This window comes from Adiantum capillus-veneris, chromosome 1 (assembly GCF_014529385.1).
Source record: "Adiantum capillus-veneris isolate H3 chromosome 1, ASM1452938v2, whole genome shotgun sequence".
In the NCBI taxonomy this organism is placed as follows: Eukaryota; Viridiplantae; Streptophyta; class Polypodiopsida; order Polypodiales; family Pteridaceae; genus Adiantum; species Adiantum capillus-veneris.
Genome location: NC_140931.1, coordinates 112,223,102 through 112,367,280, shown reverse-complemented (window position 1 = coordinate 112,367,280; position 144,179 = coordinate 112,223,102). Strand labels below are relative to the sequence as shown.

Below are 144,179 nucleotides of genomic sequence, written 5' to 3'. Positions count from 1 at the left end.
TCCTCTCTTCAAAAGTGCATTGATTGCGTGATATGCCCAAGAAGGACAAGGTCAAGAAGCCCTGGCTGGCTGTTTCCAACATGCGACGCGAGGACATTTGTCTTTATCTAATCACCTCTGATTGCATCTTGAAGGCAGGCGGCACTACGTAGGAGCAACATGCAAAGCGAGGACATTTGTCCTGATGTAGTCACCTATGCTTGCATCTTGAAGGCATGTGGCACTATGTAGGAGAAGTAATCACATATGAGACATGTGGGGCTCTTGAGAAAGCACCAAAAAGTGCTTGAGGAGCTTTCTCTCCAGAATTTTGTCTCTTTGAACACACTCATTGAAGGATATGCTCAATACAAAAGCTTTGGGCTGTTTTCAGGAAATGCAAAGAACCTTGGGCAAAAGAACTTACAATGTGATATTTTTACTCAACGGATGTCAAAAAAAATGTTATGATTGCATTGACTTGGTCGACATGTATGCCAAATGTGGCACGGCCATGAATCCATGGGCTGTTTTCAGCCAATCCAAAGCAAGGACATTGCTCCTGATGCAATCACCTGTGCTTTTGGCTTAAAGTTAGGCTACACTATGCAAGATGCTGGTATGGGCAACAAAATTCACTCTTCCTATCCCCAACTTCAATCTTAGCCTTCCTTTTAGGATATATCAGAGCCCAATCCTTACTTGCTATGGCTGGATATTGGAATCTCGTCTCTTTAAGTGCATTGGTTGTGAGATATACCCGATAAGGATAGGGCGAAGGGGATCTGGTAGGAACCTCTGTCTATATGAAACAAGCACATATTACTACATGTAATCACCTATGCTTTCATCATGAAGGCATGTGGCAATTTGGAAGATGCTCTGTTTGTAATGTTGCCTCTTGGAATGCACTAATTATGGAATGTGCGCATCAAGAGCAGGGCCAAAAAGATATATGTTGCTTCTAGCTGATGCGAAGCAAGTGTATCTCTCCACATTCAATGAGCTATACTTTGAAGGCTATGCTCACATCTCAAAGGCATGTGGCTCTACGCCAATGCTTAAGGAGATTCCTATCTGAAATGTGGACTCTTGGAATGATATCATTAGCTAGGGGGCGAGGGCTGTTGAAAAAAAGAGTTATGATTGGCATTGCCTTGGTCAACATGTACAAAAAATGTGGTAGGACCAAGAAGCCTTCAACGGATGTGAAACAACGACATCTCTCGAGATGCAATCTTTGTCTTGGATGATATTATTAGTCAAGGGCTACTTAAAAAAGAGTTGTGCTTGGCATTGCTTGGAGTGCATTGACTGCGGAATATGCCCAGTAGGGAGAGGGCCAGAAAGCTCTAGGCTGCTTATAGCAGATACAAAGATATGGCATCTTCCTAAATGCAATCACAATGATATTTTTGGTTAAGGGATGTTGAAAAAATAGTCATGCTTATGCTTGAAATATATGCCAAATTTAGTTTACTTCAAAAAGCTACTTGACGATTTTCCTATCCAGAATGTTGCCTTTTGTAATGCCAATTGATTGTGCAAGGCAAGCAGCTCTGGGTTGTTTTCAGCAGATGCAAGGCGAGGATGTTTCTCTAGATGTGATCACCTATGCTTGCACCTTGAAGGCATGTGTCATTCTGTAGGACTCCAATTTGGGCGACAATGATATTGTTAGACACGGGCTGTTGAAACAGAACATCTTGCTTGTATGCCAAGACAGATCATTGGATGGTTTTTTCAACTCATCCTGTGGTGAGCAGGTTGTTTGTAGAATTGAAAACGATAAACCTCATGCATCCCAAATGGCCACTCAGTATTCCACAGCTTCTCCATGGCCGCTGCAAAGAGTATTTGGACTCAAAGCGAGACAACAAGAATTCACAATAATATTGCTAATCGTGTATGTTGATTCCATAATATATCCAACTCCATTATTGCAATCAAGGTTTGATACAGAGTCACAATTCTATCATTGACATCGTCATGAAAGCCAATGAAGCCTTGTTGTCAAATAGTATTGTACTTGTATCGATGAAAATATTCACGAATTTTAAATGTAAAACATTTCAAGTGATAAAAATGTTTCATGCATCCTACTTCAATTTCAGACCTTCCTGATGTTATTATGTTTCGTTGTAGTCAACATATAAAGAAGTATGCACACAAGTCTATATATATAGATTTACAGACACAAGATATTTGATTGTGCGGTGAGTAAGAACTACCACATTTTATTCTTGATCGCTAATTAAGAACATAGTGAAATGAATGCACTGAAAATTGTACGCTGCTGTGGGTATGACATGTTCCCTCGTATTATGAAAATTGGGGAGGACTGTGCAAACTCCCTCATGCAAGGAGACTTGCATGTTTTATTTTCTTTTTTTTTCAAACATACAAAAAGAACAACATCTAAAAGTGAACATATTTCAAATGATCCATATCATCACTTTATATAAATTCTAACTCTTCTTATGACTCTTTTGCGAAGTACACAGCTCAATATTGGGACATCACAATGGTAACATATTAGAGACGATACCAATTAAGAAACAACGGAACTTGCTTTGGTGAAAGGTATCAATCTCTCTCTCTCTCTCTCCCCATTTTCTTCTCTAAGGATATATACTCTTGTTGAATCTTCAAATGACACAACCATACTTAGACAAATGGCATGAATGCACAAAATAGAGAGTGATTGAATCAAATAAATAATACAATCTAAAATCTAGGGACATGATCAAACATATCAAAATCGGACATAAATATTATGGCATTGCCATGTCAACTTAAAACACCATATTAGTAAGTCTATGACCTTAAAAAACAATTTGACATTTTTCCATATAGCCAAATCTTTAAGACATTGGTAATTCCCAAATTGGCTCTAAAGTCTTAAACTCTCTAATATGGTTAACAAGATTTGCGGAAAACAAAGCACAATCAATCTCTTTCTCTCTCTCTCTCTTCTTCTTCTTCTTATCTCTCTCTCTCTCTCTCTCTCTCTCTCTCTCTCTCTCTCTCTCTCCCCCCCCCCCCCCCCCTTCTCCCCCTCCTCCCCATACTAAGTAACACGGGGTCTTAAATGACCCCTAGCTATCATGCCAAGGGCAAAGCCCAGTGGTCAAGGACCACCGGGCAAGGCCGCTTAACAGACAAAGAGGAGGTCGAAGGTCAAGGACCGCGTGCAAGGCCGCTTGCGGCGAGGGGGGAAAGAATTCTTAACTGCACCAATTTCCGCGAAGGCGGGCTTGAATGGTGCGCGCTGCCATGCGAGATGATTCGCGACCATGGGCCGTAGCCCGCCGACGAGCTTCACCTGCGTGCAAGGCCGCTTGCGGCGAGGGGGGAAAGAATTCTGACCTGCATCAATTTCCGTGAGGGCGGGCTTGAATAGTGCGCGCCGCCATGCGAGATGATTCGCGACCATGGGCCGTAGCCCACCGACGAGCATCACAATACATTCTGCAATCTCTTCGTAGCTCCTCAGTGGTCGCCATTGCTGCTTAAGTTTTTATTTTCTAGTTTTGTTTTCCATTTGGGGGCCACCCACAGTCAAAGGTTGGCCACCCTTTGAAAGGTATTAAGGGGCTTACACACCCCCCATTCAACGAGCGTCGTTGCCACCGCCACGGGCGCCATGCGTTGCAGATTTTTTCTCAACTTTCTGCAAACAGTTTCTTTCTGTTCTTAACTCTTTTTCCCGTTCTCATGCACGAGCGTATAGTCGAGGATAGTCGGCATCGATACGACCACCACGGACAGAGACTACTGACAAGAAGTCGATTCCCGACCATGGAAACTCAAACCCACACCTCATGCAAGGCATGCAAGTGGGGTGTGAAAAAATGCCAAGGAAGCCATGAGCCTCGATATGAATTACGCTTGGCCAAGGTAAGGCCAAACTCAACCAAGAAACTGAGAATCGAGGGAAGTCAAGGAGAAGTGCATTGACCGAGACTATGAAGGGCACGGCATTTTTGACAATGGTGCAACATGCCAAGCATGTGGAAAATTAAAATAACACGTTTGCAATTGCAGAACTTTCATGCATATGATGCATGCCGTGGTCACCACTTCGACAAACTGATTCTTATCTGATGGCGATGCCAATATAGACGTTTTCAATGGCCGGTAAGTACAATAAATTTGAAATTGATGTTTCTCATTCATTTCAATTTTGTTGAATTTTTGCATTAGTCAGAACAAGCTTCGCAACCATTGTTTATGGTGGAAGGGGAGCTTGTTCCAAGGGATGTTTGTCAAGCACAAATGTCTGCAAGGTGTAAGAATGACCGACACTAAGTGCAAACAGAGTGGTTTAGCAGTACATGCATGTACAAGCAAGGCCTGTGGCTTGAACGATAAATCTATGACTGTATGGTCAACGTACTCGGCAAGGACGATCATTAACTTCAGTATTATGAAGCTGTAAAACAAGTTGCTTGAAATTGATTTCTTGGCCAATTATCGATTATTAAAACAATCATACGACAACAAGATCTACCCATCGTCGGCAAAAGTGACCCAACGAGTTTTTCAAGACATCAATGGAGCAAGGCTCCATCTACAAATTAAGTCAAGCAGGTCGACTTTCTCTTGTTCTGCCATTGTCAATTGGCAGGAATGTGTGTTAGCTATAACCATCATAGCAATGCATGCGTACTTATGTGGATCACGGCTTTTCTTTTGACATTTAGCCTTGCGGCTTTTAGCGTTTGGAATATGCTACTACCATACACGCTAGGGGACACTTGCCATGATGTCTGCAAGGTTTTACAATCACACGTAGGCATGTATATGATACATACGCTACCTCAAGGGGTACATATGGCTATGAGACGGATTCGATCGAATTATCAAAAACCTGGCCACAAGTGGACGACAAGTTTAGTCAATTTAAGTTATGTTTGTTTTTGTCTATGTCTTACTTTCCTTTTTGGGAAAGGATATATCTGCTGTGCAAAGCAAAGTGCTTGGGCAGACTCCATAAGAAGCCATTGTATAATGTGCTTTGCCTGTCTTCATGTGAAGTCTGAATTCTCTTATGTACCAAGGTATTATTCATTGATTCTAGATCAATGATAATAGCACACATCTTTGGCACTATGTGGATATAAGCTCATAGTACGCAATGGTGCACTGTGATGTATCCATGCTAGTGTAATTGTGCAAAGCATGTATCCCAAGGGATCATATGGTTGAGACTTTCATTGACGCAAAGGGCTTATCATTCTATTTTTTGATATGTATGCATGGCATACTATTCTGATGGATGTACAACACCCATCATTGCATACGCTTCCGCTATAGCACTAGCTACTCTGTCAAGAATGAGCTCGGTTGTGTTATTTTCCAACATTTTATTTGTATGTTTATTCACAGGCAACATGCAATACATCTGCACCCTGATACACTCACGATCACTTACAAGGTAACGGCGTCAAGATGTGACTTCTAGTACATCTCTCTCTACGAGGGCATGGTACAATTACACTGATGTACGCTTATAGGATAAGTTATAACACAGACATGGTCTGTATTGGAGCATTTGAAAAGGGCATACAACACATTCAAATAAGGGGATTTCCTCAGCCCTGCATTTTCTCTCTCTCTCTCTCTCTCTCTCTCTCTCTCTCTCTCTCTCTCTTTCCAACTTCTATCCGGGACAGGAAAAATGAGGCATGATTTTCTTTCTAGGGCAATAGGTAATAGGAAGGGCTAAGAGCCATCTATTGCAACCTATTTTGGAAAGGCTAAGAGCCATCTGTTAGTAATCCATTAGTGATTCCTTTCAAGATCGAACAATTCTATTCAGTTAAGTACCCATCAATTATGATGGACAAACAAGAGTCTTGCCATTAGTGATTTTTTAGACATTATTTTAGCACTCCACACTTTAAGTGTGAAAGTCAAGTTGAGTTTTTGAACATGTTAAACTCATAAGGTCTTATCTCTACCACGGTGTATGGATAAAGCCAGCATTTTCAATGGCACGGTTGTTCACACAAACCCCAGATTATGGATTTTTGGGTGTGAAAAAGATCTAGTTGTAAATACGACTCCAACTTTAGTGGAGCTCCTCTTAGCGCCAAGAGTGCCTATATGAGTACAGTTTTGGGGTAAGACCCGGCTTGTGATTACTAAATCACTTAGTAAGAGTGGATGGTCCATTCTTGGAACCTTCACACGACGTTTTCAAGGAAAGAATTCCACCGACTCCTTGGGCAAACCTACAGGGTGTTATGGAATTGATATGTTATTATTTATTGCAACTGACAGGTGGAAAAGACTAAACCGAGCTAGGCCTATGTGAATGGAAATATATATATATTGTACATTTTATTATTCAAGTGCTCTTTATGAGCTTCGGCCATTTATGACCGGCTGGCCAATTTGTACTCATTTTTGGGCATTCAAGAAATCTATAAATAAATACGTGCAAGAGGAAAATGATCACTCTTGCCCGGGGGGAGATTTCACCCAGCGCCTATGTCTATTCTTCTATGCAGCTACTCATGTGAGCTAAGGTCTCTGGATAGTGACCAACAATTTGTAAGTACCTTGCTATACTCCAAAATGGTGTCACACACATAGTAAATACTTTTTCCATTTATGTCTTGTCTAGTCCATTGGTCACAGATACACAAATTCGCTAATTTAGGTAGTGTGTAGATACTCATCTTGGTGCAGATCGGTTGATCTAGGCAACACATTAATAAATTGTAGATTCGTGATTTTTAAACTTATACCAAATTCAAATTCGCCTATTTAGGTAGCATTAGTGCAGATTCTCCGATTTAGGCAGCACGTCTTATTGGTGTAGATTCGCCGATTTAGGCAACACCAATCACGAAATCATGCTGCAGTGGCTGGCCACCACTGCAACTGGTATGATTTTGTTACCCATGTCAGGACAAGGGTCCTGCACCCTAAGAACTAGGATGGTCATGGACTACGGCCAAGGGTCGGGCTAGACAATGTGGACATGGGATCTGTCTAGGGCAAGGGGCTAGGAGCCCGCCTTTATAAAGGGAGGTTGGGAGGAGGATCTCAGGTCTAGTTTCTTACACTGGTATCAGAGCTTAGGAGTCTCTCTTCCTCTCTCTCTCTCTAGGCGTGGTCACTTTTAGCTCCTAAAAATAGGGTCTTTAGGTAAGAACCATGGCTTTAGTGGGGTTTTTTCCATTTTTAGCAAGGCACTGCCTAAATCGGGCAGTCTTGCCCATTTTGGAAACCACTGTGTGGTGCACGGAATCGTGAGGGCTTGGGCTTGAAGGAAGCGCCCTGGGGAGGTAGGAGCTTTACCAACATCTCGCTGCCGCCACAGGCCTGAGCAAGCCGCACCAAGTTCTTTCTCTCTCCTCGCGTTGTCGACTGCTGCCTATGTATTTTTTTTCGTCAAAAAATCCACCAAGTTCATATTGCAAGGCCTTTTGGCCATTGGCTTTGAGCCTTGGCCATTCTAGGTGGCCCTTCCCACAGGCAAGGCAACACAAGGACGAGCCTTCGTGTGCCGGCAAGCCTCCCCTCAGTTCTCATGATCCGGTGGAAGGCAAACAACCACAAATTTTTGTTGAGCAGGAATTACTCAGTATTATGAACCGGCTGCAAACTAGATTTTTCCGTTTCGCACACCACAAATTCCAACCGATTTGCCGCTTGCATAAGATGCAAATCTAGTTATCGGCGGCCACTACGAATTGATCGGTGTTTTCAAGTGCATCCTCAGCTACAAGTCAATTGCTGATTTCGTGGTTGCTTGGGATTTAAAATACGACTTCGAATTCAACGTTCGGTGCATCAAGTCTACATTAAATGACTTGCAACTTGTTGGACTGCACATGATGCGAACAAGTTTATTGGGAAGCTCGACTTTCTCAATACCCTCAATGTCATCAGCAATTTGAAGTTCCTCGGTGATTTCACCTCTTCGCCAATTCTATCGTGGCTCGAAATTCACCTTCTTTACGACCGCCGACAAAGTTAGCACGACTCACTACCGGCCTCTGTGTTCGATAGCGCTACGAGATTTTTTACACTCCAAGGTACTGTTTTCTCTTTTGTTCGCACAACACAGATTCGCCATGAGTGCGGAAATTGATGATCAACACATGTTTGTGTTTGAATACCTGGAATTGGCTCCACCCGTGGATGTCATGGGGCCGGATACTCTCACAGAGGGTACCATCGTGGCACCAAGGATGGATGGTGCAAACCCAGGTGATCTATCTGTGTCTCCTCATTTATCAACCCCTCCTCCTCATAGCGTGTTGGATATTCTAGAGGATGACAGTCAATTGCCGGATGCCAGGGAGTTTTTCGCTCGACAGGACTGGCAAACTTTTGATGCCCGATTTCAAAAGCTAGCTGTAAGGGTCCAAATATTGGTGACACAAGTAGAAAATCTCACACAACTAATTTACAGAATGCTACCAGAATCAGCTCCCCACATGCCAGCAACCCAAGGGGTTGTCAATCTACCAGTTATGACCAAAGAGGTCCAACATGTACAAAATAATTCAGTTGTCGGAACAAATCGGGGCATGACCAACGTGGTCAGGAAGCGACTATCACCATCTGACTTTCAACGTGAAAAAAGTCAAAAATTATGCTTTATTTGCTTAGGAACGCATCAAAAAAAGCAGTGTCCACATGTACGACAAACGTAAACATGATGCATTAGTTAGTGATTCGACATAAACTCCAGTTTTGGTGCAAGGCATAGTAGTTATATGTCCTTATACGTGCATGTGACCTTTTCAGAGTATTGCCCATTTTTTTTCCAATTGGGTAGGATTATGCCCTAATTTCTTTTCTGAAATAATCATCCTTTTTGGTACAACCAATTTCACTTGCAACACGGTTTCTAAATTGTGTTACCATTAACTTGGGGCCAAGAGCAGTGGCAACCAAGTTTAGGCCATCTACATTAATCAAGACCACATTTCACCGACTCACATTATGCAAAATTTGGACTCACAAAGGGGCCCTTTAAGGAGTTTGACTTTACCTCTCTCTACCAAAACGGGTGCATGGATAAATTTTTGCAAACAAACTCCAAAGTTGGCAGAGGTTTGACAGTTAGAATGTCCTCTTCAAGCTCTATCTATTGATATATAGCACACCATGAGATTCCTTATATTTTAGAAGATTCTTTTTTTGATTCACTTAGATTCCGACAGAGTTGTCACATCATAGGTGAATCAAAAAAAGAATCTTGTAAAATATGAGGAATCTCATGGTGTGCTATATATCAGTAGATAGAGCTTGAAGAGGACATTCTAGCTGTCAAACCTCCGCCAACTTTGGAGTTTGTTTGCAAAAATTTATCCATGCGCCCGTTTTGGTAAATAGCGGTAAAGTCAAACTCCTTAAAGGGCCCCTTTGTGAGTCCAAATTTTGCCTAATGCTACCAGTCCCGTAGGTACAAGAAAATGATTTTCATCGATCACTACCACTCCCATCGATGCAAGGAATTTTTGGTAGTAACTTTTAATGTAGCCACGAGCTTTCACTTTTATATGAAAGGCATGCTAGAAAGGAGGAATGACCTCCACCACTTCTTGGATTATGCTACCACACTCGCAAATTTGTAAAGGATAGAATCAGTGACGCACTGTTTAAAATGATTGTCGGTTGTTATTAACACACAACCACACTAAAAGGAAACCTAAATCTAGGACTTATTTCAGGGGCAACCTGCCAAATCTAAGTCGTCCTCATACAATCACGACCCCTGCAATCTAGGTGGATTGGAATAAGTTTTCTGTTATCTCTTTCATCGAGAGAGTCATACCGGAAACCTGAGGAATGCTTATACGATAAGCTACAAGTCAGGCATACGATGCGTAAGAGCACATAGCTTAGACACACACTCTACAATCTTAAGGAATGTTCCTCAGTCCAGCATGCTCTTCTTTTCGTTCTTCATCTCTTTCTCTAAGGAACAACATGAAAATTTTCTACGAAGTTTTGTTACATGTTTCACTAGTGAGTTCGCCTGAGCCAAGATGCTCTAAAAACTCTTTGCTAGAAATTGAGCAAGGTGCCATCCACATTAGTCTTCATCGGTTCGACGATTGAACACTAATTTCCATGATGGCTATGAAACACGTGCGCTGGCTAAGAGCCATTGCTAAAACTAGGATAAGATCCACTTGTTGGTATTCAATGGACGATTGTTCTCAAGATCAAATAGCTCTACCCACTGGAATACACATTGACGTTAATTGACAAGCAAGCGTCTTGCCATTACGGATGTTTTGCACTACATGTTTTTAGCGCAACGCTCAAGTGAGTTTTTGATAATCTTAAACTCACACCGGCTAATCTCTACCACGGAGTATAGACGCAGCAATCATTTGTGATAGCATGGTTGTAAGAGATCGGTAGTTCGCTTGTGTGGGTCTCCTGCTCTATAGCACTACGGAGTGTCTATGGACATACTGTTTTGGGGTAAGACCCGACGGGTGATTGCTACATCACCCCATAGGCATTAAGGATCACATTTTGATCTCCATTGAGGATCATAGTTGATCTCTCTCAGTTCTACTTTCAAGAAAAGAATTCCGCAATCTACCACATGGTATCAGATGAACACACTTTTCAAGTTGCTTCCACTCAATCTGTACACAGTTAACTATGTTGGTTACCGTTATCACTTAGTTGAGCAGTTTCTACAAAGAAGTCTTATCAAGGGGTTTGACTACATAGATTCTAATCCAAGGGCTTGGGTTGCAAAGGCAACATCCAGGGTCCTAGTGCAATGCTGTTTGTTTTTCAGGTAGGGGACGTGCTCCTCTCCATTTGCATATAGGTGACGGGAGCAAAGCGAACCCCGAACCCCCGACGGCCTCTAAAACACCGGGGAACGAATGGCGCGCCTCGAGCCTGTCATGGTAAAGCAAACAGGGGGCACCACCTAGCTTCAGCGGCTAGGACGCAAACAACACACCACCATAACAAAGTTTTCATCCAAGAGAGATGGATGCTTGGGAGTAATGATGAAGAGGAAAGGGAATGAGATTAGTGAGAGAGAGTGAGAGAGAGAGAGAGTGAGGGAGGGGGTATAGCGGCTTAGTACTTAGGCACCACAAAAGGATGGCGAATCCGCACACCCTTCACACATACACAAGCTCACTCCAAACACAAGACTAGGTGGCGATTCCGCACACCTCACATGGGCAAAACATTGCAAGAAAACATACTCACAAAACCTCAAGCTTTATTTAGAGAATAAGGCGATGAAATGGGGAGCATAGGGTAGGGGAATGAGAAGGGAGAGAGTGGTAGAGCACATGGTGGATAGGTGGGAGTTGATGGCGAAGACTCGCACGAGGATTATGGCCATCATCCTTCATTTAGTTGCCCTTCATCTTCCATAGCCAAGGGTGTAGAGGTCATGCTCAAGACAAGCATGGTGATTGCGGTGATGGTGATGGTGTGGGTGTGTGTGTGATGGTGACCCCTCTTTATATAGGGGAGGAGGGGGGAGAAATTCTAGAATTTAGAAATGAAGAAATCATTATCTACATAGGCCATGTGACTGTGGGCCCCACTTGTCTGGCTGTGTGTATATGTGCCAGAACAGCAGTCTCATGAGAGAGAGACTAAGAGAGAGAGATGGGTTGATTAAAAAAAAAAAGAGAGGTGACATGGAGTAATTACAAGAGGGGAGAGAGGGGAGTGTGTTCAGAGGTGAATCTGTGTGCAGATGTGTGTGAACACAAGAAAAATCAGGTAACCACCGGGTGGGGATGGGTCTGTGTTCACCTTTTTCAGTGAAACTGAGTGTGTGTGAGTGTGGGGGAGGTTATTTAGCTACAAGACAAGAGACATGGTGCCCTTTAGAGAGAGAGGGGGGTATTTGGGTCATGGGATATGATAGGAGAGAGAAAGAGGGGGTGGGGTATACTATTTTGGAAGATAGGGTAAGTTGCATGTGAGTTAGGGTGCATTATTGGTGAGAGGTGGGGTAGCTTGAGGGGAGAGAGAAAGGAGAAAGGACGAGGGGAAGAGAGAGGGGGTTGACCTTTTGAGTGGAGGAGAGGAAAAGGGACACACAGCGGGGCAACAGTGAAGAAAAAGGAGGCAAGGTGGGGATGGGCTACCCCGCAGGCATGAGGTGGCCTATTTTACCTTTCTTATATATTTACATAATCATACTTTATTTTTTTCTTACTTTTTCCAATGCTTTTTATCACTCCCTCCCTAAGAGGAGGTTTTCATGGGGTGGGGACGAGAGAAGAGGGGTATGGGAGCTTGGCTTGTGAAAAGCCCCCATCACAGGTAAGTGTACATTATGTTATTCCATTTGCATATAGATAAGTGTACTGAATTGGTGTCATTCCATGTTTAGTATGCTTTGCTTGGTTTTTCAAGACGTCTAAGTACCCTTGAATGTTACAGAGCCATGCCAAGGGCATGTCGGCACAAGTATGTTGGGCCAAGAGTCCAATCTATCTTTCTGTCCTATGCTGTTACGAACCTAATTTTAGGGTTCAATTTGGTACATGTTGTCACATGGGATACAACATGGTCTACGAACTCAAGAAGTTCGGTTTAGCCAGTGTGGAGCAAGATAATGAGGGTCCCTCTCACTATTGTCGTGGAGTGTTTGCAGTTTCTCCACACACAAGTAACATCTTGTACTTGATGGATGTCTCTTTTTCGGCCATCCTTATTTGAGACATATTCCACATGTGGTGAATATGAGTCTCTGGGACTGACACTGGTGCCTAATTCTTAATAATGTGTCGTGATGAAGTCCCTACGTGTTGGTCGCATCCGTTTATTAGACCATTTGGAGCACACCGTATCATGAACAATTTCAGTGGCCAGAAATTGTCGGGTACTCAGTACAGATTTGTTGCGATGACAAGTGCTGTAAAACCACCTTAACGGAGGGTCGTTTCTACATATAACCAAGTATGCTAAGTTACTGAGAATGTCTCAGGGGTGGTACCTAGGTGTGACTGATCTTTGACATTCTGTTATGGTCCAACTCTTGTTGAAAGGCTTTCACTTACATACTGTGGAAAGTCTCGTCATGGAATTGCGGTTTGGAAAAATTTGTGTTAAATGCATTCACACTAGGTGTTATGGGCCCTAGTGTTTAACACTGATTTATTTGAAGCGGCATGCCAATTCATGGACTTTATTCTCTCTGCACCTTCTTGCACTGCCTGTGCAATCTCTCCTACAGATTTATTAGGAGTTTACACCCTGCCATACAAGGCACTGGCTCAGGATGGGTGTCTATGGTTGGATGGTCTAAAATCTGGGAGCTTACTCCAGTACACCCGCTTTAAACCTAGTTGGTTTTCTTCACTCCATATAACATATATGACTGGTTACTCAATGATTGAGTCCTAGTTTACCGACAGTCAGGGACGACTGTCTGTAAAGGTTGGGGAACATTACTGCTACTATTCATCTCGTGTTGGATGGGCAACTTACAAATATTTCTTTTGCTAAAGGATCTGCTAAGAGCATAAGTTAGCACAACGCATTTCTGAATAGATGATTTTCTCCCTATTCTAGAATTTGCGTAAGTACGGTTTTCAACTTTGAACACCTGTTGTGGTGGGGTTGGAGATTTTTTTTCAATAGTTTCATCCTTCAAGGACTTACCAGGTGTGCTGACAAAGTATGTTGGCAAGTAACCTTCATTAGGGATGAACATGTAGTTCTATGTGTTCCAATATATTCAAAAGTCTGGCATAAGGACACACCCTACTCTACTTCTTCGTATCTATGAAGCTTTTTAAGATACTCACACGAGTTGGAAATATGGCTCTCAACTTCATGGATAGTTGCACCAATGTTTTCTTGCATTATTCCAGTACCTTCAGAATATCTGAACACTGGTTATGCCTTTGGACAACTCTTAGTTATGGTTCCTCCTTTACAGTACTCAAGTGAGTTATAAATGGAGTTACCATTTAGACCCAAGTGCTTGCAAACAGACAAAAATTTTGAAAATCAAGATGTTTGCTCTTGGTTTCATTGAACCTCCTCACTGCATCACATTTGGGATACCAACACAGAAAACATCAGTCTTCTTACACTGGTATGAAGATATCACCACTTTTGTTTTCGAGGACGAAAACTCTTCTTTAAGGGAGAAGTAATGTCAGGACAAGGGTCCAGTACCCTAAGAACTAGGATGGTCATGGACTACAGCCAAGGGTCGGGCTAGACAATGTGGATAGGGGATCCGTCTAGGGCAAGGGGCTAGGAGCTCGCCTATATAAAGGGAGGTTGGAAGGAGGATCTCAGGTCTAGTTTCCCTAGTTCTTACAACCCGGGTTTACAAAATGAAGGATTTTGGATTTGGATATTTGGATTTTGGATTTGAAACGGATATATGCTGGTAGATATTTGGACTTGAATTTTTGTGGGTTGTTGCGACAGTATTTATGGAATTGGATTTGAGATTGATGAGAATTGATTATGATGATGAGTGTGACCAATGATATCTTGATTCATCATGGTATGACATATACCGCTTATTCTAGTGGTATGGGACACTAGAATAGGTAGTATGTGGATGAAGGCAGTCATAAGCTAATGTTCTTTAGTTTCATAAATTTTTCTTTTATCATGCGATGTTTTTGAAACAGCATACTAATCACTGTTTTTGACAAGGATTGTTTGTAGATTTTTATATTTGCAACTAAGGACAGTTGCTTTCCAATGGAGAGGTATGTTATGGAATTGATATGTTATTATTTATTGCAGCTGACAGATGGAAAAGACTAAACCGAGCTAGGCCTATGTGAATGGAAATGTATATATATATATTTATATTATACAATTTATTATTCAAGTGCTCTTTATGAGCTTTGGCCATTTATGATTGGCCGGCCAGTTTGTACTCATTTTTGGGCATTCAAGAAATCTATAAATAAATACGTGCAAGAGGAAAATGCTCACTCTTGCACGGGGGGAGATTGCACCCAGTGGCTGTGTCTATTCTTCTCCCTCTCCTCTCTCTCTCTCTCTCTCTCTCTCTCTCTCTCTCTCTCTTGCCATTCCGGTGTGGCACTCCGCTCTAGGAGGCGCATCTGCAGGTGCTCTTCCTCTCTCTCTCTCTCTCTCTCACTCTATGTCTCTCTCTGTTCTCATACGTAATTGATTATGTGCATGTGCGATCGGGTATACCGATTTATCATTTTTATGGTATGTATTGTGTTATTATGAGTATTTTGCAGGGCCATCGCGCATCCGTTTGTAGCATAGGAGGTCACAGACATAGGCCAAGGGCCAACTGCTAATTGAGCAGTTTCTTTGCAACATGTAACCAAGGGGTTTGACAATGTTGATTTTCACCAAGGGGTCTGGATCGCAAAGGCAACACCCAAGGTTACATGCTACTTGCATTTCACTAATTTTCAATTAGTGTTCCTAGGCCTTTGCAAGCGCGAAAATTGGGTAGGTACCTTTTCATTACGGATTAGTGAACACTATGTTCAACATTCAGGTACGCATCTGATTTGGTTTTGTTTCTTTTTGTTTGCTTTTTTCAGGTAGGATGCACATATTATATTATCATCCATTTTTGCTCTTAAGAGACCTGACAAGGTCATGTACGAGCCAAGAAATTTGGGATGTAGTGTCCAACATAATTTTCTGCATTCTGCAGTTATAGACCCACTTGTAGGGTTTATTTGGCACATGTTGTCACTTGGGATGCAATATGGTCTAGGAACTCACGGAGTTCGGTTTATCCAGTGTGGAGCACAGCAAATGAGGGCCCCTCTTACTCCAATTGTAGAGTGTTTGCAGTTACCTCCACATACTAGTACATTTTGTACTTGAAGGATGTTTTTTTTAAAGACATTCTTACATGAGACATATTCCACATGTGGAGAATATGAGTCTCTAGGACTGGCAGTGCCCTTATTTCAAGTATGTGTCACGACAAAGTTCCTAGGTGCTGGTCAAATCTGTTTTCTAGACCATTTTCAGCACGACGTATCAGGAGCAATTTCGGTGGCAAAAAATTGTCGGATACTTAGAATGACTTGTTAAGGTACAAGTGCAGCTAAACAACATTACAGATGGTTGTTTATGCATATTGCAAGTCTATGAGTGTTAATGAAAAGGTTTCATTGTTTGTACCTAGAAGTGATTAATGTTTCACCTTCTATTATGGTTCAAACGTTTCAACACATCTTGTAAATATTTGCAATAGCAAGTATTTAGTTTCTTTCTATAACTATTTCAATTCCTCTTCAATGTGTGCTAAAAGCATCACATTCGCCATAACTATTGGCGAGGATGATCATAAATATAGAGGTTCAAATCTGCTTTTTGCTAAATGCATGCACACTAGGTGTTATGGGCCCTAGTGTTTAGCAAAGACTGATTTGGAGGGGCATGCATATTCATCACATTAGTGCTATGAAGCATTTTTTCAATCTATGTGCAGTATCTCTATGAGATTACTCTTGGGTCTACCAATCACCAATAGTGGTCATGGCTCGGTTTGGGTGCATGTGGATCTTTCAAGTTAACCTAGATGGTTATTCAGGACATTGTTGTTTTCTCATCAATGTTGTATGATCTTGTGATCCCCGTTTACCAGTCATCTAGGACGACTGTTTGTAAACCGTGGGGCACTCTTGTCTCCTCTATTTTGGGTTTTGGTGGTTCTATTTTGACGGAGAACGGCAAAATGTCTTGATCATAAGGCTGAAATTGCTATATTGAGGTGCTTTTGGCGAGTGAGCTCATTAAATTTGCGTCCCAAAGTAATGACGTCTCATCTTTTATTCTATTTTATATTTCACAAAAGTGTTGACAAAACATACAAAATCTATGTCATAAGGCTCTCAAAACAAGGCCATTAATGACAAATCACGTACTTTTTTCAAACGTATACCTTTTTCACTCTCTCTCTATTTTGTGAGAGGCATAAGTCTTTCCATCTCTATATTTTCTTTCTTCTTCTCTAATCTCTGAGTTTCCATGGCGTCTTTTTCACGTCGCCCTTCACATAACATACCTTCTTGTGACTTTCATAACGTTAGAGAGGATGGTCTTTGGAAGCCCATATCTTTTCGTGTGAATGACTGGGTAACAATGCTTCCTTCATGCAAAGGTGTACACAGAGAGAAGAGAACTAAACGTGATAAAGTAAAAAACCATTGGAAAGGCCATGTTCTTGCTTTCAAAGTGATCGGCAATGGCTGGCTAGCAAAGGTTCAATATGTGTACATGGCCAAGGATATGGTGCTAGACTGGGAAGAACATCGCACACTCCATTCTTACTGTAAGTAAAAAAAAAAACTTATATTTGATACAATGAATGTTTTATTCTCCCATTGTTTTTCTCATTTTTTGATTCCATGCCAGATATTCCTTCAACAACTGTGGAATGGCAGCCTGTGGAGAGTCTACGTGGGACGTTCAAAGCAATGCATAAAGGGATTACAGATGTTATGTATGCTGACAAGCCACCTTCCTTTTACAAAACAATGGATTTGTTTGTCTATTTTACAGAATACAAGGTTCCTTCACGAGAAGCTGCATATGGAGAACTACATCAGTTACCCGTTCCCACCATAAGTTCACTTGATTGGGAAGTTTCTGATGCATGTAGTATATCAAGCTTCAAATCCAAGATCAAAGAAGACCTCTTTAAAGCTATGTCTCCGAACAGGATATCAAGAAGGATTAAAGTTCAATGGTTCTTGCCTATACATGTCTTTGTGTCATGGTTCAAAACAATGGACTTGCAGAGGACAAAGACGATGTGGCTTAATAGAATACTTTCTATGACTGAACTGGATAATGTAGTTGGAGACGGATGGAGTACCAAAGAAACTTTCCATATTGGCAAAAATATTAGTTGTAGAGTAAGCCCAAATTCTATGTCTATCTCATATCAACTATGTCGTCAATCATTAGTTCTGGGCTACAACTATAGGAGATGGAGAAGAAAATTAGATAGCTGGGTTCCTCTTGACTCTGAGGAAAATTGTCAAGAGTTTGAACTAAGGTCACAATCCATCCACACACCGAGTATAGAAGCCTTATAGTAACTACAAATTGGAGACTACATGATGTTAGAGAATCTCTTAAGTTTCTTGATGAAACATCTCTTGAGTATAGATTCAAAGTGGATGGAATTGTGGTGAGCACAAGGATGGAGAATTCAACCTTTTGCATCACATGCCTTCCCCCAAAAAGAGTTGTATTTGAGCCACTTGCAAGGACTTGAAAAAACAAGTTCAATATTTTAATCATTATATTTTGCAAAGATATTTATCTTTTCTCTATTTTATTGTGATCATTATTTCTGTTGTTTTAAACTTATGTGACACCATGATACACATTTAAGAATCGATAGTTGGTATTAAGTATTTGAAGTACAAAATTATGAATCACCAAAGGGTATATGTTCATATGGACAAAATGAACAAAAGTGTACATAACTTTTGTGGAGTGATCAATCATGAAACTCCACTTTTCTTTTTGCCTCAGAGGATTTTGCATCCTCAGAGACCCTTTTTCTTTTGTGTTCAGGAGGGGGCGAAAGTTCAGGAGTGGGTGGTGGTGACTTGGGCTCCTCAGCGCTTGGCACGGGGGACTTGGCAAGGGTTGGTGCTTTGGGCTCCTAAGGAGTGGTTGGCTTGGGTGATTTGGAAACCTTCTTAGGCAGCTTGAAAGGTGATCTAGGTGCCTCCCCCTTACTGTTCTTAGCTGTACAACGCTTTTGAACCTTGAATTTCAATGGTGAGTGGAATGGATGGCCCTTTGTATCTGCTCTTCTTTTTGCAAGGCTCTTCTTCTTGGTGGGACTCTTCCCCTTGGCAGGACTCTTCTTGGCTTGGCTCTTCTTTGTAGGACTCTTCTTCTTGTGATCCCTTTTCTCTGTATGGATCTTCTTTGCAGGACTCTTCTTCTTGTGATCCATTTTTTTTGCATCCAAACCCTTGGTGGCTCTACCTTTCTTTGGTGGCAAATGCGATTCTGGATCATTTGGATTTATTGATCTTTCCAAAATCATAGAAACATCCTTCTCTCTCACCCACGTGACCCAAGACTCTGGATAGTCATGCAACTGAAACAAATAGAAAAAGAAATTAAAGGACATGAGTACATGCATACATAGTTAAGAAATCAAAATAAATCAATGGCACATGAGATACACACTTACGGTGAGTGTAGTCATCCTTCACCTTGACTCAAGATATCTCCATGCATTGGCAAGCACCCTCCATACACAAGATGTTGAGTCTGTTTGTAAAGGCACTTTTTGATTGTAGTACTTGAAACCTTCTATATTGTAATCCTTATTTGTGGTACTCAGGTGACCAACAATAAGTTTCGCAGCACTGCAAGAAGACATCAATCAAAAAGATATTAATAGAAAACAATGGGCCATCAAGCATAGATCATACTTAATACTTACAATTTACTTCTCCCATGGATACTTGACAATGAATTCATAAATATAATATCTTTCTCCAAAAGGTTGAAAATAACAATTAGCTAGGAATACCACAAAAAGTTATAAATAACACGTTAGGAGTTAAGAGTTACCCTTCAACATAGGGGTATATTATGTAATTGCAGGTCAGCATGTTAAAATCATAAAAAAAAACTTGAAAGGCTTCCTTGCTTGTTAAAAAGGCACTGTGTCACTAGAGGATCAAGTATGGAAATTTGCATAGCTATAGCCTCTAGAAGATCCCTTATAAGACACCTGAAAAAGAAAACACATCCCCTAGTGAGGCCCTTGTGCCTGCACATGCACTAATAATTAGCAAAGGGGCAACACATACCTAAGACAGATAAAGAGCACATTATCACCAAGCTCAATGCTAGGGTTTACAAGCATACTTGTGTCTTGAGGGAATATGTCACAGTACACCTCATCATCCCCACATAAGGAGGCATTCACCGCCATTTGGCCTGTAAATTTTTTATAAAGGAGCGAGTTGGATGCTCTTAAAATTTTTTCTTGCTTTGTAAGGATAGAATTCTCTGGCATCATGTCTTGCTCCCTCTCAACCTCCTTGCTTACTTTGATATTCTAGGCCTTTCTTGTCTCATACTGATGTGTAACATCTTCAATGACAACCCCTAAATTTTTTTGTTGGAAGGGGGGATATTTAAAATTTGAAAGACTTTAAGATCCTCACTAGGAATAAGCTCAAGAGCCTTATCAAACTTGTACATCAGCCTTGACACAAGCACAAAATCTTTGCTCATAAGTGTGACCCTGTGAACAAATGTAGCTATCATTCATAAAGTCTATAAGAAAATCCTCAGCAGCCTTCTGAAGGAACATCAAGGCTTGAGATTTCCACCTTATTGAAACAAAGGTTTTGATATTCATCATGCTCACAAGTCTATCTGATATCTCTTTGACAACTCTCATGAAAGGTAGCTTTCGAATGAGAAGACAAGTAGACTTTTGTGCTTTCCTTATCTCTCTTAGAGATTTGACTTGATAATTCAATCTTTTTCTGGCAGTAGGCCTCTGACGAGGTTGTGTAGGTGGTTTCTCAGAATCATCATCTTTCTTTGGATCTTTTGGGGCTTGGTAAACTTTTGTTGCAGTGTTTTTTTTCCTCGCCATTTGATAGTCGAAAACTTCTGTCTTTTGTCACAAAATACTTCAAAACAAGACCCGCAGAGAGGTCCAAGCGCTTGGTATCGCGTGGCTCGGGGATAAGAAAAGATACCGTGGGACGCGATAATCTGCAAGAGCTCGCTATCGCATCGTACGGGAAGATGATGAACTCGATATCGCGTGGCCCGGAAACATGAAAAGACATCGCACAACGTGATAGGGGGACACCCACAGTCTAGAACAGCTCACTATCGGGTTGTAAGTGAAGATGATGAGCTCGGTAGTGCTTGGTCCGGAGACATGAAAGGATACCGCAGGACGCAATAGGAGGGACACCGAAGGACGCAATAGGAGGAACACCCACAGTCTAGAAGACCTCACTATCGTGTCGTATGGGAAAATGATAGGACGTGGTAAGATGCACTCCGGAAGTGTGGAAGTAATTGCTATCACATCTTGCGGTAAATGTGGCAGAAAGAGGGTGTGCGGGTGGATGAAATAACGCGAAAGAGGGTGTGCGGGTCGATGAAAGAAGAGATGCCGGAGGATGATTGAGGTACAAAACGACACGAACGTGTTTTTTGGGGGAAGGTGAAAAATGAGCACGTGACTTGAGCTTTTTATACAACCGACTGTCCGTACAATGACCGTTGGAAGCATGCCACATGGCATGTGTGCATGGATGACACATGTCCACAACGGTCATTTTTGACCTCCTTATATAAAGCTTGATCTCGTCTTTTTGTGGTGTTGTATTTTGTTTGGTTCCGCACGATGTGAGAATCTTGCAGTTTTAACATCAAGCTCTGTTTCACTTCTCTCTCAACTCTATCACGGCTTCTCTCTCAACTCCATCACTTTGGTCTCGCGCGACGCGAGGGTAAGCCTTTGCAAACTCTGGAACGTGTCTCTATGTCTTCGTTTGGGCTTCTTTTGGTGCGTTCTTATCGCGACAAGCACGACGCGATAGATGAAGGCCGCAGATTGTGCCTTGGGCTTCTATCGCGCCTTTTGGTTTCTTTGGCTTTACCCTCTCTGTTTTGGTCTAGCTTCTTCGATTTGAAATTTTTTTCAACCAAACCATGAATGAAGGTCATGAAGAGATTTTAGAGGAGAGTCCGGCAAGTGAGAAGCTCTTGGTTGCTGTCATGGATGGTGGTGACATGGAAGTGTACACCAAGGCATATGAAATATTCAACCCTTTGTTTGATCTTGCAATTATGGTAGACTATTTGAAGGACTTTTTGTAAGAAGAATTCAAAGAGTTTGAAGAGGTAGTTGAAGGCAAGTGTTTTGGTTTAGATGGTAAGACTTATTGCCATCTAACTGAATTTACTACCAACTCTATTGAGAAAGGCAAAGTAACAAGGAGGTTTGGAAGATTTTCTAAGAAGACTTCATTTATTTTTCCACCTACCATTTCTTGTCAATTACATTCAAAGCCTTTCAACCTTGTTCCAAAAGAAGTTGCCTTTCTTTTCTTTTTGTTTCTTAAAGTTGATATGCAAGGCAAAGGCGATGAAGTGAAATATACGGACGAAGAGGGAACAAATACAAATGTTTCCACATTTTTGCAGCTTGAGAAAAGTGAAATTCTAGAAGAGGAGGAAATTGATGTTGCAGCTGAGGAGCAGGAGAGTGCAAATTTTGATGTGGCTCAACTTAGAGCTAGTACTGTCATTGATAAGCCAACAGAGGAGGTAGAGGTGTCTGAGGCTTCCCTTACTGTTCCAAACCTTCCCTACTTCTATATCAATGGAAAAGAGTATATCCATCTCCATCATATCCAATGTCTGCTTAATATGAGGGAGGACTACTGTATTGCAACCATTTTTGAATCTTCTGCGGTGGCCAAAGATTTTATTGACACAGAAGAAGAGTCAAAAGTGCAGTTTATGGCATTTGATCTTCAGACATCCAATAAAGATTTTCTTCCTGCTCCTGATGCACTTGCTCTATGCATGAAAAGAGTGGAAGAGGAGAAACCTTTCCTCAAAGATGAGGATTTTAAGAAGAGACTTGTTGAGCTTGGCATCCAATCTTTTGGCAGAGACTTTAAATTGAAAAAAATGGAAAGGACGTTGACATAAGAGAGATGACTGGATCATGCAATCTCCTTCAAGAAAAAGTCATACCGAGGATGAGTTGCAAAAGGTAGATTTAGTTTTTCCTTGATCTCCCTTCTGAAATCTTCCTTTTTTTTTCAAGTTTGTTTTAACTACTCATTATGTATTGTTTTGCAGATTGGACTCCTTGACAAAGACAATTTTCTTGGGAGAGCTAAAGGCTCCAGAGAGAAAGCAATAGAGGGAACTTCAAGAAGGGATGCCTCCTCTCTCATGCACTACATGCCTACATTGGATAGTGCCACCTTCTGTGCTTTTCACATGCAGTATTCTGAAGATCCTGAGTTGCGAATATTTTCCCTAAAGATATTGTCACGGTTTTTGGGGTACACTTACCTTCAAATCAATGCAAACAAGATCATGCTACTTGAGAGAGCTGCAACACTTAGAAATTTGGGTATGCTACATGATTCAATGCCTCAAGAGCAGGATACCTTCTGTGCTACTTTAGCTATGTAGCAGAAGCTGAGGAGACCTTCTTGGGGGCTATAAAAGAAGAGAGCTTTTAAGATATAGAGGTGACATGTCTAGAGATATCAAAAAAATCAAAAACTGATGTAAATTTAACAATTTTTGCACCAAAATATCTTTTTTCAATTTGGATCTCTTTAGAAAGATTTGGTACAAAGCTTCAAAGTGAAGCATTCATCTCCATCTGTGGTTGAGCAGCATGGTTGTTTGATCTCATCTGTTGTAGTATCCTCCTATAGAACCAATTGAATAATTCCTTTAGTGCATTGCTCCTTCTTTGTCCCCCTCCCTTTCTTGTACATTTGAAAAAAGAAGTCCTTGCTTGATAGTGAGATTTTTCCATTCCCTGAGTATTCCATATATGTTGCAAGGGGTCCTTGTTTTGCAAAATATGTTCCATGCAGGTACAGAATATGCTATAAAAAAAAGGTTAGTTGATCTCATAGGATGCAATGTAAAATACTATCCAGACTTTAAAAAGTAATTGAATACTCACCAAGTAATATGTAATGTCACTACAAGACATGCTTAATAGTCGCGACACTCGTAGTGCGACGCTCAAATATGAAAAAGCACGGCGTCGCTATATACGTCGCTATGTTTAAAGTAACATAGCGACGCATATAACGACGCCGCCAAGGCTAAAAAAATAACCGAGAGCGTTCGAAAACTCAAATCTCAGATCTGAGTTTTTGACGCGTGCTCAAGCAAGCAAGGTAACGCTCTCCCTCTCTCTCTCTCTCTCTCTCTTTCTTCTCCACACACACACACATGAGGAGAGGAAGCAGAGCTAGGTATGCTCCTTCCCTCTTCTCACTCTCATGTTCCCTTTCCCTCTTTCTCTCTCCCTCTCACACACACACACACACACAAGGAGAGGAGGAGAGCTAGATATGCTCCTTCCCTCTCCTCACTCTCATGGTCCCTTCCCCTCTTTCTCTCTCCCTCTCTCTCTCTCTCTCTCTCTCTCTCTCACACACACACACACACACACACACACACACACATTGCGTTTTTGAGAGAGAGAGAGAGATAGAATGAGAGAGAGAGCACAAGCGTAAACAAAAAATGCACACACATGTGCATAAACAAAGAAAGCACACACACATTGAGAGAGGAAAAGAGAGAGAGCATGCATAAACCAAAAACGTACACACACATGCATAAACAAAGAATGCACACACACATTGAGAGAGAGAGAGAGAGAGAGAGAGAGAGAGAGAGAAGAAGAAGAAGAAGAAGAGAGTCTTAACATCGTAGGAAACTATCCCAAGAGACCTTAAAGATCTAGTCGACAGGAGTTGAACTCAAGACATGTTATTCATAAGGGAAATGACATAACCAATCTATCACACTTCGGTGATAGAAAAGTTATACCATTTTCCTCCTTTTTTTATTGGCATGCACACACACCCACATACACACACCCGAGAAGAAGAGAGTTTAATTTAACATCGTAGGAAACTAATTAAAGAGACCTAAAAATCTAGCCGACGAGGAGTTGAACTCAAGACCTGTTATTCAAGAGGAAAATGGCATAACCAATCTACCACACTTGGGTGATAGAAAGGTTATACCATTTTTCTCTTTTTATTGTCACACACACACACACACAAGAAGAAGAGAGTTTTAACGTCGTAGGAAACTATCTCAAAAGACATTAAAGATTAGGTTAGATGTAAACTTACGTTAAATTAGATTTAGGTTTATTTAAATTAAATTAGATTAGATTCAGGTTTATTTTTAGTTAGATTTATGTTTGATTAAATTTAGGTTTATTTACGTTAGATTTAGATTTACGTTATATTAGATTAGATTTAGGTTTATTTATGTTATATTAGATTAGATTTAGGTTATTTACGTGTCAAATCTAGATTAAGAATTAAGTGCCTTGAGCAGACATCAGCTACATTGCAAGAATGGCGAACGTGCATGCTACAAACAAAGATCTATTGTGAAAAGATGTTAAGATGTTGTGAAATGCTACAGCTAGAGAAGAGGCAAAGGGGTTTTGTCCACTACATGCAGTATCATGTAGACGTGGGTGTGTAGATTTCTTGTACCCACAAATATAGGCATTGACCAATAAAGATGAGATTATAACCCGGTGGTTCTGATCTCCGTGGACCTTTAGACTGAGGTGTGTGGGGTTTGGACATGACTAGAGAATGTGAGGTAGTTTACAGTGTGAACAAAGATATATATATATATATATATATATATATAAAAGATGAAGAATGTCAATAGAAGATTAATTTTTTTGTCCAGGTTATAAGATTTTTACCCTCATTATGAGTAGTGACGAGGATGTGGGGCCGTCCAACCGAAACACCTATCTCTCAACGAGGATCTTATGTCCTTGTAACCATTGTAAGCATGCTGTGCGACGGACAAGACGCGTTTCATTGTAGCACCTTCGTGAATTTGGCGAGTTCGATCCATCTATTATAGATCGAGTTGTTTCCAATTATAACTCGTCGGAATCTGACGCTGGCCAACATGCAGCAATCTTGCAACCCAATAGACGTGTTCGCAGGCGCTTTGGTCAAGCAGCATATGTGAGGCCACAAGATGTAGCATCTGACAGCTCTGGGGATGATCATGCAGACCACATTCCCAACGAGGCAATGTTTGAGCCCGAGATTGATGAAATGATCGAGACGATCATGGATTCAGAAAGGTTGTCTATGATGATATGAAAAGTGAAGCCGATACGCCATTGTATAATGGAGCACGTGTGTCTAGATTGAAATCGCTCTTGGTTCTTCTCAACATGCAGACAAAGTTTGGATGGAGTGACACTAGCATCACAACGCTTTTCAGGTGATCTATTACAATTAGTTTACTTTAATAAAACTCTAAATGTATAATGATCTGATAGATTTTTACACAATTGTACCGTATTTTTATGTTGTGTAGATTGCTCAAAGAGCACATACTACCAGCTAATAATGTGATGCCAGATTCCTGAGAGGAAGCAAGAAAGATTTTGCGAAACTTGGGGATGGATTACAATTCGATCCATGCTTGTCCTAATGGCTGCATTCTTTTCAGAGGGGAATACATAGACATGGAGAAGTGTCCGAAATGTGATTCCGAAAGATATCGAGTAGATCTCCACGGAACAAAAATTCTGCAAAAGGTTTTGCGACATTTTCCTTTGCTTCCTCGCATCAAGCATTTCTTCGAATGTAAGTCTATGACCGCCCTAGCATCATGGCATGAGGAGAATAAATCTTCGGATGGTGTGCTACGGATTCCTGCAGATTGTGCAGCCTGGAAACATATAGATGGAACATGGTCGGATTTTGCCAGGGAAGCTCGAAATTTGCGCTTAGGCCTGGCTATGGATGGCGTAAATCCATTTGGTCAAAGATCAACATCTTATAGTGTATGGCCCGTTGTCATCGTCAACTACAACATTCCCCCGTGGTTGACTACGAAGAAGGGGCACCTATGGCTAAGCTTGATTGTGTCGGGGCGATATAAAGTGAAGAATATGGATGTTCCACTATTGGAAGAGCTACAACAATTGTGGATTGGCATAGAGGTGGTGGATATGAGCCGACACACAGGTCGACGGAATGCTTTGATCAGAGGCATTCTAATGTGGACCATGCATGACTATCCCGGACTAACAGAATGCTCAGGTGATCTATTTACACTCCTCACTCAGACACTGTAAATCTTGGTTTTTCTCAAGCTGATCTATTTTCATGTGTATACATGCAGGGCTTCAAACAAGCGGATACAAAGCATGTATCACATGCGGACCTAGACTGAATGCATGTAGGGTGCCCTCATTGAAGAAGTAAATCTACGAAGGTCATCAAGCGTATCTTCCAGAGAATCATGTGTTACGCGACGGCTTTTTGGGAAGAGAGTCACCGAGGATGTCTGCACAAGCATGGCTAGAGCAGAAGGAGATGTGTGATGACGGATTGCCCCCAGGGATGAAGAGACTATCTTTATGGTACGAGTTACCATACTGGCCCCACTCATGATCAATCACTTGCTCAATCCAATGCACATATTCAAGAATGTGGGTAATCTACTATGCGACCATCTGACCGGCAAGAAAGATACTTTGGGAGCCAGAGTTGACCTTAGGAATGTGGATCGTATGGAGAAATATTGGCCGCAAACAGCGTCCGATGGATCGATAAAACTCCCTAAAACACCATGGATTTTCACAAGAGCCCAAGAATGCAAAGTAAAAGAGACCATTTGATCTTTGCGGACCCCCACTGGCGTAATGCACTCGCTCCGAACGTGTTTTACTAAAGAAGAAAAGCTTACCGGTTTGAAGTCACACGACTGGCATGTGTCAGGTATGTTCATAGTGGAGTATATCATAGTGGGAATTGTGTAACAAATTCTTGTGTGGACTTTAATATCAATGCTGCACGTGTTTTACAGTTTATTTTACCGGTTTCCATTGAGGGATGTTTGTCTCTTGACGTACGTAACACAATCTACAAACTTGCAAAGTTGGTGCAATGGATCTCACAAAAGGAGATCAACGTAGACTCCATACCATTCGCCAAACTAAACGCTGCGGAGGTTGTGTGCATGTTTGAGAAATATTTTCCTACTACCATGCTAACCATTCAGGTGCATCTTCTTGTTTACATAGTTGATGAGGTGGAAATAGCTGGCACAGTACATTCCAGATGGATGTTCTTTTTAGAACGTTTCATGAAAACGCTCAAGGGATATGTGCGTCAGAAGGCACGTCCGGAGGGTAGCATGGCAGAAGGTTGGCTGGTATCAGAGTCCCTAGTGTACATTGGAGAGTGGCTAGACGGATTTGATAAAGCCCGGGACACGCTATGGCGAACCATAGATGATGAGCGTATATCTGGAATTGTCATGTGAAATCTCGGTGTTGAGAAGAAGATGACGGAAGATCTAGAGGTTAAAATCAACCGATTTTTCATGCTTCACAATCAAGTCATGAAGAAGTGGATTTCACAATATGAGGATGCAAATCAAGAGCGACAAAGGGCAAGGATCGAGTGGAGACGGGGGAGAGGACCACCGATGCACTATCCGACGGGTCTAGAGAGCCTACCAACATTCATGAGCTTAAGATGGTTTCACAACCAATTGAAAAGCGCACAAGAGTGCGATGAAGAAGTGACTGAGAAAGAGTGAGAGTACTCTAGGGGTTGCGCGACCAAGGTAAGTTTGCAATGTAGGACTAGCTAGTAACTTTTTAAATGTTTGAACGGCCACTCATAATCTTTGTTGGTTGTAGTATAAGTCATACACAGTAGCATGGTATAAAGGTCAACATTTTAGGGTGGAACGGATCGACAAAAAACGTTTTACTCAAGATTGTGGAATCATGGCAAAATTTGAACAGTCTAGTCGACGACGGTCCTCTAATGCAGATCCTGTGGTGGCGGAACTCACTTACTTCGGCACGCTACAAGAGATTTTGAGGATCGATTATAGAGGATTTTTTGTCGACTTGTTTGACGTGCAATAATTCAAGATAATCATGGAGCGTCGCAACGCTACTATGCGTAGAGGAGAGTCTGGTTTTCTTGAGGTGGATTCAACTAAGAAATGGACTGACCTAAGAGATACTTTCGTACTACCCAAGCATTGTGAACAAGTAAGTATGTAAATAGTTAACATCCCATTTTAGAATTTCTGCGCTTGGAAGCTCTCATGTAAGTTATCACCTGCTCTGGCAGGTGATATTTCATCCTACAAAGTCTGGATCAAACTGGTGGTATGTCATAGAGGTAGCCCCTTGTAGTGCACGAACGTATGAAGGCTACCATGTGCCAATCACAGCGGCATCAATGGAGGAGATCGGAGAAGATGCTCAGTCAGAAGCTATGGAGGTGGTGCCAGACGAACATCAAGTTGCTACTCTATATGGGGTGCATGCAAAGAATCTACAAAATGAACAGAGGACATCTGTTTAAACAGAGAGCTCTATATAGATATACGAAGTTATGCTGAGCTATGCGAGGATGAGAGAGAGATCTCTTAAAGCCATAAATATTGCATTTGAACAATTTTGCTCCGTTTTGTAAATTCAGAGTTATGCACTTGCCTCTTCCATCACCACTCAAGTTGAATAGAAGAAGAACGCTTTCTATTGCTGCTCTCCTTTGAACATTCCAAAGCTACAAGCACATTCAAGTTCTTGTACGATTCTCCGGCTCTTTAAGTATTTGCGTCATTGCCTCATTGTATTTATATGCGTCATTGTGTCATTGTATTTAATGGTCTTTGCGTCCACTCCAGGTACGTATGCTCTAGGTATGTTCTCATAAGCAGAGATGATGAGCACCTCCTTCTCCTCCTCTCTCTCTCTCTCTCTTTATCTATCTATCTACTTGTCCATGTTTTCTACTCCATTCATTCAATATTAAGTTTAAATATTCGTGTGTTTAATGCAGGTATGGATGATGAGGAGTTTCTTTCTTCTTTGTCACCCCAGCAGAGACTGTGGTATGTGGAGCGTCATCGCTCTGGCGCACCATCGCGCGTTCCTACTCCATCTGCATCTCCCTCTATTTTGAAGTCCTTAGCGCGCTTTGAAGCTTCGGTGTCGACGAGACGATCTTCACACTCGTCTAAGCACCGACGCTCTAGTGGTGGCGGTGGCGATTGTTGTGGGGGTGGCGCCATCGATGCTTTGACACCGCCTCGTGTTCGACGAGGCTCTTTCCCCTGCCCTTCTTTGCCCGTCCCGACACCGGCCACGGCATCGCCATCGACACCAGGTTTTGCGCGGCTAACTGCCGTTCACCGCAGCTACACACCACTAGCTACTTCTCCAGGAGTCACTCCAGTGGACACTCCTCGCTTAGGGGCTCAGACTCCAGTGGAGACACCTGGCATCCGTACCCCCGTTGACACGCCGCTAGAGACCCTTGCCGAGACACCCAGGTTCACGCGTCAGCGGCGAGAGGGCTTGCCTTACTCCGTTGAATTCATCAGCGGCATCATCTTGGATGATGAAGGCAAGAAGGTGATTGCGCGCATGCGCGGTCTTTGCTCTTAGGTGTTTAGACACTACATACTAAACACCTAGAGTGAAGTACTGAATGAATTGAAAGATAGAGTCATCAGCATGCTTCATGACGAGTTTCCCGTTTCAACACGGGATGACCGCTTCAATGAAGATGTGATGAAGGTTTGAATGCGCGAATACTGCAAGCATAAGCGCTCCGAAGTGCAAAAAGCAATCAAGCATGGGTGGAGCAGACCAGATTGGCTGGCCAAAGAAGATTGGAATCATGTGAAGAAAGAAGCGCGCGAGAATCCCAACAAGTGGAAGAAACAAAAGGAGGCAGCCAGAGCGCGAGTAGAGACAGGGAGCGCACACCACTTGGGGAGCGGCGGGTGGACATCATTTGAGGCCGATTTTGTAAGTATTTTCGCATCTATGTTTGATAGTTTAGGGTTTATGGGATTTGAAATTATAACATAATGGATTCTTTGTATGTTTTGACAGTGGTTGTTTACAGGACGTTATCCCACACCGTACGAGCGTGAGTACGCAGGCAGGAAGGGCTTAAACGCCCTTATAGACATCCCGACTTCTCGCGACGGCATGGTTAGTATTAGGGTTTATTCTTTTCTATTTAGTGTATTGTTTTATAAACGTCGCTATATGTTTATACTTACAAAAAGCTATCTTATTGTTTTTTTTGCAGAATCAGACAGATATGCCGCTTCGACGCGATGAGACGTCTGATTAGACGACGTCAGTTTAGCCATAGCTAGATAGCATTAGTTTCTTTTTGACATAGATTATGTATCATGAGACGACTTTTGTACGTCTTTTTGAAAACCATGTATATTTTTTAAATAATGACAATGGTTTGTAACTATTACAATTGCAATGATTAACAATCAAGTGATTTTGCTGCTGTGTACAATTGTCATTGATTTACTTTTATCAATTCACGCTTGTCATTTTTGTATCTTTATTTTGCAAACAATATGTACTATGGATGATGGAGTTAATGAATATTGTCTTGTGGGTGACTATTTTGGGTCTATATTTACCTTTGCACTTTTTTTTCAAAAGTAAATAGACAAATGAAACATTCAATATGGTTGATGGGTGGTAGGGCATTCAATGCCCTGCCACTAAAAGATTTTCATCTCGGGCATCGCTATGAGCGTCGCTATATTAGGCTCTGTAGCATCGCTATAAGCGTCGCTATTGATGGCCATGCAACGTCGCTATAGCCGTCGCTATATAGCGATGACTATAGCGATGGCTATAGCGACACTTATAGCGACGTCCCCGTAACGACGCGGATAGCGACGCTCTTAGCGACGTCGGGGTTATAAAAACCTAGTGTATTTCCGTCGCTAAAAGCGTCACAAGTGCACACAACCTCTTGTAGTGTGTCTTTTGCTCCCCAAGCATCTGTAATAGCAGTTATTAAAATCTTTATTGTCTTTTTAAAGTCATCTGCATAAGTAGCAGAGCTAACTTGTTGTCTCAAAACTTTCAAAAAATTATCGAGCTTCTTCCACACTTCCATGTATTTGTTGGCTACATGTGGTCTACTTTTGACATTGGTTGTTATTACACAAAGATCCTTCCAGCAGTTTCACATAGCATCAACTTGTTTGTTGTCATGGTTACTCAAAATCCTTCTGGCTTTTACTCCACCTATTGAAACATCTTGCAAAACATCACCCGTTCCTTTTGAAAGAGTAGGATCTTTTTTTAGATGCACTTGACCACCATGAAAACCCATTTGAGAGGGCAAAGCCTCGCATTTTTTGATGCACTCATCTGCAAGTTTACTTGGCTTAATAGAATATGCATAATCAAGATGGAGTCGAAGCAATTTGTCCAAGATTCTAATCTCTGTATGCATTGTACATATATGCACATTTTTAAATCTATTGTTAGAATTGGATCCCAAATCATAGAAGACGATGGATAGTCGATGACGTTCACAGTATTTCTCGATGGTGGTTTTCCAACCTCGTGTTCTGCAAGCCATCCTTTTGTTCCAGTGCTTGCCATGCAATATAGACATGGATACTTAGTATTGACACCTCCACATACACCAAACATGCACTTCAATGCTTTTAGGTCAGTACTCAAGTGCCATTCTACAATAAAGTCACCTATGCCATCTACACAAAGTTTTTCACCTGCATTTTGGTCCTGTATAACAGAAGGAATATCGATCTGCAAAAAGAGCAATTTCAATGTATCATGATTTTATACTGGTATTTGAGCTGCTCCGATCCACCAAAGCTCCATTTTTGATTGAGTTTTGTGGTATGGGGAATCAAGCTTACCCTGGCTATAGTCCAATGCTCTATTCATTAGGGATATGGATACTCTTTCCACTTTTTGACATTTTTGAATTTGAGCTTCATCCAATTTCGTAACAAATATAAGTTTTCCTTCACAATCTACTTCTTGCATGTTATAGTATCTCACCATAGCAGATTGAACTTTTTTTATACTCATCCAAATTTTATTAAAAACATTATACTCAAAAGAAGATTTGTTTTTCTATTTTTCATATGGCATCGTTCCTTCTATATGATAGTACTCTCCAAAATGTTCGGGTATTTTTTCGTTTAACAGAGTCCTAACTTTTCCAACATTGTTAGGCGTAAGAAACCCAAAAGCTTTAATCTTGTAATACTTTAAAACCTGAAGCCAAGTTTTAGACATGGCCCTGTAACCCCTTCTACTCACCCCCACTGTGTCACAAACTTCTTGCATTTGAGAACTAAACCCATATCTTTCAGTAAATTTTGAAATACCAATTTCTTCTGAGTTTGATTTTTAGAAAGTTTCAAAATATCACTTTTGTTCATTACCTCATTCAAAAATCTCACCCTTTCTTGAACATTGGACATATCAAATCCTAAAAGACTAGTCACACGTTCTCTACTAATCTTTAATCTTTTTTTTTCTTTGTCCAGAACCTTATGTTAAGTTTACTACATCTCTCTTTCGTTTTACTCGTGCTCTTAATCCTATTTGAGTTTCTTTTAAAGTCTGAAGTTGATGAGTTTCTTATTTTTAGAGGTGCTATTTGATTTTCAAGTTCTAAAATTCTTGTTGCATTTGAAGACAAAGAAATTTTGAGATTTTGAATGTAATGTGTATGATCAATGTGTAAATGAGATAGCTTAGAACTATATCCTAGTAAGCCATCAACCCCATCACCAACAAATCTCATCAAATCATGAGGTGTGTGAAAAGATGGATACCTTCCAGTGCTAGGATCCAGTGGATATAAGCTCCCATCTGTCCATAAATCAATGTGTTTCTTTCCCTCGTTGCGAAGTTGTTGTGCTTCATTTACAGTTGTAACTGGTGTTTGATGAACACTCCGCATAGTAGCATATTCTTCGCTTAGCTTAATGTTCAAGTGAAACTTGCGGTTGTCACTAATGGAAGATATATTACTCATTGTAAGTAATAAACACACAGAAAGTATAATGGAAATAACGTAGTATAGCAGAACAAGGTGCATCAAAGAAGAAGAGATAAATCTCATGAAAGGTGAGAGAAAAAAGAGAGATTGAGTGATTCAAAAGTGGAAACAACTATTTGCCGCCAAGTGAAGTAAATGAGAACAAATTTCAAGGTGGGTTGCAAAGGAATGTGAAGAAAACGATATCTTTTTGAATATTTAGAGATACCTAGATACGCTTTAGAGTGCCTAGATATGCTTTAAATGACCAAAACAGATAAATTTGGAGCCTTTTTGACCATAAACGGTTCTGCTAATTAGTAAGTTAACCAATTCCTTACACAACCCTTTTGGAGTCGTTTTTACCCCTAATGTACTGAACCGTGTTCCGGTCAAGCAAATAGTTGGATTCATGTAGGATGCTCCTGTGAAAAACTTTAGTGTATCATCGTTTTCGAGGATGAAAACACTTCTCCAAGGGGGGAGTAATGTCATGCCAAGGACAAAGCCCGGTGGTCAAGGACCAGGCACAAGGGGCTGGCTGCAAGTGTGGATAGGGAATGAGGCCCAAGGGGCTATTTAAAGGGAGGTTGAGAGGATCATTCGGAGGCAGTCTCACCCCGGACTTCACACGAGCGGTGGGATCGACGGATGGGGTTGAGTCTGACGGCTGCGGGGAGAGGCACGTGCTCTATCCACATACACGCAAGCGTTTGGTTATCCAAGATGGGAAAACATAAATATATAAATTAAATAAAAATGATAAAAGTAAATTATGACGTAAAAAATAAGCTCGGACACATCGAACGCCTGAACGCCTTTTTGATATTCGTGTCTCACTTCTCGCCCTCGATCCCATGACTCCCACATCATTCAATACCCTGTGTTACTTAGGCTGGGTTCAGACTGAACCGACGGAAGAAAAAAATCTTCACAAATCTGCCGCCACTTAGTGTAAACAGTGAAAAAGCGAAGGGGACTGAGAGAGGCCATCAACTCTTCCGAGGGGGGAAGGAGAGGACGGAAGAAAAATGAAGGGCCCGACAGAAGAGTGCCTCAACTTCAACCAATCAACTTTTGCCGTGGAACATTGATGTCCCTTTGCAGTTTTCTTCTGCCGTCTAGTCTGAACCCACCCTTAATCCTGAGAGCACCCCCCCACTCCCCCCAAAAAAAAGCAAAAAGCTTTTCTCTTTTAGGTTCTTGTTTTCTGTAACCCTTGGAATCACTTCAATTCAATACAAATGCCACTAACGAAGCATTCTAATTTTTCTATTATTTTTTTTGAAAGCATGGTTGAAGAACGACGTGAGAAGAGACACCCTCTCAGTCGCAGCTTAAGTAAGCGAGCGACTGGACTACACGTTGATTCAGCTGTCAAGTTTAAACCGTATTGACCGAATATGTATTTGTCCAAATGTTGTGCAAAGCCCTCTTGTTTTCACGAGTATATTCTTAAGATTCTCGAACAAGCTGTCCGCACTTGACCAGTCAAAGGGAAGGTCGCCCCCTCCCTGCCAATTAAGGCTCATCGAGGTCAACTGGTGAGCCATTGAGATTAATAAGCCTTAAGCTCTCATTCTCTAAATTCTGCTGACAGCTTCTTGTATCATACACTGGCCAGCTTACGATGCCGCCTGCTTGGCATCTTGCTACAAGCTAAGTATCATTTTAATAGTTTATAAGCTTACCGGTGAAGTTAATTCATAGTTAGGACACTAATCATATATAGCCAGATTAGTGTCCTAATTATGTGCGTTGGTGATGGCTATATGATTATGCATGTATAGATTACTTTGGCCTCGAGCAGCAATCTTGTAACAGTTAATCAGATGATTAGTGAGGACAAACCATAGTTATGACAAGGCAGTCACATTTGATTAGTCAGATCGTGCTTACCGCAATCACCACTGCATGCTAGCTGGTGTAAGAATTCTTTCAATATGCGCAGCTCGTTCCGGAAAATTCTGTCCCTGGCCGGGAAAGGCAAGAAGAAGAAAGAAACTAGGGAGGATAATTTCAGCCAGGGAACCAGCGGCAGTAATGGCTCCTCTTTGGATCCCAAACAGCAACTTGCTGAAGCTTATGCTAAGATCTTGAAGAACGAAGGGGTTGATGAGGTATGGCGAAAAGAGTTCTTTCAACAGGTCCGCATATTGGTGATTGGAAGGTCTGGTGCAGGTGAGCGTTCGCTTCAGCTTTGTGCTCTCTCTCTCTCTCTCTCTCTCTCTCTCTCTCTCTCTCTAGTCATCTCCCCCCACCCCCCCAACACACACACACACACAAAAAAAAAACAAAAAAGCCGCAGAAAAACGTGAAAGATCAGTGCAGGTAGGAGATTCCCTGTAGAGAATGGTGAGCGACCACAATGGTGCCGAAATTGATTTCAGGATTACCAAATTTGCAGTAGCTGATTGGTACTTTCTTTGTGGAGAATGAGGCAATTAGTATTCATCTTGGCATAATCGTGACAAATTTGGAAGCTCTGGAAATAGGGCATCTTGGCTTCGGGTCAACTCTGTTTTGGTTGAGTTTTGAGAGGATGGACCATTTTATAGGCATTTTGGGGAAGAAGGCCAAATGAAGCATTTCCAATTACTGAAAGTATCTATTTTTTGTGCAGTCATTCATCGTTGAGGTACCATGGCCAAAGTACTATCGCAAGAAGATTAATAAATTTTCTCATGTAGGAAAACGGAGTCTTTTTCAGTGTTTTTCATACAATGCATAACATCATGAGCTTCTGCTCGGGAGGCACGGCCGCATACCTAGCTAGGTAGGATTGGGGGCAGGGGACCCTCGGCCACCCCACCGGGCAGGCAGTCCCCTGCTCCCAATCGTACCTAGCTAGGTATGTAGTGCCTCCCTCACAGAAGCTCATGATGTTGAGGTAAGTCACAATGTGTCCAAAACTTCTTGTGTATTTAGCCGAAGCTCAAGTGTCATAATGTAATGACGGTCCATTGGAGCTTTGAATGGTTTTTTATGAGCCAGGTTCCCTAGTTCTGTAATTCTGACCTTAATGAACACGAGTGAGCACAATTAAAATCCAAGTTTGTAGAGAGCGGGTGACTACGGCCAGCGTTTCAGCGTTTCCTGCTCCTGAAGGCGTTTCTTGTGCCCAGCTCGAAACGTCGTGAGGAGCCTTTAGTTGCCAAGTCCAATTGCCACGTCATTTATGAAAAAAACTAATGGTACCTTATTAATAGCTTGGGAAATACAAATCAGAAATTAGTGAGAGGGGCAAATTATTGACAAAGAGCGCTGAGAGTCTCTGTGCAAGTTTTGAGAGGTAAAATCTTTATGCAACAAGAGGAGGCATCACTAAAGCGGGATTGTTCGTGGCCTTGCCATGCAACAAACATGTTTGTTGCCAAGCTATGCCCAAGGCCAAGCTATGCGCAACCAATGTTCAGGAACTCCAAACACTATGCCTGCCACATCACCTTATTGGCACTTGTGTGCATGTCAGCTCTTATAACACTAAGCCAGGCAAGGAGGATTGGGGTTTGAACGATAATTTACATTGTGTTTCTTATCTATCTTGTTGTCTGCATTGCATGATCAATATTGTGGCAGTTCTTTTATCATGCTTGGTGGGAATTCCACACCCTATTTTTATTCCATCTATCTAGTGCTTTTGTTGGAACTTCGTTTTGAGAGTAAGGTAGTGACTACGGGCGCATCCGCATGTGGGGGGTGCTACCCCGTTGCTGCCCAACCCTCCTCCTAACTCTGCCAAGGTGAGGGAGTGCGTTTAGTCCACGTGGCAACATTAGCAACCGCCTACTGCCCTCTACTCGTGGAAGAGCCATACAAGAGAAACCAGAGGCCATGGGCTCGGCGGTGCTATTTGTGGCACAGCGATTGTACACGAACCTGATCGACTTCAATGCAAAGGTGGCCTGCATGTGCTGCCAGTTAACAAGGAAGCTCAAGAGCAACTCTCTCATTTTTGGCAGAGTTGATTTAATATTGGGAAGGCTTTGTTAAACTTTTCCATGCTACTGCTATGCATGCGAATCCTACTCATACACCGCTAGTTGGGGTCAGCCTCCATTTGTGCGGATCCGCTCTATGTAGAGGCTTTAATTATGAGCCTGTGTACAATGGACTTGAGAAGAATCCTGACACAAACCCAGTGTGCATACTTTTCCTAGGTTCATCTACCTATATATTTCATATTTATGTTTTTGGTAATTTCTATGTATGCAGCTCAACTCCTTGTCAAAGACTATCTTTGATGTGTTTTCCAACTCTATTGCTGATTCAATCAGTCATCGATGAGGAAGGAGTCTTTGATTTGCCTGTTTTTTTAGTATTCAACTTGTCTTAGGTTTGTCTTGGTCTCTTTTGCATTTATGTCATTTGAGTTCCTTTAATTTGTTACCATTTACATTGTTTCTTGAGGTTTGGTATGCATCCTCAACCTCTTGCTGCTATAGCAAGTATTTTGAAGACATGCTAGCAAGGGTATCCCCAAAAGAAGCTTTACCTTTTTTGGTTTTTCAATGGAAAAGGTCTTAACTGTTTGGTTTGTCTTTTTAGGTTTGAAGATAAGAGAATTATGGTTGTAAGTGGATACCTTCTTTTTTTTTCTCTTTTGTAGAACTCATAATAGTGAGTATAATATATTAAGATAGCCAAAAAATTACAATGCCAAGCCAAGCTCGGACCGAGCCATGGCATATCATAGAGATCTCAAGGAAACATTGACACATTGGCTACCTTGAGAAACATCCACTCGACCATGCCCATGTATAGACGTCCATCTTGCAATCTCAAATATTTATAGATGTCCTTCTATCTATGCAATGTAGCTTGCATGTGAACGAACATGAATTTACCATTATGGCTGAAAGACCGACGTGAGAATCCTCTTCTCTACCTCCCTTTATATAAGTACTAGAATTCCTAGTCCTAATCTATTCTTAGGTTTCCTGGCTGCACCATTCTGTTAGGCCCTTGACCTAGGTTCGTGAACCTCTAAGTTGCCCTTGGCCTTACATTACTCCCGTCTTGGAGAAGTGTTTTCGTCCTCGAATACAAAAGTGGAAAATTCTTCTCAAGAACACTAATGTTTTCCATAGTGGTAGTCTTCGCAAATCCAATTGTCCATTTTTTAGAAGCCTGATTCAGTAGGAGGTTCAATGACATCAAGAATGACATCTTGGTTTCCCACATTGTTGTTCCTTAGGAGCCGTTTCGTGCTTGGGGGGTGCACTAAGTAATCATGTTAATGTATAACGTGAGTTCGAAAGGAGGGGTCTTAAAATTTAAAAACTTTAAGCAATTTAACAAAGATACATTAAATTAAGGGGTTTTTATATTCAATTTTGGAAAAATTTTCTTAAATAAAAGGTCATTTTATTCATTTAAACATGTTAAAAGAGGGATTTTTTTAATACCCCACGAACGTACGTTATATAGGGGAGTACTGAATAGTGAACCCCTCGAGGTTTCGTGCAGTAACCGGCCTAAATCCAATATAATATGTAAACTCTATTTATCACTCACTATAGTATGCTAAATGAGTTACCATAATCAAAAGGTGTCTAAAAGAGTACCTCTTATCACTTTCCAAGAAAGTAACATGCTGACATAACTCATCAGCAAAAATGAAGTCCTTCACTTGTTATCAATCTTCATGAGTAAACAACCCCACCATAACATGTGATCAAAGTTGAGAATCTGATTTAAATAGAAGGAACTAAACTTAGTCGCAACATGCTTGTAAATTATGGTAAGCAAACTCCCACTACATAGACAACCTTCCCAATTGGATTGTTTGGTGCTAACGTACACACTTAGCATATCATTTAGCATAATATTAGCACTTGTAATCTACCCATACTCTCTGAATGACTGGTAGTACTGATATGTCCAATGTTTACAGATAATCCTCCAAAATGACTAGTAAACATGGATCACAATATTTGATGCAACATTCGGATTAATTCACAATGTTAGGAACAACCATCTTAGTTAACTTTAGTGAGCTGATCTACAAGCACCTAAATTGAGCCATGACCTCTATTGGTGATTGGTAGATCTTTCATTAATCTTATAAAGATATTGCACATATAGTCTGAAATACTTTAAAAGCTACTAATGGCATGAACCTAGTGTGCATGCATTTTTAAAAAACAAATCCAAACCTTCATATCCATAACCATACTTGCCAATGCTTATGGCCAATGTTATACTCAGGGATCATGGGGAAAGAACTAAATACTTTCCACGTGATAACCATGCTAACATATTTGGACTATAATAGAATGTGAAAATCCATCACATCTAGGTACAAAATGAACTAGTTCATTAATACCATGCTATATATGTAAACAACCATCCGTCAATGCTGTTTATAGTACTTGTAACCTCAACAAGTCTGTACTTAGTACCCGACAGTTTTTGGCCACTCAAATTGCTCCTGATACTATGTGTTCAAAATGGTCTAATAAATGGAAACAGGGGCGAGTGTCAGTCCCATAGACTCACGCACATTCTCCACATGCGGAATATGTCTCAAAAAATGATGCAAAAAAAAAAAATCCAGCAAGTACAAAACGTACTTGTTTGTGGAGATAACTGCAAACACTCAACGAGATGAGTGAGAGGAACCCTTGTAAACCTTTCTCCACACTTGGATAAACTGAACTAGATGAAAGCATTCAATCTTATCACATCCTACTTAGAAAAATCAATCACATAATATTAAAAAATAAAATAATACCAAATCATATGAGTACCTAGAAGTAATTCTCCTACCTAAAAAGTCTTAGTAAGACTAAGTGAAAGATTAGTGAAAATCAAGTAGTATTGTGTAGTTAACCCTGGGTGTTGCCCATGCAATCTAAACCCCTTGGTTATAATCTGTAATGTCAAACCCCTTGGGTAAAATCTCTATAAAAGATGACCAAACTAGAGGCCAACAGTGATCACATAGTCTACCGTGTCCAATAGTGATTGGAGTTGAAGTTGAAATTTTTCACTATCTCTTGGAAGATTGCAAACCACTTTCTTTGAAGGTACAACTGTGATGAGATGAAATTGTGACCCTCAACACCTATGGAGTGATTATATATTATCTAGGTCATACCCCTAAAATTACCACTCCTGGAGGCACAATCAGTGCTGCAACTAAGCATAGATCGTCTCAAAGGTGGAATCTTATTCATAATTTAATCTTGAAGGAATCATATCTCTCCATGATCATAACAGAAAAATGGTCAACACTCCAAGAAAGGTAGGTTTATTGGGCATATGCCATACCATGAATTATTTTCTTAATAGTGAGGCCATGCCTACTTGCTATCCACAGAAAGCATCATCGGTACTATCAGCACCTTGTGCGGAAAAAATGACCACCGTTGTAGTCATATACAACGGTCACAAGCAAATAGAACAGCATCAACTCTTTCTGAACAGTCATACTTAAGTTTATTGGGCATATGCCGTCCCATGAATTATCTTCTTGATAGCGAGGCCATGCCTACTTGCTATCCACAGAAAGCATCATGGGTATTGTCAGCACCTTGTGTGGAAAAATTGACCACCGTTGTAGTCATATACAACAGTCATAAGCAAATAGAAGAGCCTCAACTCTTTTTGAATAAAGTAGCTGGTGTTATAGCAGAAGCATAAACCATGCTGTAGTGGAATGAGTCCACAATACTGGAATGACATGCATATCAGAAAAATAGTGTGATAAGTCCTTGGCTTCAATGACTGTCTCCACAATGTGAGCAGATGCGCGCCATACATGCCTTGCATGATGTGTATTGGCATAGATACATCACAGTTGGTCATTACAAACCATGATTGTGAGCTACTATCATCTTATTTTTAAACCTCTATGCCATTATCCTTGGTCCTAAGTCAATGGATAATATTGTGGCATGGAATAGAAGCCTTGCTTTGCACAATAGAGAAACATTATTCAAATGAAAATTGAAAGACAAAAATACAAGTAGAACTTGAAATTGCCTAACCTTGTCCCCTCTTTGAGGACAGATGCCTACGCTTGAATGTGGCTGGTAGCCATGTATGCTGAGAAATTTAGAGTTGTCCAATGTGCCTTGTATGCCCTTGGGGCTTAGTTCATATCAACCTCCAATAAAAAACAGGTAGATATGTTGCCAAGTTTCCCAAAGTCCATATATTACTAGCATATTCCAAACTTGGGAAGCTTCTAGGCAATATGCCCTAAGGTGAAGCCTTGCTTCGCATAAGTTCATCTAGAAGATAAGATAGAACAGAGCCTGAGTGCTCTAGCTATCAGTCAGGTGAGCGCTTGATTGCCATAAAAATGTCAAAGCAAAACAAAATCGACATTATCGCTCTTTCATAGAGGAAAATTTCTTTGGAATGATTATGCATCCAATGCATATAGATAGATATGGAGTTGTTCTCCTGGAAGCCTTGCTTTGCCCCTTCACTTGATAGCACAAAGAGGACATATCAAAGAGATAGCCACCAACGAAGTCTATGGGCAACCAACTAGCCAACGTCATGCGGTTTGGCTACAAAGTCAGGCCTTATTTTGCCCTTTGTTTGAGGAAAGAACAAGCAAGGCCTATATGGTTGGGTCAAGAGTTTGAATTTGTTGGGGCATGGATCCCGAAGCATTGAGCAAGCTTACTGCAATTGAGGTAGTAAAAAATGGTCATGATTAACCCATTGATGGCAAGCGTGCTACAATGGCTTTTCAAGAGTAATTGGTAATACGTGCATGCAATTAGTATTGGGCAACTCAAGTATGTTTTTTTTTGTGCAATTACTATATTTTTTTTCTTTTGCTTCCAATTTGATAATCTCCTCGACAAGGTCAAAAATCAATGATACATCATGGTACATGTTCGACCTAAGGAGCATGGCTTTTGTATGAGAGCCCAAAAAATAAACACTTATTTTTTATACTTGTTGTCATGGCCTTAGGGCCAGTGCTTTACGTTGAGCCATCACTGGTTTGCCCTTTGGTGCACTTTCCTTCATTTCCCTGCTCTTCGGCAGCTTCATTCTTATTTGTGATGCCCATTTTGATCGTTGGCAGACATCCCTACCCTTAGCATGGCTTACTTTTTTCTTGGTTGTATCAAGTCAAAACCGGCTAGAAACGATGTTGATGCCAAAAAACAAGCCCGCAGCCTTCCTAAAATCACTTTGATACTTTTCTGATTTTCTTTGCAAACAAGTCAACTTCGCTTTGCGCACTTGCCAAAAATTGGCGTCGAAAAACCATGCTTCAACAAGCCTTGAAGTAGTTTCTAGAAGTTCAATGGCAAGTTTGAAAAACTATGAAATTGAGCAAGCTCTTGCAAAAGTTTCTACTATCCAAAATGTCAAACTAAGCTAAATTCTGCAGCTTCTGATGCTATAGCTTGCTTTGTACTATTTGGAAAATTAGCATCCTCGGCTTGTGGAGCTTGGGTAGTGGGCTTTGAAGGGTGTGTGCCCAAGGTGGGAATGCACACTTTGTTTAATTTAGGGTGGCATTGCGTGGCCTTGGGCACCCTTGTGTTTGAAAACACTTCTGCAAGGCAAAGCGATGGCGGCAAGTCACCAAGAAAAAATGAGAGAGAGAGAGAGAGAGAGAGAGAGAGAGAGAGAGAGAGAGAGAGAGAGAGAGAGAAAGAGATCTATTGCAAATCTGGCCTCGATCCTGTGTCAAAAAACCCTCAGCAGGTCCCTACAAACCCAACGAGCTCACCCATGCAAACTTTTATGCTGGTCAACTCTCAACCCTTCCCCGCTGCAAGGGCGCCTGCACTTGTGATGCTCTTCCACCCCCGACCTCTTCTAATTAGCCGCCTTTCCCATTGCTCTTGTTCCACTTGGCCTCCACTGTTTGCATGGGCATGAAAATCATGCAGTATTAGAGCCTGACCACACTCCTTTTTCCCAAAAAAGATTGAAGCTCTTATACCACTGAAATACACAGGGGAATTGCCTTGAGATACTTCTCCTCACCGCCCTTTATATAAGTAATAGAACTCCTAGCTCTAGTCTACTCTTACGATTCCCTGTCCACACTATGTGGTCAGGCCCTCCGCCTAGGTTCGTGACCCCCCCCCCCCCCCCCCCCGGGTTTCCCTTGGCCTTACAAGGACTTTCTCACGACAAGACCAGACATAAGTGTCAAAGTAGAGTTTAAAATTTTTTCATTTCATCAAATTTTACAGTTTGCATGAGCATGGATGTTTGCCAATGGTGGTAGCACAGATAGTTTAGATCATAAGGTCAGAACTTATTTTTGAGCTGTGCCATGCAAAGATGCTCAACATGAAAGTATAGGCAAGGCGTGTGGTTGATGAGGCACATATGTTCAGCATGGTCGACTAGTTGTTTTTCTTTTACAAAAATGGCAGGAATCTTTTGCTTTGGTTCAGAATTTTGAATTTGCATTTTGAGTAGGGCATGTCTCTTAGCCATGTTTTTATGACAAGCTTACAAGGGTAGTTGGGCAACTCAAGTATGCTTTGTTTGTGCAATTAATATATATATTTTCATGTTTCAAGTATTGAATTTTGCTCGACAAGGTCGACAATTAGCGGGGTAAATTTTCTATATGACACCGCCATAAGTTGCACCATGCATACATTAGTTATGTTTTAACAAATGAGTAAGACTCCAACAAGGATAATGCATACAAGGATTTCTACCTAAAACAAGGCAAAGTTGTCTAGCAATAAAGGTAAGTCAAACACGGTCTGTGACTTGTAAGGCAAATTTATTCGGCAAGGCTGATTGACATCTTTCTTTCTCGTTTGGAGTTTTAAATTTGCTTGAGAATGGCTCCTTGGAAACTTTTCTAACCTTAATGCAATCAAAAACCATTCTGGTCATTAGGTATCCTATTTCATTTCTCACAATTTCTTATTCTTATATGAATTTCATTTACAGGATTCTATAGATGGCTTTTAGCAAGTTACATTTTTGATGCAACTGCAGGCCCTATTCTAGTTTTGGTCATGCAACAAAGAGAAGCAAGGATCCATAGAATTACTTGGCTATAGATTTCTTTGATCAATATCTCTTTGATATGTCCTCATCAAGAGGAGGGGAAAAGCAAGGCTTCCATGAGCACAGCTACATATCTATGTATATGCACTCAATGTATAACCAGTCGAAAGTAGTTACAGCTTGCTAGAGTGCATGTACATGATGCACATTGAAAGCACAATCATGCCACACAATGCTCCGACTTATGATAATAGGGGTGGTGGTTACAAAAAAAAAATGGTAAGCATCTTAAATTCAACTTTTGATTTTGAACTTATTCCATTTTGCAGGATTTTCTACAATGCCAACTTGATAAGAAAATGTTTCCTTGTCAAGCAGAGCTTGGCAGTTTGATGACATTTGATAGCTAAGCTTCACAAGCTATGCAATCTCATGATTCTCAATAAGATGCATGATTTGGCAAGGATGTTCCTCTAGGAAAGATTGATACTGTCGATTCTCTTTTTCTTTGACATTTTTGTGTCAACCCAAGCACGTGTTAGCTAAGAGAAACCACACTCAAATCTGGCTCATCTCCTCAATGAACTTATGTGAAGCAAGGCTTCACTTTGGGGCATTTTTCCTAGCTGCTTCAAAGTTTGGAATATGCTAGTAGCATACGAACTTGAAAGAAGTTGGCAATAGATCTATCTGTTGTTTATTGGAGGTCAGTATATACCAAGCCACGAGGGCATACAAGGTACGTCCTAGCTCTAAATTTCTCAACATACATGGCTACGAGCGACATTCAAGTGAAGGAAACTGCTCTTAGAGGGACGACAAGGTTAGAAAATTTCAAGTTCTACTTGTATTTCTGTCTTTAACATTTCTTTTGGAAAAATATTTCTATGTTGTGCAAAGCAAAGTGCTTGGACATATTTATTGTGAAGCAATGATCCTAATTCGTGCCACAATACTATCCATTGACTTAGGATCAAGGATACTAGCACACACGTTTAGCAATAAGAGGATATAAGCTCACGATTATGGCTTGCAATGACCAACTACGATGTATGCATGCCAATACACATCGTAAAGGCATGTATGGCATTTTCTCACATTCTGGAGACCGTCATTGAAGCCAAGGACTTGTCACACTCTTTTTCTTATTTGCATGTATGACATACTAGTATTGTGGATTCATTCTACTAAATCATGGTTTATTCTTTTGCTATAATATCAACTAATCTATTCAAAAAGAGTTGAGGATGGTATATTTACATGTGATAGTTGTATCTGGCTACAACCGTGAGCAATTTTTGTGCACAAGGTGTTGGCAATACAGATGATGCTTTTTGTGGATAGCAAGTAGGCATGGCCTTGCTATCAAGCAAATAACCAATGGGACGGCATGAATAGACTACAAGAGCCTCAAAGTAGGTGATCTCATGTTTGAACACCCAAGAAAATTTAGCATGACTACCTTGTTTTGGGTGTTGACAATATTAGTATTAGACATGGTAGACTATGTTGGTCACCGTTGGCTACTAGTTTGAACAGTTTCTATATGGAGTCTAACCAAAATGTTTGACATTATAGATTTTAACCAATGGATTTGGATTGCAAGGGTAACACCCAGGGTTATCAGTGCACTACTACTTGATTTTAACTAATCTTTCAATTAGTGTTACTAGGACTTTTTAGGTAGCAGAGTTGGTCATGTGCACGTGACTACGGGTAAGTGAACGCTATGTTCAATCTTCAAGTATGCATGTGATTTGGTTTTTTTTTTTAAATATATTTTGCTTGGATTTTCTAAGTAGGATGTGTGAACTTGAGTGCTTCAATCCATTTTTCTCTTCAAAAACATGACAAGGTCATGTGAGAGAAAATTATTTTGGGCCGTATAAGTATCCGAAATACATTTTTGTATTTTGCAATTATGGAACTACATGTATGGTTTTGTTTGACACATGTTGTCACATGGGATACAACATGGACTAGGAACTCATGGAGCTCGATTTAGCTAGTGCGGAGCAAGCTTTATAAGGGTCCCTCTCACTCATGTCAGTGAGTGGTTACAATTACCTCCACGGACAAGTACATCTTCTACTTGAAGGATGCCATTTTTTTGGACATCCTTATATGAGACATATTCCACATGTGGAGAATATGAGCTTTGGGATTGACATTGACGCCCGTTATTTCAAGTACATCTTGTACTTTAAGGATGTCATTTTTTGGGACATCCTTATATGAGACATATTCCACATGTGGAGAATATGAGTCTCTAGCACTGACACTGATGCCCGTTATTTCAAGTACATCTTGTACTTGAAGGATGTCATTGCTTTGGACATCTTTATATAAGACATATTCCACATGTGGAGAATATGAGTCTCTGGGACTAACACTGACACTGAGCCTGTTATTTCAATTATGTGTCGTAATAGAGTCCCTAGATGTTCTAGTCGCATCCGTTTGCTGGACTATTTTGAGCACATTGTATCAGGAATGATTTCAGTGGTTAGGAATTGTGAGATACCTCGTAAAACTTGGTAAATTCACAACATTTAAACAACTGTAACATAGGGTTGTTTACAGGTACATCAAAGTTATGTTCTCTTAATGAACTCGTTCATTTGGTAGCTAGATGTGATAGATTTTCACATTCTATTGTGGTCCAAATATGTTAGCACGATTTTCACATGGAAAGTATTTAGTTCTTTTCCCGTAAGACTTGAGCATAACATTAACCATAAGCATTGGCAAGTACGATTATGGACATGCACGTTCAGATTTGTGTTTGTTGAATACAAGGGCACATTGGGTGTTATGAGTCCTAGTGTTTAGCAAAGGCTAATTTGGAGCAGCATACACAATCATGACATTAGTAGCTTCTAAATAATTTCACACTCTATGTGCAATATCTTTGTGAGCTTAATTGTAGATCTATCACTTTCCAATAGAGGTTATGGCTCGGTTTGGGTACTTGTAGATTATCTCACTACAATTAACCAAGATGGTTGTTCCTAAAATCATTGATTAACCAACAGTAATTCAGGAAATTGTGACCTCTGTTTACCAGTCATCTTGGAGGACTATCTATAAACAGTGGAAAAACACATCTCACACTATCAGTTACCCAGAGAGGATAGGCAATTTACGAGTATTGATCTTGTACTAAAGGATATACCGAGTGCGTACGTTTGCAAAAAACAATCCAATTAGAAAGATTCTCTCTACTTGGAGTTTGCTTACCATGAGACAAAGTAGATTGCGACTAAGTTTAGCCTCTTTCTATTTAAATAAGGTTGTCAACCTTGAACACTGGTTAAAGTGGGGTTGTTTTTACTAATGAAGAATGATATTAGGTCAAGGACTTATACTTTGCTGATGAATTAAGTCAGCCAGTTACTTTCATGGAAAGTGAAAAGAGGTACTCTTTTAGAAACATCTTACTTGTACTAATTAATTGTAAATGGAGTCTATAGGCTATGTTGGCGGATATGAGCCGCTTACACAAGACGGTTGCAAAGGGACAACAATGTGAAAAATCAAGATGCTCTTCTTGATTTCATTGATTGAAAATGGACAGTTGGATCCATGAAGGATGTCACTGCAGAAAATGTTAGTGTTCTTATAAAGATATCACCACTTTTGTTTTTGAGAACGAAAACACTTCTCCAAGGGGGAATAACGTCATTCTTAGGGTAAGACTACGCAGGCCACGGGCCAAGACAACATGCGGTCAAGGGGTGCAATATTTTAGCAAGCTATGATTCTATATATAGTGAGGTTGGGTGAAGAGTTGCATGGTCTAGTCCCCGCTGGTCTTAGACGGGACCCATAGTCCCATTATTTGCAAGGAACTTTTGCGAGATGCCACCATAGAGCCACTGTTGCCATCAACAACAACTGCCATGTCTTACGAGAACCAGGAGCAAAAAAGCAAGGAAGCAACCATTGACGTATTGAACCACCGAACCATCATGGAGCAACCATCGAAGCTTGCAACCATCGTCCAGGCTATTAGGGGTGAGCCAAGCATCCTCAACCAATAGAACAAGGCATCTTTGACAGCCATAAGGAGAAAAAGACTCTACCACCATCACCCCTCCCCTTCAAGGATACCACAGTTTCAAAGGTAACCAACAAGAGACAACACACTTGACTGCCGTTGCAACCCACAGGGGCCTTTTGAGAGGTGGCTTGACCTCCACCAGGGTCAAAAATTGGGCGGGAGGGGGGGTTTGTAAGTGGATCTTCTAATATTTGTTTGTTCATTAATGTCAAATCTTGATCAGATTTTAAAAACCAAGACAATGCTCTTCACTTTTGCACTCATTTCTTTGCCCCCCTCCCCCCCCCCCCCCCCCCCCCCCCCCCAAAAAAAACCCCCAAAAACTCTCTCTCTCTCTCTCTACACATGGATCCTTAACAATGCTATTTTTAAGTATTTGTGATCATTTCCATAGAAAGGGCTTGAAAGAGTTGTAACTTAAGAAGCTTGGTTCTAGCGCCATCTGACACACAAATTATGGTTGTAATTTGAAGTCCTTTACTTATAGTGTACTGTGTTCACCTAATATTTAGCTCTCTTAATGGCTTCGAAAGAAATAATTCACTACCTATCTGGTGCAAGGAAACTCTAAGGAGAAGAAAATGCTAAGGAGAAGAAAATAAGCAAAAGAAAAACACACGTGTATCAATGTGCACTGAACATCTCTTTATATGGACGCACACAGACTTTTGACTTTCTCTTTCAATCTTTCAAGGGTCTTTTCATTTCCTATACTCACCTTCATTTTATGCAATTAAGATGTTTGAAAAAGCAATTTATTTCTGGATTGAAAAGACGCGCTGTGTTTATAGTATAATCTACTGATTTGAAGTGCACCAATTGACTACAATTATTAAGTATTTTCAGGAAAGACAACTCTTATCCGCCTCATGGTCGGCAAGGAAGGTCCACAGGGCGTCTCAGAGGGTGTTGCTGGGGTGCAGGACATAAATAAGGAGTTTCTTTACTCCTCTGAGAAGGAGGGTGTTCCTCTTCTGATCCATGACAGTAATGGCATGGATGTGAGAGGCAAGGAGCGCGTGGACGAGATCAAGGATTTTCTGGAGAAACACCAGAAAACGGATGATTTTACGAAGCATATCCACATGATTTGGTATGTCGTAAGTGCCATTGATCCCAGATGTGTAGAAGATGGTGATGTAATGAAGATGATAGGAGAATTCAAGATTCCCTTATTTCTCATTATGACACATAATGACTACGAAAAAGTAAAGGTGACAGAGGCAAGTCTGAACAAGCTTCTGGAAGGGTATGGGAATTCGGAAGAGAGAGAAGCTGTAAAGAAGTTGATGGTGAAAGTGGGCAACGATGGTGTGAGCACCGGAGAGAACAATGAGCTAATAATCGACGAGACAAAGAGAGATACAGAGGGACTCAAAATGGTGGCAAAGAGAACCCAGATGCTGATGGATAAGAGACTGAGGTACACATGGGTAGCTGCCCAAGCCGTCGACATAGATGGGAAACTCGATGAGTCCGCAGGCCTGATAGCAGGCTATGCAAGGAAGGCACTACTAACCTCATTACCGCGATCAATTCCTTTTGCAGACCCATTGAAGTTGAGTATTATCTTTTTCAGAGTGATTGTAGTTTTGTGCCAGATATGGGTAGTCCCACAGCCGCTGAGAGAGGCATTGAAGGAGACACTGCTCATGAATGAGGCAGGATGTCACGTTTTGCAGAGAGTAGGCGAGGATATGGTTTATGTGGCGGGATTGGCCATAGCGATAGGCGCGACGGTTGCCACAGGAGGGATTGCATTGCCATCGGTGATAGCAGTATTGGCAGCATCAGGGGTACTGCATATAGGGAAAGCAATACCCATTTTGGTGAAGACGTTTTCGTTGCAAGTGTTGGGCACTATATTGTATGCGAAATCGACGCAAGTGGCAAGCAGTAAGCACAGGTGGAATCCGGCAGTGAGCAAAGAAGAGTATGTTAAGCTGTGTGAGGAATTTGCCCACAATGCGGTGTATCAGAAGATGCTGCAGAAATTTGCAAGGGAGGATCACTCCACATTGGATATAGCCGTGCGCAAGAAAAAGGTGAAGGGTATGATCAAGAGCAAGATTCTGGAAACTTATCGCCGTCTGCTGCGTGACCGACCCAACAGCCTCTTCTCCCTTTTCCAGCGCAGCGACTCTGACTTGGACTCTTCGTCAGAGTTACTCTCAGACATAGTAAGCTCTCTCTCTCTCCCCCCATCTCTATAAAAAAAAACACGCACTATCGCGCGCGCACACACACATACACACGCAGTGTAGATGCCACTGCTGCCATTGATATACCGTCGATATGGAAGTATGCTATAAGGCTAGAACACGTTTCAAAATTGGAAATGTCGACCTGCATATTAGAAAATGAAAGGGCAATCACATGGAAACTCAATTGAGACCACCCAACCCTCGGGACTATCTAAAGTAATCTCGAGTACCAGAGAGTACCCGAGATTACTTCGTGGGGCTGACCCTCAAACCCCTTGACCTCACCTTTGCGACTCCCATGTCTTATCCACGAGCACTTACGTGTTTATTGTGATGGTATGGTCCCGAGATTATTCTTATACCAAATGTGACCAAAAGTAATTTCGGGTATCCGAGATTACTTTTTATACCCGAGATTATTTTTTCGATGCCGACAAGATCTACGGTGCTCCATGCTCTCACCATAGATCCCATGCCCCCATGCCCATGTCATATAGTCCGGAGGCCAGCTAACCACATGAAAGCTTCCATCGCTTGCGATCGTACCCAGGGTAGAGAATTCTGTAAAGTTCTGAAAGTTCTGGGGTTTTCACTGTTGTGCAAAGAAACCCTTCTTCTCTCTCTCTCTTAGCCTGCGCACCTTTGGGTCGCATCCTCCGACCCAAAAGTGCACGAAGCCCGCCAGAGGCCCACCAAAACCCCACAACACCCCTGTACTTATCTATCTAGGTTCTCACAGGCACCACAGAGATGTCAGTAGAAAAGCCTTAACGGTCACCTTCGTCGAAGAGCCGTTTCCTTGGAGCAAAGCCCTGGTACTAGTTGTGGCACAAGACAGCTCAGTAAATGGCGTTGTCCTGAGTCATGACGATGACTGGAGTTGTAGCATGTGCACAGGCTTCCGGTAGATGGCTCTCATTCACCCTCAATCGGTTAGCCATCGGACCCGCTGCATGTGCGCAACCTATCTTTCTCTTTGGTTCTCAGTGTTCAATTTTGGATGAGAGGACCTATTAGGCTATGGTCATGCCAGCCTTAGTTGTCAGTTATTTGAACAAATAACTAAGCCTCATTCTTGGTCACATGCAAAGAGCATCAATATTAAATGAATAACTATGCCCACCCTTTGTAACTATGGCAATGCTGGCATAGTTGTGAAGGTGTAAGGAATGGTCCCTAAGTGACCATTCCCTGTAATAGTGCGACCGCATAGCGATTGATGGAGGTTGGGAGCCATTGGCGGGAGCATTATTGCAGGGAATGGTCACTCGGTTACGTTTCCAACCTTCACACTCAGGGGGAGTGGGGCCAATTGAATCCAGCGATTGCACTTAGTGCTGACAATGCGCTCAACAGAATAGATTTTTCACGTTGAGTTGGCAGCGATTCTTGGTGTTGACTTGGTGCACTCTGCTTGGCGTTCATTGAATTTCCTTCCCACTATTGGCATGGTTGGATTATGTAGAAGAAAATTGAGCAGATAAACGGCCCTGATCAGGTACCCTGCAAACCTCGATTATGAAGTTGATGGCTTATTTGGGAGGATGAATGGCTAACTAAGGCTCGTGTGACAATGCAAGAGGCTTAGTTATTCATTTAATGCTCTGTCTGGGTATATCTGGCTTAGTTTTCTATAAATGATAAATAAGCCTCGTGCTACAATAGCCTTACATGGTTCAAACACCGCTTAAACAAGCAAAGCTTAACGTGGAAGAAAGGGACATCCGTTTTGGCGCGTTTTCGAACCGTTGAAAATTGGCACCCTCGCCAGAAACATAGAAACTCATTTCTAGCAACTACAGCACACAAGTAAGGCCCATATCACACACATCCTCCCAGATGTGTGTATAAATGAGTTGGTAAAAGAAAATTGGCGATGTCGTGCCGTGGTACGTTCATGATCTGAAACTAAAATATCTAACTCACTCTCAATGCTTTTGTAATGTGGGACCGAATGCTATAATGTACATAGTGTGATATATGCGAAACTAAATGCCACAGTTGTAGTCGTGTACATACCTTGCCGAGCGGGAGAGGCCCTAGACGTGGCACTATGGCATGCTTTTCACATAAATATATGCCTAATTTTCTTTAGGAATGTACAAATGTCAATTGTTTTGAAGTGGCACGCTCATTTTGCACAGAAAGTTCAATGCGGACGATGTTGGCAAAAAATAGCAGGTTTCATGTGCGGACGTAAGACGTGTCCAAAGTGCTTACCAAGTGATAAAATGAGGTTCAACATGAAATTTGAGCCCAATGGGATTTTTCCACAAATTTAGGAATTTTTTCAGCTCGTTTGGGTTTTTTTAACGAACAAAAAGGGGTATTTTTGGGCTAAAAATGCCCACAAAATGGTCAAAAATAGCCTAAAAATAGCTCAAAATGCCACATCAATGAGCCAAAACTGAGCTCATTTGGGCATATGAGCAAGGACATACAACCGTTCCTTTACAGGGTGCTAGTGCAGTCCCGTGCTACTTCCATTACATGGTTGAGGCTGTGAAGCCTCCCCGAGGCCTCCAATTAGGGTTTCCCCTCCTCAAATAACTACTTGGGCTTCTCCAATGAAGTACTGAAGCTTCCATGAAACCGTCATAATGAAGAATCGAAGCATAAATTTAGGGTTTTTAACAGGTCGAATGAGCACTGTATCTGTGCAATTGGGAGCGAGCCTACACCTGATCTTTACACACAGAAGAGTTTTGAATTAATCTTGGTTCCTTTTCAAAGTGGAGCTTTCATGGATGGAGTTTGGTTCTTCTTTAGTATGTATTTAGCTTCAAATTATCTACACCTTGCTTGATTTTGCTTCGAATCCTCACAGTCAAAGGCCCAGCACTTTTCTAGTCGCACTGCACACTTCTGGACACATTTTTGGTGAACCCGATGCAAAGTAGGCTAGGGTGAGGGTCCAAAATCTTCATTGAAGGTTTCAAATTAAATCTTTAAATCTATGGAGCAACAAGAGCAACAGGGTGTTCGGTTTGATCCAATCACAATGTAAATGTTTTAAGCTTTTGCAGTGTTTATGCAGCAGCAGCAAGCTGCGGAAAGGAGGGAGCTTTCCTTAACCAAAGCGCTTCAATATGTGGTGAAGAAAATGGTTCAATTTAAAGATAAAGATGTAACAAAGTACTTTTGTGGGTATGTAAGGAGATGGAGCTATATCGACTGCCCAAAGCAGAGATGGTACAAAGTTTTAAACTAGTTGTTATTCCCGAGATTAGAGAGCATGTACAGGGAATTAGAAATGAGCATTGGGCAACTTGGGAAGCATGAAAATTAGCCTTGAAGGATGAGTATTTCATGGAGGACCCCGAAAGGGTAACGAGAGGACTTTTTTTTAGAGTGGGTAGTTTGTCCAAAAGAGGGACTTTCGCCTACCGAACTGCTAAGGGAATTTGAACGCCGCTATGATCAATTTTCAAGGACTGAGAAGGCTACCCTAAACTTGGAGAAGACAGAGATCTTTTTGCAGGCCGCAGTTAAAGAGATTCAAGAAAAGTTAGAGCTACTACTTGAGGATAAGGATGCGGAACAAGGCTTAAATACTAATTGGAATGAAGTTGAAGACCCCATTTCACTGCTTACTAAGAGACAACGACAAAGAGACAAGATGATAGTCAACACTACTCAAGTCCCAAGTGTTCCCAAGAGTCCTATAAAGCCTGTGATTGTGGTTCCAAAGAGTGACAAGTCCATTCTAGATGATATTGTCAAGGGAATGCAAGAGCTCAAGCTAAAGCTTACAAGGCTAGAAGAAAAGGGACAACCATTAGGTCAATCTACAGGGCAACGACCTCAAACTAGAGAAGGCTTTGTCAATAGATGCATATAGTGTAATAGGACTGACCATGCAAGGAGGGATTGTGAAATTTTTAAAGACGCTTTGAAAAAGGAGCTTGTTTTCTTAAAAAATGAAAAAATCCACTCAAGTGAAATAGGTAATCTCTTGGGGACAAACTTTGGCAAAGGCGAGATGAAGAAACTAGTCGAGGACATGGCTACTAGCCATGCCATCTCAATGGTTGAGACAGTCGCCTATGGGTTGAAGGTGGATCCTATTAAGAAAAAAGGATCAATCAAGGTTGGGAAAGAGGAATCTAATGGTATTGGAGAATTATGGCCATGTGCGATAGATTCCGCTATGAAGGGTAAGATGACTAAAGAGGTTGGAATGACCCCGTGGACTCTTTGTCAGTGCATGCATACATTGCCAAATGTCAAGCCAATGAGGCCATTGTCGAAGAGCAACGCAGGTGTGAGAATGGGGATGAAGGGCCTTCAAAACGGGCGACGAGGAGTGGAGGCATAAATGACACAGGGCCTCCTAGATCACATTTTTTGGAACAAATGCCTGTCCCCAAAGTGGATATGCAAGAACCCTCTAAAGAAAAGAAGAAGGAAGCAACAAAATCCAAAGCAAAGGGTCCCGCCTACAAACTCCAATCTGATATAGAGGCGGCAACCGATCTCAAAAAGGTTTTGGAAGAGAGGATTTTAAATAGTAAGGTGGAATTTAGTTTGGGTGAGGTCCTTGGAATAGCAAAGAGGGAGTTTCATGAAGAAATAATTGATATCATAAAGAGGAAGCGGCAGTCTCTTACTGAATCTATCCATGTACAAGGTGAAGAAGAGACTTTAAATGCATAGGGTATACAGGTCTATGGCGAGCAAGGTGAAGAAACTATTGTTGGGTGCTACAAGTCTAGGGGAGGAGTAAAACACGTTCGTTTCTTGGATGATGTAGATGAAGTTGAGACCACTCACAAGAGTTACTACTTGAAGAGTCACTTGGAAAGAGAAACTACTGAGACCTTGGTAAAAGTAGGAGACTTGGAAGAGCCATACATTGCGTTTATAGATCATGGGTCATAAATTAACGTCATGTCAAAGAGTTTTTATCAAAAAGAAAAATGGCCAAATGATATAAGTCATGGCTGGATGATTCGTGCAATAAACAACTCATCAAGGGAGCTGTATGGAGCTTGTCCAAATGTAAAGGTGACTATAGAAGATGTGAAAGATGACCAAAATTTCTTTATACAGGAGATGTCTACATACCCTCTTATCCTTGGGCAGCCATACATCACTGCTACTCTCATGGAAACAAGGGTGATGGACGATGGGTCAGCTTATGCTAGGAGAAGGAATAGGGATGGAAAGCGTGGAGTACACTTCCTTACTGTTTGTGTGGATCATGAAGGAAATCGTGAAAGTCTTATAGAGCAACCTTTGCCAAAGGAAAAAATAGACTTCAAGGACCACATGGATATAAGCGTTTTTGGCCATGTACCATTGTAGAGCGGGATGGCAGTGGTACAATAAGAGAAAAGTTCTCGCATCATGTACATGCAAAGGAATCATTTTCTACAGATTTTGTAGGATTAACAGACTATGGATCTATTGCTTTTACAAAGTGTGAGGACTTAAAGCGAGGTAAATGACAACAAGTAAATAGTATACAAAGAGATTTGAAGATGAATGGTTTGCTAGAAGATGATGAATGCATTGCATGTGTGTTTGATGAGTGTTCGTTTTTGGATACTATGCAAGACTTGGAGTCTTTAGTGGATTGCAATTTGCGTATGGAAAGTGAGGTCGTGAAAGTATGCTCAATAGAAATGTACAAAGTCGTTGGGGATTTTAAAAATGTTCATGGTGTTGATGTAAAAGTGGAGACCAAGTACAAGTCTGTGGCAAAGAAAGTGAAACCAGTAGCATTACCTCTACCAAAAGACTGTACGGATAAGATTGATCAAGCTGCTTTGCAACCTAGTCTTCGTGAGCCAAACAAGATTGGATGTTGAGCCAGCAGAGGATCACACCCGCATTTTTGCTCACGCCCATCATTTTGTAACCATTGATTGTAATAAATGTCTTTCCGACATTAATTTTGATTTGAGCCATTCATTAAGTAACGGGACTCAATTGAGTTTCCAGCTTGTAATCCCGACGTAATTTCACCTGCTTATGTAAATAATTAGAGATGTTCTCACCTCCAAGGCTGAGGTATATAAGCCAAAGTTTTGTAACCTAAAGAGAGATTCAATAATTAATCAAGGTGAGTTTTGAGCGCTGTGACTGTGTCTGAGAGAGAGAGAGAGAGAGAGAGTCTTATCTCCTTGCTACGCGAGCTACGGAGCCGCCATTGGAGAAGCGACACCGCCATTGTGTTAGCAACGGCGAGAGCTACGCACAGATACCAAGAGTGCGCGCTATCGGCTTCTATGTGTGGTAAGTTCCTACGAGCTTCGGTGTGAGTTTTCTTCCAACTCGTGTGTCGGAATAGAGCGTGCAGCATATCTATAGAACCACAACGAGTAGAGCTACACATTCGTACCATCGGGGTCAAGTTTCGGTCACCTGTAATTTTCGGCCTGTCTTCATACGCGTTTACCGCACGGAGTGGTTATAGGTTGATTTTGCAGTTCAAGTCTTTAGGGTGTTGTTCTTACCTAGTGTATAGACTTCCCCTTGAGTTTGAGATCGATTCGATGATTCTAGATCCTGTTTCGTATAGCATTCGTTCGTAGTACGGATTTCAGTCACTTGCGTATTTTAGAACTTAGATTTGATTTCCTTGGTAGTGATTGTCATTAGAAGGTCGAGTAGGTGATTTGACACCCACCTAGTTGTTTCCATGCGCCTGCGGGTCAAGCTTCGTCCTCGTCTGACAAATTCTGTTGTTGGTTGAGTTCTCGCTATTTAGCTTCCGCTAGCGGCGTAACCGCCTTAACATTTGGCGCCGCTGCCGGGGACGAGAGCCCTAAGTAGGTGACCTTAGACTAATCCTACGAGGTGAGTCGTATAAACTACTTTGTATACTTTAGTTAGAAAAGATCTAGGAGTGGTGGACTCCGAAGATCTCGAGAGATACTAGGAAGTGGGGTATTCCTGGGTCTTCCGCGTTGACAGTATTTTTAGTCTAGCTTAGATTAGATTGTTTTTTGATGGTGTTTAAGTGGTTGTTGACATAAAAAGCATTTGCTACTCCTTGTGTGGTAGTAAATCTCTTTATATTTTCAATTGCAAAAATTCCATTTTATGATTAGAAGTAGCTTAGGTAGGGCCTGATTTGATCCTGATCTAGAGCTATCGATTGGTGTTCTATTTGCTTGATGTGTTTGATTGCATGTTAGATCACTGAAAAAGTCTCTTTGGTAGTGAAATATGCAATAAACAAAGTTCAGAAAAATTTTCTGTGTAACTGATTGTTGCTGAGCACTTAAAAGAGCTATTGGAAGAGTTCTGTGCTGAAAAACTGAAAATCTGCAACTTTAGACATCATACGCGTATGATGTCTTAGGACCTAAACAGAGACTAAAATTGAAAATTTGACATTGCCAGAGTGTTTAGAAGGGGGGTTTTACCCTAAGGTCAACTTAAAACAAGAGCATTAACACTCAAAGAAACCCGAAAAGACAAGTCGGAGTCCAAGAAACGCAAAGAATAGGAAATTTTGGATTCAGATCTTGTTTTTACATTCAAACCTGACAAAAACACCTGAAACTCAATTATAAACATTGGAGAAGGCTTAAAACCAAAAATAGTCAAAATCTGGGAAAAAAGACATCATACGCGTATAATGTCTTTTTGCACTTCCATTGCTTATTTTTGAAATCTGACCTGACAAGATTGTTACAAACACTGTAGAAAGCATAAATATCAAGTTTGGACCCAAATTGATGAAAAAGACATCATACGCGTATGATGTCTTTGACCTAATTTTGGACATATTTTGATACTTTGCCAACACAGATCCATTGTAATAGCTGTCTAGAGGTTATATTTCAAGTTTCATCCCATTTGGATCACAATTGACCCAGAAAACAAGTCAAAAGCGGAAAATTGCCAAGAAAAGCCTGAACTAGCCATAACTTGCTCAAACAGAGTTCAAACTAAATTTTGTGAGTGAACAGAGCATAAAGGGGCCATTGAGAGTGAGCATAACCAAAATAGTCAAAATCTGTGACAAAAGACATCATACGCGTATAATGTCTTTTTCAGCATAACTGCAACAAAATTCTCACTTGATGAAACAGAAGTTGTCCAACTGACAAAATTAAACAGTTGACCAAGTATCAGTCAATTTGGATCAATTCTGACCACAAAAACTTGGGGAAAACAAATTGCCGAGACGGAAAAGCTACAGTCCTTTAGGGGAATTGATGAATTTGAGATCGGGCAGGAATCTACGGAATAATCAACCAAAACAAGGGGAACCAGCAAGTGTCATATCAACCGAGGGAAGCGTAAACCAAAGTTGGGTGCAACCATTAGAGCCTATCTTGAAGGAAGTGTTTCTGATACTTCTTCGGAGAGGTCTTACGAGATTTTCACCGAACACTCGAACAGGAACAACAGAGAAAATATGGCAGCAGGATCATCAAACCCTTCCGCCACCATGAAGCTATTGTTCATAAAATACCAGTACGACAATGAGCAAGGTGCCAAGATCTACAAAGATGGAATGGACCGCTATTGTGTAAAGATAGAAGATAGACCTAGTGAGTTCAAGGACTTAGTGCCTGTGAGCTATAGCGGAGATAGATATCTAGATGACGAGGGTACCATGTACTTGGTAGTCCTAAATCCTAACATTGTGGACAAGTGGGGATTGATGGGCACCAAAGCCAAAATAGATGAAGAACTCGAGGAGAAAGCACCAATAATGAACTTCCCTAATGAGAGGTTAAGAAGAGAGAATGAAACTACAAGGATCAATACTGATAACATCTATGTGGGGCTGTACAAATATAATAATGGGGAGCAAGATCTCTATTATAGATGTGAAGAACCCTACACCGGAGAGTTGACAGACAAAAAAAGACTCTATGTCTTTACCTACACAGAGGGATCGGAAGTGAAAATTGCCGCTTACGATAAGTATGGCAGGCAATACTCAACAATGGGCAAGAAAGAATTAGAAGGATATACATACTTTGGGGGACCTCTACATCAGTATTATGTTACTTCTAGCTCACATAGACCAGCACCAACAACTGGAGTGCAAAACTCAATGACAACAGGAGGACAAAGAACTCAGGTCGCTGACTCTTTCAGTCAACCTTGGGACTCGAAGCTCGGACCAATGGGATCATTACATTCCAGAGAGTCAATGGAGACGAATCGAGGTAGTGCAGTTCCAATCCCCACCTATACCACTCCAGGTCCAAGGTTTGAAGCGGAACCATCACATTTACCTCCCAGTAGTAGATTCAGGGCAGAGGAACCGACAAGGGTAACCCATGAAGTCCATGATGCTAGAGAAAGCTTTAGCCGAGACACAGGAGCAATGAGATTGGTAGCAGATCATAGACGTATGAGACCATCTCAAGTAGCCAAGTGTGTGCAAAAGAAGTATGGTGGTTCAGGAGATCCGTATGCACATGTGTCACTCTTTAAGCAAGTCTTAAGAGCTGAGCAGATAACCGATTTCCATACACAATACGAGGGATTTGGTCTTACTCTAGAAGGTACTGCATTGACATGGTTTCAACCAATGAACATTGGGGGATTCCATGACATTGACCATTTGCTAAGAGAGTTTGCTGAGGAATTCTCAAAACGAGGGATTAAGCACAATACGGTCTCACAAATATATGCTTTTAAACAGAGAGAACACGAAAAAGTGAAGGAAGCTTCACTTCGCTTCAAACAATACATTGAGAGATGTCCAGTACGTGAACGACCACAAGATGACAGACTATCTGTTCTCTTTATTGAGGGACTGAGGAACGACACTCTCAAGAAAGACTTGCACTTGAAAGCTTGTACAAGTTTCGAGCAAGTAACAAGAGAGGCATTGTACTTAGTGGATAACTGTACGGTTTATGGAGAGGTGTCAGCGGATACAGATTTTGCATCCAGTAGCTCCTCCTCCGTAGCGAGCGAGACTACCACTAAAAAGAATGTTCAAACAACAACCATGCCAAATGTAGAGCAAATGATAGAAGATGCTCTAAAAAGGATGGCACCATACCAAAAACCATTGCCAAAAACACTGAAATGGTGTGCTATTGAACAAAAATGGACAAATCATCCAACAGAGGAGTGCTATTACAACAAAGGGTATGTAAGGGAGCGCCAGTATGCACCTCCTGCTCAATTAGCACCACCTCAGATACATCCAGTACCTCGATACCCAACGGGAAATGTACCAGGACCTATGGGGATAGAAAGACCGCAACCGGTATTGGGACAACAACCACCTTTACCAGGAGCAAGACCAGTGGGCATTAGATATGCACCAACTTTAGAGAATCAGGAAGAACAAGCCTTAGTGCCTGTTCAAGCCTATTACGAAGAATCGGGTGCACACATGTCTCCGACAGTGTATTACCCACCAGAAGAACCAAAACAACCAGAACCATGGGGCATGATGGGGAATGTTGGAACACCAACAGTTACAAGTGCTTCTGATGAAGAGAGATACAATTTGGACGCAAGAACCTTGATGTTCATAGCTCATGGAGGGTTAACAGGACAAAGACCATCATATCCACAAAGGACGAATCAAGGGGGACCAAGACCAGCACTAGGACCCTGTTACAAGTGTGGAGGTGACCATCTGATGAATGTTTGCCCACATACGGAAATCATTAGAATTAACGCTTATTGCACTGAGTGTGGGGTTACTCACTTCATTGAGGATTGTTCAAAGAATCCAAACAAAGTGCAAAAGACGACATTGAATATGTTAGAAACTATTCCTACCAGCAGTGGGTCTGAAAATGAAACTCTGATACCAACGCAAGTTGTTACTAGAGCTCAAGCTAAGAAAACCACTAGAGAACCTGAGAATGGAAAGTTAGCGACTGAAGTGGTTAGTCAAGGACCGCGGAGTCAGAAAAACACATGGAAAGCTAGGAAAGCACGCATGAAGTTGAGAAAAGAACGTGAAGACGCTATTCTAGCTGAGGAACTAAAGCAAACTAAAGCTAGATTAGAAAAACTTGAGAGTCAAAACGGGAAACGAGAGATGAGCCCGGAAAGGACGAAACAAAAGAGTATCAAAGAAACAACGAGCTTAAGCTCCGGGGGATCAGTGCTAGTCGACAAAGTACACGAACCATTGGACGCACTGATGAGAGCTTACGAAGCTAGGTTAAAGAACAACCAAACACAAGAACAGAGGTGGATGACATACCCAAACGCGGAATTGGAAAAGCAGAGACTTGAAATGTGCCAGAGAATGATCGAGACTGCACAAGCTTTATTAGAACCACCAAAAGAAACAATGAATTGTGGGAAGGAAAACCCAATTCAGCAAGAGACTATTGTTTCACGGGTAGCTGAAAAGACTCCCAGTGCACAAAAGCCTGAAGATACACAAAGGATGACCGCATAGTGTTGAACACAACCGATCAGGAGGTAGAGAGTTTTCATCCAGTCATACAGAGGTCTTACGGACAAGATGAGGATTACAATGAATTTTGGAAACAAGTGAGAGAGGCAAACTTTGCAAACGAGCTAAGTTGCCAAGCTAATCAGACAAATTGGGAAAAGGACATCAGGAATCCTCCCATAGTGGAATTTGAGGCAGGATCTCAAGTGGACTTGGATCTGCAATCTTACTGGGGAGATGGGGGCTCTGTTAGAACAATGGAGAGCAAACCTCATTCACTGAAAACCTTACCTTCATACTTAGGAGAGTATGAAGCAAAATCCGAGATTAGAGCACTTCCCTCACGAAAATCTCATCAGAAAAAGTCATGGACTCACAAGGATTGATAGAGATCTTGTCAACACCAGTGACATGCACTATCACTCTAGCTGAGCTTTTGAGGCTAAGACCACATATGTGGACCACTGTAGGAAAATGCTTGGAGAAATTCGGGATAAAAGATCCAACATCGAGATTGCAAGAGAGCATAGAGGAGCTGAGCAAGCCACAAAAGAACGCTAAGCCTGTACCTTTAAACAAGGTCGGAGAGTATTGCGAAGGTGAAGAGGGGAATACAACCTTACCAGTTGAATTCCAAGGAGTGAACACAATGGCAATACTAGACAGCGGAGCTGGGGTAGCCATAGCTACAAAAGAAATCTGGAAAAAATGGGGGAAACCAGCAATAAGGAAGACTAGGTTGAAACTCCAATTAGCAGATGGACACATGGAGAAACCTATGGGGTTATTAGAGAAAGTTGTAGTGACTTCTTGCGGCATTGAATACGAACATACTTTCGCTATTGTCGATTTTGGCAAGGAGAATAACTATGATATCATACTGGGAAGACCATTCATGAGACAGTTGAAAATGGTCCAGGATTGGGGCTACGATCACATATACCTGAGAAATATGGAAACCACTACACGTGTGAACCTGAAAGACCATAGCTACAAAGATGTGAACCGAACACCGGTAGAGGAGTTTGATTCAGCTACTTTGGCGGGATCCGAATTTCCAGCTTGGTTAGGTAAACCCAAGGAGTTATGGATGTGTGGAGCTTCGAAATGTGGAAGTCTGAAACGAGAAGAATGTGTTTTAGAAAGGGCTATCGAAGACGAAACTTATGTAAGAGAACCCTTTCCAGAGGACACGTTTGAACCATTAGAATGGACACACATTCTAGCAACCCTAGATGTTTGTGCAATTCCGGATGGTCCCACAACGAAATTTTGCGACAAGGACGGGTACGACGTGGTTCCGTATTTCATGTTGAGAACTGTACTCAAAAAAGAAACTGAAAAGAACGATACACTGGAAAAGGAAGATGAAGAAGAGGTGTTTCACGACATTCCCGATCATCCTGAGTGGGGAAATGAAGCAGACAACGAGTCAACGGACAATTCAGCGGAAACGAAGAAACTATAACGGATGTCCGATTTTATGATTTTCCGAACCAAACTAAACAACGCCAGAAACACTATAGAGCAAAGAAAAAAACAAAAGGGGTTAGAACCAATCCGATGCCTAGAATAAGAGGAAAAAATCAATTCCTAATGCTAGTAAAGGCTGAAGATTGTGTTAAGGATAAGATTTCTGGAAGAATGAGAGGCAACGATCAAAAGAGCTTACGAAAAGACAAAAGAGGCTCAAGAAATCAAGTTCAAAAGAATGGAACGAAAACTGAAACAGAAAAATCAGAAAAGAACAAGCGCAACAGAGAATACACGGAGTCCAAGTTAGAACGTAGAAACAAGTACAGAGAGCTCAAGAAAACTCTGAAAGAAGTTTGGACACAGAAATTGAGAGTGGAGAGGACGAAAACGCCAAAATCAAGGAAAACATGGATGTTCCCTCTCACTACAGGAAATTCACAATAGAGGATAGGAAGGTGGTATTAACCCAACCTATTCGAGAGAGAAAGGAGAACGAATCTTATGACGGACCGGAGGATGCAAAAAAAGTTGATTTAGCAGCTCCAGGTGAGCCACCTAGACCGGTGTACATAGCCACAGATTTGTCTCCAGGCGAGGAAGAGAGACTTTTGAGTCTTCTCAGAGAGTATAGGGATGTGTTTGCATGGTCTTATAAGGACTTAAAGGGAGTTGACCCATCGATATGCCAACACTCAATCCCACTGAAACAAGACGCAAAGCCTAGCAGACAGAGACCTTACACATATAATGATACTTTTGCTAAGCGAATCAAGGAGGAGATAGATAAGCTAATGGAAGCTGAATTCATATACGAGATTGAACACACTGATTGGGTATCTCCGATTGTGGTAGTACCTAAGAAGAACGGAAAACTCCGAGTGTGTGTCAACTTAAAGAAAGTGAATGCTGCAACAATCAGGGACAATTATCCCCTGCCGATAACTGATCATGTTCTAGAGCGTGTATCAGGGAAAACAGCATACTCCTTTCTTGATGGTTTTTCAGGATATAACCAGCTAGCCATAGCACCAGAAGATCAACATAAAACAGCTTTTGCAACGGAGTGGGGAATTTATGCTTATCGGGTTATGCCTTTTGGTCTAACCAATGCTCCCGCAACCTTCCAGAGGCTGATGACGCATGCTTTCAAAGAATACTTAAGGCTGTTTCTAGAAATCTACATGGATGACTTATGTGTACATTCTCTTTTGAGAGATGAGCATTAGAACACCTAAGAAAAGTATTTGAGAAATGTAGGACATATCGCATTTGTCTCAATCCTGAGAAATGTGTGTTTATGGTCCGACAGGGCAGAATTCTGGGACATATTGTCTCACAAAACGGAATATCCACGGATTTAGAGAAGATAAAAGTTATAGTGGATATGCCTAGACCAACCAATGCGAAACAAGTACAGAGCTTTATGGGACATTGTGGATATTATAGACGATTCATTTACATGTACGCTATAATAGGCCAACCACTTTACAGGCTAATAGTGAACTTTGAATGGACAGAGGAGTGTGAGGAATCGTTCAAGAAATTGAAAGAGGCACTCATTACTGCTCCAGTCTTGAAATCACCAGATTGGGAGAAGATATTCCATGTGCATATAGATGCTTCTGCATATGCAATAGGATGCATTCTGGCTCAGCCAGAAGAAGGAAACATGGATTTTCCTATCTGTTACGCCAGTCGACAGCTCAACCATGCAGAGAAGAATTACACCACAACAGAGCGAGAAGGATTAGGAATGATATATGCTGTGAAGAAATTTCGGCATTATCTTCTAGCCAACAAGTTTGTGTTTTTTACGGATCACCAAGCCTTGCTCTACCTAGTGAATAAACCATGCAATACCGGGAGAATAGTGAGATGGTTCATTATCTTACTGGAATTCGACTTCACGGTAGTAGTAAAGAAAGGAAAAACACATCTTAGAGCTGATCATCTTTCGCGATTGACGAATGGAGAAGACCCTATAGGAGTAGATGACGACATGCCAGACGCGTACTTGTTTAACATAGAAATGATACCGAGGTGGTCTCAAAATGTCGTTAACCTATTAACCTATGGAGGAGAGTTCGATAGAAGAGAATACAACTTGAAACATATTGCTATTCAGCAATCCAAGAATCTTCAATTGATTGCAGGAAGGTTGTATCAATTGGGAAATGATCATGTTTTACGACTATGCATCAATCCTGAGGAATATAGTATATATCTGCTCGAAGCACATGTTCAGGAATGTGCATTTCATTGTTCAAGAAGGAACACATATAGGAATTTGTTACAATTGGGAGTCTATTGGCCAGGAATGAAAGAAAGCGTACATGAATATGTCACTGTATGTATTGTATGTTCATCAAAACCGCCAGCCGAGTATTCGACATTATATCAGATAATGATCGCTCCAGAATGGAGTCAGTATATTGTTGAATATCTCACAAATAGAACTTTCCCAGAAGGAACGTCAAAAGCTCGTCAGAAATCTGTAGAGACAGAAGCTAGAGATTACGCTTTAATAGGAGATCAACTCTATAAGAGAGGTAAAGACAACCAGCTTAGGATTTGCGCATCAGAGTCTGAGTATGTGATAATCCTGGAGCAAGCTCATGGAGGAGTAGGTGGAGGCCATTTCTCAGGTGATAAGACAGCAAAACTTGTCTTAGCCGCAGGAATATGGTGGCCAACATTACATATGGACGCTGAGGAATACGTTAAAAGGTGTGATGACTGTCAGCGGACCAAAGTACCACTTAAAAGAGATGATATGCCGCTTAGACCAATGATGGGGCAAGAGCTTTTGCAAAATGGGGGATTGATTATGTCGGACCCATTTCACCTCCTGCATATAAGACTCATGCACAATACATCATTGTGGCTACAGACTATCTAACAAAGTGGGTCGAAGCAAAGGCAACTCAAAAAGCAGATGCCAGGACCACGGCACAATTTCTATATGAATACGTCTTTGTACGATATGGATTGCCAATAGAAATTGTGAGTGATCGAGGCACACATTTCATAAATGAAGTGATAGAGATCCTTCTAGATGAATTCATGGTAATCCATAGGAAATCAGCCCCGTATCATCCACAAGCAAACGGACAAGCTGAAGCAACAAACAAAACCATATGTACGGTCCTTACGAAGATTGTATCTAAGTCGAGAACTGACTGGGACCAGAAGTTGCATTCAACATTATGGGCATATAGGGTAGCATATAAAACATCCATAGGAACGACCCCATATAACATGGTTTTTGGGCTAAATGCTATCTTACCAATAGAATTCTTGATTTCAACCTTAAGGGTGGCTAAGGATCTAGAGTGGACAGGGCACGAGCTCTCTGATAGAATAGATGACCTGGAAAAGCTAGATGAGCTTCGCCTAAAAGCAGTAGCTTCCATCTACGCTCAAAAAAGGCGACAAAAGGAATTTTTTGATAAGCATGTGCGGACTAAAGAGTTTAAAGTTGGGGACTATGTCCTAGTTTACACTCTGAAACAGCATGCTAAAAAGCTTAAAAAGCGAGGGATGGGACCTCTGGTGATTAAAGATCTATCACCAAGTGGAGCCGTCAAGCTTGCTACATTAGACGGAGAAGAAATGCCCAATTGGATTAGTGGATGCAGAGTGAAAAAGTATCTGTTGCCGCTAACACAAGACATGCTTCTCAAAATACATCAAGAAAAGCTGCGTGTCCAGAAAAAGAAAAAGATTGAGGAGGAAGCGCAAGCCGAGGCGAAGGAAAGAATGGAGAAAAGAAGACTACTACGTCAGAAACAGCGCAATGAAGGAGCAATACGAATAAACGCAGTCAGTATAACAGAAATGGATAATGACAAAGAAGAACCCATCATTGAATGCAAAGTAGGGACCAACCAAATCAAAGCCAGAGCACTATTGGATTCAGGAGCTCAAGCTAACCTACTTTCACTCAGTTTGTATAGACAATTGACAAATGACACTAAATTACAAACTGCCAAGCAAGAGTTAAAAAGTTACTCTGAGAATTCAATCAAAACTGTCGGATGCACAGTTTTACATATACAGATTAACCAATATGTGTATCCTCATATGTTTTACGTGGTTGAAGACCAAGCTACACAACATCCATTATTGCTAGGACAACCATGGCAGAAGCAATACAATGCAATGATTGACTGGAGTTCTAAATCAGTGCTTATCAAATACGAAGGTGAAAGTCAATCAGTTAAGTTCACCAAAGGAGCAGAGCCAACTCCAAAGGAAGAATCCACGGACAAGGGCAAACAACAAACAGAGAAAAAGAAGAAGCAATGGCAACCAAAAGTTTCTATACAACCGGATTACTCTTCGACGAGGAATTCTCAACAGTGGATAAGGAAGACAAGCAATAATATAACAGCTCAACCTTGGAAAACAAAGGAGTCAAAGTTGGTATGGAAACCAAAAAAGGCTGTGCCAGAGAACAAAAAGGTGGAAAACAGAGTCTTCAATACCAGACAACAGAGTGATCCCCGACAATCAAGGACAGTGAAACAGATTTGGATTCCAAAGAAGTTCATGACGGCACAAAGCTACAGACAGCAAATTTGGATCCCAAAGATTTGTAAAAGGAACTCCCTTCCATACAATCAACGGAAACTCCTAGGTATTTCAAGGCGAGGGAATCAACACACAGAACAAAGCAGGTTTGGGTCGCAAAGAGTTTGTGGCAAGCACAAGCAAAGCGGAAGCAGATTTGGATTGTGAAGAAAGACAACAAGGTAACGAAGAATCCATCTACTGACTCTACTACCGAAGTGACAAAACCAACCCAAAACCCGACCACCAATCCTTCAATCAAACAAAGAGCAGCTTTATTGGAAAGAATGTTGTATCGTCGCTCTACAATTGCATTGGAAACTTATGACCAAAACAACTACAATGCTTCACCCACAGACACTTCATAGTCGTCCGGGAGGACTCAGACTAGGAGGGGGGGAGGTATACAGGAGTTACAAAGCAACTACAAGTGGAAAAAAAAAAAAAACAAAGAAAAACAAAAATTATATTACAAGGGCAGTGTCTTACATGATTTTGCAATTTTTATGTTTGATTGCGGATATTGATAATATTTATGCCCTTATATACCTTGTTTTGCAACAAGAAGAGATCAATGATGAATTTGGGTCTCTAGATGTGTAAATATCACTAAATAAGAGTGTTTTTGGAGCTAAAAAGTGGAAAAAGTGGTAATCCAAGTCCAAAAATCACAAAGAAGTGTATATTCATATACACAGGGTTACCAGCTATTTATCGTGTATGTTTGGAATTTTTTGGCTTCAATTTGCTATTTTCCTTTATTTTTTATGATTTTCTTAATAAAAATAAAAGAAAAATAAAAAAGCGGTGAAATGAGATCGGAAAAAAGAAAAGAATAGACGGCGATGATCCTAATGACAAGGGCAACCCATGGTAAAAATTGGGTACAATTCTGAAAAAGTTGCGGAAAGCCCGAAATGACAGAATTTTGGCAAAGTGGACAGATTTCTCAGAAACAGGTCAAATGGAGTCCAAATTGAGAAATTTCAAATCCTAAAGTGCATTTCACGACGAGATAGGAGCACATGTCAAATTTGGTAACAAGTGATCCGGGAAGCCGAAGTTAAGTATTTTTCACTTCACTATCAAGCTCATTTCCACTATTACCTTCTTGGAGAGAGCAAAGAGCACACAGGAGCATCCGACCTTCTACCGCCTTCTACGACTGCTACGAGAGCTCAGAGGACACCAGACATGAGAGGTAGACTCGTTGCCATAAGCTTTTGACGCTTATCGTTAACTTTTGTCGCGAAAACTCACCAAAACCAAGAAACAAGAGCAGATGGGGAATGGGGAAGAACTCTAGGTAGGGGCACAACCGCCTAACCAAACCTTGCAAGAACTTAGAGGTGGGTTACCCTAGTATAGGAGATAAGTTTCTAGCACTCAAAGCTCGAGAAAGAACGACTGGAAAAACCCTAGGTCAACAGAGCCTGCAAGAGGCAAACAGAAAAAAGTTGTCGGAATGACACAAAACTTCTCAAGAAGCTTAACAACATCGAGGGCAATGCAACCATGGAGTATCTCCAGGTTTGGACCACCAAAAGTAGGTCGGAACAACCGATTCAGCTGTGGACACACAAAGCGTCATTTTGGCATAACGGCTAAAATTGACGACCAAATGACATGAAACTTCACAAGCAGCTTCAAATATACATGGATGACTTATGTTTGCAAGCAAAACCCAAAAGAAAGCTGATTCACTTACCGATGGTGAAAAAGACGCTTTCGGGCAACCAAATGGAGAAAGATGGAGAACGGGGAGCCAAAGTCAAGTTCAACCGAATAGGTGGCTTCACAACATATCCAATGAGCTGGAAATGCAACTCTCAAGAAGAAAAGTTGAAGAAATTCAACTCCAAGGCAAAAAGACGACTTCGGAGACTGAAATGCCTATAAGGGGGCTTTTTAGCTAAACTGATGACTTTTTAAGTTGAAAACTAGTTAGCAGGGCTTAGGGCACTAGCACAAAGCATTCTTTGCACAAAAAGACCAACATTTCAAGAAAAGACATCATACGCGTATGATGTCTCACAGCATGATTTTCACATCCATTTCAACATTTGAGTGCATAGCCTCATTCCACATGTTAATCACATCCTATGAACCAAGTATCATGAGAATTGGAGTTAGAAAACCCAAGGAAAACCAAAAAGACGCAAAGTAGGCCATAAAATTGATTTTTGGTCCTAATTTTGTCAAAATAACTCCAAACTCATTGAAACTTTGTAGGATTGTTGATTAACACATCTACAAGCTATCTGGAACCAAAAGCACTATTTTGACACAAAAGACATCATACGCGTATAATGTCTATTTGCACTTACAGAGCCAAAAATGCTCATTTGACATCATACATCCATTATATATATCTAATACATGCTACATATGAAGTTTGGAACCATTTGGTCAAGTGGATCACCCCATTAGCCCAATTAAGAGAAAATCCTTCATACAAAGCCTATTTTTGTCCCAAATCCAACATATTCAAGTCCAAACCAAGATTTGAGTATAAACAGTCCTTCACTAGCACATGGAGAATCCACAGAACCAATCCCATGCAAAATTGATGAAAAAGACATCATACGCGTATGATGTCTTTTGAGCCATTTTTAGCCCAAATTCTATCCAAACTTGATAAATCCACTGAATAAGCCTATCTAAAGCCAAAACCAAGCTTATAGAGAAGATTGGTCCAAAAATGCACTAAAAGACATCATACGCGTATGATGTCTCACTATGTGATTTTGGCATCTAAGGGCTTCAACCACCAAACATAAGTGTTCTACATGCCATTTGAAAGTAATCTACCAAGTTTTACCCAATTTGGATCATAAAATCCATTTCCCTTTCAAAATTTTGCCAAGAGCCTGAACTGGACTAAACTGGCCAAAACTTGACCAAATGGGATCCAAACTCAAATCCAAGCATATGACACTCATGAAAACACTATCAGCTACAAGCACAACCAATATGAAGTCATTCTGACACAAAAGACATCATACGCGTATGATGTCTCAAGCATGTTTTTGAGCCCAGTTTGCATATTTTTTCACCTACATTGCATCCTTAGGCCCTGAATAGCTCATGTTTCAATTTTCAAGTCATTTGAATAGTTAAAAGCTTCATTTCGGCTTTCAGTACTACTAAAAAGACGCTAACTTCTATGATTGGAGTTACAGGATCCATGGATTCCGCTAAGTCATCGGCAAATAAGAGAAAAAGACCAACCATCAAGGATGCTCTTGCAGACGCAGAACCTTTTGATATTCCAACGGAAACCCTCAAGCCAACCAAGACTTGGATGGAGGAAGCAGTACTAGAAAAAGAGGGTATAAAGATCTACCAAGGGACTTTCAGAGATCCTCAAGGGCAATCGGTCGATGTACCTATGATCCCACGAGAATTAGTGGATTATAGCAGAACAGAGAACATAAGCAAATACCTGGAAAAGGCTGACTTACACAGGTTCTTCACCTCGAGACCATCAGGTGTAGACACAAGAAGAGTGTATGAGTTGGCAACATCCATTCAGAAGGATGGGAAAGCCACGTTGACAGCCATGGATGGAGAAACAGTTGAAGTACAGATCACTCCACAGCTCATTGCAGATGCATTGAAGCTGCACAACAAAGGGAGTTCTGTCAGAGAAAGAAGGGAAGCCATAGAGGTCTATGGATCAAAGAAACAAAATACAACCTACGGAGATATGGCAGATCAACGAGCGGCAACCCTTTGCCGATTATACAACCAATTTTTCCATGTGTGTAGTAAAAGACCGCAGAAGTATACTACACCACCCCATGCCATTGCGACAACCATCACATGGGCATTGAAAAGCAACATGCCAAAAGAGGTGAATTATGCTCAATACATCCACGAGCAAGTAATCGCCATGCACAACCAGAAGCCAAAGTACATAGGAGGAGGAGAAATCCTAACAAGAATAGCTTATGAAGCTATTGGAGCTAGGGATCAAGGGCCCCAGATTCCCTCCCAGAATGAGTGGCTTAGAGAAGCCGATAAAGAGGAAGAACAACAAGAAGTATCCAAGAGGGCATCCACAAGAGCACGCCGAAAACTAGAAATAGTTTCAGAACCTGAGGAGGCCGTGGACGAGCCGCTCAAGAAGAAAGTGAAGAAGAAGGCCGATCCCAAGCAAACCAAAAGTCAAAAAGCCGCAAGAATGGAAAGGCTGGTGGAGCAGTTTAGAGCGGAAAGAGCTCTAAAGGGGGACTTTGAAGAAATGTGGGTGCCAGACCCCAGTAAAGTCGGAACCAGCTCAGCCAGGCCACATGTTGATCAATACGATCAATATATTAGAGCTTATGAGGAGTCGGAGGCCATACTGGAGCAACAACCTGTCGAGCCTTATACTGAAGAGGAAGTACAGCTTTTAAAAGCTGAGCTGCAAAAGGACGACAAGGGGAAGAAGAAAGTAGATGAGTCTACTGAACCTCAAAAGAAAGACGGGCAAGCAAACAAAGGGAAAGCCAAGATGACTGAGGACAATCAGCCCTCTTTTACTGTTGTACCCAGCCCGAAGAAAATGGAAATTATTGTGGAGGAAACCCCAATAGAAATAGAAACAGAAGTTATGGAAAAGCCGGAGGCCGGGACCAAGGAAAAGGAGATAGATCCAGTTAAGCAAAAGAAAGATGATTATGAGGATCTGGTCGCTATCGGATACAGTGAAGAAGAGGCCCTGGAGGCAGTTTATGGGATATCCCTACGGAAGCAAGATGATCGGAAAGGGACGAAAGAAAAGACAAAGGGTACAATGGAGAGTGAAGAAAAAATGGACGAGCCGAAGCCATTGGAGGCGGTGGCAGAAAGAGCTGTCAAGTTGACAGATGATGATGAAAAAGACATGCACATGGTGCATGAACTGCTCAGCAAGATTAAAGAAAGATCCAGAGCAAAAGAAGTAGCACTTGAGACAGCAAAACAAAAGGAAGCAGATTTGCAGAAGCAGTTAGAGAATGCTATGACTGAATCTGAAAGTCATAAAGCATCACTCTACGACGCAGAAAACGAGAGAGACGGCTTGATACTCCAACTAGCCGAAGCTTCAAGAGAGGTAACAAGTTCACAGGAAGCAAAGGAGCGAATAGAAGATGAGCTGGAGGCAGCCAAGGATGAGCTCATTGAGCTAAGGGAAAGAGTCGAACTTCAAGAACGGACAATCATGAGACTCAGGACCACCCCTAGAGCTGGCAGAGCAGGAACAGAACAAGAGGGAGCCCTCGTACCAGCTCTGGAAGAGCAGGTCAGAAGTTTGCAAAGAGAGCTGAGGTTAGAGCAAGTACAAAGATTGCACATGGCGGAGGGATCATTGGCTGCAGAGGAGAGGCTCACATCAGAAAACCAAACACTAAGGACAGAAAATGAGGCCCTCCGCAAACAGCTCCAAGACCTCCAAGAGCAACAAAGAAGAGAAACAGAGACACCACAAGAAGAAGCAGGGAGAGCAGCCATAGAGCTACCAGAAACTGGAGAGGCAACCACAATTGAAGATCCAGCCCCAGTTCAAGAAGTGGCCTCAACTTCAGGAATCTGTGAAGAAGAAGAACAAAAGCTCCAGGACCAAATAGAAAAGTCAACAGAGGAAAGTGCCAAGGCGGAAATGGAATGGGAAAGGAGACTCCTCATCTCCATTAGACTTCAAGGTTTAGACACAAAAGTGCTCCATGAAGAGTGGATGCAACCAAGCCTGCCTTTCCCTCTGATGAAATTTGAAGTGATAAAGACGAAAAAGAGAATAGAGGAGGAGCAGTATGTCGCTCTTTACGAAGGCGACATCACAAAGGATGAACAATCAAAGAAGATTGTAGATTCTCAACCTAGATGGAGGAAAGGTTGGCTGAACAAATACCAAGCCTACCTCATCTACTTGGTAGAGGCTCCAAAGGAGATTCGGGAGGATGCAACCTTCTGCCCGGTGCCAAGAGTCAGAAGCTGGAAAGAGCATGGCAGGATTGCAGAAAAGAAGCCAAATTGGCTTAATTACCCAAGGATGCCAGGACCAAAGGAAGGAGAGAGAATAGGTAAATCCTACATGGTGAAAACCCTAACGGGCACCATCAAACTCTTTACTGGCTCTCCTGACCTTTCGTGTCAGATGCTAAAGAAAATCTGCAAGACTCTCTTAGCATGCATTGAAGTGTTCGCGCCAGATAAAGCTACGACCTCAAGTCTACTATCGACGGCCGACACAGTGACGGATATGATGTATGATCTTTCATTGCAGCCCTCACCAAAGGTGTTACATCTCTTATACCAAAGAATTATGTTTTTGCCTAGCTTCCACATGCAAACATTCGAAGAAGCTTTCTACACCGGCTTTTTCACTCACGAAAGCAAAATATTCGGCCCAACCTTGACCATCGGCAACCTACGCTACGAATCACATTTGCAGATGCTCAAGACGACAGGACTCTATTGACCAAGCCAAAAGTCATGTCAGGGACGACATGAACGCGGAGGGGGGGAGTGTTGAGCCAGCAGAGGATCACACCCGCATTTTTGCTCACGCCCATCATTTTGTAACCATTGATTGTAATAAATGTCTTTCCGACATTAATTTTGATTTGAGCCATTCATTAAGTAACGGGACTCAATTGAGTTTCCAGCTTGTAATCCCGACGTAATTTCACCTGCTTATGTAAATAATTAGAGATGTTCTCACCTCCAAGGCTGAGGTATATAAGCCAAAGTTTTGTAACCTAAAGAGAGATTCAATTATTAATCAAGGTGAGTTTTGAGCGCTGTGACTGTGTCTGAGAGAGAGAGAGAGAGAGAGAGAGTCTTATCTCCTTGCTACGCGAGCTACGGAGCCGCCATTGGAGAAGCGACACCGCCATTGTGTTAGCAACGGCGAGAGCTACGCACAGATACCAAGAGTGCGCGCTATCGGCTTCTATGTGTGGTAAGTTCCTACGAGCTTCGGTGTGAGTTTTCTTCCAACTCGTGTGTCGGAATAGAGCGTGCAGCATATCTATAGAACCACAACGAGTAGAGCTACACATTCGTACCATCGGGGTCAAGTTTCGGTCACCTGTAATTTTCGGCCTGTCTTCATACGCGTTTACCGCACGGAGTGGTTATAGGTTGATTTTGCAGTTCAAGTCTTTAGGGTGTTGTTCTTACCTAGTGTATAGACTTCCCCTTGAGTTTGAGATCGATTCGATGATTCTAGATCCTGTTTCGTATAGCATTCGTTCGTAGTACGGATTTCAGTCACTTGCGTATTTTAGAACTTAGATTTGATTTCCTTGGTAGTGATTGTCATTAGAAGGTCGAGTAGGTGATTTGACACCCACCTAGTTGTTTCCATGCGCCTGCGGGTCAAGCTTCGTCCTCGTCTGACAAATTCTGTTGTTGGTTGAGTTCTCGCTATTTAGCTTCCGCTAGCGGCGTAACCGCCTTAACATTGGACATATGTTTACATATGATACTTTGAAAGATTAAAGATTGGTTGCAAGGACAATTTGACATATGTTGAAAGAGCATGCTTTGAAGAAATGCTTGGCAAACATGGAAAGGCTTTTATATTCGAGCCGCATGAGATAGGGTGTTTTGATCCATCCATTGTTTCTCCTACGGTGACCTTCAGTATCCCTCATGTACCTTGGAACTTAAGGCCTATTCTGGTTCTAAAGGCCCATTTGCCAAAACTCATTGAGTTGCTTAATGAAAAGATCAAGATCCGTATTTTGGAGCCTTCTTGTGCTCCATATTCAAACAGGTGATTCACAGTTCCAAAGAAAAAAGGTTCCTTACACTTTTTCTAGGATATGCAACCTGTCAACAAGGTTAGAACTAGAAATTTGGGTACAGGGCCAGTTGTAGATGAATTTGCAGAGGCATTCACAGGAAGGGCAATATATTCTATGGGGGATTTGTACTTAGGGTATGATTAGTTCTAACTAGCAATGGAAAGCACGGACCTGACTACCATGAGGACACCTTTGGGTCTAGTAAGGATGTGCACCTTACCTCAGGGAGCATCTAATTCAGTTACACATATGATGAATGGTATGAACAAAGTCCTACGTGACTTCATACCACAAACTACGATGACTTTCCTTGATGACGTGCCAATCAAAGGATGTGATGGAAGTGATATAGATGTGTCTTTGGACTCCAGGGGGTGCCGCAAGTATGTGGCAAACCATATCAATGATTGTGATGAGATTGGAAGAAGTGAACCTTATCTTGTTCTGGGTAAAAGTCAGTGTTTGGTGTGAGCGAAGTTCTTATTGTGGGGCATATGTGCGGGCCATATGGTAGAAGGCCGTGTCCTGCAAAGATTGATGTAATTCAAAGAATGAAAGAGACATGTGTTAATGTAACTGAGGTTTGAAGGTTCTTGGATGTATGTGTGTTTTATGTTATCTGGATTCCACATTATGCTCAAGTGACAGAACCTTTGTATCAACTTTTGAGAAAGAACCAAAAGTTTTAATGGGAATAAATGCATACCCATGCCATGATCAAACTAAAGAAGTTGCTTCTTATGTCTCCAACTTCGAGGAAAGCAAACTAAGAATGCGAAAGATATGTAATTGTGACAGTGGATACTAGCCCCACAAAAATTGGATGGGCGATTGGGAAAGATGATGATGATTGCAAGCGATATGTGGTGAGACTTGGAGCAAAAGTCCTAAGTGCTCGTCAACGCAACTATGCACAGGTAAAAAGAGAGTTATGGGGAGTAGTCACAACTTTGAAATTTGACAAAGAGTATTTGATAGGAGCAAATGTAATAGTGGAGACAAATTTTCTACCCGTTCTTGGAATGATCACAAGTTGCTCAACTCTCGACATTGCTATGTTGAGATGGATTGCCTACATAAAGTCCTTAAATCCAAAATTTAAGCATATTGTAGGGAAAGATAATCTGGTTGCAGATATGCTTTCAAGAGTAAGGTATGAAAACGAAGAATACATGGTTGTCGAGGGCAATGATGTAGGCACACAATTCTATAGTATCTCTCATGCCAAGGGTGATCATGTTTGCCTATCAAATGCACTTGAGTCATTTTCATAGGACCTATATCAAGGTGACTGGTTGCTCATTGGACGCTATCTGAGCACTTTGATAAGGTAAGAAGGGTGGACTGACCAAGAGTTCAAAAGAATATGGAGAAAGGCCTATGGATACTTTTTGAAAGATGGGTACTTATGGAAGCGTCCAAGACAAAGAAATGGAATGCCGTTGAGAGTCGTGAATGATAAGGACGCATAAAATGAGCTTATGAAAAAGTTTCATGAGAGTCTTTATGCTGGACATAGAGGTGTATGGGCCACCCTTACTAAAATGAAAGAGACGTATTGGTGGAAAGGTATGTATAAAGATAATGTATCTCACTTTGTGGAGTCTTGTGAAACCTGTCAAATGTAATTAAATGTACGTCATTGTGATGGGCTGCACCCTACTTACCCATTGTCCATGCGCTATAAGTGGGTAGTAGATCCTGTTACAATGCCATTGGGCTTATGGAAAATGAGATACATAGTGCTTGCACGAGAAGACTTAACCAACCAAGTTGAAGGTCATGCTCTAAGAACGAAAAGCGTAGAAGGGATATGTAAGTTCCTTTTGGATGATGTACATCGGACAGGGGTGAGTTGGATTCTGACAAAGCAAGGGATTTTTCTCTAGGTTGGGCATTAAACTTGCTCTCACTACTGCATATAGTCCTGAGGGAAATGTTAAATTGGAGCGTGGGTGTCCTCCTTTCATTAAAGCTTTGGCTAAGGCCTCCAAAGGTAAAATGGGAGAGTGGCCTAGGTTATTGCGTTATGCTTTATGGGATGATCGTACAACTCAAAGCTCAGTTACTGGTTATATGCCTTTTGAGTTGATGTATGGTCAAAAACCTATAATGCCAATTGAGGATGTAATTCCCACATGGAATGTATTACCTTTTGAAGATGGAATGAGTAGGTAAGACCTTCTTGCTTTGTGCATACAACAATTAGAAAGAAGGCCTCAAGATATTGAGAATGCAGTAGCATGATTGAAAGATGCAAGGTTAAAGAATAAGGACAGATTTGATAAGAGGCACACGCTTAGACCTAAAGCTATTGAGGAAGGTGAATGGGTGTTGGTGTACAACAGCAGTCTTGACAACTAGCATTCAACAATAAGAAAGCTTTCAAAGAGATGGTTTGGTCCTAATGTGGTTGAACATGTACATGGGAATGCAACTTGTACCTTGCATGAATTGGATGGGACAAAATGAAGATTCCCATCACAGGGAAAAGAATCAAGTTATTCAAAAGAAGAGGTGATATAGATCCCTTTGATTCATAGGAAAGTTAGATTGAAGGCTCTGATGAAATGGTATGGATGTGGATGAAGAACAAGAGTATTATGCGTTAGATTTCATTGAAAGCAATGATCAAATTTACATGTATGTGGACTAAAATGAAGACTGAACCTACAAAAGAGATCTGTGGCACATGCGAGAGGATGTGCCGGTTTAGAGGGGGTGGATTTCTTGCCGTGGTACATTCATGATGTGAGTTTAAAAATATCTACCTCACTCTCAATGCTTTTGTAATGTGGGAACGAATGCTATAATGTACATAGTGTGATATATACGAGAATAAATGCCACGGTTGCAGTCGTGTACATACCTTGATTGGCAGGTGAGGCCCTAGACGTGGCACTATGGCATGTTTTTTCACATAAATATATGCCTAATTTGCTTTATGAATGTACAAATGTCAATTGTTTCTAAGTGGCATGCTTGTTTTGCCAAGAAAATTCAATGCAAATGATGTTCGCCAAAAGTAGCAGGTTTCATGCGTGGGCGTAAAAGACGTGTCCAAAGTGCTTACCAAGTGAAAAAATGAGGTTCAACATGAAATTTAAGCCCAATGGATTTTTCCACAAATTTAGGATTCTTTCCAGTTTGTTTGGGCTTTTTACGAACAAAAAGGGTATTTTTGGGCTTAAAAAGACTAAAAATGGTCAAAAGTAGCTCAAAATGCCACATCAACAATGGTTCTGTCGTTGCCTATGTAGAGACTGAAATTTTAGAGCCAAGAATGAGCTCATTTGGGTATATGAGAAAGGAGATACAACCATTCCTTTACAGGATGCTAGTGTAGTCCCGTGCTACTTCCACTACATGGTTGAGGCTGTGAGGCCTCCAATTAGGGTTTCCCCTGCTCAAATAACTACTTGGGATTCTCCAATGAAGTAATAAAGCTTACATGAAATGGTCGCAATGAAGAATCGAATCGTAAATTTAGGGTTTTTAACAAGTCGAATAAGCACTGCATCTATGCAATTAGGAGTGAGGCTACACCTAATCTTCACACACACAAGATTTTTGAGTTAATCTAGGTTCCTTTTCAAAGTGAAGGTTTCATGGATGGAGTTTTGTTCCTTTTTAGTGTATTTTTAGCTTCAAATTATCTACGCCTTGCTTGATTTTTCTACCAATCCTCACAGTCAGAGACCCGACTCTTTCCTAGTCGCACTGCGCACTTCTTGACAGCGGGTTATTGTATCTATTAGAGTGCAAAGGCATCCGCATCGGCCCCCTCACCCATCGCCTGAGTAATAGGAAACATGCGCAAAAAATTGTGCACAAGAAGCAATGTAAGGAGTTGATGTGTGCACTCCCTTGTCTCAACATTGAAGCTTTTCCAGTAGGCTACACCTAATTGATAGTTCCTCAAGTGAGAATTTAATATCTATTTAAATGTCCACTTGTGTGTGACACTGCAGGGGTGCACACATGCTCTTTTTGAGCATGTACGATGTACATATCTGACAAAACCTAAGTACATTTTGGAGGTACAACCTAAAACACATAAAAGCCAGAGCTCTCTTGTTACAATAGAGTGGGCCAAGCCAAGAACACTTTATAGCATGAAGGTTTTATGTAGAAGACTAGAACACATCATTTCTCTGATTATAAGCTTGTCAGTAAGCTCCTTGACCTTTAATTTTTTTTTAAAGTATGGTTTTCCCAAACACATGTAGATCAGATCAAGCGTGTGCCTACATCTGGAAAGTAAAACATACCACTATCTATCAATCTATGCTGGCTATGGTAGGTTTTGCACACCCGAGTTTGCACATAGCTGCAGACAAAGTTTTTCTTACATCAAGTTGCCTTGTCATCTTGTGAGAACTCAACATCCCTAGTGCTAACTCTGCCAAAAACGACAGAGTTGGCTCTCATCGGTAGTGTTTGAAAAGAAAGAATGAAGCACTTAATTCCCTTGCAAATGTTGCATTAAAAAAAGCACAAATTTGTTGAGCACATAATAGCTTGGCACCCCTTTATGTGCGAAAGTGCTCTAACCACATGGGGGCCAAAGACCTTTACTTTTCTTCATGTTATTGAATGGGAGATAGCTCTATATAAGGGAGTGCCTCAAGCATCATATGTCATGGTAATTGGTGAGTGAACAAACCTTGGCCCAACAAGAGATATTGATTGTTTTATAAGACATATCTTTTATTGATAGTGCAACACATGTGCAAAGCATCAAGATCACATATCAAAAGAAGTAGGCTAGAGCTAACAATGTGTTGAGGGTATCAAAGTCATATATAAGCTAGCAAGAGCCACAATCCTTTCTTCCATGTCGATATGAAACGATATTTATTTGGATAAAATAGAAAATGAGACCTTTCTTCAAATACTTTGGAGATACTCATCATAAATATGCTTAGTTGGAAAACTCTGAATGATGTGACTTGGGAGGCGATGTCAGTGCAATGATAGGACTAGATGGGGACACCAATCTTAAGCCAAGATTTGGACATGCATAATCAGGGGTTCCTATAGATGGTTGAATGACCTGAATGTGTTTAGATAGCTATTCCAGGTTGGTAGTTAGAGTTAGTTTATTTCATACTCATAATTCAGACCAAACTTCAGTGCAATGGAAGACAAAACTGCAACTGGATTGACAAAATATTGGAAAAGATGACTGAAACTGGAATTATAAAGACACTTGAAATGAAACTGGAACTAGAGTTGTATTATTTAGATGATACAAGATTACAACTGGGAAAAGTACTAAATGAGAATACACAACACATTAGAAAATGGCTCAAGATACAAGTATTGGGCTTTGGATTACAACTTAGAGAAAGTTGGAAGAAAGATTCAAAGTCTCAAAATGAGATAGTGGGTCCTATTTATAGTCTCCGATTGGTATCTGAATGACTGTGTACTATCAGTTACCATGGTAAGTGTCTTTGAATTATTGCTTCTAGAAGCCTCTAGTTCAGTCACCGCTAGCCACCTGCTAGGGGCTGTTCCCACCTTTTATATTTCTCCTCCCCTTTCTCGAATTTTGGTATAAATACCAAAATTTTAAGTAGTGCTCTAGTTTTACCCAGTATCTATCCATCTTACTTTGTTCTTGTCAGGTGCCTTCTTCTTGGGATATTTGTGAATTTCTTTGAAGGATTCAAGAGCACTTAGAGCCGCATTGTCCTTTTGAATGACTCTGAATAGGGACTCTTGCTCAAGATGCTCTTTCCGTCCTGTCTTTGTTTACACTTCATAGGGCGTTAGTGGATTTCGTGTATTGGTATCGGGGTCGTACAAGGTGCATTTGCCTCTTGTGAGGCTAGCTCGCTAGCTTATGGTAGTATGATGCAATGTACATCCACCCTTAAGGCAATGGGTGGTTGCATTTGATACGAGCCTCAAATAAAGTCTTAACCATTTCTTTGAACTTGGATTCAAAGTTTTCCTTATTAGCTTATTCTTTTTCTGGGACTTTTGAGGCTTCGACCACTAGCTGAAGATGTTAGGAAATAAGACGTAGATAAATAGATTTTTTAGTAGATTACTTAATGGAGAGAGATAGATTTCACACACAAGAGATTATAGAGTAGAGAGAGAGAGAGAGAGAGAGAGAGAGAGAGAGAGAGAGAGAGAGAGAGAGAGAGTACACATGATATACGTGGTTCACCCAATGTGGGCTACGTCCACGGGAAAGCAGCCACTCAATGGCTTTAGCACTTTAAAAGAAGAAGTAGTTTACAAAGGGATTAAACCCTTGATAGAGCTCCCGCCTTGCTTCACTGTCACCACCTCACACTCACCTTGTTGCATCAACTTCACACTATCAAATGTGTGTAGAAATGGCCTCCTTTTATAGGCCAAAAGGGCTGCCCTCTCTTATGAGAGACAGCCATGTGTAGCCACCCTTGTGCGAATAAGTTCAAATCGGACCCTCCAATCTGCCCATGTGTGGCCGCCCTTGAGAAGACAAGTCCGCTTTCTAATTCGGCCACCGGCCATTGAATTCCGCCACCGGCCACCGGCCATTGACTTCCGGCCATCGGCCATTGACTACCGGCCACCGGCCAACCGACCGGTTGTTTTCGGACCACTTTTCGGCCGCCGTCCGGCCATAATATTCCGGCGAAAAAAAAAGTCTCGGGGGCCTCCGCCCCCGAGGCCTCTAAAGTTGCCCCTGATTCTTGTCCGTGAAAATTTTGGTTTCCGGTGAGTGATTTTCCTTCAGGCACGATGGCTTCTCCTCATAATGGGGGCCTTACAAATGTGCGCTTTTACCACAGAAAATTACAAGGGTAAATCAGGCTCCATACTTAACAATCTCCCACTTGGGGACTGGTCTCCAAACCAAACCTGTGACTGCTTTCCATTCTGGCTTCTTATCCTTGAATGCCGTTTGAAGATGAGCAAAAGATCAACTTCTCCTTGTTGACCACCTTTGTAAACATGTTTGCAGGATTTTCACTTGTATGCACCTTTCCTAGCTTTAGCTGTCCCTCTTCCAAAAGAGTGTGTATGAAGTGATATCTCACCTCAATGTGCTTTGTCCTTGAATGAAAGGCTGAGTTCTTCGCAAGATGAATAGCGCTTTGGCTATCACTATACAAGACACAATTGTCTTGTTTGAATCCAAGCTCTTCTAAGAATCTGTGAAGCCACAGAATTTCTTTGCTTGCCTCCGTCATTGCTACATACTTTGCTTCTGTGGTAGAAAGTGAAACCACTTTCTGCAGCTTTGAAGCCCAGCTTACTGCTGTGCCTCCAATCGTGAACACATAGCCAGTAGTGCTCCTTCAACTATCTTTGTCACGTGCCATATCTGCATCAGCATACCCTTCTAGAAAAATATCAGTTCCTCCAAAATACAAAGCATTTATTGTTGTCCCTTTTAGATACCTAAGTATCCACTTCACAGCTTGCCAATGCTCTTTACCTGGGTTGTCCATGAGCCTACTGATAACTCCCACTGCATGTGCAATGTATGGCCTTGTCCAGACCATAGCATACATTAGAGAACCTACCGCTGCAGCATATGGAACTTTAGACATATAGGCTATCTCCTCTTGTGTCTTTGGATACATATCCTTCGTTAGTTTAAAATGACCAGCCAAAGGTGTAGAAACTGGTTTTGCATTTTGCATTGCAAACCTTTTTGGTACCTTCTTGATGTAATCTTCTTGAGATAGCTTTATCGTCTTCTTCGTCCTGTCCCTTGATATTTTCATACCAAGTATCATCTTTGCAACACCTAAATCTTTCATTGAAAAAGATTTGGACAGCTTCTCTTTTAGGTCTTTGATGTCCTGCATGTTAGCACTTGCAATCAATATGTCATCAACATACAACATTAGGATGATGAATTTCCCATCTCCTCCTCTAAGTCACCGTGAGGGAATGCCTTATTTACATCCATTTGCTCGAGATTTAGATCATGAGCAGCCACAAGGATTAAGAGAAGCCTAATTGAGTTCATTTTTATAACAGAAGAAAATATTTCATTGAAGTCAATACCTTTCTTTTGAGAAAAACCTTTTACCACAAGCCTAGACTTGTACCTGTTCTTCCCACCTTCTTCTTCCTTCAGCTTGTACACCCATTTGTTTTGAAGTGCCCGCTTACCTTTAGGCAACTCAACCAACTCCCATGTTTGGTTGCGATGTAGTGAGTCCATCTCCACTTGCATGCTCTTAGTCCATTGTTCTTTGGATTCATGTTGCATAGCTCCTTCGTATGATTCCGACTCTCCAGAATCTGAGATCAAGAGATGGTTGAAGGAAGGAACAAACCTTTCTGGAGGTCTACTTGCTCTTGTAGATCTTTGGGGAATAGGTTGAGGCTCCTCATTTGGTTGACGTTGTTGCACATTGTCACCATTTGCAGTCCTTGAGTCTTCACCGTCCTCAAGCTCCATGTACTCATCACTTGTTTCTTTTGTTTTTTTTCTTTCCAAGTAATCTTTGTACGTATTTTGTTCGTTAAAAATTACATCCCTACCCCTTAAGATTTTACCATCTTCAGAATTCCATAGGCGATACCCAAAGTCTCCTTCTCCATAGCCAATGAAGAAACACTTTTTGGACTTTGCATCTAGCTTTGATCTTAGGCTTCTATCTATGTGCATGAAAGCCTCACACCCAAAAACTTTGAGAAATGCATAATTCACCGGTTTACTTGTCCATGCCTCTTCTGGAACTCCCCCATCCAATGCCGTTGAGGGTGACCAATTGATTAAGTACACAGAGGTACTTACAGCTTCCGCCCAAAGCTCAAGCGGTAGGCCTGCATGTAGCCGCATGCTTCGTGCTCGTTCCATGATTGTCCTGTTTATCCTTTCCGAAATCCCATTTTGTTGAGGTGTCCTTGGGGTTGTCCTTTGCCTCCGAATGCCATTGCTAGCACAAAATCTTTCAAAAGCTTGGCTGCAATATTCGCCTCCATTGTCGGATCTGAGGCATTTAACCTTGGTACCTGTTTCATTCTCCACAAAGGCTTTCCACCTTTGAAATATGGAAAATACATCGGATTTATTCTTCATGACATAAATCCATGTTTTCCTAGTCGCATCGTCTATGAATGTTACATAGTACAATGAGCCACCAAGTGATGGTGTACTTGCAGGACCCCAAACATCAGAATGAACCAACTCAAGTTTTTTATTTTTTCTTTCATTTCCTGATTTTTGAAATTTTACCCTCTTTTGTTTACCATAAACACAATCTTCACAGAACTCTAAGTCCACTTCTTTCAAACCTGGTAGAAGCTTCTTTGTTTGAAGGATTTGCATTCCTTTGGCACTCATATACCCAAGTCAGTAGTGCCACACCGCACTGTCAACTTCTGTAGTTGCTGCACAAGCTGAAGGTTGCGTGCTAACAGTACACAAGTAAAGTGTACCGACTTTTTCTCCCTTTGTAACCACCAAAGATCCCTTTGAGATCTTCCGTCGTTTGTTTCCGAATGCAATGTTGTGACCTTCATCGTTCAATTGTCCTGTAGAGATCAAATTTTTGTGAAGAGAAGGAACATGCCTAACATCTTTAAGCTTCCATTCATTTCCGTTAGTAGTTTTGACAGAAACTGTACCTTTGCCAACAATCTCACAAGATTCATCATCTCCCAAGTATACATACCCAAAATTACCTTTGGTGTAGTCTTGGAAATGTTGCTTGTGTGGTGTCGCATGGAATGAAGCCCCGGAATCTACTATCCAGGAATTAGACACATTGTCTAATGAGAGAATTAGAGCATCTTGCTCTACTTTACCTGCCACATTGGCCTCCGATGTTGGCTTGTTGTCTTGAGACTCTGTCTCCTTCTTCTTCTTGGACCAGCAATCCTTCTTGACGTGGCCCTTCTTGCCGCAGTTCCAACATTCAAGAACTGACTTTGTGCGTGACTTGCTCCGCCTTGAGCGATCATGACCCTTTTGGTTTTTGAACCTCTCCTTAGGCCTTCCTCTTGTTTCCACTGATAGTGCAGCACTTGATGATTCTCCTCTGCTTCTCCATTGCATTTCCTCGCTTAGGAGAACACCCACAACATCATCAAACTTAAGAGTATTTGTGCCAGAGATAGAACTACTTACAGCCATCACAAGGCTGTCCCAACTATCCGGTAGAGATGATAGTATAAGGAGAGCTCGCACTTCGTCATCGAAATTGATTTTCACCGATCGAAATTGACTTATTTTTGTGTTAAAGTCATTTAGGTGTTCTGCAACTGAACCATTCTCTGCCATCTTTAGATTGAACAAGCGCTTCATAAGAAATACCTTATTGGATGCCGATGGTTTCTCGTAGAAGTCGTCAAGTGACTTCATCAAGTCCTCTGTGGTCTTCATCTCCGAAACATTGAAGGCCACCGTTGACGCCAAGCTTAACCGGCTTGTTCCCAGTGCCTTTCGATCAAGGACAATCCATGCTTCATCTGCCATTGTTGCGGGCTTCTTCGCAAGACCGCCTAGTGGCAAATAGAGGTCCTTCTGGTAGAGATAGTCTTCAATCTGCATCTTCCAATGTTGGTAGTTTTTTCCATTGAACTTCTCAATCTTGAGCTTCCCTTCCTCTGCCATAACTCCCACTCAATTCAAGGAATCCTTTCCTTGAGATAATTTAGCTACGAGCAAACCTTGCTCTGATACCAGTTGTTAGGAAAAAAGACGTAGCCAAATAGATTTTTTAGTAGATTACTTAATGGAGAGAGATAGAGTTCACACACAAGAGATTATAGAGTAGAGAGAGAGAGAGAGAGAGTACACACGATATACGTGGTTCACCCAATGTGGGCTACGTCCACGGGAAAGCAGCCACTCAATGGCTTTAGCACTGCAAAAGAAGAAGTAGTTTACAAAGGGATTAAACCCTTGATAGAGCTCCCGCCTTGCTTCACTCTCACCAGCTCACACTCACCTTGTTGCATCAACTTCACACTATCAAATGTGTGTAGAAATGGCCTCCTTTTATAGGCCAAAAGGGCTGCCCTCTCTTATGAGAGACAGCCATGTGTAGCCGCCCTTGTGCGAATAAGTCCAAATCGGACCCTCCAATCCGCCCATGTGTGGCCGCCCTTCAGAAGACAAGTCCGCTTTTGAATTCGGCCACCGGCCACCGGCCATTGACTTCCGACCACCGGCCATTGACTACCGGCCACCGGCCAACCGATCGGTTGATTTCCGACCACTTTTCGGCCGCCGTCCCGCCATAATATTCTGGCGAAAAAAAAAGTCTCGGGGGCCTCCGCCCCCGAGGCCTCTAAAGTTGCCCCTGATTCTTGTCCGTGTAAATTTTGGTTTCCAATGAGTGATTTTCCTTCACGCACGATGGCTTCTCCTCATAATGGGGGCCTTACAAATGTGCACTTTTACCACAGAAAATTACAAGGGTAAATCAGGCTCCATACTTAACAGAAGAAGCTAGTTCGTGATTTGAATGAGCCTTGTGATTTAAAATTTCCATTGCCCCATTAAGAGTTGAAACTTTTATAAATTGGCAATAAGCTCAATAGCGACGGTCTTTTTCAGTGCCTCCTGCAACAATTGATTCCATGCCAGCCACTCCCTAGAAGCTTCCTCATACCAGATCCTAAGCCCATCTGCTATCTGAATATATCATTGCTGACCTAGTGGCTCAGCGTGAGGTGGATATAGTGCTAGAAAAAAATGAGGACGTAACTCTGCTTCTTTAGGTGGAATGGAATAGAGCAATGTTGAGGAATCAAATACAAACTATAAAAAAATTCATGATCAGTTGATTCTCCTACTGCATCATCTTTCTGGTGATTCAAACCAGATGAAATAAAATTTTTAAGTGCTTCTCCTGCTCTTCAAGAGTTATTCTGGTCTTGGGCCCTTGACTACTAGTTGCATTGTTCTGCAGTAAACTCTTGACCTTAGATCCATGACTCCCTTGACACTTTGTATTTGTATCAACATTTCTTCAATCTGCAGACGAGTACTTTTCCTATACTCATAGGTCAATTTGGTGTCCAAGAATAGCTCTATGTGTATCCCAAAAGACTTGAGATCCGTAGTGGTTAAGTCCTTTACAACTAGATTTACGCTTTGTCATCATTCGTCAGCCACCATACTGGGACCCTGTCCTGTACTTGGACGCAACTCGAATGTGGTGAAATTTGATAAACCATTGTCGTGCCGTGGCACGTTCCTAATGTGAAATTAAAATATCTAACTCACTCTCAATTCTTTTGTTATGTGGGACCGAATGCTATAATGTACATAGTGTGATATATGCGAAAATAGATGCCATGGTTGCAGGCGTGTACATTGCTGGGTGGGCGAGGCCCTAGACGTGCACTATGGCATGCTTTTTTAGATAAATATATGCCTATTTGCGGCTTATAAATGTACAAATGTCAAGTGTATCGAAGTGGCACATTGATTTTGCCTAGCAAAATTCAATGTGGGCAATCTCGGCCAAAAATAGCAGGTTTCGTACGTAGGCATAAAAGACACGTCCAAAGTGATCACCAAGTGAAAAAATGAGGTTCAACATGAAATTTGAGTCCAATGGGATTTTCCCAGCTTGTTTGGGATTTTTACAAACAAAAAGGGCATTTTTGGGCTAAAAATGGTAAAAAATAGCTCAAAATTCCACATCATCGATAGTTTTGTCATTGCGTAAGTAGAGAGGGAAGTTTTAGATCCATGAATGAGCTCATTTGGGTATATGAGAAAGGAGATACAACCATTCATTTACAGGGTGCTAGTGTAGTCCCGTGCTGCTTCCACTACTTGGTTGAGGCTGTGAGGCCTCCAATTAGGGTTTCCCCTCCTCAAATAACGACTTGGGTTTCTCCAATGAAGCTTCCATGAAATGGTCACAACGAAGAATTGAAGCGTAAATTTAGGGTTTTTAACAAGTCAAATGAGCTTCAAATCATCTATGCCTTGCTTGATTTTGCTATGAATCCTCACATTTAGAGGCCCGGTGCTATCCTAGTCGTACTACACATTTTTGGTGAACCTCACATGAAGTAGGCTAGGGTGAGGGTTCAAAATCTTTATCGAGAGTCTCAGTTCAAAAGTTTAAATCTATGGACCAACAAGAGCAACAGGGGTTTGGTTTGATCTAGTCACAATGCAGATGTTTCAAGCTTTTGCAGTGTTTATGAAGGAGCAGCAAGTTGCAGAAAGGAGGGAGATTTCATCAACCAAAGCGTTTCAATCTGTGGTGAAGAAAATGGACCAATTTAAAGGTAAAGATGTAACAAAGTATCTTTGTGGGTATGTAAAGGAGATGGAGCTACATCGAGTGCCCGAAACAGAGATGGTGCAAAGTTTTGAACTAGCTATGGTCCCCGAGATTAGAGCGCATTTAAGGGGAATTATAAATGAGCATGGGGAAACTTGGGAGCATTCAAATTAGCCTTGAAGGAAGAGTATTTCATGGAGGACTCCGAAAGGATAACAAATGGACTTTTTAAGAGTGGGTAGCTCAACCAAAAGAGGGGCTTTTGCCTACCGAATTGCTAAGGGAATTTGAACATCGATATGATCGATTGTTAAGGATTGAAAAGGCTACGTTAAACTCAAAGAAGATAGATCTCTTTTTGCAGGCTACAGGTAAAGAGATTCAAGAGAAGCTAGAGTTACTACATGGGAATAAGGATGCAGAACAAGTCTTAAAGACTAATTGGAATGAAGTTGAAGACGCCATTTCATTGCTAGCTAAGCAAGAACGACAAAAAGACAAGATGATAGTCCACCCTACTGAAGCCCCAAGTGTTCCTGAGAGTCCTATAAAGCTTGTTATTGTGGTTCCCAAGAGTGACAAGTCCATTATAGATGATATTGTCAAGGGAATGCAAGAGCTCAAGTTAAAGCTTACAAGGCTAGAATAAAAGGGGCAACCATCGGGTGAATCTACAGGGCAACGACCTGAAAATAGAGAAGGCTTTTTCAATAGATGCATATGGTGTGATAGTACTAACTATGCAAGGAGAGATTGTTAAAGCTTTTAACATGATTTGAAATAAGAACATTGTTTTCTTTAAAGATGGTAAGATTCACTTAAATGAGACAGGTAAGCTCTTGGGGACAAACTTTGGAAACACGGGATGAAGAAGCTAGTTGAGGACACGACTACTAGCCATTCCATCTCAATGGTTGAGGCAGTCGCCTATGGGTTGAAGGTGGATCCTATTAAGAAAAAAGGATTCATCAGGGTTGGAGAAGAGGAATATAATGGTATTGGAGAATTATGGCCATGGGCGATAGAATCCTCTATGAAGGGTAAGATGATCAAAGAGGTTTTACATGAAGCAGGAGATTGCATTTGGCTAGAAATAGGTTGGAATGACCCTGTGGACTCTTTGTCAATGCATGCATACATTGCCAAATGTCAAGTCAATGAGGCCATTGTCGAAGAGAAATGCAGTCGTGAGAATGGGGATGAAGGGCCTTCAAAATGGGCGACGAGGGGTGGAGGCAGAAATGACATAGTGCCTCCTAGATCACCCCTCACAACAGATGACTATCCCCGAAGTGCCTATGCAAGAAGCCTCTAAAGAAAAGAAGAAGGAAGCAACAAAATCCAAATCAAAGGGTCCTGCCTACAAACTCCAATCTAACATAGAGGCGGCAATCGATCTCAAAAAGGTTTGGGAAGAGAGGAATTTAAATTGTAGGGTGGAATTTTCCTTTGGTGAGGTCCTTGGAATAGCAAAGAGGGAGTTTCATGAAGAAATAATTGATATCATAAAGAGGAAGCGGAAATCGCTTACTGAGTCTATCCATGTACAAGGTGAAGAAGAGATTTTAAATGGACAAGGTGTACAATTCTATGGAGAGCAAGGTAAAGAAACTATTGTTGGGTGCTACAAGTCTAGGGGAGGAGTAAAACACGTTCGCTTCTTGGATGATGCATATGAAGTTGATACCACTCATAAGAGTTTTGACTTGAAGAGTCACTGGGCAAGAGCAACTACTGAGACCCTGGTAAAAGTGGGAGACTTAGAAGAGCCATACATTGCATTGATAGATCATGGGTCAGAAATTAAACTCATGTCAAAGAGTCTTTATCAAAAAGGAAAATGGCCAATTGATATAAATCATGGATGGATGCTTCGTGCAACAAACAATTCATTAGGGAAGTTGTACGGAGCTTGTCCAAATGTAAAGGTGACTATAGGAGATGTGAAAGATGACCAAAATTTCTTTGTGTAGGAGATGTTTACATACCCTCTTATCCTTGGGCATCCCTACATCACTGCTACTCTCATGGAGACCAAGGTGATAGATGATGGGTCATCTTATGCTAGGATAAGGAGAAGGGATAGGAAGAGTGCACTACAGTTCCTTACTATTTTTGTGGACCATGAAAGGAACCGTCAAAGTCTTAGAGAGCAACCCTTGCCAAAGACAAACAAAGAATTTAAGGAAAACAAAGATATCAGGGGTTTTGGCCATGTACCATTGTAGAGCGGGATTGCAGTGGTATAGGAACAGAAAAGTTCTTGCATGATGTATATGCAAATGAAGCATTTTCTTCTGGTTTTGTAGGATTAACAGACTATGGATTTATTGCTTTTACAAAGAGTGAGGACTTAAAGCGAGGTGAATGACAACATGTAACTAGTGTACAAAGAGGTTTGAAGATGAATGGTTTGCTAGAAGATGATGAATGCATTGCAAGTGTGTTTGATGAGTGTTCGTTTGGGGATACTATGCAAGACTTGAAGTCTTATTGGATTTCAATTTGCATATGGAAAGTGAGGCCATGAAAGCATGCTCAATATAAATCTACAAAGTCATTGGGGATTTTAAAAAATGCTCAAGGTGTTGATGTACAAGTGGAGACCAAGTACAAGTCTGTGGCAAAGAAAGTGAAACCAGTGGCATTAACTCCACCAAAAGACTGTATGGATAAGATTGATCAGGCTGCTTTGCAACCTAGTCCTTATGAGCCAGGCAAGATTGGACAAAAGTTTACACATGATACTTTGAAGGATTTAAAGATTGGTTGTAAGGAGAATTTGACAAATGTTGAAAGGGTATGCTTTGAAGAAATGCTTGCCAAACATGGGAAGGGTTTTTCATTCTAGCCACATGAGATAGGGTGTGTTGATCCATCCATTGTTTCTCCTATGGTGATTTGCACTATCCCTCATGTACCTTGGAACTTGAGGCCTATTCCGGTTCCAAAGGCTCATTTTCCAAAACTCATTGAGTTGCTTAATGAAACGATCAAGATGGGTATTTTGGAGCCTTCTTGTGCTCCATATTCAAACAGGTGGTTCACAGTTCCAAATAAAAATGGTTCTTTACGCTCAATTAGAAATGTGGGTACAGGGTCAGTTATAGATGAATTTGCAAAGACATTCACCGAAAGGGCAATATATTCTATGGGGGATTTGTACTCAGGGTATGATTAGTTCTAACTAGAAATGGAAAGCACAGACCTGACTACCATGAGGACACCTTTGGGTTTGGTAAGGATGTACACCTTACCTCATGGAGCAACTAATTCAGTTGCGCATATGATGAATGGTATGAATAAAGTCCTACATGACTTCATACCAAAAACTACAATGCCTTTCCTTGATGATGTGCCAATCAAAGGATGTGATGTAAGTGATATAGATGTGGTTCTCGACTCGAGGGGGTGCCGAAGATATGTGGAAAACCATATTAATAATTGTGATAATATCTTGTCAAGGTTGGAAGAGGTGAACCTTACCTTGTTTGGCCAAAAGTCAGTGTTTGGTGTGAGCGAAGTTCTTATTGTGGGACATATGTGTAGGCCATATGGTTGTCTAGCAAAGATTGATGTGATTTAAAGAATGAAGGAGACATGTATTAATATAACTAAGGTTGAAGGTTCTTGGGTGCATGTGTGTTCTATGTTATCTGGATTTTATATAATGTACATGTGATAGAACCTTTGTATCAGCTTTTGAGAAAGAACCAAAAGTTTCAATGGGAAGAAATGCATACCCATGTCATGAGAAAATTAAAGAAACTGCTTCTTTTGTCTCCAGCTTTGAGGAAAGTAGACTATGAATGTGGAAGATATGTAATTGTGACAGTGGATACTAGCCCCACATGAATTGGATGGGCGATTGGACAAGATGATGATGATAGCAAGCGATGTGGTGAGATTTGGAGGAAAGGTCCTAAGTGCTTATCAAGGCAACTATCCATAGGTAAAAAGAGAGTTATGGGGAGTAGTCACAACTTTGAAATTTGATAGGAGCAAATGTAATAGTGGAGATTGATTTTCTACCCCTTCTTGTAATGATCACAAGTTGCTCAACTCCTGACATTGCTATGTTGAGATGGATTGCCTACATAAAGACCTTGAGTTTAGAATTTAAGCATATTGCAGGGAAAGATAATCCAATTGCAGATATGCTTTCAAGAGCTAGGTGTGAAAATGAAGAAGACATGGTTGTCGAGGGTGATGATGTAGGCACACAGTTCTATAGTATATCTCATGCCAAGGATGATCATGTTGTCCTATCAAATGCGCTTGAGTCATTTATAGAGGACCTATATCAAGGTGATTGGTTGCTCATTGGACATTATCTGAGCACTTTGACAAGGCAAGAAGGGTGGACTCATCAAGAGTTCAAAAGAATACAGAGAAATGCCTTATGCTTTATGGGTTGATCGTACAACTTATAGCTTAGTATATTCCTTTTGAGTTGATGTATGGTCAGAAAACTATAATGCCAATTGAGGATGTATTTCCCACATGAAATGTAATACCTTGGGAAGATGGAATAGTAGGGAAGTCCTTCTTGTTTTGCGTATACAATAGTTAGAAAGAAGACCCCAAGATATTGAGATTGTAGTAGCACGATTGAAAGATGCAAGGTCAAAGAATAAGGACAGAGTTGATAAGAGGCATAGGCTTAGACCTAAAGCTATTGAGGAAGTTGATTGGGTGTTGGTGTATGATAGTAGCCTTGAAAACCAAAATTCAACAATAAGAAAGCTTTCAAAGAGATGGTTTGGTCCTTATGTGGTTCAACATGTACACGGGAATGCAACTTATACCTTGCATGAGTTAGACGGGACAGAAATGAAGTTTCCCATTGCAGGGAAAATAATGAAGTTATTCAAAAAAATAGGTGATACAGATCCGTTAGATTCAAAGGAAAGTTAGAATGAAGGCTCTGATGAAAATGTTATGGATGTGGATGAAGTACGAGAGTTAGATTTTGTTGCAAGTGATGACAAAATTGATATGCATGTTGACTTAAATGAAGAATGAACCTGCAAAAGATATGTGTAGCACATGCTGGAGAATGTGCAGGTTTAGAGGGGGTGGATGTCGTGCCGTGGCATGTTCATAATGTGAAATTAAAATATCTACCTCACTCTCAATGCTTTTGTTATGTGGGACCGAATGCTATACTTGGAAAATTTGTTGTGTTTTTCCTTGATGACATTCTCATTTACAGTAAGATTGAAGATGAACACATAGAACACTTACGATTAGTGTTCAAACATCTACGAGCTCACACTCTGTATTCTAAGCAAAGGGAGTGCAATTTCTTTAAAGTAGAGATACATTACCTCGATCATGTGATCTCTTATTCTGGCATCAACATGGACATTAACAAGGCCGCTTCCATTCTTCGATGGCCACATCCCAACACGGTTGAAGAGCTTCAAATATTCTTAGGCATGGCTGGATTTTATTGACAATATATCCATGATTATGCCAAAGTTGATGTTTGTATGATGGATCAACTTAAACAAAAAGGTAAGACCTTTTCTTGGAAAAAAGCCCAAAAACGCAGTTTTGAACAGCTCAAGGTAGCTATAGCCACTGCTCCCATCCTAGCAATCGTTGAACCACTTAAACCGTTTGTGGTAGAGACTGATCCTAGTGATAAAGCAATTGGTGCGGTACTTCTCCAAGAGTGAAGACCTATAGCCTTTGAAAGTAAAAGTTACATAGAGCTTAGCATAGATATTCTATCTATGAGAGAGATCTATGCCACACTATTTATATGGTGTCGAGTTTGAAGTAGTTTTTGACCATGAGAGTATCAAATGGTTTACTACTTAAACAGACTTGAAGGGCCATAAAGATAGATGGGTAGAAATCCTTCAAGATTATGATTGTAAGATTTGATATCGCAAGGGGCGATATAATGTAGTAGCAGATGCACTATGTCGGATGCCTCAGATTAATTCACTTGCTTTTGCAGAAATAAAGAGTGGATATTTGGAGTCATTACGTGGCAAGTGTGCACAAGATCAATCATATGCTAAAGTGTGGAGTACAATTTTAAGAAGGGATCCCTCACACTCACATGTCTCTGTACAACCAAATCAACATGTCTCTGCACGTGTAGATAAAAACTCCAACACATAGAGCGCTACCCCTACTCAAGAAGAGCTTAAGCAATTGAAGAATTTTTCCATTGATGATGTCTACTTACTCCACAAAGGTAGATAATGTGTGCCAAAGGACTCAAACATTAGGTGCTAAATATTATTAGAGTGTCACAATAGTCCAAGTACTGGTCATCCAAGTATTTGTAAGATGTATGCCTTAGTTTGACGGCAATTTTATTGGCTAGGCTTACATCATGGCGTTCAAGAGTATGTACTAAACTGCCAGCACAATGCCAAGTAAATAAAGCAGAGCGCCTCAAGGTAGGTGGCCTTTTACATCCTTTAGGGATTCCACAAGGTAAGTGGGAGAGTATCTCTATGGATTTTGTAGTAGGACTACCTACTACAAATTGTGGCCATGATGCTATATGGGTAATTGAAGACTGTCTCACAAAGATGGGCCGATTCATTCCCACTAAGACTATGGTTAAGACACTGGAATTAGCATGGCTACTTGTAGAGCATATATATAGACTCTACGATCTTCCAGCTAGTATTATTAGTGACAGAGATAGAATTTTGATAATCACTTCTAGAGAGTTGTGTTTCAAAAGTGGGAAACTAAACTTAATCTTAGTACAACTGATCATCGAGAAATAGATGGCCAAAATGAAAGAGTTAATCAAGGGCTAAAGGATATGCTACGACCGTACGTTAGCAAGAAGCAAAGCAATTGGGAAGACTACTTACCTATATTGGAGTTTCTTATAATAGTTCAAAGCATTTGACTACAGGTGTTGGTACAATGGCTAGATAGACCTGAAGAAGGTTCTCCATGGGAGAATGTCTACGCACTTAAGAAACACTTTCCTACAGTTGTTTTTGAGGACGAAAACGATTCTCCAAGGGGGGGTTATGTAAGGACATGGGTCCTACGGGCAAGGCCACCACCACGGTTGGACAATGTGTATGCTAGGGGGAGGCTATAAGATAGCACGGTTGGGTGGAGACTAGCACACGCATTACCACTGCCCTTTCAATCCAGTAAGATCCTAAAGAGGTAAGGACATTTTGCAACTAGTGGGGACACTAAAAAAATGAATCAAGATCCAATGCTAGCAGTCCATAAATTGTGGCAGGACATGCGGATTGCTAGCATCAATTTTTTTTGTTGTTTTCAATGCCGACCAAATGTCCTAACCTGATTAGGGCCTCATCCAAGTTACCACTTTGTGAAAACTACCCAAGTTAATTCTAGTCGTACATTGTTTTTTGTTGTACAATTTAATGTTAATAATAAAGCCTTTTTTCTAATTGCTTTTGCAGAGTGTTTCACAACTCAGTGGTGATGAAGCTGACAACTTTGATGAATTGGATGAGTTGGAGTATGGTAATATCTATTCTTTCAAGCACTAAAGAATGTTGCAAGAAAGTGTCTCTATCCTTTTCAAGTGAGGTATTCCTATCAGTTGAGATGTTTCATTGGTTTCTTTTAGATCTTGAAAGAAGTGTTGGCTTCTCAAATAAGAAGATATGTATTGGTGGTGCTGAAGTTGTAAGAGTTGCAAGATTATCAACTAACGCAAGTGAGCTATGAGACACCAATTTGTAAAAAACATAAAGGTGTTGTGTTGTTGAATTTATTTGTAGCTTGGCATCTTTAGGTTTTTATTTTGAGGTCAATCCCCCCTCTATGAGTTATAAGAGTCAATGAGAATACAATCAACCAATATGTTGGGACTTGTATCTCAATTTCAATATCGAGCACCCAGACAAAATATAGTTTAGTATGACACACATTTTTTAATTTTATTTTAGATAAGAATACAATCTTCCCTTCCCAATTTTACATTCCCATTTCTTATAATTTTATTTATACAACATCCATAGTTTTGGTATGGGAAAATTATGTGCTTTATACAGTTTATGTTCAAAATTTAACAATCGTGGCAAAGACCTCTCATCAACACCATGAAAAGTGAAGGTTTTTGAAAACTTTTTTTTTAAAGTATTGCAATGTACTCTCAAAAAAATGTAATTGGTTAAGGAGTTGAGGATAACCAACTTTTTTATGGCTCAAGGAGTTGATGTTCAAGGAGTTGAATGAGGAGCTTGAGGTTGACTCATTTGTTATGTTTTACTCTAATTTCCCTCTTGCCATAGTACCAAGTTACGCTTAGATAGTTTCCAATTACTTTTTATGGATATAGTGTTGTTACAATGATTTGAAGGTGTTTCTAATATTGAGATTTATGGTTCATCGTCTAGAAGACTATTTGGAAATTGTTAGTGGGTCACTGCGATTGGACGTATTTAGTAGAGCTATTTTGGTACTAAGATAATGTCAATACTCAAGGAAACAATTTGGATGAAGTACAAACACTCATTGAGGGTGTGAACTTCAAGAATTGAACCTATGGAACTAATTTATCATCAATACTAGCAAATTTATCACTCTCTACTCAAAAAAATCTACCTATGTCTTATCTCACAGCTCTAGATCACCACACCAATTTTTCACTCAAAAAAACTTTGAATGCAGTGAAACTTTAGGAGGAGGTATAATGGGCCCAGGGACACTATCCTATAAATTTTGGTCACAATATGATAAGGTACCAAAATCATGATCCATCATGATCAAAGTTCTAAAAACTCAGGCCTACCATAGCCTGAGCAAGGGTGAGCAAGCATACCAAAACGCGAGTGAATATCTATGATGGTGGTGTTGTTAATGCATATGACCTTACAAGAATACAAAGCAAAACATAATACTAGTTTTTGAAAAAATGGACAGATCTTCCTTTGTATATGGATCAATATTTCAAAAAAAACAATTATCCCTTTAAGGCACCTCACATGAGGATTTGATATTTTAACCAAATTGTTCCAAAGAGTGAATACTTCTCATCCACAACTCAAAACACTAGATCAATAACTCAAAAGTTTCTATCAAAACATGAAAATAACCATATGAAAACAGCAAGACATGAATTTCAATTCTAACATCCAATGTCCACAAATCTCTCAGTTCTAATAATGAGTCAAACTCATCATCGATGTAGACCTTCCAACACCGACGCATTGTCAATGGATGTGTCCTAACAAGAAAAGAGAGAAAAAAAAGGTGGTAGTTTTTGAAAAAAATTGGACATAGCCTCCTTCGTACATGGATCAATATTTCAAAACAAACCAGTAGCCCTCTAAGGTACCTCATGTGAGGATTTTAAATTTTAACCAAATTGTTTTAAAGAGAGAATACTTCTCATCCATGACTTAAAATATTACATTAGGAAGAGGATGGGGTGTAGAAGGGCCTCTTTATTTTCCATGAGCTTAAGGAGGTGATTAACATTTTAACAAATAGGTGTACGCCATGCGTGCAAGAATGGTGGGTGTGTAAGAGATGTGTAAGAGTGGTCAAAGGATACACTTTTCCTCCCAAAAAGAAGATGGGAAATTTTATGATTCTTGGCCTTCCATAACTCCCACATATGATTTCCAATTTGAGAGGAGATCATAGATCTACAATCTACGCATCAAGCTCTTTCCAATATAGATATGCTACATGATATGGTTTTACCAGCTAGATTTTAAATTTTATTTTTGGGGGAACTTTGAATTCAAATAAACTTTTTCCTCTTTGAATTCAAAAGCTATCCTTTGATTACTTTCTTCATATTAAAGGTTTGACTTCCTTAAACTGTCAAATAAAGAGGCTCTCCTAGACCCCATTCTCTTCCTAATGAGAACATCAACTCAAAAATTTCTATCAAAACATGACGAGAACCATATTAAAACACCAAGATATGAACTTCAATTCTAATATCTAATGTTACAAATCCCTTAATTCTTATGATGAGTCACACTCATTGTCAATGTAGACATTCCTCCTCAGACACATTAAACTGATTTCATAATCGTATTGCATGTCCGCTGCCATGTTTCAAGCCATCTCCTCGGTGTAGATCGGCATGGAACTTCAAGGATCCAACCAACAAGAAAATATATCAATAAAAAATACTAAAGAGGACATAGAAGAAATATTGATGATCTAAAAATACCAATGTTAACATCAAAAGGATGACAAAAAGCATAAGCAATGTCAATGTCATAGCAAGAGATGGGACTCACTAGTCATCAAAGAGATTCACACGCGATGGCATGTCACCCTCATCATCAATATATAAGGAGGTGGAGGGATCCTCTCTTCTCCACTGTCTATGACGAAGTAATGGTAGCACACGTCATGAAATCAATGGCTCATCAATGTCGAGCGCAACGCATGTCCATCCTGATCCCACAGAAGCCGCTAGTGCAGGGGCTGTACCACATACAAGATCCAAGAAAATGCCTCCACGACGACAAAGAAGCTCCACAAAACATGCAACAAAAGAATGGCTTCACTGCAGTCCACCTTGCAATGGCTCTCTTGATGATGATCTGGCATGGGATAGCTCCGGAATACAATGCATCATAAAAGAATTCAATGAATGCATGCCAAGGCAAAAAAAAGGGCATTTCTCTCTGCTACAAAGCAAGGTGGACACATATCTACTCTATGAACCATAAATAGAATAGAGCAAAGACACTATAACACAAGAGACATGGTTAGAGAAAGCAACAACATAAAGCATTGGAATATTAATCTAAAGCAAGTGTGTCACCTCTAAAGGACCACCAAAACTCTCAATATAACTGTAGACTCCATGATGGAGTACTACAACATGTTAATGAACAACCATCTCTGCAGCATGACAAAACCCCTCCACCCACCCAATGGACTCTCCTATTCAAAGCATTAATTATTAAAACTGATTACAATGATTATTACGATCTTGTGGTATGATCATAAACAACACTCACCCGTTGTAGACACCATGATCAAAATCCATCCTCAATCTGCCAACATTGAGAATACCAAATGGACTCCAACACGTACATGGTCCTCAATGCAAATTTCCCAGCGAGGTAGAGTAGAGGAGCCTTTTAGGGACCCACCAAAGGGGAGATCCAAGAAAATAAAATTAGCAGCCCATGGAATGGCTCTCCCCCACGAGTATATAGTAGAGCCTTTGAACGCTCCCGTGAATGATGCTCATGTACGAGGATCCATGTGGGATTGCGGACTCCTGCCTTGAAGTCTGCAACAATGGCAATGTAGTCCCCCACTATGGCCATGCATTGTGTGTCAACAGAACTAGATATATTATGTAGTGGAGAATCCACAAGGTAAAAAAATGAGATAGTCTTCTTAGACATGATCGTGTCAGAAGACACTAGAGATTCACAACAATGAGATAAAATAATCCATGTATGAAGCATATTTTAGGAAGGCATTGATAAACATTTATAAGGCATACATGGTATTGGGTCCACCTCCTCCTCTACGATCGTGTACACAAATGTTTCCTTTTCCTTGTGAGAGTTGCGTGCATCTTAAACGAAACATCTCAAATCAGAACACTACTAACTTATGATTGTTTGGTATGCCCAAGAGTGAAACATACTTGTATGTCTCTCCTCTCCTCTACTTCCTAGCGGATTTGACATCACAACTTCCGTCAAAATTGTCTCATGTAGCTCTCTTTCACGACCAAGAATATGACCTTTCTCCATATCTATCCACCTTCTCAAGTTCCCATGGACTCAATGTGCACAAACTAGAGGGGTACATGCATATGTCTTGAGAAGCCATTTGAGTCCACTGTCTTGCCAAAAAGGGCATGGCAGGCAATACATTCTTGGATACCAAAAACATAAAAAATATACAATGATCAACAAACAAGTTACATGAAGCTAGCCACACATACATAAAAATTTAATAAAATTGCAACTAATAAATTATTCACCTAAAAGCCAATCGTTGTGCTACCATATGTAATGTATCCACCTTCTTCAATGCCAGCTTTTCCACATCCTTCATCTTTGCTCCAAGAGACAGTTCAATTGGAAATAAAAAGGGCCTAGCTTCAAATATTTATCTCCTCAAAATAGAATGTGAGGGTAGAGTCATGTAGCAAAGGCACACCACCAATCACATCCATAAGATCTGTCACAATTTGAGATTCACTTTCAAATACCCGTGACAAAAAACCCTCTCTCTGAGGCCATCTACAGTCCCAAATAGAGTGAGAAAAAAACAAGACAACACAACATATTCAAGATTAATTATCCAAGCTTATCTTACATGAAAAAGACATGATCTCCTTTCTTAGGACCATATGCACGCATTGTAATCTTGTCCGCTTCCAGCAAAGAAAACCCAATGAATCTTGTTTTGAACAGGGGCATCTTGGAGTGCTATTAAGTTCAACTTCTCCAATGTAGCCCAGCTATCATTACCCCATTTCAAAAACAAAACCCTTGCCAGCCAATCCGTCCCAAGGTTGGGATCCCAATGTTAAGCAATTGTGATATAGTTATAAAAATGACAATCATTATGTACTATAGCATTTACCACAAACAAATAGTAGATGCAAACAAATAAAATACCTTACCAATATGATCTTGATATTTGTGTGATATCTTTTGATGAATTCTCTCCTCTTCTTTTTTGAAGTCTTCATCAGAGAAACCATGCTTCACATTTGACATCCTTGTTTCTTGCTCTTTTGTCATTTGAATCTAAAATCTACTTCCAATTTTATTATGATCTCCAATATGATCTTGATATTTGTCTGATATCTTTTGATGAGTTCTCTCCTCTTCTTTTTTGAAGTCTTCATCAGAGAAACCATGCTTCACATTTGACATCCACTTTTCTTTCTCTTTTGTCATTTGAATCTAAAATCCATTTCCAATTTTATTATATTACTAGTCATGCATGATAACAACAAAAGAAACCATATAGTTTTATACATACATCATAGAACAATCTACCAAGGTAACATTGAGTGAGCGGATACCAAGGCTCAGAACCTTTGACATATTTTTTTCGTACATCAGCAGTAAGATTTTAACCCTTTTTAGGTAAACCCTTTAAATACATCACAAGATCCACATCACAAACGTTGTGGTATTAATAATCTCATCATGAAGATGAGATTGGCAACCAGAGCATGAGTATTCATGATGTATTAATACACAAAAGAAGCATTCAAACACATGATAACTTACATATTAACAAAGATTGCAGAATCAAAACGCTTACAAGTTCATTTTTTGCAAGCTGCTTAACAATGCTATCTCAGGCACTTTGGTAGGATCTATGATAGTGAACAAAATGTGACAATGCATCTTCTTTGAAGTGGAATTTAACTTTCTTTGATTGCCTCTGTCCATGCCACAGTACGATGATTCCCTTCCCAAACCTAGAACATGTGATCGACAAGATCTTGAAACTTTGTTTTCCTTTTAAATTCACATTTAAATTCATCATTGATCTTGTTCCATAGAGGTCCCATGTTGCTTTGATCTCATCTTGATTATTCACAAAAGTTAAACTTCAAACAAAATCCAAAGAATGTGAACAATATCACATAGATAGAAAGCTAGCATACCTATCTCAAGGCTCTCCTCTGTTTTTCATGTCAACAAAGAGACAATGAAAGATCTTTTTTCTGGCATATAGCCTTCTTTCACAAAGGCAGACTTCAAATCACTAAGGTCGTCTCTCAACCCTCTCACCCTTGCATATGGAATCAATCTACACAAGGTGATGGAGGGACAATCAAAGCAACTGAAAAACATGGTATTCTCTCGCTCTTCTATGCATGAAGATTGTTTGCTCATCCTCCACTTCTGCAGCTGTTCTGACCTCATCTCTTATCTCCCATGGGACTATCTACAAGCCATTCTCCTAAAGGGATAGTGTCTCATCAATCTTGTGTAAAGATCCCTGTCTCATGTTCATAGATAAAATCTCATCTTCTTGTGTTTCTAACTCCTCTACCATGTTAGTAACTGAAACCAAGGAGACTTGGTCACTACTGTCCACCTGACCATAAGAGGAACCATCAAGACTCCTCCCTCTGCGGGCACGGCCACGAGATCTAGGACTGATTCAACATCAATAAGCAATTTAACATTTTTAGTAGCCTTCAAAAAGAAATTAATTGATGACATAAATATTCATGGCACTATGGTCAATAAAAGTAATGTTATGAAATGAAAAAAATTGGACATAATTTTCTTTGTATGTAGAGCATTACTTCAAAATATACCATAGTCCATGAGACACCTCACTTGAGGATTTTAGAAAACCAGATTTGAAAAAATAGGCAAAACTTGAAATGTTTAAGGATTTCATGACCAATCTAACTAATGGGTTTGTATTTTTTCCAACATGATTACAAAAAAACAAAAAACTATAGGATTATTTGATTGCCTAGCACGAGGATGTCCTCTTCGAGGTGATGAACCATTTCTAGTTGCCATTCAGACCCCTTGATGTGAATTGACCTACAAACATGACCAGCATTTGTTGGAGAGACTCGCTTGCAACTCCAACAACAGGTGCTACTTGCAGTAGTGGAGGGACCTCATCCTTGATTGGCGTTCGATTCTTCTTGCCTGGCTATTAAACTTAAGTTTACAAAAACAGTTGTCTAAACATGCAACTTGAAATATTTCTTAGCTCATTAGCCAAGTTTGCGATTGATTATAGAAATCCAAGAAGCTACATCTACATTTAACTCACATGAAGCTAAGTCAGTAAGAAGTTGTTCACTTTCAATAAGAAGTTGTTCACATTTAACTCACATGAAGCTAAGTCAATAAGAAGTTGTTCACTTTCAACTCACAAATAGTTAAAAGCTAATTAATAAAGAGGTTGTTCACTTTCAACTCACACAAAGCTAATTCAATAAGAGGTTGTTTGTGAGAATAAAAGATATTTTTTGTGAAAACGGCCAATTGGAACATGAGGGAAAAATAAATAAATTTACATGATTGATAAGAATGGTTCTTGAATGTGTGAGGAATGCAATGTCTACACCTTCACACTGTTCTCTTATGGACTTTGTAAATCAAATATTTACTTTGGTTTTATTTCTTAGGCTATTTTCTTCACTGTCGCTGCACCCTAAACCAACTATTGAGCACCCTAAATTTTTGCCCTATGACCTCAACTTCCATTGAAACATTTTAATGTAATGGCTAGACATATCACTCTCTATGGACCAGAGAGTGGCCAAAAGCTTGTTCTCATGTTTGAAAGGTAGCATATATGCCCTACCTCTCGCCTCTTTGAGACAACATTTTGAATTAACTACTACCTTTACTTTGCATCCCTTAACTTTACGTGGAGACCAAGTAAAAATGGAAGCAATTGAAACTTCTCACGGTGATGAGGTTTTCCTTCTGAATCACAATCAGTGTGTCAGTTCTTCAAGGTTTGCAATGCTACAAATCAGACTATTTCACATGGAAGTGGAATCAAGTCTGCACCAATAATAGTCAATTTGGAATCTGACGAGTTTGAGAAGCATGGTTCTTCAAGTGTAGTTGAAATCATATGTTCAATGCCTTTTGAAGAGCAACCTATACTTGGCACTAAAATAAGCAAAAAATATCATTCAACTTTTAGAGCTACCTGTGCACTATGATGGATATGCTGCATTTGAGTTTACACCTTCTTGTGAAGCCAATGTAATGATAAGGATGGAGCAAAGACATGATAGTCACATGTGGATAGAATATGTAACATGTAGTAGTGACACTTTTCATGGCATTGCTCGATTTAGTCCATGCTAAGGTCACTTGTGTTGTTGTAACATTGACTGCCCATATTATAAGAGGACTAGATTATATAATGAGATTCCTTGTGTGGTCACCTTTCAAATTCCTTCCCACAATACATGATCACATGCCTAAATGTGTGGCCATTTGTCCTACAATTATATATTACTGTATGCCAAGAGATAGCATAGTGTTAATTATGGAGCCATATTTACTCCTTGTATTTTTTTGTATTAAAAACGCACATTTGTAAGGCCCCCGTTATGAGGAGAAGCCATCCTGCATGAAAAATAATCACTTGCAACAATATTCCTTTTTCGACAACATATTATGGTCGGAAAGTGGCCGGAAAGTGGTCAAAAACTTTCGATCGGTTGGCCGATGGCCGGTGATCCTAAGTCAATGATGGCTAATGGCCAATTTCAAAGATGGACTTGTCTTCTCAAGCGCGATCATACATGGGCAGATTGAAGAGTCCAATTTGTATTTGTCTACACAAGGACAGCTACACACGGCTGCCTCTCATGAGAGAGGGCAACCCTTTTGGCCTATAAAAGGAGGCCATTTCTACACACATTTTGGAGAGAGAAGTTGATGCAACAAGGTGGGGTGTGAGGTGGTAAGAGTGAAGCAAGGTGGGAGCTCTATTAAGGGTATAATCCCTTTTAACCTACTTCTTGTTTGAAGTACTAAAGCCATTGAGTGACTGCTTTCTTGTGGATGTAGCCCACATTGGGTGAACCATGTATATCGTGCTCTCTCTCTCTCTCTCTCTCTCTCTCTCTCTCTCTCTCTCTCTCTCTCTCTCTCTCTCTCTCTCTCGTATAAAAAATTGTCTCTCTCCATTAAGTAAGCTACTCAAATATCTATTTAGCTACATCCTATTTCCTAACAACTGGTATCAGGGCAAGTTTTTCTTGCAGCTAAAGTATCTCAAGGAAAGGATTCCATGAATTGATTGAGATTAATGGCAGAGGAAGGGAAGCTCAAGATTGAGAAGTTCATGAAAAGAACTACCAACACTAGAAGATGCAGATTGAAGACTTTTTCCTACCAGAAGGACCTTTATTTTCCACTAGGCGGTCTTGCACTGGGAACAATCCGGTTAATCTTGGTGTCAATGGTGGCCTTCAATGTTTCAGAGATGAAGACCACGGAGGACTTGTTCAATCTAAAGATGGCAAAGAATGGTTCCATTGCAGACACCTAAATGAATTCAACACCAATATAATTCAACTTTGATCGCTAAAAATCCATTTTGATTTTGATGATAAAGTGCAAGCTCTCCCTATACTATTGTCTCTATTGGATAGTTGGGACAGCCTTGTGATGGCTGTAAGTAACTCTATCTCTAGCACAAATACTCTTAAGTTTGATGATGTAGTGGGTGTTCTCCTAAGCAAGGAAATGTGAAGGAGAAGCACATGTGAATCATCAAGTGCTACACTGTCAGTGGAAACAAGCAGAACGCCTAAGGAGAGGTACAAAAACCAAAAGAGTTGTGATCTCTCAAGGCAGAGAAATGCACGCACAAAGTCTGTTCGCTAATGTTGAAACCATGGTAAGAAGGGCCACATCAAGAAGGATTGCTGGTCCAACAGGAAGAAGGAGTCAGAGTCTCAAGACAACAACCCAACATCGGAGGCCAATGTGACAAGAAAAGTAGAGCAATATGCTCTAATTCTCTCATTAGACAATGTGTCTAATCCCTAGATAGTAGATTCCGAGGTTTCATTCCATGCGACACCGCACAAGCAACACCAAAGATAATTTTGGGTATGTATACTTGGGAGATGATGAAACTTGTGAGATTGTAGGCAAAGGTATGATTTGTGTCAAAATTGCTAACGGAAAGGAATGGAAGCTTAAAGATGTTAGGCATGTTCCTTCTCTTTGCAAAACAATGATCTCTATAGGACAATTGGACGATGAAGGTCACAACATTGCATTTGGAAACAAGCATTGGAAGATCTCAAAGGGATATTTGGTGGTTGTCAAAGGAGAAAAGGTTGGTACACTTTACTTGTGTATTGTTAGCACACAACCTTCAACTTGTGCAACGGCTAGAGAAGTTGATAGTGCGGTGTGGCACTATCGGCTTGGGCATATTAGTGCCAACAAAGGAATGCAAATCCTTCAATCAAAGAATCTTCTACAAAGTTTGAAAGAAGTGGACTTAAGAGTTCTGTGAAGATTGTGTTTATGGTAAACAAAAGAGGGTAAAATTTCTAAAATCTGGAAATGAAAGAAAAAAATAAAAAATTTGAGTTGGTTCATTCCGGTGTTTGGGGTCATGCAAGTACACCATCACTTGGTGGCTCATTGTACTACGTAACATTCATAGACGATGCGACTAGGAAAACATGGGTTTATGTAATGAAGAATAAATCCGATGTGTTTTCCATATTTCAAAGGTAGAAAGCCTTTGTCGAAAATGAAACAGGTACCAAGGTTAAATGCCTCAGATCCAACAATGGAGGCAAGTATTACAGACAAGATTTAGAAAGATTTTGTGCTAGAAATGGAATTTGGAGGCAAAGGACAACCCCAAGGACACCTGAAGAAAATGGCATTTTTGAAAGGATTAACATAACAATCATGGAACGAGCACAAAGCATGTGGCTACATGCAGGCCTACCACTTGAGCTTTGGGCCAAAGTAGTAAGTACGTATGTGTACTTGATCAATAGGTCACCCTCAACGACATTGGATGGGGGAGTTCTAAAGGAGGCGTGGACAAGTAAACCGGTGAATTATTCATTTCTCAAAGTGTTTGGGTGCAAGCCTTTTCATGCACATAGATAAAAGCCTAAGGTCAAAGCTAGATGCAAAGTCCAAAAAGTGTTTCTTCATCGGCTATAGAGAAGAAGACTTTGGTTATTGCCTATGGAATCCTGAAGATGGTAAAATATTTAGGAGTAGGGATGTAATTTTTAACGAACAAAATATATATAAAGACTACTTGGAAATAAAAAAACAAAAGAAACAGGTGATGAGTATAAGGAGCTTAAGAACAGTGAACACTCAAGGACTGAAAATGGTGATAATGTGCAACAACATCAACCAAATGAGGAGCCTCAACCTATTCCCCGAAGATCTACAAGAGAAAGTATACCTCTAGAAAGCTTCTTTCCTTGCTTCAACCATCTCTTGATCTCAGATTCTGGAGAGACGGAATCATACGAAGAAGCTATGCATCATGAATCCAAAGAATAATGGATGAAGAGCATGCAAGTGGCGATGGACTCATCACATTGCAACCAAACATGGGAGTTGGTTGAGTTGCCTGAAGGTAAGCGGACACTACAAAAAAAATGGGTACATAAGCTGAAGGAAGTAGAAAAGGTACAAATGTAGGCTTGTGGTAAAAGGGTTTTTTGAAAAGAAAGGTATTGACTTCAATGAAATATATTTCCTTGTTGTAAAAATGAACTTAATTAAGCTTCTCTTAAGCCTTGTGGTGGCTGCTCATGATTTGAATCTTGAGAAAATGGATGTAAGTATGGAATTCCCTCACGGTGACATAAAGGAGGAAATTTACATGATTCAACCAAAGGGGTATGAATTAAATGGTAAAGAGAAAATGGTTTGCAGATTAAAGAAGAGCTTGTATGGTTTAAAGAAAGCATCGATACAATGGTACTTGAAGTTCGATCGATGGATGTTGGATCATAGATTCACAAGATGCCACTCAGATCATTGCGTCTACACAAAGAATTTGGGAGATGGGAAGTTCATCATCCTAATGGTGTATGTTGAGGACATGTTGATTCTAAGTGCTAACATGCACGACATCAAAGACCTAAAAGAGGAGTTGTCTAAATATTTTTCAATGAAAGATTTAGGTGCTGCAAAGAAGATACTTGGTATGAAGATATCAAGGGACAGGATGAAGAAGACAATAAAGCTATCTCAAGTGGATTATATAGAAGGTACTAGAAAGGTTTGCAATGCAAAATGAAAAAACGGTTTCTACACCTTTGGCTGGTCACTTTAAACTAACCAAGGATATGTGTTCAAATACACAAGAGGAGATTAGCCTATATGTCTAAAGTTTCATATGCTGCATTGGTAGGTTCTCTTATGTATGCTATGGTCTGGACAAGGCCAGACATTGCACATGCAGTGGGAGTTCTAAGTAGGTTCATTGAAAACCCATGTAAATAGAATTGACAAGCTGTGAAGTGGATACTTAGGTATCTAAAAGGGACAAAAACAAATGCTTTGTATTTTGGAGGCACTGATATTTTCTTGCAAGGGTATGCTGATGCAGATATGGCAGGTGACAAGGATACTAGAAGGAGCACTACTGGCTATGTCTTCGCAGTTGGAGGCACAACAACAAGCTGAGCTTCAAAGCTGTAGAAAGTGGTTTCACTTTCTACCACGGAGGCAAAATATGTATCCATGACAGAGGCAAGCAAAGAAATTCTATGGCTTCACAAATTCTTAGAAGAGCTTGGATTCAAACAAGAGAATTGTGTATTGTACAGTGATAGCCAAAGCACTATCCATATTGCGATGAACTTAGCCTTTCATTCAAGGACAAAGCACATTGAGGTGAGATATCACTTTATACACACACTTTCAAAAGAGGGACAACTAAATCTAGGAATGACGCATACAAGTAAAAATCGTGTAGACATGTTTACAAAGGTGGTCAACAAGGAGAATTTGAGCTTTTGCTCATCTTCAATTGGCATTTAAGGATACGAAGCCAAGATGAAAAGCAATTACAGGTTTGGTGTGGAGATCAGTCTCCAAGTGGGAGATTGTTAAGTATGGAGCTTGATTTACCCCTTGTAATTTTTTGTATTAAAAACGCACATTTTTAGGGCCGTCATTACGAGGAGAAGCCATCATGCGTGAAGAAAAATCACTCGCCATAATATTCCATTTTGCCAAAATATTATGGCCGGATGGCGGTCGAAAAGTGGTCAAAAAATGGACGATCGGTTGGCCAATGGCCGAATTCAAAGGCGGAATTGTCTTCTCAAGGGTGCCCACAGATGGATAGATTCGAGTGTCAAATTCGGGCTTGTCTACACAAGGGCGGCTACAAACGACTGCCTCTCATGAGAGAGGGTAGCCCTTTTGGCCTATAAAAGGAGACCATTTCTACACACATTTTGGAGTGTGAAATTGATGCAACAAGGTGGGTGTGAGGTGGCGAGAGTGAAGTAGGTGAGAGCTATGTTAAGGGTATAATCCCCTTGTAACCTACTTCTTATTTGAAGTACTGAAGCCATTGAGTGGCTGCTTTTCCGTGGATATAGTCCACGTTGGGTGAGCCATGTATATCGTGTGGGATATCTGTCTCTCTACTCTATAATCTCTCGTGTGTGAAAATTTGTCTCTCTCCATTAAGTAAGCTACTCAAATATCTATTTCGCTACGTCCACTTTCCTTATACATAGTTGGACCCGATGCGTGTTAAATTTAGGTAAGCATCAACATCCATGTGGAGAAGGAAGGTCGAGATAAAATGAAGAAAAGTTTGCACCAGTCCTACAAACTCGTGCTTTTGTAGAGCCATTTACTATTGCAAAGCAACTACAGCGTACAGTTTCTCAATACTTTATCATGGAGAAGCTCCTCATGGAGAATGCTTACAACACCAAATGTATTGAAGGCGATGAGTTTGCTGAATTTCTTGACACAATCACACCTTTGTCAAAAAAGCAAAGGACTGAGCGAACCTTGGAATGTGCCAAAAAATCAAAAATTATAAGTGAAAAAGGTTTAAAAGCAGTGCTTGATCTGAAGAGCAAGAGCAGGTATCCATACATTCACGATGTTCTTTTTCATGGCCTTCTTGGAGATGGACAACAATCACATGTATTTACAGTATGAAGGGAATGGGGTCTAAAGGGGCCTCTTTATTTGCCATTGGATTAAAAAGGAGATTATGGAAGGGGCAAGTGGGTGGATTCCATGTTGACTAGAATGGTGGGTATGGCAGGGCCTAAAAGTAATTGGTCAAGCTTGTACTCTTTTATGAAATATGAGAAAAAATCTTATAAATTTAAAAACCTAAACTTTTCTCTTAATAGTTGACTAAAAACCAATCCTTTCTCTCTTTGCTAGTTTCTCTCTCCCTCTCTCCTAAAAGAGGATCCCTCCAAAAATGTACTGATCATTCCCTCCCTCTCTCTCTATTGTACCATCTCTCTCTTCTCTTCACTTCACCTTGTAAGTTGCTTCTCTTTCCTTCCTTTCAATTTTCCCTCCCAAAAGCTATGTAGTAGAAGTTTCAACCTCCTTCCTTCCTCAAGATTACCGCATTCTTGAGGGCTGCATTAACGTCAAATTGAAGTTCTCCATTTCTCCATGGGATTCACTAAAGACCTCTAGCTAAAGTTGAAGATTTGCAGCATATCCTTTCGCTAGATCATCCCTCTTTCTTTACTCAACAGGTTTCCTGCTCCTTCTCCATTAAGCTCTCTAGAGAGAATCTAATACCCACTCAAGATTTGCAACACTATCTTCCCCATTAAGACAACAAGCAAGTGAAGCAGTATAGAAAAAAGTGGCATCCTTCACCTTTGTGTACCATCAAGAATCTTGCTCTTTATAGAGCTGAGAACATGGATGTGCAATGTCTAATCATAAGTGTTTGTCTGCAGGTTGTGCCACTATTCCCCCATTAGGAAGAGGATGGGGTCTAGGAGGGTCTCTTTATTTGGCAGTTTAAGGAAGTCAAACCTTTAGTATTAAGAAAGTAATCGAAAGAGAGTTTCTGAATTCAAACAGGCAAAACGGCTAGTTTATTTGAATTCAAATTATTCCCCTAAAATGAAATTTAAAATCTAGCGGGCGGGTAAAACCATATCGTGTAGCATACTTATGGAAAGAGCTCAATGTGTAGGTTGCAGATCTATGATCTGCGCTCAAATCAGAGATCATGTGTGGGAGTTATTGAAGGCCAAAAAAAATAAATTTTTCCATCTCCTTTTTGGGGGAAAAGTGCGTCCTTTGACTACTCTTACACATCTCTTACACACCCCCCATTCTTGCACACATGGCGTATACCTATTTGTCAAAATGTTAATCACCTCCATAAGATCATGGAAAATAAAGATGCCCTCCTAGACCCCATCCTCTCCCTAATGCATGGCTTTATCAAGTACTTGTCATTGACTCCATTTCATGCAGCAATGTACAAGATGACAATTGGATATTGGGTGACAATGATGTGGGTGACAATGCAGCCCAGCTCAAGAGGTTCACACAAGGTCTCAAGGAGACACATGGCTTCTCGAACACACCATGGGAAGGGAAAAATCATGGAGTTCAAGCAAACACAAGATGGCAGGAGGCTTGCGAATGTGCATCATGTGTATGTTTCTTCACAATTGAAGCTAGAGACAGCAGTGGCTCCATGAAGGTTTCCTACAATTTGTAATTTTACTCCTCTTTCAAGTTTTTTGGCCATCTATTTAGTATTTTTTCCTTGTGTGTTGCTTTTGATGTGGCTGTAAAATTTCCATACCTTGTTCATGTTTGCAGATGTTTTTCCATCTAATTCTGTAGAGTGGGAGCCAATAGAGTCCTTCACAGGAACTTTTGAGGCCATCCACGCTGAGCTTGGCAAGTTGCTCTATGCTAGTTGTCCATCCTCTGAGCTTGCCTCACGTGAAATTTTTATTATGATCATACTTATGTCACACTTAGGCAAAATGGGTATGGTAATCTTTCTCTGGTTCACTCACCAACCTTGGAGAGTTTGGAATGGCCTAAGCTAGGCAGTGCCTTGATCGCAGCAACCAAAAGGAGAATCAAGGTGGATGTACAAGCAAAAATGAATTGCACCTATGGTTCCCACAAAGCCGCAGTAACATGGTCTATGTCTCTTCATGTGTTTGTGTTTATATTTCTACTTCAGAGTGTTCAGAGGAAACCAACAATGTGGACTTGAAAAGGGGGAAGTGCGATCAACAGTTTTCTTGCAGCTCGATGGGAAACTAAGGTGGTCAACCACCAGGGAGATAGAATCAAGTGCTCTGTAGTTGCTAACAATGTGGTGTTGGGATACCATATTGCGAAGCAAATCTTGTCTATGGTCTTTTCCTATAAAAGATGAAAGATGACAATGGGAGAATAGGAGGCACTAGACTCTGATGTTGCTGGTAGATAATCAGTTGACTTGCAAATACGCCTCCCCAACGATGCAATGCACCACATTATAGTGAATAGTGATTGTCACCTTAGTCACCTTTGCGAGTATCTTAATCTCTCAAATATACCTTGCCCAAGCAATATCTCTTTGTAGTAAATGAAAAGGTTGTTTTCTCCAGAAAAGAGAAGAGCTTTCTATGTGAGAACGTTCAGTTTCTGTGATGTATTTTTGTAAAAGCTTGTAACTGACAGGGATTTTGCTCCCATTAATACATACGGTGTTTTGAATCTCGTTTCTGCGCATACTTGTTTACTTTCAACTTGTTCAAGTTTTTGATTGAAACGTGCAATTTCTTTGATGTGGAGCACAAATGTTTTCAATGTTGTTGTCTTTCAATGCTTTTTTGCGTGATTTTGTTATAAATTATAGTTTTTAGTTAATTTGACGTTAATTTTAACACTAGGTTGGTAACCTAACAGGACATAAAAGTGTCCTTTCAGGGTTTTGAAAAAAACCTCCAAAACCATAATAGATCCACTCATTTTGTAAAATCCTTTCATGAGGTTATAGTTCAAGGCCTACTACACATGGAAAAAATAAGAAACTTGTAAAATTTCTCATCTTTTGGTTACACCAAGCCTCCAAAGTTGATGGACTAGTGCATTTTCATCAAAACAGTCATTTCTTACGTTTTGTTGCATAAAAATAAGATTAGGGATTTTTGTAGGACTTGAGATAAATTCCCTATTTAACTTCAGTGGGTTGGTGATAAGAACATATGATTGCTTCTCACTCACTATTTTTTGTTTTGCCAAAAGAAATAGGTACAAAAAAGGTTGAATTTTTACCATTCTGTAGACCTATCATCAAAGTTTCTATAGCCACGCTCAATACAAATAATATATGCATGTTTTCTTAGTTCCCTATTGTCCTTTAGGTTCATAAGGAGCCATGGAGCATGTCAAAAGAATAATACATCTCTTACCAAGGGGAATCTTAGGGACAAAGATGAAGTGCTAAATACAGCAAACATGAAAAGACTGGGTTCAACATTATGAGTTGTAGAATCCCATAGAAAGTATTCAGTATCTAGCCAAATTTGATCCTTATGACTAGATATGGTTACTACCTACAAAATGCATGTAGTTGTCGCAAGAAACTAACAATCTTGAAAAAGCTATACTTGATATAATAGAATGTTTCGTTTTCTTCAATAATTGAAAAAATCAACCATCGTTGTCTACTATGCAAAATAGGGTATTAGGTGTCCCAAAACTCAAGGAATAATAGCTTTATGTTACAGTATGCGACATAGAAAATCAAAATTGCATTTGGATACCATGAAAGCCACCAAAAAAATCATAGAAGAGATAAAATTGGCTAAAAAACAGGATTTGACAATTTTTGTAATTTGGTCATAACTTACAACTTTAACATTTATTTCTCCCTAGAAGCATCAGGACATGTTGAGGACTACTAAAGATAGTTCTATAGCATTATAGACCTCACAAACATGAATTCTAGAGTGGTATAGTTGCAAAAAGTTAAAAAAAGCCAAAAACAGGACCTATTTTTTCACACAGTTTAGGTTGTGAAATGTTGTGCAAGGACAAGGTCAATGATGGAATTGATATTCCAAAAAAATGTCGAGTTTTTTTCAGCTCATGAGACAACTTTCTAGATAGATAGCACCTCAAAATCCATTTTGAAACTCTTGACATAATTCAAGGAAAATGGTCACTTAACAGGACATAAAAGTGTCCCAGGACATAAAAGTGTCCCATTACCAACCTAGTGTTAAGTGCTTCTTAAAAAAGTGACTTTTGGGTATATAAGTGAACTTTTAGGTTTTAAATTTCGTTTCTCACATTCATAAAACTCTAGCTCTAAGATCTCTTTGCATCTTCTATGTGAACGAACCCATGGCAATGTCTACTGATGCACTTCTCACACAATTAGAAAAGGTAGGACTTGTAGATCAAGCACATGAACTACTTAGTGTTCGAGGGGACAATGGACATGCAGGCCATTGCCAATGCTTTGTAGACAACATACAATGATGATAAGTTCGCAATGCATGCTAGAGGTTCACACAACACGTGCCCATGGGTAGGGATAGCTCGCTTTGGCACTACCTGAGCCACCTGGGGCCATCGATTCTTAGAGTTTCTCACACAGAGTTCTCCAAGAATGATTCTGCGGACATGCTAAAGTGCAAGCAATAACTGGCCATACTCGCTAAAGATTCCCTCACCCTAAATGCTCACAAATGTAAATTGGTTGACCGAGAGGTATCATTGTACGCTTACAGGCAAGCACCCAGGCTCATTCCTCTCCCATTGCGTCTTGAGCCTAGCTCAAATGTTGACAAACCTAGAGGAAATTGTAAAATTCCTTGGTGTCAAGTCAGCCATTCGCCCCATACCCACATATGTAATTCGTAGTAAAACTAATCGACCATGATGTAATATCCAAATCTATCCAAAATAATAAGTTTTGACAATGATTTTTAAAAACATTCGGTACTTTTTTTTTGTGATTCATATTGTCCACAATAAATTTCATTTCCGCAAGACATGCACAAAACCTCGAACATGCAGCCACCCGTCAGCCGGGGGGTACATCTCGGTGATTCTTTTGCAAAATCGGGCAACGAGAGGGGCGTACGGGGGATTTTTTGGCCCCGTTGAACCCCGCCGCGCACCACCGTGCGCATTGGTGGTCTGCTTGACCCCGTACATCCCCCCTGTCGCTCAATTTTGCAAAAGAATCATCAAGATGTGCCCCTTGATCTGACGGTTGGCTGTATGTTTGAGGTTCTGTGCATGTTGACACCGACGAACGAGCCGTGTGCTATGGTGGTCATCTTAAATTTAACATACCGAGTAATTCAAATACTTATATAAAAAAGTACAAAATCAAGATGAACAATTGCACGGAATGGTAGAAATTCAACATTTGATAGTATATGAAAAGATTACAAATCTCATTAAGAGAGAGTACATGGGTTAAACTATTTCTGATGAAGGCATCCTTCATTTTGTAAATTGATTGCTAAAGCTAATTCCGTATTTTTCAAGGCTACATGCTTAGCATGCACCATGTAGAAAATGCCATCCTGAAACAACTGCACCAAAATGTCTTCGGCAGTATCCTGTAGAGCCAGTAAAGCTGCACATTGTATACATTGTTAGCATGAAGACGACAAGGAAAACGAGTACCTCTATAGCCTTGGCACAAGTCACATCATTGGAAGAAAGAAATATTGCACCGCTGAAACCAGTTGTGATAAGCACCTGCAAAGATTTATGAAGAACCCTTCTACCATGGAGAAAAATTGGAATTAGGATAGACCAAAGATAGATTGACATATCCCATCTTGACTAGATGTGCATAGAGCATCCATAGGCTAAAAACAAATAAAAGATAAGAGAGTTATGGCCACTCGAAGTTGGGGGTGTACTCTCTCTTGCTAAAAAATGAGCTCTCTGGAAATTTTGTAGGTGTTGCAGCTATAAAATGGGGCCTCTTTTTATCTCTTATCCCCAAATATTTTCTCTCTCTTCTTAGCCGACGAGACTCCCCTTGTAGGCTCCTTTCAATTGGTCCATTTTTGGCCATTTTTGGGTAGGAAATGAGGTATCGAGTGACTTTTGACCCAAGGGATGGGGGTGTAGCAAGTGTCTAGGGGACTGAAAAGGGATCCAAGCATGTGGACAAGCTTGTGGGAACCCAAAAACGCACCATCTTCCTCCCCATGAGGCCACGAGCACCCATAGCCTTGAGAGAGATCCTCTCACCTTTGATACACCCTCAATGGGCACCCATTCACCCTCTTACCCTTCGCCTTGAGCCCAAGTTCCCCTATATGGGATTATTTCCTTGCCATATGGCACCTTCCTCCCACACTTCTCCAACTCCCTCCTTCCCACCAAAAATTTCCAGCTTGACCCCTTCTCAGGACCAACTTCCCAGGAGCATAGTGCACCACTCCGGCCACCAAATGCGACGCCGTAAAGAACAGCTCAGAGCCCTTTACTTCGGCTATCTTGAGAAATATAAAATCTCAACATTTCTAATTTTAGATCATCAAGTTGGCCCAGTTGCCCATGATGTACACGTTTGATTCACAAGCTATAAAGCATGGCTGAAAATAATTATTGAAAACCATGTTTTGGGGACTCAAACAACCCAAAACACTAGTACACAAGCCCAAAAAAACCAAATCTTTATACATGAATTTTTACATGGTGAATCCCGAGACTTGAAGCACTATGTACACATATATACACGAGGTTAGTTAACAACTTTTTGGCATGATCTAATGACTTTGTGCCCATCCAAAAAATACTTGACATAGCTTGCCAAGCCCCCATAGCCTGCTTGATCTTTCATGACAAGCAGAGGTTTCTAGGGTGAACAATTACTGGAGCTCATTCCCAAAAACCTCATTTACATCCTCGAATGTCTTTACATTGTCTTCATCTATTGATAACATCTCATCTGACACAATTGTCATCAAACATGCCAGATATTTCTTCAATCTATAGCCATTAGCATGGTATTTATGCTTGTAGCACCCAAATTTGCCAACTGTTATGTGCCATTGTCAAAATTGCTTACAACAGTAAAAGGACCTTCCCACTTGATTTGAAACTTTTTTTGGAAAGTATTTTCCAACTTACTATTGTATCGAAACACAAGATCACCCTTTTTAATTCCCCTGTCCTTCACCACATTCATTAGCTTTTATCCGAGATTTCTTTGACACTTCCTCATAGTATCTCAAAGCCAAAAATATGTCCAATTGCAACATTGTAAATCCAATAACCTTTTCTCCCAAGTATCTTTTTTCTCTTCATCTCCCAATGACAACAATTTGAGTGCATGAATTTCCACTTCAATAAAAAATAATGCTTCTTTGCCATAGACCAAGTGGTAAGTAGAAAACCCTGTGCTCGTTTTGATAGCAGGTCTATAGGTCCATAATGCACAAGGCAACTCTGAATCCCATGTTTTCCCATGTGTCTGGTCATTTTTTGTCAAGATTTTCACCAACTCTCCATTGAACCTCTCATTGAGACCATTGCATTGTGAATAATAAGAAGAATTGTACCGATGTTGTATATTGAGCTTTTTGCACAGGAAGTCAAACAACTCTCCACTAGATCCCGATCCTCTATCATAAAATAGTTCTAATGGCACACCAAATTTGCAGCATATATGTTCATACACAAAATTCTCCATTTCCTTACTGGTGATCTATTTGACAGCTTTAGCTTCTGCCCCATGTGACAAATAATCCACTGCTGTTAAGATGTAAGCATTCCTTTTACTAGTCATGGGTAAGGGTCCAATAGCATCAAGACCCCATTTTTCAAACACATCATAAGTTAGAATTACCTTTTGTAATTCAAGCTTCATAATTCTCTTCCTTGTTTTCTGGCAAGAAACACCATACTTGCACCAATGGTTAACATCTCACTGAATACTTGGCCATACATAGCCTTCTTGCAAAATCTTATGCAACATGATTTTCATGGCAAAATGGCCTCCACAATATCCCTCATGACTTTCTTCTAGAATCTTAAATCACTTCCTTTCATGTAAAGAACATCATCAAGTATTTTGTACTTCCTAGCTTTCTTACAAAAGCATACTTTTTGGATGATGGTAGACCCTTAGGTAAAACACCTATTAACATAAAATCCTCCTCCTTTGATAACACTTCCCTTCCATGATATAAAGGGGTATTAGCCCTGAACACAAATACACAAGTGATCATTTCTTGGGAAGTGTCATGAGCTTCCTCATTTTGAGACCTTTCAATATGGTGAAAACTCCATGCTTTGATCTTTTGAGTAATGATTTCACCTTGAAGCATAAATATATCAGTCTAGGATTCTTATTCTTCCCTGCTCCCCAATTGATTCACAACCAACAAGGCATCTCCTTTGATTTGTAGGTGTCTAATTACCAACTGTAAACACATGTGCAAGCCACCTTCAAGAGCCATGTACTTTGCTTCATTGTTACTTTTTGCATCAAGTTTCAGCCCTTGTTCCCTTACAAGTTTTCCTTGTGCATTATAAATGACTGTTCCTCCCAAAGAAGCATCATGACTTCTTTAATAAGAGTCATCAAAATTTAACAGCAGTGAAGCATTGGATATAGCAAGATTTTTGATCTACTTCCTTTGCACCACCTCTTTCTTAACCAAAACCGGAGACTCTTTATAAGTGAGTATATCTGCCATGGTAGCGCGGGTACTCTCTTCCACTAAAAAATTAAAATGAAACTCCTGACGTTCAATAACCCACTACATCACACTGTCTTTGATATATTCTAATTATTAAACAATTGAGGAAGCAATAAATAACTGGTGAGAAAAGTGAACAACAAGTAATGTCTGAATCGTCCAAGTGTAGATGGCTGGATAGTTCACTATGTGGGAACATCTTCTTAGAAGATAGGAAGCATATTACTTACTAATTACTATGGTAATTACTACAGTAAACCCGAAGTGTATAAATAGAACCCATTACATTGTAATCGGGTTGGCAGTTATTATTATTTGGGTTAGCGCCTTGGCTATACTTGTACTTGAGAATCATTGGCAGTATTGTCGGTTGTACTTTCTCTCTGTAAATCATATTCGTTGTAATCTTGATCTGTAATCCCAATCATGGCATATATTTCAGTTATACTTACTTCTCGTCCAGTCTTCTGAATCTAAATCTGAACCTTATTTCTAGTACATAGGTCTGATTCTTATTTCAGTATCCACATTCGAGTCTAGTCTCAGATTCCTGTCCAGTCTGCTGTCTGAAATCTTCCCACACTAGTAGCTGAAATATTCCAACACTGGAATTAGCTGTCTCAAGAGATCAACTCCAATTCCATTTTGGCGATCACGGTGGCTCAAGCTGAAGCTTGTTGACTGAAAGACTCTTCTCCCAGTTGAAGTTCTCAGCAATGGCACCAAAATCCAATCGTGGCCAGAAATCTACCATTCGTGTGGACCCCATTCCTAAGGAGTCAGGAAGAGAGTCTGACCCCAAGAAAGAGAAGATGACTGACACTGAGGCTCAGGAGGAGCATAGTCAGGCTGATGAGGCGCATGACTCACAACACTCTAGTCATTCTTGACGCAGATGGGCAGAACGGGAAGCACAGAAGGCAAAGAGTTCCAAGAATTCTCAGTCTCGCCAGAGAAATGAAGATACCAAGGGCAGTAAGGGAAGTCACCGTACTTCTAGCAAACAAACCAGAGAAGACACTGACACTGAGACAGAGATAGAGATTGATTGGGATGCTGACACTGACAATTGCAAGAAGGCTCCCAAGCGTCATTCTGAAGTCAAGAAGAGAAGTGGCAGGATCAGTAGTAATCGAAATGATTACATAGCTTCCCTGAAGATTTCCTTTCCAATATTCAAAGGGGGGAAAAAGGATGATCCAGATGTTCACATACAAGATTTCAAGCAGTATGCTGAACTAAAAAACATTGATGAAGATGATTGGGAGGAACATTTTCCACAAACCATAAACAAAGAACACATACACACACACACATTGAGAGAGACACAAAGAGAAAGAGAGAGAGAGAGAGAGAGAGAGAGAGAGAGAGAGAGAGAGAGAGAGAGAGAAGAATGTACACACACATGCATAAACAAAGAACACATACACACACACACACATTGACAGAGAGAGAGAGAAAGCAAAGAGAGAGAGAGAGAGAGAGAATATGAAATGAAATGTTATATTTAACGTCTTCAAAATGTTGGAGATAGAATATGAAATAAAATGTTATATTAAACATCTTTAAAATGTCAAAATGATCTATGAGACAATCCGATCAACTCCTTGTGGATCTAATCTGATGTCTGCGTTGTCCAAGAAAATAGTGCACCAATCAGTGAAGAGCTTTGTTAATGTCCGTCTTTGTAAATAGACGTACTATGACATATATAGGGAAAGAGAGAGAGAGAGAGAGAGAGAGAGAGAGAGTCGCCATAGGTTTAGGATTTAGTTTTTATATTAAGGTTAGAGTTTAGGTTTAGATTTAATATTAGAGCTTGGGATTAGGTTTAGGATTTCACTCTATATTTAAGGTTTAGAGTTGAACAAGAGGCCCAACCATCTCTCTCTTTTTTGTAGAGCTTAAAGGGGTTTGAAGCTAGTTAGCTTTGGAATGTTCAAAGGGTAGGTAGCAACAATAGCTGTTGAAAGTGTTCTCCTTCTGTTGAGCTTGAGTGATGGAAGAGGAAAGTGGATGACTCAAGACTTTAACAAAGTGTCAAGTTTGGGTTTTGTGTGTAGCTATTTTACCTTACATAATAAGACATAGATGAACTTTTACATTCAAAAGATAGTTGGCTTACAAAAAAGGCAAAATTTAGTACAAAAACAACTCAGTCTTAGAATTATCTTTGTACATGGCATATGAAAATGAAGCCATATTCTTGTATACAATGATAGTGATCTGATAAAAAATAACTTCCCAAGTGGTAGGAGCAAGTGTACTATCTGACAGACAATAGCTTACGGCCAAAAAAAATCCAAGAAAGGATAGAGTCCTCACCTCCATCCATCCAAACAAGAAAACAAATACGTTAGTCTTGGATGTGCTTTACAGGTGTCAATGGAGTATATCAGTTGTTATCCATGTCCATCTTACAACTTTAAAAAAAAAAAACTTAAAATTACTGTCCAAAGTGTTCATGTATTTTAGTCCTTTGGTTTTTGTTACCCCAAAGATTTAAAAGAAGTACTTATAAGTATGGTATTTGTATATCCCCATTATTTTTAGATTTTAAATAGCAAATAGGTGAAAGCATGTTAACGTGTCGCTTTTTGTGCTAGTTAGCAGTTTCAAGTTAGCACGTTTTAAAAAAGTTGGGCGTCCGGTAAAATTTTTACAATTCGTATCAAAATTTGTCGGAGGTTGTACATTTGGATTCCTTGTTTCAAGAGCTTTCTACTGATATATCATATGTCATAGATCTTGGAGATGTAGCTCATGTTATTGTACTAGTTAGCATATGTCAAAATTGTGCTAGTTAGCATTGTCTGGAACACCAAAAAGCATGACAAGTTAACATGCTTATAGCCATATATATCATTTTGAAAAAAAAGGCCACCATCCCTCCTGAACCAAGTGTCTTAATCCCCATAACATCTTTCATATCAGTCTTTCAATACCACAATTACTTTGCCAGTTTTGTTAGGATCTGAATTCTCTAGCTTTTTTAAGTAACATGAAGCCATAATGTATCCAAAACAACTGCTACAGATATCTCTCAATGAAAAATATTCCATTTTAAAGGTATCAAAACTCGATAGTGTTATCATGCCAATTCAGATTTCTCATGTCCATTTGGGCTTTACGGATTCAATTTACCTCAGTTTGCAAGCCAAATGAGAAGAAAACCCGCTAAATGAGCCAAAGCCAAGAAGTTTAGTGAAACGAACCTATTTATAGCTTGTTTACCAAAAAAGAGAAAACCCATATTTGTTTACCGTTCTGTCAACATCATGCTATTTTAGACAATAAGCGAGATCATCAAGTATAACAATCCTAAAAGTGGTAGAAGGGAAGAAAAAAACCCCATTACACCATGCAATAATATGCAAATTTTTCCACGAGTCAGATATAGAGTAAAAGAGCCACAACTTTAGGCTGCATATTATCATGACCGACCAGACAAACGTTAGAACCAGGTCCCAAAAGATCCCCCAAACTTTTAATGTACAATTATTGCAAATTAAGCACCACTAGTCTAGTTATGCATGGGTTCCAGAATCCTCAACCATAATGAATTTAAGGCACTATAGAAGTTATCAAAAACCCTTTGTTATAAGAAGCCAACATCCTACCATAAAAAACCCAAAAAAACAAACAGTAATCAAACGTGATTAGTATGGTTTAAATAAAATATTAAAATCCATCAATATTTATGTCAATTTCATAAAAAAAGACGAGCATCCTAGACCAAAGTGTTTCACTATCCCTCCCATAAACTATTTTATGCACAGTATGCAGTTACGGCAAAGTTCCCAACAAGAAAACCAAGTTAAGCCAGGCAATATCTGTGCGATACATGTAACGGTAATCAAGAATTTTTCATGCAGTATGCACAACACCATTAATTTAGGTCCTCAAGGTACCCTTGTCGAGGAGAATACCAACCTGTGATGGTAGTTCAACGACTTCCATAGTTACATAGTGTTAAAGCCCTCACTCCTTGCTTTGAAATACACACAGAAAGAGAGAAACACCCACAGACTAAGTGAGGGGCCAAAGAACCCTCACCTTATATAGGGCTTCGGATTTTCTCAAGGTGAGAAGATGCCCCACGATCGATTACTCAGTGGTGGCTACGGTTTCCCAAGCCGCCTCTATGGACACTCCTTCTTACATACGGGGAGTGGAGAGGGAGAGATAGCAAGTGCAGGAGTTAGCATCGGTTATTGTGTGTTGTAGTATAGTCAAGGGGGACAAAGAGATCCAACGGACGTGAAGTTTAGGGTAATAAAATCCACAATCTTTTACATAATCTCCTAAGGAGTGGGTACCCATGAGGTATTAGAAGGAGGAGGGTTACCCCCCATTTTTTCTAAAATGAACAGACCGACTTGTACGATAATTTAGGTTTTTAACTTGGGAATAATAAACAAGGTAAATAGGGATCCATGTATAAAAGGAAAAAAATTATGTTTTTGGTCTATTTATATAATCAAAATGTTGTATAGGTATACATGTGTGTGTGCATGTGTGTGTGTGTGTGTGTGTGTGTATGTGTACTTTCCCTACCCCAAGCGCCATACACAATGGGTCGATAGTAGGCCCATTGTGAATGGGCCTACTACCTAATCAGATAAATGAGGTTAATGTGGTTGAGATATAAGCCAAGCCAAGAAAGGGATTGTATGATTTGATAATTATGTCCTTCCTTTTGAATCCACTAATGCAAAATTTATGTATAAGAATCTTAATATCTTCCCAAGCCAAGAAGTAGTTGGAAGAGGAGTATACTATAAGGTATAGGTATACATGTGTGTGTGTGTGTGTGTGTGTGTGTGTGTGTGTGTGTGTGTGTGTACTTGACCTACCCCAAGCGCCATACACAATGGGTCGATAGTAGGCCCATTGTGAATGGGCCTACTACCTAATCAAATAAATGAGGTTAATGTGGTTGAGATATAAGCCAAGCCAAGAAAGGGATTGTATGATTTGATAATTATGTCCTTCCTTTTGAATCCACTAATGCAAAATTTATGTATAAGAATCTTAATATCTTCCCAAGCCAAGAAGTAGTTGAAAGAGGAGTATACTATAAGGTATAGGAGGCTGATACACGTACTACGAGCAACTTTATGTGGACAGAGACTGTTATTTTTAAGAATTCAATAGGTGGGATATCTAAAAGGTCTCTTTTCCAAGAGAACTTCTGATCATAGTCTCATGCATAAGGGTTATGTAGCCCAATTGAAAAGTTAAGGAACTGGACAGAAGTGGCCCAAAAATCCAGTTGGTGAAGTAAACCCATGTTTAAAGGTTGGTTTGTTTTTTAAGCAATTGGGATAAACATGATTAATATCATCAGAGAATAATTTATTGTTGAGGCTTAATAAGTCATCCATATATATGTAAGTATGATTAAAAAGTGAAAGTTTATGATAATTACTTTGTCACTCATGGTTTTGAGAAACCAAAAGAAGGCTAAGTATAGATTACACATTACAGGTGAGCAAGAAAATCCCATGGAAATGCTCTGGCTTTGATTAAAGCACTGTCCTCCGAAGAGAATGGTACAGACATCAAGTACCCAATATATATTTTTAAATATTTTTATATCATCAAAGTGAAGGGGATGAGAAGATTGTGATTTTTTAATCCATTTAGGTTTTTTGGAGAGCAATATGTAGAAGAAACCATTAATCCTAGCATTCTTGAAGGCTAGCTTAATCATCTGACATAGAACGTCTTTCAGTCCTAATTCACCTTCCAAAGGTATATTCTTATAGCACTGAGTAACATCAACTATGAAGAGATGAAAAATTTATTTAGGGAGGTTAAGAGTAACCTGAGTGGCATTTTTTACCAACCAGAATGGGTTATAGTGAATTTTAAGAAAGTTAGAGCAGACTGTCTGTTTAGAGGCACATATATTTTCAAAATTTGAAAGAATGAGGTCAACGCAAAGGGTAATATCTTGGTAATGCTAGAAAAAATACTATTCAAGGCATCAGATATCCATCTAAACTTATGCTTGTGTAACTTATAAGTGGGAAAAAGTACAAGAAGTTTGCTATTTGAATAAAATACCCTACACTTTCTAGATGTTTTGAAATATTATAGGCGACTTCATAGGGGGAAGTATTAAGCGGTGTGAATTCCTTCCAAGAATCCTAGAGTGAGCTCCATTCCAAGCCAATTTTTTGCATATAAGAGTGGGACAATTGGAGCTTCTATCAAGTCCTACAATAAACCAGTTATGTGAAAGTTTTTGAACATCGCAGCTAGTTGTGGTGTGATCCAAGAGCTTTTTACTCTAGACATCCATTGAAGGTACATGTGAGAAGAGAATACCAACCAATGATTGTAGTTCAACGACATCCACAGCTGCACAATGTTAAAGCACTCACTCCTTGATTTGAAATACACACACAAAGAGAGAAACACCCACAGACTAAGTGGGGGGCCAAAGCACCCTCACCTTATATAGAGATTCTCGTTTGCTCAAGGTGAGAAGATGCCCCGCGATGGATTACTCAGTGGCTACGGTTTCCCAAGCCACCTCTATGACCACTCCTTTTTACATACAGAGAGTTGAGAGGGAGAGAGAGAAAGTGTAGGAGTTGGCATAGACTATTTCGTGTTGTAGTATAGTCAAGGGGGACAGATAGAGATAACGGGAGTGAAGTTTATGGTAATGAAAGCCATGATATTTTACATAATCTCCTAAGGGGTGGGTACCCATGAGGTATTAGAAGTAGGAGGGTTACCCCCCATTTTTTTCTACAAAAACACACCGACTTGTACGATAATTTAGGTTTTCAACTTAGGAATACTAAATAAGGTAAATAAAGATCCTTGTATAAAAGGAAAAAAATATGTTTTTCTGTTCTATTTATATAATCAAACTGCTGTATAGGTATACATGTGTGTGTGTGTGTGTGTGTGGGAGAGAGAGAGAGAGAGATAGAGAGAGAGACAAGGATTTAATATACATGTGATCATGTAAAATTTCTTGTGATCACAATGTTTATTGTCACATTCACATAATCACAATTAACGTGATCACAAAGAAGCCGATAAGTGGTAATGTGGTAAGCCACCAAGACCCCGTTGAGGTATGTATTTTTCCTGACAGGCCCACTAGGAAACTATAAGAACACTGAACGAATCTCACCAAGAAATGAAAAAATCATAGTGGGCTTACCAAAGTGGACAATTTCTATAGGTTAAGGGAAAGTCAAGTGAATATTTAACATGATGACGTACTTTGAAATGTGATCGCTGCATGTTATTAATGTGATCACGTATTTGTGATCACGTTAATGAAATCCCTGGAGAGAGAGAGAGAGAGAGAGAGAGAGAGAGAGAGAGAGAGAGAGAGAGAGAGAGAGAGAGAGAGAGAGAGAGAGAGAGAGAGAGAGAGAGAGAGAGAGAGAGAGAGAGAGCACTCACGGTGCTGAGCATTAATTAGAGCAGCTTAAGCGGACGACGTAGCAGGAGCAGTTTTCATTTGAAAAATCTGCATTTTTGTTATGTGTATGTGCATGCATGTTTGAGAGAGAGAGAAATTAGTTTAGATTTAATATTAGATTTTGGATTTAGTTTTTATATTGAAGTTTAGCTTCAGGATTATGGTTTAAATTTAAAGTTAGGGTTTATGGTTATGTTTGCAGTTTAGGTATGTAGTTGTTTGCAAGCAGCTCTCTCTCTCTCTTTCTCCCTCTCTTTCTCTCCACGGATGCAGCATTAGGTTGGGAAGCTTTCAATGGCACGATACTCAAAATGGAGACAGACATGTAATGTGCACAGTAATCCCTCGAACAAGGAGCTATTGTGAAGAGATGTTAAGACGTTGTGAATGGCTACATCTGAACAAGAGGCACAGGGGTTTTGTCCACTACATGCATTGTCAATAAAGACGAGATTATAACCCGGTGGTTCTGATCTCCGTGCACCTCTAGACCATGGTGTGCGGGGATCGGACAAGGCTAGAGAATTAAAGGTAGTTTACGGTGTGATCTATGGTGTCTTGATTGTGAGGGAGATTAAGAGAGAGAGAGAGAGAGATTAAAAATGGAGGATGCCAATAGAAGATTAAATTTATGTCCAGGTTATATGGTTTTTAAATTCATTATGAGTAGTGACGACAATGTGGGGCCGTCCAGCCGAAACGCCTATCTTTCAACAAGGATCTTATGTCCTTGTAATCAATGCAAACATGTTGTGCAACGGACAAGACACATTTCTTTGCAGCACGTTCACAAATTTTGTGAGTTTGAACCATCTATTATAGATCGATTTGTTGCCAATTACAACTCATCGTACTCTGATGTTGGCCAACATGCAGCAATCGTGCAACCCAATAGACATGGTCCCAGGCGCTTTACTCAAGCATCATACATGAGGAACAAGATGCAGCCTCTAACAATTCGGAGGGTGATCATGCAGAGCAAATTCCCAATGAGGCTATGTTTGAGCCTGAGATCAATGAAATGATTGAGACGATCATGGATTCAGAAAGTCTTATCCATGATGACATGAAAAGTGAAGCCGATACACCATTTTGTGGTTGAGCACGTGTGTCTAGATTGAAGGCACTCCTCGTTCTTCTCAACATGCATGCAAATTTTGGATGGAGTGACACTAGCGTTGTGAGCGGGATGGAAACACACAGAATGTCTCTAATGATCCGACACACACTATTTGGATGACACACACACACACACACACACACACACACACACACACACACTATGGGGCACCACTCGGCTTATACAACCCGCCTGACCGAGACAGGGAACACACCTCTGGAGTGAGAGGAGAGAGACTACCCACTTACCCACTCCACACAGAGACACACACACACACACACACACACATGCACACACAAAAAAAAAACTCAGCTCAAAAGAGGAGAATTTTTTATTTTTAGATAAAATTGAGCTTGGGCCACCACCAATGGGGCAAACAGCTCACACAATATGGGTAAAATATGACAGATATAATCACAAATTGGAGAAGAAGCTTCGCTCATAGGAGAAACTTACACATCCAAAATAGCAAAAAAGTAGTGAGGAATTTGGCAAAATGGACAGTGCCATGGCTTCCAAAACGGCCCAAAACCCCAGTCTACAATGTCAAAGTGCTCAAATCCGGATGAGCAGTTTACGGCCAAAACAGGCTCCAAAATGAGCAAAAACACCGTTGCGGCTGTTCCTCCTCCTCTCTCCACTCTTTTTCTGGTATTCTCTCTATTTTTTCAGTTCCCACATTTAGCTTTATTACTTGGGCACCCTTGGCCTTTTAGTTGACCTCAAATGGACCCCGAACATGCCAAAAACTGACCTCGCAGTGCATAGTTGTAACCTTTTTGCATCCTCTGCACACCTAGCACTTAGCCTTTTTCAATAATTCATCCTGCCACCACGTGAAGTGGCACCAAAATATGGTCCTCATGAAGACCTTTCTGCATAATTATCACAAGAAAACACCCATGTCGTGTCTGTACGTATCTACGTGCAAGTATTGACCCCATTCGACCTCCTGGTGCCACTAGATGCCATCTGACGCACCTGCTTACCTCATGTCGTTGGCCCGCGGATAGCTTCCTTGAGAAGTTTTACACGCTACCAACTCCTCATTATTATAGAAAAAACACACTGGTACTGGTGACGATGAAAATCGATGCACTATCTACATGCTTTCCTACCTGTACACATGTGGACCCCACGTAACCACCTGGCTCTAAAAAATGGGCAATTCTTTATTTGGTGCACCATGCATGTGTGTATATATATAAGCAATCCCTTGCTCCAAAAAACTCCTATCATAATTTGCTCATCCCCTAGCCTGCTAGATCATTCATGATCAGCAGCAGCAAAAAGAGATATGAGACTCGTCGCATCACAGATCTCCTCATCCCTCCCAGACCTTACTTGTTCTGCAGACAACTCATCTTGCTCCACCATCATTAAACTGGCATGATATAATTTAAGACACAATCCATTTACCCTTGACTGATGTAGAATCCCATCCAGGTTAGCCAGTTGATATGTACCATTTGGAAAACACTCCACTACCTTGAAAGGGCCTTCCCACTTAATTTGAAACTTATTTTGGAAGGTGTTGTCTAGCTTATTGTTGTAGCGCAAAAACAAGTCATGTTTCTTGATAGCCTTACTTTTGACCTTTTCATTTATCTTTGCCATAGCCTTATCTTGAATCTGCCCATAATGTTCCAATGCACTCATCCTATCCAGCTAAACCTCTTGTAATTGTAAGTGCCTTTCTTTGAATGCATCACTGGGCGGCCCAAGCAACTTCTCTAACATCTTGACTGCAGGCAAATCTACCTCCACAGGCAATAGTGCTTCGTTTCCATACACCAAGTGAAATGGAGTAAACCTTGTACCTATCGTCACCGAAGCACAGTAAGACCATAATACACTAGGCAATTCCAAATCCCAATTCTTTCCTTGGTGCTCTGTCACTTTCGAAAGAATCTGTACCAACTCACCATTGAATCTTTCGTTTAAGCCATTACATTGCGGGTAATAAGGAGTGGTATGATGGTGCTTAATCTTCATCCTAGCGCATAAAAATTCTAGAAATTTAGCTCTAAATCCGGGCCCCTTATCCCAAAGTACCTCTAGTTGCACCCCAAACTTGCAACATATTTCATCGTACACACATTTTGCCACATCCTTTGCAGCGATCTATTTTACTGCTACAGCCTCTGCCCATCTAGAGAGATAGTCCACTGCAGTCAAAATATAGTTTTTAATTGTGCTTGTGGTAGGTAACGGGCCTATTGCATCATCCCCCACTTTTCAAACACATCAAATGCCAAAATGGTTTTTCGTAGTGATAGCCGTTTTTTCGGCTCTTTGTAATTGCCAGAGTGAGTTACCTCACCCTACCAAATTCACCCAAACGCTATGGCTATCCCTACCATTTCACTGTATATAGGTGCGTGTGAGTTAGAGGACTTTTCCCATATCTCCTTACTGAAATAAAAAACCCTCAATTAGCTAGGCATTGGGCTAATTGAGCCAAAAAAATAAAAAATATAAGTATATTATGGCCCATGCGTATGTAAATATTTCTTTGTATATAGGGCCTAAATAAAAGATTTTTTCATAATTATTTTGGTATTTATTTAAATATTTCTACCTAGGTGTGTGTTATTTATGCTCTGTACATTGCCTCACCATTACCACAATTTTTCTTACCATTTTTCATACTCTTTATTCCATATAGAAATATTTTCATGTAAGCTTCTCTTATATTTGGTGTAACTCCACCCCAACAAAAATCCAAAAAAACTAGTTTTATTTATGTGTATATTTTTTCACTATTGTGATTTTTCCCTTCCTACATCTATTTTGTTTTTTTCTAAAAAATTAGAACACCAAAAATATTTATCTTTTTATGGTAGCCTCATAATGAGAGAGATTTCTTTTGACCCCTTTATATTTTTTCCACTTATATTATTTATATTTGACATGTACATAGTTTTTAGACCCCTCAATATTTGATTTTCTTAGTTGTACTATTCACTTATATCATGATCTCAACAATATCTTCAATTATAGACCTACCAAATAAGGTCAAGGGTAGGTGGCATGCATACATGCACTATGGAGGGCCCACTCTTGGAGGTATTCAAAAGAATCACCCAAAGAAGGACCCCACAAGGACTTTGTGCAGTGGAAAAAAACAGTCGGTTTTGCTGAATTTTTAAAGTTCACTTGCTCTCCGAAGTTGAAACGGTGATACAAACAAAAGTTGTAGCTCATGGGCTGAACTTTTGCCTCAAATTTTTTCATATTTTTTTGAGCTACGAGCTGTGAGCTATGATTTTATTAGTGGACCCCAGTTTTCCCATGCTATGCAGCCACACTCTCTCTTCCACTTTATCATTTTCCTCTTTCACACACACTTCTCCACTCACCATCCCCACCTCTCTCACCACTCCTCTCTGCACCCTACTCACCTTCTCCTCAACCTTGAAGAATAAGAGAAACCATGGTGAACTCATACCTCCCACACACAATTCCATTCCAAAATTGACCACCTAGTCTCATTTTTCCTCCTCCAAATTACCCATATCTATAAAAAAACCACAAAATTCAGCCTCTTAAAAGACAGCATCATGGTGGTTGATTACTCAGCTTCAATTACCTTGTCTCTCAAGGAAGGTCAAGAGTGGAGAAAAATGTACCGTCAAAGCTAGTGGACCGTCAACAAGCGTTAAAATTGGCCCTACTCAAGACACTTGGAGCATCAACCTTGTAAGAAATCCACCTTTTCTTACCTCTTAAGAGTTTTTTTTCCTTATTTGTATCCTACATGGATACTCCCATTGTAAATATCCAATTCCATTTGTAAATTAATACTAACTCTACTAACACTAACTCACCATGAAAAGTCCTATCACCTCCATTTCTCTCCTCTCTCTTTCCCCACCAACTTCTTGATAATTCCAAGCAAAAGAAATTAGATAATTTGCTGAAAATCTAACCCAACCATGGTTAGAGGAGTAACCCTAGCCTTCAAAATTGCTATAAAAGGAGGGTGTAGCTAGCACAACAGGGGGGAGCCATAAGCAAGAGCACTATGCTATAGCTTGAGAAACCAAGCTCAACCTCTCTAGAAGGAGCTCTTGAGTGGAAGCTCATTGTCTTATGCATGTGCATATGTTGTAATAGGGGATTAGCAAGGGAACTCTATGCGATTGTAAGAGAGAGAGTGATCATTCAATTGAGAGTAGGAAATCTATCATTTCTCCTACTAGTGGAAGCCCAACATTTGCTGAATCAAGGAGGGTGGATTTGGACTAAGCTTGGATACTTTGTCTCCCTTCCAACGTGAAGTAATGGACAACAATGATGCGTAGGTGTCTTGGTGTTTTTTGTTAAGTTCTTGATAGCTTGTCTCTGGTGTTGTCATCAATCTAGCCATAAATCCCACATATTGTAAGAGGGCGACAGGGTGGAGAGGACTCCCCTGGCTTTAAGACAGTGATTGGGGTGGCTTTTCTTGTGATGTGTTGTGGTGAAATTTACGCAAGCTATGTTGAACAAATACTAATCTCACTTTGATTTGTCATGACAGATTTGTAAGAAGGCATTAATGCAACAAGCACCCCCTCCCCCTTTCTCTCTCTTTCTTAAATATATAATTGTGTTTGCTTGATCATTGCCGATACGTTTCAAAGCAGCCCGAGCACTATCTCTCTCCCTCTCTCTCTCTCTCTCTCTCTCTCTCTCTCTCTCTCTCTCTCTCTCTCTCTCTCTCTCTCGTTTTAGTGTGTGAGAGTGTTCCATTGGTGTTAGGGTTAGTGTAAATCCCTTGCTTGTTTGTGGGTTGCTCTAACGATTCTCCTCTTTTGCGTCCTAGTTCGCTCTTAAACTAGGTGGTGCCCCTTGTGTAGTTGGGATTTGGCTGTGGGTTTGTTGTTTTGGTTTGTGTTGTGTTGTGCCCCAGCCTTATTGAGCAGCACGGGAGCCTTGAAGGGTGTCTAGAGGTTGCTCTTCTTGTTGCCCGCCCCGGACCGCTTCAAATTGGTGCCCCCACTGAGGAACGTCTTGTGTATTTTTGTGTAGAATCAACCTTTAGCATAGTCAAGTAGTTTGAATGAATCACGAAAATTTGTATGATCCCTCCATTCCCATTGCAAGGCAAAAGGTACACATAATTGTTAGTACTAAGTTGCAATTTCAACGTGTCATTCGTAGAATTTTAAGTCCTCTTAGGTTGGCCGAGATAAACGTTTCAGTAAATCCTTTTATTTTGCCTCTCATTAGGTACGACCTTAGTTTGGACGTCTATATTTTTGTTTTGTTTTAAGCATTAGGTCATGCATAGACCATGGATAATGGCCCAGGAATAGAGGTTTTCCCCTTCCATTTCACTCCACACATTAGAATAAACATTGCAATTAGTAGGAAAATCCATTTTCAACAACTTATGGTGTTCATGTTTGGTGCCCAAAGAGTAGGAGAAATTCTCGCATCACCAAACCCTGTCATCCTACCTCTTATTGATTATCATAGGTCGTTTGATGTGAATATCTTTATTTTGTTGTAGAATAGATTGCAAGCTAGAAAACATTATTGTGTAAATCTTTTTAAGAAAGAAAAACAAAAACGGGTGTCCCTTTGAAATCAATTCAATGGAAAGCCAACGCCAAATGTCTGGGTATCCTCTTTTCTTTGGAGAGCCTGGAGAGGATGCAGAATTATTTTTAGCGAATTTCAAGATGTCTTGCCGTATCAAGAGGATAATAACTGATCAAGAACGTGTAGAAATATTTGAGGTGGTCCTTAGGAAAGATGCTAGCACTTGGTTTGACTCTTTGCCTGAGGAAGTTAAGGGGAATTACACAGAAGTTTTGAATCGTTTCAAGAAATACTTCTTTGATCCCCAAAACACTCAAAAATTATGGCAAGACATTGTTTCTCATAAGCAAAAAGACTTAGATGACTACTACTTGTACAAGCAAGAGTTTCTACGTCTTTGGGCTCTATGGATACGAAATGTTGCTAACCCTGGTGATGGTGCAGAATTTTTAAAGAAGGAGAGGTTCATAGCCGGACTCTTTCCTGACCTTAAGGTAAAAGTTGAGGCGGGTGCACCTGCTACTTTTGATGCAGCGAAAACTAGGGCTGCTGAGAAGTATAGGAAACTCAAGTGCTTAAGGAGAGAGGTTCCAATAGAAGGTCTTAGACCCAAAGGTAAGTCACAAGCATCAACATCTAGGGAGCTTCCTGAGGTAACGGCTGAAGTGATTGAGAAGTTAAACGAATCTTTAAGCAGCCTGTCAATTCACCTTGCACAAGCTGTAGGTCCAAAGGGACAAGCAAAGAAGTCTGAAGAGCGAGATCCACGACCTAGGAGAGTCTTGCAATGTTGGAATTGCGGAGAGTCTGGACATGGGATGTATAATTGTCCTTGGCCCCGTGGGGAGCCAGGGAGACCTAACTTGAATTACCCAGTGATGAATGCAGGTGAAGGAACTGGTCAACAACCAAGGCTTCTACAAAGACCAAATGGACCAAGACCACCTCCACAAGGGTTAGAAGGAGTTCCACCTTTGCCAGATCCAAATGTGCATGTGGTAGAGGTGACAAACTCAAATGAGGTTGACATGGAAGCAAATGGCATTAAGCATGGCCGAGGAAAAGGTAAAGAGAAAGAGGGTGTCCCATCACAGAGTGACCATGGACAAGGCAAGAAGGCAAAGCAGACCAAGGAAGCTAAGAGGACTCGATGTAGTATCAATCTCCAAGACTTCCCTCTTGGACATGGTATGGCTCCATACAACCTGTTGGAAGACATGCGAGGTAAGGGTCCTGATATCTCATGGCCTCAGTTTCTTGCATTATGCCCACAAGTTAGGAGGGATTTAACAAAGGCAGTTAGCACTAGGAGAAAGGCAAAAGAGAGTTTTCCTGTTGTAAAAAGTTCACATGCTGAAATGAACGAGGATATTACACCTGTGCTAGATTGTTACATAAAAGGAAGATTGGTTAGGAAAGGTCTAGTGGATGGGGGTGCACAAATTTGCATTATGACAGAAGGGCTCATGCAAAGACTAGGCATGCACATCCATGAGACACCTGAAATCAAAGTAAAAATGGCAAACAATAGTAAGGCTAGGTGTGTAGGCATTTGTAAAAATGTTTTTGTGGAGGCCTTTGGCATTAAGAAGGCAGTGGATTTCTATGTCATGTCTACCAAGGGAAATGGTTACCCATTTATCCTAGGAAGACCATGGCTAATGAAAATGCGAGCTTTGCAGGATTGGGAGAGTGGAAAGTTAATTTGCAGGAATGAAAATCACAAGAAGGTTGTCTTTGACATGAAGGAGCAACGCCAAGAGGATCTCCATGAAGAATCATCTCAAAGTGAGACGGAAGAAGGTTGGACCGATAGCACTTCAGAAGAAGAAAGTAGCGGCAGCATTACTGAAGAGGAGTCTTCCATTGAAGTCATGGGGGTAAGGTTTAAGCCAAGCAACCAAGAGACCTCTTGTCAAGGCTTGGAGGAGGTAGGTCCTCAAGAGAACGAAGGTGTTCAAGATGAAGGGATGCTGGAAGGTATGCTATCAACAACACTTACAAAGGATGAAAGAGAGGAGTTCAAATGTGTGCTAAGGAAGTTTCCTAGGCTTTTTGCTAAAGACTACACCGATGTGCGTGGAGTAGATGTTGTTCAGCACAAGATTGAGTTGAAGCCAGAGGCCACACCTAAGGCTCAAAAGCTACGAAGGCTAGGAGTCATTAAGGAGCAGGCTCTACTCAAGGAGGTAAGAAAGCTTCTAGCAGCAGGTTTCATTTATCCAGTGGAGAATTCAGAGTGGGTCTCTCCCGTTGTTATCACTCCTAAGAAAAACGGCAAGTGGAGGTGTGTGTGGATTATCGTCCACTTAATGAGGCAACAAAAAGAGATCACTTTCCCCTCCCATTTCAGGATGAGATACTAAATGAAGTAGCTGTTCATGAGAAGTACACTATGTGTGATGGCTACTCGGGTTACTTTCAAATAGGTATCGCATTGGAGGATCAATTGAAAACAACCTTTATCACTCCTTGGGGTTGTTATGCTTTTAGAGTCATGCCATTTGGCCTGACAAATGCTCCTGCAACTTTCCAACGCTTCATGAACATGGTGTTTCAAGCATTCTTTGGAAAGTCCATTAGGGTTTTTATTGATGATTTTTGCATTTATAGCTCAAAATCATTGCATCTACAAAGGGTAGAAGAAGGTTTAAAGAAGCTCTATGATATGGGAGGTCAACTCAACCCCGACAAGTTTCACATAGCTGAGGATGAAGTGATCTTGCTTGGTCACAAGGTTTCCTATAAAGGCATTGAGGTGGATCCTTCAAAGGCAAAGGCTCTTATTGAGCTCCCCTCACCCAAGAATCTCAAAGAGGTCATATCATTCATTCAAAAAGTGAAGTATATGTCACGCTTTATTCACTTAGCTTCGGAGTTGCTTCATCCTTTGCAAAAGTTGACACAACAAGTAGAATTTGCATGGTCTGATGAGCTTGAAGAGTATTTTTGTAACATTAAAGTCATTTTGTCAGAGCTACCAACACTCATGCCTCCTTGTTGGGAGTACACATTCTTTGTTAGCTCTAGTGTTGGAAGGGAAACAATTGGTGCTGTGTTGCTACAATAAGATCCCCACAGTACAAGGATGCGACCCATCTACTTTGCTAGTAGGGTCATGAATGCTTTGGAGAGAGATTACACAGAAGCAGAACTCATGATGCTTTCTCTCATGTTTGCGGTGAGAAAGTTTAGATCCTACCTGCTACCAAAACCTTTTGTAATTCTCACTGCAGAAAATTTGTTCCCTTGGGTGTCATCTCAAATGAATCTTAGTACTAGGATCTCAAAGTGGATTATGGAGTTGCAAGAGTTCCAATACTCTTTCAAGGTAGAAGATAGTGTGCGTGCACAATTGGCAGGGATTCTCACTTATAGGGTACATGAGAAAGAAATTAAGGTGCCTCAAGTAAAGACCCTACCATTGCCACCACCAAAAAGTATTCCCAATGTGTTTACCTTGTTCTTTGATGGAGTTTTTCGATGAGCCACAGGGAAAGCAAGGGGAGGGCTAGTGTTGCTCAACCCAAGTGGAGAGGTGGTCATGAAAGAGAAGGTCAATCTACTAGGTTCAACTAGCAACAATGAAGCAGAATACGACACACTACTTCATGGTTTGAAGATGTGCATTGGCCAAGGGATAAAACGTCTCATGGTAAAGGGAGATGCACTTCTCATTGTTTAAACAGATTTTAGGCATTTGGGCATGCAAGAATGAAAGCTTAAGGACAAAATTTCATGCCATTCGTAAGATGTTTAATCAGTTTGAAGAAGTGCAACTATATCATATTCCGAGGAAACAAAATGAAGATGCCGATTTACTTGCACAACAAGCAGTTACATGTGTTGAGAGAGAAGTGCAGGTCATCATGGTGGCAGCAGCTGTCAAGCAACCGAGATACCAAGGATTGGAGTCATTGGCTCCCATTATTGGCTACATTTTGGAGGGTGAGTTTCCACAAGACTTCACGAAGGCTCAGAAGAGGAGACTCATGAAGAAGGCAAGCATGTATCTCTTCCTAGAAGGCTCCCTCTATCAAAGAGGGAAGGATAAAGTGTGCAGAAGAGTACCAACTATCACGGAAATTCCAGCCATTCTAAAAGGTTTGCATGAAGAGGCATGTGGTGGTCATTTTTCCCAAGAATTAACTGTGAAGAAGATTTTGCTTGCGGGGTATGTTTGGCCAAGTCTGCATGTGGATGTCCAACATTGGTGTAAAAGTTGTCACAATTGTCAGGTAAATGGGAATAGAAGATTGATTTATGGTCCAAGGCAAATTGTGCTTGCAAATGGACCCTTTGAAAAGTGGGGCATTGATGCTATGGGTCCTCTACCTAGGACAAAAAATGGTAAACTCTACATTCTAGTGGCTGTAGACTATATGACTAGGTGGGTGGAAGCACAAAGTGTGGCAAAGATAAATGAGAGGACAGTGAGCAAATTCGTCTACACTCACATTTGTTGTAGATTTGGCACACCTTTGGAGATTGTTTCTGATAATGGTCCAGGGTTTAGAAAGGGATTTCTCACAGAAGTCTGTGAAGAACTTCGCATTCTACATTGTCACAGTACACCCTACTATCCCCAATCAAATGGTTTGGTAGAAAAAGCTAATGGTGGCATTGCAGGCATCATTAGAAAGATGGTGAGAAACAAGACAAAGTTGTGGGATGACCTCTTGGATGGTGCCTTGTGGGCGTATCGAACCACATATAGGGGAGCCACGGAGTTTACACCATTTCACTTGGTCTATGGTCAAGAGGCTTTACAACCAATTGAGCTCAACATTCCAACAATGCGACTTCATGGCAAAGTAGCACAAGATGATCAAGAAGCATGGATGGATCGACTTCTTACCTTAGCTGAGCTTGAGTGGAAAAGAGAAGCAGCATACGAGTGCTACAAGAGGAAAGCTACGCAGGCGAAGGAGAAGCTTGACAAGAAACTGAAGGACAAAGGCATCAATGAAGGAGATCTTGTGCTAAGGTATGACAATCGACTCGATAATCGTTTTGATGCCAAATTTGAAACAAGATGGAAAGGGCCATACATAGTCAAGAAGGCTTTCAATTCAAGTTACTATCAGCTTATGGACTTGAATGGTAAAGAGCACTCCAGGAAAGTAAACGGGTATCACTTGAAGCCCTATTTGAGTCACCTTCTACCAAAGGATCTACCAAAGATCTGTCAAAAGGCCACTGTCTCATGTAAGTATTTTTACATGAAGCATGAGTGTAACTCTAGCCAAAATTCTAAGGGGCCAAACAATAAAAATCTCATCAAGGACTCTGAAGCACTCTCTTTAGAAAAGATGCTCTATGATGGTACATGAATATACCATCATCCAGGGGGAGGACTAATGATAGCCATTTTTTCGGCTCTTTGTAATTACCACAGTGAGTTACCTCACCCTACCAAATTCACCCAAACGCTATGGCTATCCCTACCATTTCACTGTATATAGGTGCGTGTGAGTTAGGGGACTTTTCCCATATCTCCTTACTGAAATAAAAAACCCTCAATTAGCTAGGCATTGGGCTAATTGAGCCAAAAAAAATAAAAAATATAAGTATATTATGGCCCATGTGTATGTAAATATTTCTTTGTATATAGGGCCTAAATAAAAGATTTTTTCATAATTATTTTGGTATTTATTTAAATATTTCTACCTAGGTGTGTGTTATTTATGCTCTGTACATTGCCTCACCATTACCACAATTTTTCTTACCATTTTTCATACTCTTTATTCCATATAGAAATATTTTCATGTAAGCTTCTCTTATATTTGGTGTAACTCCACCCCAACAAAAATCCAAAAAAACTAGTTTTATTTATGTGTATATTTTTTCACTATTGTGATTTTTCCCTTCCTACATCTATTTTGTTTTTTTCTAAAAAATTAGAACACCAAAAATATTTATCTTTTTATGGTAGCCTCATAATGAGAGAGATTTCTTTTGACCCCTTTATATTTTTTCCACTTATATTATTTATATTTGACATGTACATAGTTTTTAGACCCCTCAATATTTGATTTTCTTAGTTGTACTATTCACTTATATCATGATCTCAACAATATCTTCAATTATAGACCTACCAAATAAGGTCAAGGGTAGGTGGCATGCATACATGCACTATGGAGGGCCCACTCTTGGAGGTATTCAAAAGAATCATCCAAAGAAGGACCCCACAAGGACTTTGTGCAGTGGAAAAAAACAGTCAGTTTTGCTGAATTTTTAAAGTTCACTTGCTCTCCGAATTTGAAAAGGTGATACAAACAAAAGTTGTAGCTCATGGGCTGAACTTTTGCCTCAAATTTTTTGATATTTGTTTGAGCTACGAGCTGTGAGCTATGATTTTATTAGTGGACCCCAGTTTTCCCATGCTATGCAGCCACACTCTCTCTTCCACTTTATCATTTTCCTCTTTCACACACACTTCTCCACTCATCATCCCCACCTCTCACACCACTCCTCTCTGCACCCTACTCACCTTCTCCTCAACCTTGAAGAATAAGAGAAACCATGGTGAACTCATACCTCCCACACACAATTCCATTCCAAAATTGACCACCTAGTCTCATTTTTCCTCCTCCAAATTACCCATATCTATAAAAAAACCACAAAATTCAGCCTCTTAAAAGACAGCATCATGGTGGTTGATTACTCAGCTTCAATTACCTTGTCTCTCAGGGAAGGTCAAGAGTGGAGAAAAAATGTACCGTCAAAGCTAGTGGACCGTCAACAAGCGTCAAAATTGGCCCTACTCAAGACACTTGGAGCATCAACCTTGTAAGAAATCCACCTTTTCTTACCTCTTAAGAGTTTTTTTTCCTTATTTGTATCCTACATGGATACTCCCATTGTAAATATCCAATTCCATTTGTAAATTAATACTAACTCTACTAACACTAACCCACCATGAAAAGTCCTATCACCTCCATTTCTCTCCTCTCTCTTTCCCCACCAACTTCTTGATAATTCCAAGAAAAAGAAATTAGATAAATTGCTGAAAATCTAACCCAACCATGGTTAGAGGAGTAACCCTAGCCTTCAAAATTGCTATAAAAGGAGGGTGTAGCTAGCACAAAAAGAGGAGCCATAAGCAAGAGCACTATGCTATAGCTTGAGAAGCCAATTTCTTGTAGCTCATCCATCACCAACACCTTCACTGGACCTCTCTCTGGCTCTTTCTCCATTGGGTTAACCATCCTCTTCCACTGTCACTTTAGCTTAGGTACCATCTCTATAAGCTGCCCAAAAGTAACATCTGCCTTTCTGCTTGTCAAATCCTCCTTCAAGTCATAGCTTAATTGCCCATCCCCTAGTGGAAAATATGAAACATGAAACTTGCGAGGAGCCGTTCTTTTTCTCTTAGCCTTGACATCCTCGCCTTCATGACTCTTTCCTCTCTTCTTACTAGGACCTGGGGCACTTCTTCCTTCCTTTTCCTCTGTAGTCCTCTTCCCAATAGGCATCACTAATGTATCCTCTAGCTTTGATGCCTTCTCCAAGGTGACTACACTAATCACTTTTGTCTTTCCCTTTTCCTCCTGGGTTAATCCACTAGTTCCTTCTTCTCCCTTGATTTCGATGCCATAATCATTTGACCTAGTTAGCACCTGTCTTGGCAATGGATACATGTCTCCCCCCATCCTTGGTGGCTTATCACATTGCGGCCTGATGTGGCCCAACTCTCCACAATTATAACACGTGGACGTTTGCCTCCAAAACCTACCATTGCTTTGTCCAACACCATTCTTGGGTCTTTCTTCACCTCCTGTGGTGGCTGATTTACAAACCTCCCTCGACCTCGATTATTTCCCACTTGACCTAGCATGTTTAGGCTGAGATTCTTCACTAAATCTACCACTTCCCTTATGTCTTACCTTAGCTCATTATCTTGCACTGTTGTAGTGACCACTGCTGGCATAACCTGAGGAGTAACAGGAACCACTGGTTCATGAAGAACCCCTAGCATGTGACCTTGCAAAGAGTCCCTAGGCTGAAATTCAGACCTCATGGGCAAAGACTCTACTCCTAGCTAGCTCATTTTCCTCAGCTTCCAGTCTTAGTTCCTTGCTACCCTAGTGCATCTTCATATGTCCTGGGCTTCTTTAGCTTCACTCTCCAACTTATATTCTCCCAAAGACCAGCCAAGAACCTGTCCTTCTTCATCATGTCAGGTGGGGGTACTTGTGGTGCTAAGACCTTGCACATTCGCTCCCATGCCAATGAAAACTTACGTATGTACGCATCTACTGGCTCACCTCCTTTTACACCAAACCTTGTACTTCTTGCTACACTTTGTCAGGATCTTCTATCTTCACAAAATCCACTTCCAATCCATGCCTTAGATTGTCCCAACTCAATCTTATAGGTGGATCAGCCACACGCAACTCCTCTTCAAATGCTTTGGACCAAACTCGTGCATCACTCTTCAAACAGATTTGGAGAAGACGTAACATCTGCGTCGGGTCATGAACCTGGTTACTAATACAGACAACCTCCATCATTTCCAAAAAGTCTTCCACATCTTCATCACTTCTTCCATGAAATTCTGGATAAGAGAAAGCCATGGATACCTAAGTTTCAATGCTTTGAGAACCCCTTCGAACACACGTACAAGAACCCAAAACTTTTGACTCACTCAATCCCTAGAGACTTCAATGGAGCTTGTCTTTAGATAAGGACAAACACATGCACATCAAATGAGTTTTCATAGTTGATCATCAGAATTACAACAGGCAAAGGACATTCCAATATCTCTCTTAATCTTCTTGGCCTAAACATAAAGACTATGCGTTGCTGGAAAAAAATCTTCCTGGACACATGAACATTTCTGTGGATTCTTTGTGTTAAATGGAAAGGAGTGAATGAGGTCCATTTTGATCATCCATTAAAGCCAACCATGCTGCTCCCAAGAAGGCACATCCGACTTATCCTCTGATTTTGCTAGAATTTCAGCAGCATAACAGCATAAATGGCTCAAAAGACCAAAAAAACAACCATCATAACTTGGAAATTTTTTGACAGAGTTTCCCCAGAAGTAGAGCAGGAGGAATCCAAAATATAGACTGTATATGTATGCATAAACTGTCAACAATAGAACCCGAGCATCAATTAGGAATCACTAGTACATAGCCTATGGCGAGGTCACGACAAGGGTGCTCCAGCTACCTGTATCACCGAAAGGATCTCCACATTTGAGAATCCCCAAGCTCAATAAAACCTCACGCTATCGACCCTCACACGAAGGCTTATGAAAATCTCGTATAGTCAAGTCTCAGAGATGACTATCTTCCAGACCAAGTCTCAGAAATGGCTGGAACTGCCAAACAAAACCAAATATGGCTCCACAAAGGCGTAAAATGGCAGTTTCCACAAGTAACGTACAATCCAGCAGACAATGTGCTCAAACATGCGCCAAATGATGCATACCCACAACAACTGCAAGTGACACCACTGCTAGTATATAACTGTACTCCAGCTACCTAGACCTATGTGAATCACCTATACCTATCCCTGCAACCTGTAACCTGTAACCTGCAACCTGTAATCCCGAATCTTGAAGCTTGAAGCTCGAAGCAGAAGGTACTCGAAGAAGGTCCTCAGTGGGGGCACCAAAAGAATCTGAGCGGGATGGAAACACACAGAATGCCTCTATAATGACCCGACACACACTCTTGTTATGATACACACACACACACACACACACACTCTATGGGGCACCACTCAGCTTATACAACCCGCCTGGCCGAGAGAGGGAACACACCTCTGGAGTGAGAGGAGAGAGACTACCCACTTATCCACTCCACACAAAGAGAAACACACACACACACACACACACAAAACTCAGCTCAAAAGAGGAGAATTTCTGATTTTTAGATATAATTGAGCTTGGGCCAACACCAATGGGGAAAACAGCTCACACAATATGGGTAAAAATGACAGATACAATCACAAATTGGAGAAGAAGCTTCGCTCATAGGAGAAACTTACATAGCCAAAAAACCAAAAAAACACTGAGAAATTTGGAAAAATGGACAGTGCCATCGCGTCCAGAACGGCCCAAAACCCTAGTCTACAATGTCAAAGTGCTCAAATCCGACCTCAGATGAGCAGCTTACGGCTAAAACAGGCTCCAAAATGAGCAAAAACACAGTTGCAGTTGTTCCTCCTCTTCTCTCCACTATTTTTCTGGTCTTCTCTCTATTTTTTCAGTTCCCACACGTAGCTTTATTACTTTGGCACCCTTGGCCTTTTAGTTGACCTCAAATGGACCCCGAACATGCCAAAAACTGACCTCGCAGTGTATAGTTGTCACCTTTTTGCATCCTCTGCACACTTGGCACTGAGCCTTTTCCAATAATGCATCCCACCACCAAGTGAAGTGGCCCCAAAATATGGTCCTGATGATGACCTTTCTGCATAATTATCACAAGAAAACACCCACGTCGTGTTCGTACGTATCAACGTACAACTATTGACCCCATTCGACCTCATGATGCCACTAGATGCCATCTGACGCACCTGCTTACCTCATGTCGTCCACCCTCGGATAGCTTCCTCGAGAAGTTTTACACGCTACCGACTCCTCATTATTATAGAAAAAACACGCTGGTACTGGTGACGATGAAAATCGATGCACTATATACATGCTTTC

General features: G+C 40.6%; 1 protein-coding gene across 1 annotated transcript; it reads left to right on the top strand.

Moving 5' to 3' along the window:
- Positions 1–35,707: 35,707 nt before the first annotated feature.
- LOC147465366 (uncharacterized) lies at positions 35,708–96,946 on the top strand (the record flags this gene model as incomplete). The annotated part of the gene is made up of 4 exons (XM_086488746.1): positions 35,708–35,795; positions 49,489–50,822; positions 96,676–96,739; positions 96,846–96,946. Coding segments are annotated over 4 exons (1,587 nt in total), but the record flags the coding sequence as incomplete, so codon positions are not given.
- Between the last annotated feature and the right edge of the window lie 47,233 nt (positions 96,947–144,179).